Source organism: Anopheles ziemanni, chromosome 3 (assembly GCF_943734765.1).
Source record: "Anopheles ziemanni chromosome 3, idAnoZiCoDA_A2_x.2, whole genome shotgun sequence".
Classification (NCBI taxonomy): domain Eukaryota; kingdom Metazoa; phylum Arthropoda; class Insecta; order Diptera; family Culicidae; genus Anopheles; species Anopheles ziemanni.
The window spans coordinates 10,054,970-10,191,421 of record NC_080706.1 but is presented as its reverse complement, the minus strand read 5'-3'; the positions used below and the strand labels follow the sequence as shown (position 1 = coordinate 10,191,421).

At 46.6% G+C, this 136,452-nt stretch overlaps 19 protein-coding genes across 21 annotated transcripts; 9 read left to right on the top strand and 10 right to left on the bottom strand.

The window, feature by feature from the left end:
• Positions 1–4,471: 4,471 nt before the first annotated feature.
• LOC131284036 (protein hedgehog) lies at positions 4,472–27,056 on the bottom strand. Its single transcript, XM_058312890.1, has 3 exons — positions 26,490–27,056; positions 10,712–10,973; positions 4,472–5,127 (listed from the first exon to the last, which is right to left on the bottom strand). Exons 1-3 carry the CDS (start codon positions 27,054–27,056, stop codon positions 4,472–4,474), a joined length of 1,485 nt encoding a protein of 494 aa, XP_058168873.1.
• Positions 27,057–54,138: 27,082 nt separating this feature from the next.
• LOC131289750 (N-acetylneuraminate 9-O-acetyltransferase) lies at positions 54,139–56,878 on the top strand. The gene is made up of 4 exons (XM_058319059.1): positions 54,139–54,298; positions 54,364–54,460; positions 54,544–55,302; positions 55,365–56,878. Exons 1-4 carry the CDS (start codon positions 54,166–54,168, stop codon positions 56,746–56,748), a joined length of 2,373 nt encoding a protein of 790 aa, XP_058175042.1. The 5' UTR covers positions 54,139–54,165; the 3' UTR covers positions 56,749–56,878.
• Positions 56,879–56,929: 51 nt separating this feature from the next.
• On the bottom strand, positions 56,930–57,623 carry LOC131289751 (mpv17-like protein 2). Its single transcript, XM_058319060.1, has one exon. The coding sequence runs from the start codon at positions 57,523–57,525 to the stop codon at positions 56,944–56,946; it is 582 nt and encodes a 193-aa protein (XP_058175043.1). The 5' UTR covers positions 57,526–57,623; the 3' UTR covers positions 56,930–56,943.
• A 435-nt stretch (positions 57,624–58,058) lies between these two features.
• Positions 58,059–60,923, top strand: LOC131284035 (DNA polymerase eta). Its single transcript, XM_058312889.1, has 3 exons — positions 58,059–58,115; positions 58,213–58,316; positions 58,376–60,923. Exons 1-3 carry the CDS (start codon positions 58,059–58,061, stop codon positions 60,876–60,878), a joined length of 2,664 nt encoding a protein of 887 aa, XP_058168872.1. The 3' UTR covers positions 60,879–60,923.
• A 34-nt stretch (positions 60,924–60,957) lies between these two features.
• LOC131286865 (uncharacterized) lies at positions 60,958–61,952 on the bottom strand. Its single transcript, XM_058315871.1, has one exon. The coding sequence runs from the start codon at positions 61,828–61,830 to the stop codon at positions 60,961–60,963; it is 870 nt and encodes a 289-aa protein (XP_058171854.1). The 5' UTR covers positions 61,831–61,952; the 3' UTR covers positions 60,958–60,960.
• Positions 61,953–63,583: 1,631 nt separating this feature from the next.
• Positions 63,584–64,833, top strand: LOC131288943 (tRNA (guanine-N(7)-)-methyltransferase non-catalytic subunit wuho). Its single transcript, XM_058318126.1, has 2 exons — positions 63,584–64,096; positions 64,156–64,833. Exons 1-2 carry the CDS (start codon positions 63,615–63,617, stop codon positions 64,814–64,816), a joined length of 1,143 nt encoding a protein of 380 aa, XP_058174109.1. The 5' UTR covers positions 63,584–63,614; the 3' UTR covers positions 64,817–64,833.
• Positions 64,834–64,840: 7 nt separating this feature from the next.
• On the bottom strand, positions 64,841–66,443 carry LOC131288942 (26S proteasome regulatory subunit 10B). The gene is made up of 3 exons (XM_058318125.1): positions 66,228–66,443; positions 65,992–66,111; positions 64,841–65,914 (listed from the first exon to the last, which is right to left on the bottom strand). Exons 1-3 carry the CDS (start codon positions 66,319–66,321, stop codon positions 64,950–64,952), a joined length of 1,179 nt encoding a protein of 392 aa, XP_058174108.1. The 5' UTR covers positions 66,322–66,443; the 3' UTR covers positions 64,841–64,949.
• A 254-nt stretch (positions 66,444–66,697) lies between these two features.
• On the top strand, positions 66,698–67,275 carry LOC131285442 (large ribosomal subunit protein uL29). The gene has a single exon (XM_058314298.1). The coding sequence runs from the start codon at positions 66,808–66,810 to the stop codon at positions 67,177–67,179; it is 372 nt and encodes a 123-aa protein (XP_058170281.1). The 5' UTR covers positions 66,698–66,807; the 3' UTR covers positions 67,180–67,275.
• Positions 67,276–70,147: 2,872 nt separating this feature from the next.
• On the top strand, positions 70,148–71,464 carry LOC131287453 (ADP-ribosylation factor 2). Its single transcript, XM_058316501.1, has 3 exons — positions 70,148–70,331; positions 70,804–71,192; positions 71,269–71,464. Exons 1-3 carry the CDS (start codon positions 70,265–70,267, stop codon positions 71,353–71,355), a joined length of 543 nt encoding a protein of 180 aa, XP_058172484.1. The 5' UTR covers positions 70,148–70,264; the 3' UTR covers positions 71,356–71,464.
• Positions 71,465–73,377: 1,913 nt separating this feature from the next.
• On the bottom strand, positions 73,378–76,686 carry LOC131287009 (ceramide kinase). Its single transcript, XM_058316023.1, has 9 exons — positions 76,523–76,686; positions 76,260–76,451; positions 75,665–75,907; positions 75,055–75,270; positions 74,710–74,985; positions 74,285–74,611; positions 73,840–74,216; positions 73,611–73,774; positions 73,378–73,546 (listed from the first exon to the last, which is right to left on the bottom strand). The coding sequence occupies exons 2-9, from the start codon at positions 76,369–76,371 to the stop codon at positions 73,432–73,434; spliced, it is 1,830 nt and encodes a 609-aa protein (XP_058172006.1). The 5' UTR covers positions 76,372–76,451; positions 76,523–76,686; the 3' UTR covers positions 73,378–73,431.
• A 450-nt stretch (positions 76,687–77,136) lies between these two features.
• LOC131288350 (protein lin-52 homolog) lies at positions 77,137–77,696 on the top strand. Its single transcript, XM_058317474.1, has 3 exons — positions 77,137–77,222; positions 77,303–77,368; positions 77,474–77,696. Exons 1-3 carry the CDS (start codon positions 77,168–77,170, stop codon positions 77,617–77,619), a joined length of 267 nt encoding a protein of 88 aa, XP_058173457.1. The 5' UTR covers positions 77,137–77,167; the 3' UTR covers positions 77,620–77,696.
• A 49-nt stretch (positions 77,697–77,745) lies between these two features.
• LOC131284034 (GPI transamidase component PIG-S) lies at positions 77,746–79,810 on the bottom strand. The gene is made up of 6 exons (XM_058312887.1): positions 79,774–79,810; positions 79,555–79,645; positions 79,355–79,494; positions 79,071–79,271; positions 78,784–79,002; positions 77,746–78,717 (listed from the first exon to the last, which is right to left on the bottom strand). The coding sequence occupies exons 1-6, from the start codon at positions 79,808–79,810 to the stop codon at positions 77,756–77,758; spliced, it is 1,650 nt and encodes a 549-aa protein (XP_058168870.1). The 3' UTR covers positions 77,746–77,755.
• Positions 79,790–82,057, bottom strand: LOC131287195 (prolyl 3-hydroxylase sudestada1). The gene is made up of 2 exons (XM_058316224.1): positions 81,839–82,057; positions 79,790–81,403 (listed from the first exon to the last, which is right to left on the bottom strand). The coding sequence occupies exons 1-2, from the start codon at positions 81,960–81,962 to the stop codon at positions 79,854–79,856; spliced, it is 1,674 nt and encodes a 557-aa protein (XP_058172207.1). The 5' UTR covers positions 81,963–82,057; the 3' UTR covers positions 79,790–79,853.
• Positions 82,058–82,202: 145 nt separating this feature from the next.
• Positions 82,203–83,577, top strand: LOC131286942 (calcineurin B homologous protein 1). The gene is made up of 2 exons (XM_058315954.1): positions 82,203–82,376; positions 83,010–83,577. The coding sequence occupies exons 1-2, from the start codon at positions 82,310–82,312 to the stop codon at positions 83,510–83,512; spliced, it is 570 nt and encodes a 189-aa protein (XP_058171937.1). The 5' UTR covers positions 82,203–82,309; the 3' UTR covers positions 83,513–83,577.
• A 716-nt stretch (positions 83,578–84,293) lies between these two features.
• On the bottom strand, positions 84,294–87,696 carry LOC131289932 (protein transport protein Sec23A). Of its 3 annotated transcripts, none has more exons than XM_058319282.1 (2): positions 85,441–87,696; positions 84,294–84,429 (listed from the first exon to the last, which is right to left on the bottom strand). In XM_058319282.1, exons 1-2 carry the CDS (start codon positions 87,694–87,696, stop codon positions 84,340–84,342), a joined length of 2,346 nt encoding a protein of 781 aa, XP_058175265.1. In that variant the 3' UTR covers positions 84,294–84,339. The 3 variants fall into 3 exon arrangements, with proteins under 3 accessions (XP_058175265.1, XP_058175266.1, XP_058175267.1); XM_058319283.1 differs by having other exon boundaries at positions 85,444–87,696; XM_058319284.1 differs by having other exon boundaries at positions 85,465–87,696.
• A 2,303-nt stretch (positions 87,697–89,999) lies between these two features.
• Positions 90,000–98,410, top strand: LOC131284033 (uncharacterized). Its single transcript, XM_058312886.1, has 5 exons — positions 90,000–90,117; positions 92,152–92,353; positions 93,155–93,374; positions 93,446–94,790; positions 94,990–98,410. The coding sequence occupies exons 1-5, from the start codon at positions 90,000–90,002 to the stop codon at positions 98,160–98,162; spliced, it is 5,058 nt and encodes a 1,685-aa protein (XP_058168869.1). The 3' UTR covers positions 98,163–98,410.
• Positions 98,411–102,272: 3,862 nt separating this feature from the next.
• On the top strand, positions 102,273–106,342 carry LOC131284032 (choline transporter-like protein 1). Its single transcript, XM_058312885.1, has 8 exons — positions 102,273–102,338; positions 102,448–102,561; positions 103,619–103,738; positions 103,819–103,925; positions 103,995–104,481; positions 105,170–105,538; positions 105,615–105,995; positions 106,076–106,342. The coding sequence occupies exons 1-8, from the start codon at positions 102,273–102,275 to the stop codon at positions 106,340–106,342; spliced, it is 1,911 nt and encodes a 636-aa protein (XP_058168868.1).
• Positions 106,343–106,543: 201 nt separating this feature from the next.
• On the bottom strand, positions 106,544–118,348 carry LOC131284030 (nucleoprotein TPR). The gene is made up of 8 exons (XM_058312884.1): positions 118,155–118,348; positions 112,592–117,928; positions 111,954–112,498; positions 111,550–111,717; positions 110,564–111,474; positions 107,686–107,942; positions 106,759–107,262; positions 106,544–106,677 (listed from the first exon to the last, which is right to left on the bottom strand). The coding sequence occupies exons 1-8, from the start codon at positions 118,321–118,323 to the stop codon at positions 106,544–106,546; spliced, it is 8,025 nt and encodes a 2,674-aa protein (XP_058168867.1). The 5' UTR covers positions 118,324–118,348.
• Positions 118,349–120,367: 2,019 nt separating this feature from the next.
• LOC131287319 (15-hydroxyprostaglandin dehydrogenase [NAD(+)]-like) lies at positions 120,368–121,772 on the bottom strand. The gene is made up of 5 exons (XM_058316358.1): positions 121,733–121,772; positions 121,283–121,393; positions 121,099–121,219; positions 120,603–121,032; positions 120,368–120,537 (listed from the first exon to the last, which is right to left on the bottom strand). Exons 2-5 carry the CDS (start codon positions 121,373–121,375, stop codon positions 120,423–120,425), a joined length of 759 nt encoding a protein of 252 aa, XP_058172341.1. The 5' UTR covers positions 121,376–121,393; positions 121,733–121,772; the 3' UTR covers positions 120,368–120,422.
• Between the last annotated feature and the right edge of the window lie 14,680 nt (positions 121,773–136,452).

Here is a 136,452-nt window from a genome sequence, read left to right as displayed (position 1 = left end):
CCAGGCAATTTATCACCCACGGTGGCAGGACGGTTGAACAACGGTTTTGATGTACCGTGACGGCACGCTCGTACCCAACGTCGAGCGAGAATTACGCACACGCAAGGCCTTTCGAGTCGAAGGAAAATGACAAAGAGGGGTTTCTTTGAAAAAAAAAGGGGTAATAGGATTTTGTTCATAAAGGTTAGAAGGCCTAGAGGTGGCTTCGCTCGTTTCATGCCTTGGCATTAAAGGTTATGCCAGAGATGGCTATTAAACGCTGGAAACATTCGGTTCTGAACCTCCCGTCGTTTTCCAGCATCCTCATGCAACCAGGCGTAAAAATTTATTAAATTTTAATTTCCTCAGAAAAACACTTTACCGTCCTCACCATTCATTTCTAGAATTAATCTGCCACGAACTACTGAGATCATTTCACTGCCGCATGTGAGCGCTCGGTGTGAGCATAATTTAACTTAATTAAAACTTTTCCTTTCAATTGCTGCCAGTCGTTGCATTCACTGGAAGTATGTGGACAAAGTTACACCGTACGTGTTTACCATGTTCGTCCACTCAAAGAAGAAATCAAAAAAAACAACACTGGTATGCACGTGCTCCTGTGGAAAACCCCGATGGAGGCGCCTGGTCATTTGTGATTTAAATTTAACTCTTTCACCATTCAACGGCCGTTGCTTTCATGAAGTCGAGATGTGTACATTGAACTCATTCAAGTGTCCATACTGACGTGCGCAGCGATCCTTCTGTTTTAAAACAACCACTAAACTGCACGGCTTCGAGATGCTAATTTTGGAAAATCCATTACCAATCAATTCATTTCAAAGTACTACACGGATGAACACCTTTCATCGTCAATCACGCCGCATTCCGACGTTGATCCGTTCCACATTCTTGAAACACCATTCCATCGTTTGACAACATGCCTCTTCGGACCGGGTTGTGAAATCTCGTTACTTACCAAATCATTTTCATCCCTTCCGCGCCGTCAAATCCTCTCCAAATCCACTGCATCGGGTTTGGAATGCAGCACACCGGAATTTACTGCTGTTGCATTAATCAACTATTCCAACCGCACCCCAGGGGAGAAAAGGTGGAGTGGGGAGGGGAATTTCCTTTGGAAGCGAACGGATAAACTTTGGTACAAGCAGCTATCACTTCGTGGTCGGTTCGGCACGATTCCGCTAAAGGTAACTTAACGAGCCCCACAAATACCTCGCCCAGGTCCGCGGTGGGGAGTTCAGGAGTTTCCCGACTGAAATCGGAGGAAATCGTTCGGGGACGCACCAGTTTCACATGATGATATCACTCCGAGAAATTGCATTTACCGCATGATGCACTTCACATTAAGTTGCAACCGATGCATGCGGTTTGTTTCGAAACACTCCCCGCTCGTAACGCAAATGGAAAAGTATTCGATCACTTTCCACCGCTACGAGGGACGGGAAACCACAGCTCATCCGTTGTCCGCGAATCGGATAGAACTTGTTGCTTGCGACCAACCGAACGCGACAAGAAGACGACGCTAAGCGTTGACGTGCGAGGGTCGACCGAACCGCTCCATAAGACCGCCAAAACGAAACTGAGCTCCACCTGTTTGTCCATTTCTCAAAGCCCGCTGCGAGCGTTCGACACTCACTCTCCCAAAATCGGTCATCGCTTCTCGCGCCATTTCACGCTAGCACCGGAACGTATGTATCGGTTTCCATTTTGCTTTCCGCACTCCAAGGGGGGATGAAAACATTCTCCCTAGTTTCAGCGTTCGTAGACAATTTATCGTCCGTCTGTGTCCGGTGCACAAATGACACACCGGCGGCGAGTGGAAATACGAACGGTCGTAAACGGCAATTAACCACCGGTAACGCTCTTTAATCGTAGGCTGGAGGTAAACAGTTGCCGACCAACAGGTTGTGCGGAGTTTCTTAAGCAAAAGTTCCATCTCACACTATTCCCTTTAAGGTAATTATTTCTATCGGGAAAAGTTTTGTAATAAATAGTGCAGAGTAAATTAAAACGACATCTAATTAATGCTTGCTGTTGGAAGATTGTAAATATTACGTGCGCAAAAGAAGCTACTCTTCTCCACTGGGGTTGCTACATTGGAACGATACAAACAGTTTGTGGTATCAAAAAGACATTTTGTTCAGCATGTTTTAGTGTATTATTAAATAAACTTGTTCAATCATGGTTTGAAATAATCTTGACATGCCTAAAATATTAGCGAAAGGGACACAAAAGGAAAGAAAATTAAGAAGCTATTCACCGAAACAAAATGAAACCAAACGAAAACAAATCCTGCATGGAAGCCTACCAAAAAGCCTATCACATATTACCCTCACCTTTTGCCTGTTGCCATACAAAAGTCTTTTGTACTCTTGTCATATCGTTGTACCACTCTAATGATGCGATCAAGTCGAACACAATATTTAGTAAAGCTTCAATCGGCTTAAACTTATCATACTCCGTTCCGTATCGTTTTGTGGTGTTGTCAATTGTTTCGTGCAAGGACTCTTGATGTTTGCTTTGCAAACGACCGTTTTCTTTTTCGATTGATGTTGGCATGCTGCTTAGATGACGGTACGAACATACGAGAAAAATCCATCGGCAATTTCATATCACTGTCGTTAAATTTATGGCAGCTCCCTTGATGGCAGCTTGTGGACCACAAATGCGCTAATTAATGAAGAATATCGAATGTATCGTAAAATCAGGGGTCCATTTTTATTGGGGCTCATACGGTAATGTCGTATTCTGTTAGTTATTTTAATTTTGTCGGATATTAATCTACCATTTTGGGGATGTCTGATGCTTTTCGGATGTATAAAGCTGAAAGCAAATAATAGTACGACAATATTTTAAAATTTACTATTTACAAAAGCATTTCGTTTTTATTATTTCCTTCAACTCCTCCGTTTCCTTTTCCTTACGCACATGACAACGGTGGCGTTCTTGGCTAGAAATGTGAGATATTTCAACCTTCTCTCTTTGAGTCTGGACTCACCAGAGGGCGCTCAGCTTAATTGCAAGGCCATCGACCAAGGTGGCTGCAAAAATTGTGCCGCCGACCGAGGTGTAGACAGATGGCTTTGAAACCACGGTTGCTAGAGACTAGCTGATGATGCTAGAGCTGTGCAAACTTATAGAAACCTTGGCTATCACGAGTAAGGAAAATATTTTTTCCATCTACAAAACTCGTTACTGTTTGTTCAACTATTATCAAAACGATGTTTTTTAAACGAAACATTAAAGAAAACATTATGTCAAAGGCGGCAAATGCCTTTCTGAACGAATAAACAAAAAAGAACTATCAAAATTAATTGCTCCAAAACCAAACCATACATGTGGATAAGCAAAATAAACACAACCGCCAACCGTTGTAATGGCGTCAACGAAGGATGTTCGGAGAGTTTCTAAAATTATATCACGGGTTCTGGTTTGCGGGCTCCCTCGACGCAACGTTACAATCGAACAGGTCCGCTGCGCTAGAGATAAAAAAGCTACCATAGTTACGTTAACGTCACTGAAAGGCCGTTTTGTTGTCTTCTTAGTCAATAAATACTTATGTACCGCCATCCACTGGCATGTCTATGCTGCGCCGCACGTTGAATCTGGTTTGCATTACAAGCTTATCCGTATGCGTATCCATATAATATACGATCTTTTGCATCCTACCCATATTCCGCAACGCTACCACACGATCACTGGCCAAATGGAACATTCTGGTGGAGGAAAAGAATAATTTAACAACCGGATCACCGCGCGTGTGCTTTTCCTTCTGGTTTGTCCCTTCGCTCCGCCTGACTTCCGGCATTCGCCGGCTCATAATGACAACACAATTCGAATAGTAAAACATGTAGAACTAATGTTAATAAATTACGCCCCGCCATTCGCACCGCACTGCTCTTGGTATTGTTATGTCTAGCTCCGTTTCTCTGTTTTGTTTTCTTTTTTGCGTGTGTTGAGTGTTTATGCTTTTTGTTACTTCTCAACCCTAACTGAGGTTTGCACTTTTTACCTCCCTCTTTCCTGCTAATGTGTTCCTAATGCTGTCAATTTATTAAAATCGGCTTGCTCCCCCCTCTTTGCTTTTTTTTCGTCTACTTACTGGCTACTCCCGTGCGCTCGGGAGGACTTCAAGGCGTCGGTCGTTGTCCGTGGCATGAACTATGAATTCCGTGTCGGAGCGTTTCACAAACATTCCAAAAAGCTTGCTAAGCAGGTTGAGCTTAAAAACTAGTGTTCAACTCCTCCCACTTCCGACCGTTCGATACGCAATTTCACACGCACTCTGAGTACCATCATTCACTCGTCGCTCCTCCGGCTGTACATGTGTATCTGGAATAAGTTGTGTGTCGCTAATCATAAATAATTTACTGCTTTCCTCTACCGGCCTGCTGCTACGAATATATTCGGTTTTAGTTGGTAGTAATACGCTGTACACTTTTTACACGGGGCGCCTCAAGGGGCGAGCGCCTGCTCAGTGGTAGAGCCAGTTCGCCGGGATCAGGTAGTCCTTGATGGCGTACAGCGACTTGGCGTACCAGTGGATGCCCTCGTGGCGCGGCAGGCTGAGGCTGTCGGCGGCACTGCTCCGCTCGAAGAGTGCGCCCAGCTTCTGCGCGACCCGGTACGGCAGGAAGCTCCAGTGCGCCACCGTCTGGCTGTCGATGAGCGCGTAGCAGGACGCGGCCACCCGGTCCACCACGATCGTGCCCTCGCGCGTCAACGGCGCGTACACCCCCGCCGCCAGCGTGGCCGATATCCGGTGGACGCGCCGTGGCTCCAACGTCCCATCCGCCGCCTGTACCAGCACGTGGTCGCCCTCGCGCACCCGATCGGCGAACACGAAGCGCGTCTCGGAGCGCTCCCGGCGCCACACCATCACCAGGTGGGCGGGCGTGACGTGCAGCAGCGCGCCACCCTCCGCCTCGATCGTCACGAACTCGCGCCGCTGGTGCGTGTCCCGGTCCATGAACATCAGCACCTCGCTGAAGACCGTGTGGCCGGTGGCGTCCACCGCCTGCACCCGCTCGCCGATCCGCAACTCGCTCAGCTTCCGGTGCGCGCCACTCTCCGTCAGGACGGTGCTGTCGCCGGTGAAGCAGCCGCTCGCGTGGTTCGCCTGCGATGAATCTGTCGATCGAAAAGGAGAAAAACAAAATGGACACCCGGTTAGCGTATTGCTTTCTGAACGGGGAAACAGAACATCCTAGAACCGAACGGGAAACGCCGATCAATAACGACCAACCGAGCGGTGATTACGGGGACTACCAAAGGTAAAAAGCACTGCCAGGACCCTGCCTAGGTTTCGGGATCGGTACAATGCAGCCGCCAAACGGCAACAAAAAAGGCGCCATGCTGTGGTTAACATACTTTACTATCTATTGATTTATTGCAGCCCCGAACCTGGGATCCCGCGATCCAAATAACGTTCCTTTGCCCTCTCTCTCTCTCTCACTCACTCTCTCCTTCTCTTCCGTTGATTCCTTTGCGGTCATCGGGTCTCGGAGTGTCGATTCATCCCGCCGCAAGGAAAAGCCACGATCCAGGAGAGGTGAAGACGAAAACAATATCCAAAAATCGTTCCCACCACTCGCTTCGTTGCCGCGTCCCGTACGTTTGCAGCTTTCCTTCTTCTTCTCTTCTCCTTCTACCTTCTCGCACCGCCCCCGGGCACCGTTCGGGATTGTTGGTTGCGGCCATTGTTGAGCTTTCCGAATCGAAAGGTCGATCGCCGGGGAAAGATCCGTAAATGTGGCATCAATGGCGGCAGCATCACACAAACTGTGGAACGGTTTCGAGGCTAGTTTTTTTATCTTCCTGCTCTGCTTCTTCTCCTTTTTCTTGTTCTTCGGTTCAATTTGATGCTATTTGAAGGGGGAACTGCGTCTCGGGAGGATCGGGAAAGTTATCAGCCTGACGGAATGGTGTTGCCAAAATGGACGCTTAAGGTTATTTTTCGCGAACCATTTTATCATGCTTCAAACTGGTTGAAATCTCTCACCTCCTTTTTTACGGCCACAATTTCCATTCCGTCCGTCAGCTCGTCTGCCAGTTCCAATTCTATGCATATCAATTCGCTGGTTCGATAAATTTCCACCACAACGAGGACACGGCGAGCTGGCTGATTATACCCCATGCACCATTGCGGCCATTTAATCATACTTAACTTGCACCGCGTGTGTGGGGCGCGAAACTGCCCGGCCGAAAAATCAACCCGCCAGCACTCCGAGCCGCCCCGAGTGGCCCATGGGAGCCATCAATTTTGCGCTTAAGCGTCCCATTTGTCAAATACCATTGCCAACGCCATGCAACGGAACCCTTGCAGCTGGTTCGATGCTGGAGCTGAGCTGGAGTGCCCGACACAGAAGATGGCTGATTGATGACCCCACGGGGTCTCCCCATGTCACGCAGGAAGGCCCTCATCAATTTCATCAGGGGCCGTTGCAGGCCAACCATCGGCCACGAAGATAAATCTTCGCACCCAAAGACGTACGTAAACACACACACACACACACGCGCGCATGGGCATCAGGAAATTAATTTGATTCCGATATCGTGGGAGCGCAATTCGCCGCAAGTTTGCGCAAACGAAAGTGGATCTTCGGCGTGTTTTCATTTCGTTCTCTCCCAGCCCCTTTTACGCCGCCTGCATCGGGATTCGTTTACTAAAACGATCGCACGTACGATCATTATCATAATACCGAAATAAATTAAATAATACCGAAAACATGAAAATAAACAACCGTCCGACAGCCGAACGGCCCGACGCTCGTCGCGTGTGAACTGTCACAGGGCAATCCGAGTGCTTCCTGCGCTGGATCGCCTCGAACGGCGTCGTATTTATTTATGTTTGGTCCTGTGCGCTGCCATCGACTCAAGCGCGTTCTGTTTCGGATTTCAATCCCCCGACACAGCTGACCGACGCCATGGGAGAAGACGCTTGTGTTTGATGTCGGGCTCGGGGACGCCTTTTTTCAATCCACACTGCCCGAAGGGGCCTCCGAAAAGACGACCGTCTCTTATTCCCCTCCAAGGAATCGGTGACATGACTTTCATTTGATCGTGTGTACGCGTGTGTGTGTGTGTCGCAACCATTATCTCGTTATTAAAAACGGATAAATGATGGCATAAAGAGCCGAGCTGACAGACGCCAAACTTCGAGCACACTCCCTCACCCCCTGTACTCCTTTCTTCTTCCCCTTCTTTTCGCTTCCTCTCGACAAAATGTTAAACTTTGACAGCGACTAACCATAAACAACGCTAACCCACGGGCGGCGCTGTCACCCGATATCGAAACCCCGCGGCATCCGCTCGGTGTCACTGGAATGTGAACCGTGCGGTGGTGAAGCTCGATATGATTGTACGCAGAGACACACAAGCACACACACACACACATATGATGTGAACATTTATACGGGAAAACGAGGAAACACTAGCCGGTAGCCACAGGTATTTCAGAGGTTTCCCGCGTGGCCCGTTCGTCGCTTGCTGGTGCATTGAAGTCTTTCCTTCTGCGAGCGAACTTGCGCGACAATGGTGAGGCAAACGCGACTTAAGAATGAGATAAAAAGCGCGATCGTTTGCCGACCGGAAGGATTCGTTGTCACGAGTCGAACCACGGTTGGACTGCTTATTTTGCATATTTTGTTCCTATTTTTTCATCGGATTTTTTCAATTTTATTAACCACACTTCCTGTGCGTGAATGTGTTTGCCCAATATCGCGCCAAAACCGGACGACAACCCGCCAAATAATGGGGATGAAACCATTTACTTTATTGCCACCGACAAACAAAACACCCCGCGTGCAGCCAAACTACTGAAGTGACAAGACGGAAAAGGACGTATCCAAACAGAAGGCAACCCATCGGCCGAAAACTGTCCAAACAAGCACCACACGAATTGGTTGGTGGACATTAACCAACCTAGCCGAAGAAGAATCGACAGAAAAACAGGCCGTAGAAAAGGAAGAGCGAAACAAAATGGCAATCGAGAGGCTGGCATGAGTGAGCAAATGTCTAAATGCCCAGCGTTGTTCGAACACCGCTCTTCCGAGGCAACAGAGGCGCATCCGGGCAAAAGGTTGTCCGTTTGGTTGCGGTTACATTTCTGTTGTTGCTCGTTCCTCGCATCTTAGCTTTTGCCAGCAGCGAGAAAGATCCTTCGCAGTGGAAAAAGGAAACCGACCGCCGAAAGGGCCACGAGAAAAGTGCCTCCGACGAGCACACGGTGAAAAACATGGTCCGCAATGTTTGCCTTGTCCTTTCTCTGCGAGCCCGAAAATCCGACCGAAGAGGGGCCGGCTCTTGATCCGCCGCGGGCCGTAAACACGTGAGAGCGTGATCAAACACCTGAACAAATCCGGGCATCCGGGGAAAACGCTGCACGCTAAAGTCTGAACCTGAGGGACGAGAGCTCAGCAAATAATCCCTCCCGGCCGGACCATGTTGTGTGCATTTCGACGCTGGGCTGCTGCTGCTCGTTACTCGAAGGAAGGCACGTCGGAGGTTTGCTTGTCTTTCGCAAAGCCAATCCTTTTTCGTGCGCCCGGCAACCCGGCGAAAAGTTTCACCCAAAGCCGGATAATATCATTAGGAAATTAATTTTTCCCTCCGACCGGCTAAAGGAATGCTCGAGTCGAGTTGATTAGCCAGGCCGGGATTATCCGCGCCGGGATTTTGAGCGCTCAGCCCTCGGAGGCACTGACTTTAAGCCACTCGAGCTCGAACGTGAAGTCGGGATGTTGGCAGGTACGCTAAGAGTGGCGGCTAGGGTTTTCCCCCCGTCAATCTTGACCGCACTGGTCGAAGAAGTCGAAGGAGCAAGGAATACAAGGACGGGCAACATTTGCATGGTTAGCTTACAAAGCTCAGCATCGCATCATAAAACGCATCATCGTTGGCACGATCCGTGTGCGGTGCACGCTTTCACTTGCTACGATTGGCCGGGACCGAGGGACCAGAGAGAAAGAGAGATAGAGAGAACGGATCTTACAGCACGGGTGCTGTAAGAACGAACTCATGGCCGGAGCAGTGGTTTTTAATTAAAAAGCTTGCCAAAAAGCAGCGAAAGAACCGGGAAGATAAATTAAAACACCGCAACATATCCGCCCCAGTCGCGGAGAAACCTTAATACACAAACACGCACTCACACACACACACACATGCCCAGCAAACGCCATTTCGCGTTCGCTGCGTTGTTGCGTGCGAAGGTTTTCCTGAGCTTCGTTGGTTTTGTTCCACGATGTTTTCTTTCTTTTCTCCCCTCGCCCATTCTACCGCTTCACGACGATGGAAACGGCACCGGCCTGACGGCTGATGGCTGGCGAAAATAATAATCATACTTTACCATCAGCAGGCGACTGCTGCCGACGAGCACCACACGATCGCAACGAAATGGTGGCCGATAGTGGAAACCCCCCGACGGTGGGCAGGGATCCGCGACGAACGGGCTCGAACCATTAAAATTATAACCATCCAGAGCGCTGGGCCTTAACAAGGATGCTTGGGTTCTTGGGGCGGGAATGAGTGGAACGGATGCCTGGTATGCAGGCGATGCAGGTGCAAGGGAAGCGCACGGAAATCTCCGGAGCACAAAATCGACGAAATCGACTCCGAAAGCTAACGCTAGGTGAGAGGAACGGGCACAAGGGGATGACACGCTGTGTTCGCGTCGAGAATTAACAAGTTTCTCGTTAGCCCCGTTGCTCGTTGGCATAGTTTCGCTGTACGCCGACTTTCTCGTGTTCTACAGCCGGCAATTCTCCACCGCAGGCAGGCAAAGGGCGATGAGAAAGAAAATACATACACCTTGAAACGCGGAAAACGGGGCGTCAACTGGACGGCGATTTGCATTCATCAGGACCGGGCCGGGCCCCAACACCATCGAAGAATCTCCCCGAGGTGCCCGGGACCTAAAGTACAGGTTACGCGCCGAGCTGTCGAAGGTGCGCGAAAGCTGACGCTTTCGGCGTAAACTCAATTACGGTTCGGAGCTCCTTTTGCTTGTCTTATCTGCGAGGGTCTGCTGATCGCAAAATGAGCATACACCTCAGTCGGATCAAGTGGGTTTTCCATGACGTGGTTATTCTTAAGCTGTAGTGATTCCTGATGCCTTTTGATGCTTATTTCTTGAGGGTTTTTTGTACTTCCACACAAATGGGTATTTGGTGAAAAACTGTATAAAACGCAAATCCAATCACAATCAATCTTCATACTTGACAAGAAAAGATTTTACAGAACCGTAGCAAACTTCTCTAAAAGAGTTGTGTGATTCAGATTCAGATTCGTTACGTTTTAGAGATTCATCAACCGATGAAAAGTGATGAGCAAAAAATGGGTAAAGTGACCCCCTGTTTTTTTGGTCGCATAATCCACGCCAATGAAAGAATCATGGAGATTCGTGAAAGATACACGAAAGATTCAAGAAGATTCATGAAGGTTTCGAAAGATTCATAAACGTTTGAAGATTCGAATCTTAAAAGATTCATGAATCCATCTGAATGAATCTTAGGAGAAAGATTCATATGAATGAATCTCTTCAAAAGATTAATAAAGTACAACACTATTCTCTTATCGTTCGGTAACATTTAACTTTCTCGGTAATTAGTCGAATTTTACTTTTGCGAAACGTTTTTTCCATATCTAGGTATATTTCTAGTAGTTTTCCGGGATTTTTAAGTTTTTCGGGGGATGCATATTCGCCTCCGGAACTCACCTGACTTGACGGAGCAGTGGATGTGGTTGCGGCTCTCGTAGAACACCCAGTCGAAGCCGGCCTCGACCGCAAGCCGGGCCAGCATGCCGATTTTCGAGCGGTCCTTGTCGGACGTCATGATGTCGACCGCCCGGCCCTCGTAGTGCAGCGACTCGGGCGCGTGCATGTGGTCCTCGTCCCAGCCCTCCGTCACCATCAGCCGGAGGCCGGGCCACTGGTTCATCACCGACACCGCCAGGATGTTCAGCTTTTCCTTGCAGCGCTACACGGGAAAAGGAAGAGAGAACAAAAAAACAAACGTTAGTACTGGCCGACGGGGTGCGTTAATTAAATTATCCCGCGATGACGCTAATTATTTGTCAACAAGCTAATACCCATAAACAAGCGCTGGTTGACTAGCGAAACGGCAGCGGAAGCAACGGAACAGGGGGAAAGAGAAAAAAGGGGGAAAGTAATTCAAGCCAAACCAATCCTAGAGGCGCGGATCGTCGCGATCGGGTTTGAGAGTGATTCGAAGTGACGGCCGGAGTGTGACGGACATTCGGTCCGGAGCTAGGAGCCTTCTTCCGTCATCCCTAATGAGCGCGGCGTCGGCGTAAATTAAACGCGTCCCCGAGCCTTCGAGAAATCCATTTACCTCGACACCGGGAAAGCGATCGACGCCGATTGCAATCAGCCGTCCGACCTCTTCGCTCGGCACCTCGCAACGCGCGGGCAATTTCGCGAAAACTAGTTATCGCACATTTTATCACCACACAGGGAGCGCTTTTCCTCGCCTCAACCACCTCCACTCTCCCTCCCCTCTCGACTGTTTACATTGGGTACACGTGCAGGGACGTCGTCGTCGACGGTGCAAAATTAAACGAAGGAAAATGGACACACCACGGCGAACCAGGCCGAAAGGGAGTCGCTACAGAATCGGAGGTCCGAAAGCGGGTAGCAGCGTACAAATGCGTCTCATTTGCATTCCTCGCTTACGCCCGGGCCCCAAGCCTGCCATCATCGACCTGATTAATGAGGTGCGTGTAGTGATAAAAATAAAAATTAATCTTCCCAACCCGAAACCGATCGTTTGTCGTTGTACGCCGGGTGCGCCCGGAGGGCTTCTGATGGTGTGTAATTTTCTCTCACCTCCGCGCGCACACCATTCCGCGACAACGGGAATACACGGCGCACGGCGGTGGTGGACGTTATCAGCGAGGGAGCTGCGGTGGAGGCTGATGATGATGATGATTATGATGATTACTTCCTTCGGTCTTCATCGGCGCGAGATTGATCGAGTGGTGTTTCAACTCCTTTTATTTTTCCCCCACCCATCCGATCGGGAGATCGCGTTGGAAATGAGAAAGGAAAACGATCGCCCCAGTCCGTGCGTGCGTGTGTGTGTGTGTGTGTGCCGATAATGAAGATGAAAGAAAAAAGACCTCGCCACCAACACCGCGTGTTGTAATGAAATTGTAGTGCTTCGCGGCTTTTCGCCCCGAAAACTGAAACAAAGTAAGCGAAACCGTTTAGGGCGCGAACGGGTTCCGCGAAGCGAAAGCGAGAAAAATGTGATTAAATAAGCGAGCTTTCGAGCAGCGCCATTTTCCATCCCTCCCCCCCCCCCCCCCCCCCTTTCCTCCTCCTGCAATCCACGCCATCCAAACCAGCACGAGAGGAGAGGGAGAGGAGAGCTCGATCGCTTCCCGCGGGACGCACTCCAGTTTCGATCACTTCGCTTCAGGCACGTTCGTTTCTTTAATGTTGCGCGTCGCGCTGTTTTTATTTCAACATTTTAGTTTCCTTTTTTTCCCTGCGTCGCCTGTTTTTTTTTTCGGGAGGAAATCAAAATGGCTCCACCTCGTCGCGCCGTCGCCGTCTGGGAAAGGCGTGGCCTACAGCGCTTGTGGCGCTCCGCGAGCAGAAAACGGACAGCGAAACGTAACGAACGGAACCTCAAAACGGACAAAAAGTGTGCCCACACACACACACACGCACACATACATACACCGGTTGAGATGGGCGCGATCGCGAATAGCACAGGGCCGCGAGCTAGCGATGCGTAGACGACGCCGAACCGCAGGTGAATCCACCGTTAGGTTAGGTTGGACTGGAGGTCTCGGTGCGTACCTCGGATTCGAAGGCCTGCTGTACGACAGCTGCCGCCATGTCTTCTTTGGGCAGCCCGAAGAATAGTTTCTCCGACTTGTGGGAACGAAAATGAAACAGTCTGGCTGTGAAAACAGATCGGTTTTGTGTTGGTTGGCGTTGAGCGCAGGTAAACCGAAAATACCGCCAGAACCATTAGGAATTCTTCACAGAAACAATCTCCATCGCTTGTTGTACGCGTACCACATATCTGCACACGTACAAGACATTACGCATTCCATCTCGAATGAAACCAAAGCTGCATTAACTTTGAGTTGAAGAAATTGTGGATGGACCAACGATGCTACTTCGTGCTGAAGTAGCTTGGCTTCTCGGAAATCGAAATGATTCTCGAGCGATGCTGATTACATTCGCCGAAAATTGGCAAACTAAAATCGCTCATCCAATCGGGGAGGGCCCTATTACTCATTCTGGTAATAGCTGTCATTCGTTATACGACTCAAGCGACCATCCCACTAACCACTGTGCCTGATGAGAGTGTTCGAAAACAAAAGCATTCTTCAACCATGAGTCGTTCCCGTCAGCCACGGAATGCGCCAGCGGAAGTAACCGTTCGCCTCTTGGGCCGCCATTTTGTTCAACCTCAGCAGCCACGACCGCAGAAGACAAAGGAAAGCAACGGAAACCCATCAAAATCGTTCACTACCAAACCAGCTTTCACCGTCTTCGGCGTCATCAACGATCAACGAGCTACTAGAACGATCCACGATTCACGATTGATCGTCTCCATGCCATCTGTTTGCGTGTCTGTGTGTATGTGTGTGTGTTCCAAGACGAACCAAAAATTCCTCAGCACAGCGACGAACGGTTGAAGAAGAAAAGCCTCAAACGCTAAATTAAAATTTATGTTTGTGTATATTTATGCCGTTTTGTTGGAAACACATCAAACTAGGGGTTTTGCCTCGGTGTACCTTTTTTTCCCCGTTCCGGTTGCCGTTTGTGACGCTTCCCGCCGAGCCAAGAGCGAGAGTGGAGGAAAAAATCGTTCGGAAAATCGGACCCCTCCGTGCACCTTGGACTGCCCGCCTTTTCCAAAAAGCAAGCCCATTTCCGGACGTCGCACGAAACGTTCACTATTTATTTTCTCGGACTTTAATGGGTGGAACCCTTATTTGCTTTCCTTGCGGCAATTCCATTTCTACAGGGCTCGTTTTCTTAATCGTGTCGAAACTTTTCGTCACAGATGTCATATTAGCCCGGCTAAATGTTGTCACGCCTGTCACGCCGACCGACCAGAAAAACCTGACCAAAAACCCCCGGGTGAATCCTCCCGCGGCGCTGACCTCGGGTTTTCTTGGCTTTCGGCTTTACGGTCGCTCTTTCAGCCTGCCTGAAGAGATCGCAACGCCCTTTCCCCTTCTGGCTGCGAAAGACAACACGGCTTCGGGCGGGCGTTCCGGAGCGCTGGTAATTGGATGCCGCTGCGGTTCGATTCTCGGTGCGGGATTCTTTCATTTTGCCTTTCGAACTTTTTCTTCGTGCGTTCGTTCTGCTTGGTGGACGCCTTTGCGCTGTATGTCGGGGGTTTTTCTCGGAATAAAAGCTCGCCGGAAACCGAAGCACGGATCTGAAATAAGAATCCGCTTCGAATTGACTTCGCCACCGCCAACTCCGGCCCGCTCTCCGGAGGGGTGTTTGTTTTGAAGGCTACCGTAGACCGTGGAATCGATTCCACTGTGTCGCCCGGGAGAAGAAAAAGGCCACCATTCCCCGCTCTCCCCTCTCCACTCCTTACCATCCCTCGGTCCCTGATTTCGGTTGGTACAATTTGGTACGGCGTCTAAATATTTGGATATACGTGCACATCCCTGTCCTTGGTCCCGGTCCGGCGATCCGAAGGCCAACACCGGGAACCATAGCCGTTTCTGTGTGTCCCTCGAGGTAATGCCTCCGGGGACCTTGAGACGGAAAAGGGACTGCGGGGACTTTGAAATGGATTTTTTGCAGCTGACTGCACGCTTTGACAGATTTTCTGCCAGCCTCAATCACCTTGAACCGGCCATTCTGGGCAAGTAGGTGGTGCGTTTTCTGGGAAGTGTGCGAAAATGTCGTCGATCTCTCCGTTTTTTTTTTTGCGGTTTACCCTGAGGCAGATCTTTTTCCGTCCATAGAAGCATGTTTTGTGTTCCGATGAAAAATGATCCTCGGCAATCGAGAACAAAAATCAACCGCCCTCTATCCCCCTCGGGAGGTGGAAGCTTTTCGTAGCTCGTTTTTCCTTCGATTGCACTCCAACTCAACGGAAGCTTTGGACTTTGTTTCCAAACATTCAACTGTTTACCAAACACTCACTAAGGTGCTTCCCCGCGGCGCGAAGGAACGACTCAAAACAGGCTACCCTTTTTTTTCCCAGGATAACGCGCCCTCGCTAATGGGCAGGGGAAATTTACACCCGCTTGTTAATTTTCCCTCGTTTGTTTGAGCAGCCAGCGCCCTTCCGGAAGGCGATTCCGGACTCGCCCGAGGTCCCATTCCTCCCCGACTCCCTCCCCGTTTCGGGGTGTGTTCTAGAAAAGCAAACCATCAAAACCGTACGGCTTTCCCGCCCTCGGCATTTTCCTCCTAATTATGTTTGCCAAGCCGTTTCAGTTGCGCAAAGGATCGCCGTTCGGTGGACGCTTCCAATTAGCGAGCAGAAGCCGCCTCGGCTACCGGCTCTTTCCGACACATCCTGCCACCATTAGGTAAAAACCTATTCGTGCAAGCAAACAGGACCAGCCCCATCCATTGTACTCCATTGACCTTTGGTGTGGCGCTATCCGTTCGCGCTTTTGTGGAGCTTTGTTATCCCATTTGTCTGTGTCAACAAACAACAACAGCGACGGCTGTCGACGGTGCAACAATGGAGGTAGCCGTAAAAAAGGTAGCCGAGAATCGGGACGTGAGTGAGTGATTTGTGTGCGACCACACCCCACACAACCCCCCACTCACCCGGGCGGCGGGCGACATTTCAAAGGAAGGAAGGCAGGCAACCTCCTTAAAAGCTGATGGGAATTTTATTAGCCGCGATTGCTGCCCGACCCGGTACTTGCGTGTGTTTGATTTATTCCTCTTCATCCCACTCGAGGTGAATCGAAAGAAGAAAATAAAAACAACCGCACTCCGGAGAGACACAAAACCCACTAAACCGGGAGCTTATTTGGTAATGGTCCGCGCGATAACGTACACCTTCAGGCCCCGTTTATGTGTGCATGTGGGAAAGTGTGTGCGGCCTTTGATGTGGCAAAGGGATTACTAGCGCGATCGGGAGGATTTATGCCGCCCCCGGTAGCTCGGACCACGAGTGAAGTGGTGCTGTCAAAATATTTCGTCAACCGTGCGTGCGTTTTAATCACCTCGGCACGATCTCCTCGAGCCGCGGGTTCGTCGTCTGTACCGTTCTCCACCAAATCCACCATCCAAATCTCTCGAATGTTGTTATATTTCCCTGTCCCATTCTCCGGCAACGGGAGCAACAACAACGTCCTACTCGCAGCATCTTATAACGACCCTTCCGAAGAAGCTCGCACGAACAAGAAACGAACCAAAACCACGGTGTGTCACGAGAGCGCGTGTGCGACAAATTCCGTCCCGACCCGAAGCGAAGACCCCAAACCGACAACAAATCGGGTAACCGAACCATCTCCACGCCTTCTCCACGCTTCGCATGATAAATGGGATGCCCGACCGTGAGCTTTACCAGAGTGTCATTTCACGAAATGTCAAACCGCGTACGGGCGGGCCGGGGCAGGCCGAGGGCAAGCAGTTACCTTTTTTCTTGTCCCGCTTTTGCCCCACCTCGTAGGTCCTTTCGGAGCGAAGTGGACGGGACCGGTGCAAAGGCGACGAATTAAAAAGAGATAAGTATTAAATTACATCGCATTAATATAACTCACTTATTTTGTCATTTCAAGCTCACCGGCTCGAACCCCGCCCGAGTCAAGGAGGGGGGTGGGGAAGGGCGGCCCGGGGGTTTCGGTTCGGTTGTCTTGTGTCGCCAAGCAAGCTCTCGAAACCGCCACCGCCTGCTGGCGTTGTCATTGTTTGAACCTAAGTAGTGTCATCGTGTGGCCGGTCTCACCTTAAGCACACACATCCATCATCGACGATGGCTCCGGGGAGGGGGGTAGTAGGGGCGTGGGCCACTCAGGTAGTGGCAAGCAGTGGGCCATTAAGTGATGTCACGGTGGGCCACAAACGGAGAAAACGGATCGCAGTTTGCGCAAGGTGAGCCACAATGCGGTGCAGAGTGACATTTTTCAGGTAATCGTACACTTGACTCGAGGAGGATCAGCCGATTATACTTGTTTAGTGTTTGCGCTATAATTCAATTGTACCGGGGATGGGTGGCCCCGACAATAAGGAAACTCAAAGGCTAGAAATTCCACACGCATGATTGGTTTCATAAAATGTTGCACAAACAAAGTGATGTGCGTACTGAGTAAGAATGAATGATTGAGTTGAATCTTACTAATGGATGATTGATTTAAATCCTGAAGAGGAGAGTTTTTGTTACTCTCTTTTTATTTGAATCCTTAACAGGGAGTCGAATCCCAAAAGAGAGAATGAGTAAATAAAAGAGTAACTAGTCGTCATAGCGATTCGAATCCCAAGTGAAGATTTGAATCCCAAGAAGAGATTCGAATCCCAAACATGGATTCGTATCCCAAGAGTGAGTAAAAGAGTTGCTAGTCACCATAGAGAGTTGAATCTTAAACTGGGATTCAAATCACAAATTGGGATTGGTACGATTTTTAAATATCCATTCTCCTTGATTTACACTCAATTATCCGCTTAGCCTGTCGTTTAGATTTAGGTTCAGGTTTACATGTTGGGTATTTCAGAACATCAACTGATGTTTAACCAATTATTGTTTGGAGAAAACATTAAAATACCTGATGATATGCAGCTTAAAATTAACCGTAACGATGAAGAGCTATCGAAAACCTTTCCTTTTTCCATAACTCTCAGCTCCTCCACAAAATCAAAGAAACCAGCACCAATTAACTACAAAGTAGTCCTTTTGTGACCTTTGTTTACGCGTCGACGATTAATGGCGCAGAATGGTTCCGCTTCCCGGTACCACCCGGTGCGGCCAGGAAGGAAATTCCGCTCCTACCTGCGACAAAAGGGGGTTCGCTCGAGTGGCGCAAGATGGAAAAATTATGATTAAAACTGTAATCTTATATAATACGCGCAACTGTTACGCCGACCGCCATCGACGCCAGAGTTAATCATCTGCCCCTTAACGGGTTCCGTGCCGACGTCGATTGCAATCGCAGGAAGAAGATACGCCGCCTGGTGCCGGTTCCCCACACGTTTGCTGCTTCCTTGTGGTGAAAATGCGCACACACACACACGCACTCCCTCGACCGGATCGGGTTTCCATCGAACCACGCACACCGGATGGTGATGATCGATAGATTGATCGTCCCCCCCTCGAAAACTCTCTCACCTCCGAGAGCACCCTCTCCGAGTCCCGATGGTGCTTTGACCATGGGGCGCAAAAAAGGGGCCATCGCTGACGACCTCCCGCGAGGGCAGTGAGGCAGGTTAGTGTGGCCCGCTTTCGAGCGGCGGCCGGAATCCTTAGAAGCGCGGTGCGCTGAGTGCGGATATTGGAAACCGAGCGGCGCAACAGGGCCGCCACGGAGGAAAGGATCCTGTATCCGGAGGATACGGCGTAATAGGATACAGGGCCGGCTTTGCGATCGCAGGGGGCTCGATATCGATACCCGGATCGATGCCGATTTCCCGGACTCACATCACATCTCGCACCCAGACGGGCCCGGGGTTCGCATTACTCCGGGCGCGGAGTTGACGTCTCCGGGTGAGCCTTTTTGATTTCCTTCACATTTTAAGCATTTTTTCTCTCTTTCTCTCTCTTTCTCTCTCTTTCTCTCTCTTTCTCTCTTTTTATTGTAACTTTTTGCCGGCCAGGAGTGAAATTTGTTCGTGGCCAGGAATGCGACACATTTTTGTGGTAACCGCAGCAGCCACACACACACACACCGTACACGCTTTCCAACTGCTGACTTCTTCCGACACACGATTAGATTACCAAAGCCGAACGATTACAAGCTCTTCAACCTCCCCCCCCCCCCCCCTCCCTGACTTTTGTCTCTTTGCCTTCTTTTCACCCGTCCGTTTAGGCAATACAAATGCAATCCGCCAGAAGGTTAACGAACATGCATCCGCAGCACGGTGTGCTTCTTTTTTTACTCCTCCCTGCGTGCACCGTTTCCCGGCCGGAACGTTTGCAAACATACGTCCATTGCAACGCGCATACGTACCGGGAATCATGCCGCAGATCGGCGCATTAGCTGCTGCTCATGTACGATTACCACCGAGTGGCTGTCGAGAGGCCCGAACCGGTCGAAGCTGGCGGAAAGACGATCGCGACGGACGATCTTGTTCGATTTAAGTCTCTTATTTATGAGACAACGAACCCCACACGGCAGGAGCGGTTCGGGGTGCAGCCGGCGTGCGCTTGGCTGGAGGGTTTCTGTGCGCACGGTGAGCTTAAGTCGCCGGTTAAGATGGACAAGATCCGGCGACCGTTCAGTGGAAGAGGTGCTTTATGCGTAGTGTCCAAATAGCGTTATGTTTGATTAAACATGTGGATAAAGGTTAATCGATTTCGAGGTCTTAAACGCTTGAAGTCTTCCTGCAAAGGATTACAGGGGGGAAAACCTTCAATTGATCGTCTCTTTCTTGTTCGAAAGTCCGCAAAATAAAACGCTTGTCTTCGACGGGCGTTCGCCAACGTTAATCCGTGGTTGTCTTTGCGGACTTAAATGGTTGTTTGTACACGTGTCAGTTAGGCAACCGTGGATCCACTACAGGACGTAAGCATTAATGTCACCCAATAAAATGCTCCTCGTAATGCTCCTCGAGTCGTTAATCTACTGTATTAGTAAAGTAATTTAACGACGCTATTTTTAAATGCTCAAAAAAAAATGTTTTTCCGAAACGTTATAATTCTACAATCTTTAAGGATATTAAAAACCGAGTAGCTGCCAGCAACCGGACAGTTTCCAATTACTTTTGGTGTAAAGTAGTTTTGGTGTTATTTTATTGTTTCTTCTCAATCGGACCTTCCTTCCTCCGTTGGTTCAGTGATTGGCCGTGACGAATCGAAACTGCGAGTTGTTTATGGGAAGCTCTTGTGCTAAAATGTGCTTCTCCCTCTTCGCCCGAAGGATTGACTCCATGGGAAATCTTGCTCACCCCGTTCCGATTCCTCGACATTTTTCCCGTCTCCCAAGACCTCATGAGAGTTGCATAAAATAGCACCGGATGAAATGCGACCGGACCGCAACATTGTGCACCGTTCGGAACCGAGTGATCGCACATCTTTGCTTCATCTTTCGACTTGTTCACGCAGCACATCCTTGCCATCGCTTACACTGCTGTAGCACTCTGCCGAAAGCTGTTTGGTTCCTTCCTACTGCGAAGGCAGCGACCATTTTCTACTTCCTACCGGTACGATCGCCGCCCTGCAATCAGTGGGTTGCCGATCGTTCGTCTTCCTCAAAAGGGGTTACCCGAAGATGTAGAACACGATCTGTTCCCTCCCACCTGCTCTCCGTGTTCCCGTCCGACCAGCAGGCACGCACGCATCGGCGGCATTGTGTAGTGTTGGCTCCTTTTATCCACCTTCCCGACCCGACGATCACGTTACGATCGAAGCTGCGGCTGCCAAGCGCCAAACCTGCCCTTTTGGCAGGCTTAGGCTTTCGCTTTGTGTAGACATTTTCCCTGGCGTCTGGCGGAGTTGGCAATCGGTTTTCCTTCGATGGATTCCACACTGATGCCGTCCCGCAACCGATCTATGCTCAACGTTAGCGGTGTTATTTTTCCTATTCACATGCCAGGCGGCATTTACCTCTAGGACTGTTTTTAGTTTTTTTTTCATTTCCCCCTAAGTGGGCGCCATTTTCATGCCTTTTAGAGCACCCTTCGAAGAATGTTTTCTTGTAGCTCACCTTTTCGTTGCTTTTAGAGACTCGTGGTGGTACGAAGATGAATCGGAGGGTTTTCCTTTGACCTTCAACAGCATTGAATCCGGTATGAAAGTTTCATGACGCACCAGATTTGGGTAAGCAGAGTGCGGGATGAATAAGAACCAGATGATTCAAGCAGTGGAGAGCCTAATGTGCAACAAATTGCCTTTATGCTTTACGACCCACACATTTGGGGTGGCTTTGAAAAATATTACTATTCGCGCAATGGATCTTTGACAGCAGCTGTTAAAATCCAGGAACCAAGGTACATCACAATATCCGAATCATTTAAACTAACTTACACTTTTCAACACTGTTTCAGCTCGCAAGACACACAGCACTTTTTTAACGTAATCAAAATCCAATCGATTGACTTATAATCGCGACCGTTGGCGCTTTATTGGCCGCCTTCCAATATTATAATTTAACTCCAGCTAGCTCCAGCTTTATCGTTTTACGAGACGTTTGTTTTCTCCTTACCGTGTGCGGTTTCTCGTTTCTTGGTGGCTCGTTTATGGCGTGGTCATTATCGGTTTACAGTGTTTTTATTTTCGTTAACCGGGGCGCACATTCGTCCTGGGCATGGGTCGACCAAAGCGTGTTTGGAGCTTCTTTGTTTTGCGCTCCGCACCAAAACAGCGTCGCTTATAGTGCATACACTCGCTTCGTTTCACCTCCCCCAATTAGCGCCTGATAAATAAACGCGTTTCCCAAAAGGGCACCCTTTGCTGCGTGGCCTGGGAGGTGGTTTGATCACGGTATTTCGGCAGCTCGAGAACTCTGCGTAAATGTGCCCGTGCGGTAAAGTATCCGACCGCCCGCGTTTGGGGAGTATTTTAACGGGCATATTAACTAATTCCCCTTATAGTTTTACAACTCCGCACACAAATACCGCCGAGCAGGTCGGAGCCCGGTGGGGCCATAAAAAGCCAGCGCGACCGCGGCGATGTGCAGTTCACTGGAAAAAGCTCCCAAATACACCGCCGCCCGGCGTGGTCGGGGGAGCAGGTTTGCGCCAAGCAGCGGCCAACATGAAGGGATCTCCCGTCCCAGCACCCGTACGGCAGCGTCCCGGCCACCATAAATTCCATAATTGATTGAATTGGACGATTTCTCGTCGGCGACCGAGATTTACGGCAGCGCTCGGCATTCCAGTCGCCGCCAGCTGCCCCGCGAACGGGAAAAACCCGGGTGGAAAAATAGCACCGGGACACCCGCCCGGCGGGGGGATGCTGGTGATATTTTCGATTTGTTCCGAAACCGTACCGGGCCAGCCGATCGTAAATCGATCATAAACATCGGTGGGGCTGGCCGGCCCGTTTCGGTTCCCGAGGCTCTGCTTTTGCGCTGTTTAACAAACGGACCGTTCCGCCGCGGAGGATCTGTTCGTCGCAACAGCGAGCGTAGCTTAAGCTTTCGCCGATTTTTATTTCGATTTTTATAGGCGCACCATCCCGGATTGTGCTAATGCTTTCGTATCAAAATCAGGTCACAATTCGCCGAAACCCGTGCGGGTGGGCACCCTGCTGGATGGGGCGGAAGGATGCGGCCGTTCCGCGTTGGATCCGTTTTGCTGGAGCGCAAAATTAGAAATCCTAATCCTATTGCCACGGTCTGCTGCGCCTCCAGACGCGGCTGATTACCGCGAGGCAATGAATTTACGATGGCAAAGATCAAGACCGGAGAGAACCATTGGCTTAAGGGTTCGATTTTAATGTCTCTTTACAGCCCTGCAGTATTTTGGGTGAAATTGATCATCAGCGCGCGGCATTCCAGCTCGATCCGAGTGACGCGATTCGACCCTGCTCGTACCCCATTGTGTAACTGTCACCTTACGGCGCACTCATCGGAACGAATGGGTTGTTGACGTTTTCAAATGGCGCACATTAGCAGAGGCTACGCCACGCATTAATGAGTCGCACCCCCCTCCCTCCGACAGCGAGACAAAGTGACAACGTGTCAACGAGCGTTAATCAATGGTAAATTACCACCAAGAAGGTTAGTGTTACTACGAGCCCCTCAACGCCGGCGTGCGGCGAAAGGAACCGGCCCGGTCGGATCCGATTCTAATTGCGCTAATAAATAAATCGCACAGCACACCGGCCAAAAAGGGGGTCACAGTAAGTGAATCGAACGCTGCAGATCGGACGCAAAGTCGCGGCCGCCAAATGGAACTTCTGTCGGCACCGCCACACCGTAGCGAAACGGCGCAGACAGCTCGGCCACCTCGCGGGCAAGTGTCAAAACTATCGACCCCGCCAGCAGCGAGTGCCTTCCGCCGGGGGCTGGCGTTGAGCTCACGATCAAACGCAGCGAAAAAAGGAGCAGACACGCACCAGAGAGCTCGCACGAACGCGCAACTGTCAAATAAAACGGGGAAAGAAAACAACCGATCGCCTGACACCTGAAACAAAGTAGAACCGAACAGGCAGGTATTGTACGGTACTGCGCACAATGCACGGTAGGGGCTTCTTGAGCAATGATTTCCCATCCCCAGGGGCGGTGGAAGGCGGAAGGACGAACCATGGTTGGGAGGCAGGAGGTATGACAGCCGAACAATATGCCAACAAAATAGAAAATAATAAAAAGAGCCGAGTGAGGCGGCAGTTTATGGTTCATTGCACAAATATTTGACATTATCGTACAGCTGTCAAAAGCGACAGCTAAATATTTACGTTCTGAACCAGATTTATTCCTCCTTCTCACCGTTGACTTTCACCATCCTCTCCCGCCTCTCCACCACTCAACCAGCAGACGGCCGACGGACCAAGTGGTTCAACAATGTTATTGTTTCCATGCTCACGTTTCGCTTGTACTTGTCCGTTTTCTTGTCTTTTTAATTACTCTTGTCAAATACCCTACACCGACACCACCGAGAGTGGATCAACAAATTGGTAACGAGATCCGAGTGCCACCCTTTTTCGTCGATCGCTTCAGAGTCTACCGGCGCGTCCTCCCGCCCACCACAAACACCGCCCCCACTGGCCACCGCCAGCCGGGTTTGTTTGACAACGGTTGTTAACAACATTCGCTACAAGTGTTTTTCCCCGGCACTTGAACAAAATGCCCTAACGCCACCCGCGCCCGCCACCCCTGTGCCCGAGGGATGGTGCGGTGAGTGGATTTCTGTGCCGTGACCGACCGAGCTCTCGAGCGGCCGAGGTCCAAGAACGATCGCCCTTCCGTTGGGCAGGAGACGCGCGAAGGTGTTTATGGTAATTTCTACCTCCTTTCTATCTCTTCTCCTGTTTGGCGTAGCTCTCCTGGCACGCAGTCGTAGCTGGAAGGTGGATGCCGTACCACAGCCGCCCCATGGTCGCCAACGACGGGCGTACGGCGAGGACCGCGTTTAAAAGCTTTTCCATTTTCCACAACCCAAGGCTGAAGGAGCGGGAGGCTCGAGCGCGAGTGTTTGGTTTTTAATGATTAAATATTTTACCACGGGCCTGTTTGGGTCCCGTGTGGTAGCTTGGCCGCTTTCGTCCTAGGTCCAGGGTCTATGGTAGCTTTCTCCTTCCACCCCTGTTCTTCCGGGGCTTGCGTTTGCCGAGAAATCGATCAAGCCCGGGCGGTGGGGTGTGATGAAAAGTAAGGCGACCCAAAAAGGTAACCGAGCGCGGTCAGCTCCAGCCGTCCGCGAGTCAACAATGCGCGCCGGCCCGGTTTGTTATTTCATCTGGTTTGCTTTGTTTAAGCTTAAGAGCTTACGGTTTACTTTGAGGCGAATGCGCGAGACCCGGGGAAAACAGCAACGCACACCTTCGACCACAAACCCTTCGGCCCCATCTCGCGGGGTCCGAGGTGTGAGTTTTAATATCGCTCGAATCTAGCGCGTCTTCACTGGAGATGGCATTTCGAATACGTTCGCATTTTCCCAACTCGTGGAGCAGCGGCACCGAGGTGGCATTCAATTGGGGTTTGAGAATTTATTTACATTACACACGCGCCGTTCGCCATCGGCGAAGATCCGCCACTCAGAAGACCTATGCCCGCAGTATAAACAATCGGGCCCGATTGTCGTCGTGCGACCAGATGATGGTCTGGACAAAATCCAGAAACGTCCACCCGATTCGGAAACCAACGTCGAGCCGTCAGTGGTGTTATTGATTTCTCGCGTTCATTAAATTTCCGTCATTTTTTCCCTCGGTTTGACTCCGTCATGCAGCCGTCCGTGAGAAGCGCAAAATGTAGGGCAAACAATGACGAGCCCGAACCGCGAGATGATTAGAAGCCGTTCGGAAATTGAATGGCACAATGACAATTTTGTCCACCAAGCGATTTTTATCGCCGATCTGAGACGCGCGATTTAGGAGAGCGAAAACAGACTGCACTAGAACCTGCTAGAGCTCAAGAGTCGGTGTCTGGCGTCATCGCATTCCAAGAAGCAATTAAAAGCAAAATAAATACATTTCCAAAAGGGACGTTTGATGAAAAGCAGACGATTGTACTTTCGTTATGCGCAACGGATTTGTCCATTCATTCTCCGATTTTCGCTGACATCATCCATTTCGAGCAGATTAGAGGACATGTGGTTTACGCCCCGAAACGAGGGGCCTCTATCGCAAAACTAGCATAGCCGATAATGTAAGACTACGCTATGTAAGACACTAAGATATCGGATCGTGAAATCACTGCGCATCGGGTTGACAGCCGGTAATTTATCAACGGCACGAGCCTCCGGGCTGATGCGGGCCGGCGCACAACCCTGGCCCAAAAGGGTCGTACACACCGGACTACAGGCCCATTACGTTCCCCTCGTACCCCGGAGCTGGCGAGAGCCGATAGGGTTCGTACACGATTCTATTTCCGCTCGAAGCGCGCCCGCTTATCGTTGCAATCGACGTAACTCGCTTCTCGATCACTCTCGCCCTCGACGGGGCTGCAATTCTGCTACATATTTTTAAAACGCGCGTTTGCGCGATTAGATTAGAAACAGCCCCCACCCTCCGCCCAACGGGGCGAAGTCAAAGCCGACCCACCAGATGCAAACCGACACCGATTACATACGGGGCGACGCGAGCTTTCACGATAAGGGCGAACCATTGGCCGAAATGAGGTCGACCTCAATTTCGAGCCTATCGGATTTCGGTAGTTTATCACGATCGAATCGACACCGGTAAGCCCTTCGAGTTAGGCGATAAGAGTCGAGCTGGAATTTGGATGGTCGACTATAGAGGGAATATACGGAGAAGGAATGTTTCCGTGTAGGCATTCCGGCTCGGTGTCGGTGTGCGTGTTTTTATGGGTTCTTTGTAAGGTCCCTAGGGAACGACTCCTGTGCACGTCCCTGGAGGAAAGATTGGGCTCTGTAAAACGATAAATACAGAAGTTGGTCCCATGGAAATGGCAACCCTGAGTTGGTCTTAATGGTTCCTAAACTCTTCCCACCTCGGAGACATTCTGAAAGATACGCGTGCGGCCTTCACACGTTAATGGCCAGACCATTACGAGTCCTTGAGAGCTGCGTCCCTCCCGATGGCGGAGAAAGTTTACCCAACACTGCCTCCGGACAAACATAGTCCCTTTCTGTGAGGCGGCAGCTTCCAGCGGAGATGTTTATGGAAGGTCGCGCCGCTCTCGGAGTACGTCCGAAGGCTGCATTGCTGCTACGTTTCTATGAACCACCGCTGCTGTGTACCCACCTGCGTCATCACACGGTCGGCACCCGTGCCCTCCTCGTCCTTGAAGATGATATCCTTGTTGTAGTTCGTTTCGAGATTGCGGAACTTGCTGTCGTTGCGCGAGATCGCTCCCTCCTGCATGCCGGACGCGGACAGCGAGTTTTCGCTTACGTTCGGCACATGCTGCTTGAAGACCAGCGGCAGCAGCTTCCGCGTCCGCCGCGGCCCCCCAATGCCACGGCCCGGCCCGCACGACTCCACCCCCGGCAGCAGCTGCACCAGGGCGAGCAGGGCCACCAGCAGCAACACAGTCCTCTGGCGCCGGTGAGCTCGGTTGGCCCCGCCGCCAGCCCGCAACCGGGCGGGCAGCTCCTCGTCACACCGCCCCTCCACCCCCACTGGCCCCTCCGACCTTCCGCACTGCACTTCACTGGCGACCGACGCCGACAAATCCATCGCGGTGAATCCCAGCGCGGAAGTGGACCGCCCGGCACTGTTTTCTGTCACCGTTGCTTCCGCCGCTGCCGCACCGGCCGTTGCTAGCATTCCCGTGGGATCCCCGCTCGCACTGTGTCGCCAGCTGCCCATCCTCGCGTCATTGCACAGCGCGCAACTTCGCCCCAGCGTCGACGGCGACGATGGCGTCGGCCTCGGTGCACTCTTCCGGTGCATCCGCCTATCTTTCGGCGACGTTTCGGTCGGGAAACCAAACTCTCCACTTCACTTCACGTCGCGATCGATGTCGATGAGCTCAACTCTATAGCCTAACGCCGCTTTCCCGCCCGATAGCCACACTACCTCGTCGCGATAATCAAACACGTCATGCACACCGGGGGAAGCCGAAACCACACCGAACCCGCCACAATCCACTCCACGACCACTTGCGACACTAGTCGAGGCACACACCTTTGATTACAACTGCTTTTATTCGATAATTGCACGATGGACCTAACCCAGCACTCCACACGCTGACCACTACCACCACCACCACCGCCGCCACTGATACCGCTACTGAAGGCCACTGGTAAACTGCCGGTAGCTGGTTATCCAACTGGCCAAACGCATCCTATGCCGACACAGACGCGCAAACAGCACTCAACAACGGCAATGCACAATAATTCCGCTTTATTCCGTTTTCAAATTTCACTCCCTTTTCCGCACCGGAAACACGTGTGTTCGCTCGGAGCGCAACGCACGTTTGTCTACCGCTTGTCTGATGGGGTTGCGGTTGTCTGACTGCGAACTGCTTGCATACAGACGTTCTCTTGAACCATCCACAGGCACACCTCGCTCACGTTGTTGTTTGTTGAAAAGACTGTTTGAGGTTTGTTTTTGCAACAACGGATTGCTTCCCTTCCTTTCTTCGCGCAAAATCCCGTTCTCAGACACCCCTTCAAACACGCACCACACACCACACCAGGGTTTTCCGATTTTCCCTGTACCGCCAGTGAAAAATTGCTTCAATGCGCAAGGCAGCACGCACCGTCCTGATCTGCGGAGCGGAGCGATGGTAATTCGACTAGCACTAAATTAGAACTAAGTAGTCCGGCAGTTTAAAATTTTCGTAGCTCACCGTTTTCGAGCTGCTGCCGAGCTTCGTGCTCGGGCGAGCGTGGGCGAGCGAGAGATAACCGCCTGCTCGTTGCGTGAGCGAGACCACCCGAGGTCGCACAGTCGATCTTGCTTTCGCGAGTCGATCGCTGCTCGGGTAGTGGCGGTGGTGATGGTGGTGAAAATAAAAGTCATCCCTTCTCCGACAGCTTTTCCCGTTTTAGTCCTTCTTCGTGTTCAGAGTAGAGTGTACATGTGTGTGTGCAAGTATTAATTTTCAACCACAGTAGTGCAAGCGAGATGGAGAACCAACGAGCCGAAGAACCAATGAAAACTGCTCGACTAAGCATTCGAGCGTCGTCGGACGAAAGCATAATTTTTGGAAAGCTTTCGTGGAGTTCTCGCACTCCCTCCCACCGGTCCGGAAGGTTCCTCGTGGGGATGGTGTGCGAGCGAGGCGGCTAGTGGTATCGCAAACTCACCCCTATTTCATAAACCTACCTCGCTGCAGGTAGATAGCGAGCAAGGGAGCGCGGGCGCTTTTCTTCCAGATTTTCTTTGCTTTCGCTGCGTGTCAAGCAAACGCACCAACGTCACGGTAAGTGGTACGTATCTGTGAGATGGTATTGGTCGGATGCTGCCGAATGCTGTGGTGAAGGGTTGGCTCGGGCGGAAGCTTTTTCGCAACGGGGGTGCGCTAGGGCTTTTGGGAAGTTCGTCTCTTGCCCAACCGGCTGGACGGTTTTCATTGAAGTGTACACGGAGATGGTCCGGTATCGATTACGGGTCGACGATTGTGCTGACGATGCCGAACGATGTTGGCACGATGTTGAGCATAAAACATTCCACAACGTTCCAGTTGTGGTTGGTCAGTGGTAGTCAACCTGGTCCGATGAGGCGTGCTTCCATTCAGCGATAGTTGTCCTAAACTATGCACAAAATAATACAATCGAAATTGAATAAAAATGTACGTCATTCTACCCAAAGGGCTCTATTCCAAAATATCCATTTGTGTAACATTACTTGCCGATCCCTGCAATAGACGACGAACCCGTTGCTAGAGACAGCTCATTGGTGAAACTGTTCGAACCGGCAAACGGGCACAAAAGCTACTCCCTATCAGTAGTTTCTAGTGAATGAACATAGTCCGGACCAGGTCTTCGGTCGAACGGGAACAGGTATTATGTTGAACACCATCCTGCTTCGTTTTTTACTTTTGTTCGATCTCACACCGAAGCCCTGGAAGCCCTTGGAAATGAGTGGGGCTTGCGGTCGAGCCGACTTTTATGCTCCAAACGGTGCTTCATGTGGAGTTTTCTATAGTTTTACCCAATCGGTCAAGCGTGCTTTGTGTGATATATCTAAAAGCACCCATCCGTCAACACTCGATTTAGTTTAAGCAACATTATTAAACACGGATTGCTAACAACAACTTATAACTTTTTAACACACACAGCTCTGAAATAAAATAAACAATATATTCATCAAAGTGGTTCAATGGCTTACCGAACTGAAAAAAACATACACCAAAGCCATTCTCAATCCATTAAAATTAGGAAATAGCTAAGGAACATAAAACATCGGTTTGTAATTTTTGTAAAAACCTTAATTTCGATTTATCTTTTTTTTTTAGATTGAAAAACAACTCATATATTCACCCTTCGAAGCAAATGAATGAGTTTCAAGTTAAGAGAATAACCTTAAAAATAAAGTCAAATTACCTTTGGAACAAATGTTGCGGACTTCCAATGAACAATGGTGAACCTTTCACTTGTCAATTCAATGTTACACCATGTTTAAACCCTTGTTCCTGTCTGCCCTCGTTCGAGATTTGTTGCAGCATCCATTTATGCTGCTATCGCGCTCGTGAAAGATCATCTTCATTCGCATCAGCGTGCCATCGGCGCATTGAACATGTCGCTTCTGGGATATTGCTGTGCCCTGCCGGCCCTCTTTCCTCTGCAAACCCCCGCACCCATTCGCCTCCCCCCGGTTGGAACAGTTTTTTTAGTTTTCTGCTGGTTCGTTGCGGCCGAAGCGTGAAAGTAATGGAGGCTTTTGAGAGGTTCCCTTCTTGCTCTGGAGATTGCGAGGCGAAGGCCTTAAAACAGAGGAACGGTAAATAAAAACACCGTCACTTCGTTCGTGTCTTGGGCACAAGGATGTAGCGCAGCGAAGATCAGGTGAACCACGGGTAAGATACGAACCTAAGTACGTGAGAGGAAACAAGAGCAAACAAAAAAAGGCGAACATATCCCCGCTGGAAAATCTTCACAAAATGCACGCGTTTGGCGCAAAAAGAAACGAACCCCGGCAAGCTCACTGCAGCCCAAAGCTTTGTGGAGCCCAGGAGGAAACTCGTCGAGTAACCGTCGAACCGCCGTTTGTGATACGCACACCGATAAACACGAGAAAAGCGAACCAAAAGAAACGCGAACGATGCGCAAAAGACGGGCAGCGAAAAAGCGACCAACAGCGGCAAGAAAACGACCATACAGAAGACAAGAAGGTGAAGCTTTCCTGTTGAAGGAGTCCGGCAAGGTGAACGAAAGAGCAGACAGCTAGCACAGGGGGTCCGAACGAAGCAACACCGTGAAGACGCTGAAGAAGACACCAAACACCTCAAATCCCGCCCTTTCCGAAACCAATCATTTCTTCGGACGTCGTTCTGCACCGTGCTTGCCATCTCGCTCGATCAGCGATCTTACGATGGCGCTCTCGCTTCCATGCGAAAATTCCAAATGTATTCCTATTATTTTTTGGGTGAAATACGGCGTGTTATTTTCTTCTCGTCTTTTCTTCTCCCCAAACTCTCCTCCGTTGATGAACAGGATTGTGCTGAATCGGTTAGATCCATCGGCGCATTTGCGAAACCACATAATCGGGTGCAGCACATACATTACGGGTGCGACGGACTTGATGATGATGATGATAATAATGATGAGAAGCAAAAAAAATGAACCGAATAATACCCGGAACCGGGATAAAATCGGCCGCACATCAATGGCTCCCAATTCCAGGACGACTACATGCGGGAAAAAATATAGGACGATGGAAAAGGAAAGTGAAGGTTTAGACAATACAGAAATACAGTAAAATTGCATGAGATAGAAAGAGAGAGATAATGACAGAGTTGAAAAAGGGAAATTAGAAGAAATCTAGCCAAAACAGGAATCAAAACGGTAAATTGAGTCCAATTACTTCAGGGGCTCGATTGTTCTGTTTCACTAAAATTAAAGACAATCGTATAAAATCAATCTTGTCTATCAAATTACATGCGACAACAGTCTTTGGATTTTGGATTTGGATTTGTTATGGTTAAAATAACTATATTCAATACGATTTCCCAACATCATTATGAAAACGAAAATCATCTCGGCGGCTTTGATTTCAAATTTAACTTAAACTCATGAGTCGAGGACTGAAAAAAAATACGCATCATCAGTTTTATTATTAAATTCACCGCCTCTGAACAGTACTAGTGAATCAAAACAATCAACTAACTGCGTATATTTAAATAGGTTCTCGATTCGCAGGCAGGTAGTTCTCAAGTTTAGGCAGTTCTCAAGTGACATGAGACGAAAATGCTCCATTAAATACACAAGCAAACGTCTGTTCGTAAGCAATGGAGTTGTTTATACAATCTATATAAATAAAACTAGAGCATCAAGGTACCTTGAAAGAGGCCTTTCATAACCAAACGGATATTTATAAAAGCACTAACGCAGAATCATTTGAATTTGCGCAGCGAAAAAGGAAATGACAACGAATGAGATGCAACGATGCCATTGATTAGAAATGTTTCACCGAGAAAGGTATTTGCATTTCTCGCCCTGTTTATTCGTCTATTTGGCACGGGATTTCGAGGTCATTTTGTGTTGTTAAAAGTCTGTTAGTTCAGCCGCTTAGATCATCCAAGCAGTTCGCAAACTTAGCCTTCCACATCGCATTCGGCTGAATAACCACCGTGAATGAATGTCATCCTCCGCCACTCCTTCTCCTAGGGGGGAAGTATATCTAAACAAATCATCCACCAATTGATAAGTCAATCTCGATAGCCCGCCCGCAGCGGGCACGGCACGTAGCAGATTATACAACCCCGGATGCGCGGCAATGTCACCGACGAGTGACGGCGTGGCGTCACCCACCCTGCGGTACGTGCTACGGAACGAGCGAAATTATGTCAGGAAAAGGCAAATTCCAGAGCCCGGTTCCGCGAACGATGACATGCTTCAAGTGAAACTGCAAACTGTAGCAAATAATGCACATCAATGGGAATTAAATCATCCGTCGCCGTCGCACCCCTCCGCCCGGCACTACCACCACATCTTCTAGAAGATCGTTTATTCCGGAATTTGCCGGTCGTAATTTAAAAAAAAAACAACCGATACCGATACGCGGAGAGGCACAATGACGCCAGAGGCGCATTCGTCACCTGCGGAGGTAAGATAAGCCTGGAGCGAGCAGGGCGTTGCGAGTTCAATGGATCCTTAAGTATGGAGCCCATGGAATGGTTTCACGTTCGCACGTTGGGCATCGCGGGCTGGCGTCATGGCGGAACTAAACGCCACCACGCGCGATAACCTGATACGGAGGTGAACGATTGTCCGATGCACTCGTTTCCCCGTGAAAAATAAGGGAATTCGCAACCATCGTCCGCTTGTATTCTTATCGACACCAATTGTGATCAACTCCGGTTCGAGCGGATGTGCTACTTTTCGAGCTAAACTGTGCCGGTTGTTTGATTCTGTTTGATGTTTGCGCTTTGTGGATGATTTGACATTCGAATGGTTGGTTTAAGGAGGAGGAGACCAAGTATCGTTTTCGTCATTGCATACAGCCAGAAGGGACTTCTTGTGCATGTTTTACTGCGTCGCTGCCAAAAAGTGTCCCACACTCGACACGGGAGAGAAAGAATGGCCAAAACAACAACACCAGAAACGCAATATGAAGCAAAGCCCACGTATAACAGTGCCAAAGTATCGCATTTCCCCTTTTCTTCCCATTCACCGAGCGACTAATTTGCTCGCCGTTAAATGATCCTAATAAATTATCGTCCTACCTTTTCCCGCGCAAACGAGCGATGGAAGGACCTCGTGCCTTTCCTTCCCCCGTTCGCTGCCCCAAACCTAGCAATCCGTCCCGGCCTGCGCCCAAGAAGTGCGGAAACGAGAGAAACGAGAGAAACTCCCGAAAAGACTAATGGCCCCTATCGATGTGTGTCACTCGATACGAATTATATTCAAATTAGCGAAATCATAAAAATTAATCAAATCAAGATAAAGTCCCCCCGTTCCCGACCCTTAGGCGTCCCATTTGCCCCCCTGGGTCGCTGTTGCAGCTTCAGGAACTGCACCGTTCCGTCCCATTCACTCCCCATTCCTCATTCGAGGCGCTGGTAAAAAAGTGGTGCCTTTTCGCGCCCGCCAGCAGCATCGTAATGGTTGCGGTAATAATGTGTTGCAATCCGAGAGCCCCGCGAGCCGAACGAGCGAGCGGGTGAGGACAGAAGGCACATTCCGACAGGCCCGGGGGACCGGCCGTTCGGGATGCTGATGACGATAAAATCCAATACTATTTTGCTTCCTCGCTGGCGCGGAAGGTGACCCATCGACGGCTGCGCGCCATCGCGTGCAGACTATTATGACACTTTTACACGAGACGCACTGGCCAGGTTCAGCCGGCTGCGCGACACGATCGATCGATCTCATGACCGGCGATCGTTTATGAGGTTTTCTTCTTTTGTTATCAACAAATTTGCACTTTATTATCTAACGCCGGCAAAGAAAGGGACGGGCGGAGGATGCAAACAGGAAAGGAGGTAAAATGCAAAATGAACGACCATAAAACCAGCATACGCAAGCGCATCGTCAGCAGACAATCTTTGAACGCCGGAGCGGATGCAGATCGTTCCGATTCTCCGCAGCCACGAGGAAGAAAAAAGCATGAATCGTAAAACCTGTGCCCCAAAGCCGGTGTGGATGATATTTTATAGCATTCGCGGATTCTTCGTAACCGTTGGCAAACTCATGCCAAATGCGTTCGGTAAGATTTTTACGAACAGATAATTTACTGCACGGGAGCAAGTAGAGCTGAAGAAGTTGGCCAGACTGTGGGACTTTAAAACGGAATTTACTTTTTTCGAAACAGTGGCCTTGACTCACGTCACCCGTTTTGCACTTTCGAAATTATTTTGAGAAGAATTCTGGGAACAATAAAGCTAAGTTAAACTTAATTTCTACTTCTATTTTAACAATATGAATAGTAATGTCAAAGAACATCTGTTAGTTCCCAACCAATCGCTTCGTTAACAAAGAAATTTGAGCAGCAGTCTATGGCGTTCTCGTATCATTTATCTGTTTATTAAGCTATTGGATTGACTGGGAGTGTATTCCATCGTTATGAATCCTAATAGTTAAAAGTCTTAGATCTAATCTTTACATATTTTATATCCTCCAAAACTCATCTTTTGACAAACATTTACTCTCAGATATCAACAGACAACGAAATGTATGAGAATGTTTCTTTTCTCACGCTTTCATTGGCGAACATTTTAAGCATGTTGGGGAACATTTTTACAAGCTGAAAACATTGCATCTTCTGTTTTACCAAAGGTGAGGATCACAACAAACAATACACATTACAATGATGCATCTATTCCGCGCGCTTTGGCTGTTGACTCCTTCCGTTGACCTCTTGTAAATCTTACTCAAAATATTAAAACACAGACCGTTTCCTTTCAACCTTTCGACAAGCCTGCTCCAGTGTCGCAACAGTGCTGGATGAGCCGCTTCTTCTTTATAACGTTTGGCTCTTGTCACAAGCGGCACAACATCGGCAACGCTGCTGGTGCGAGATGTCCTGTTGACTCTACTTCCCAGAAACCCCATTTAGCCTTGCAGTTCCCGTGTCCGACACGACGCAGCTGCCAAACAATTGGCTACCGTTAAGGCCCGGAATAATGGCTTTACGGTTCGGCTTTTTACTCCACTTCTCAAGGATAAGGTCCCGATCCTGATCTGCCCGCCAGAGCCTGTTGCTCGTTCTCTCGATCGTTATGGCCGCTCATCGGCTCGGACCGCCGACCGTACGAGAGTGTCTTCTGTTTATGGTAACTACGGCAACCCACCGGCAACCTCGGAGGTGCCCGCGCAAGGTCATTGTCATCGTTAAAGGGAATGATTTTCGACCGCTTTCTTGCACGGAGCCTTTCTGCCCGTGTCAGAGCTACGCCCGGCAAGAGAGCTACACTGCGGATTAAGCACTCGGCAACTCTGGAGCATTTCGCGTCACCTTGCTAAAGCCAGAAGTCAACCAAACCACAACCTACAAGCGTTTCTCGATTTAGTTTATCATGTTTCTCTTCCCCTTCTTCTCGTGACGATTTTTAACCACACTTTTTGACAGTTCTCAAGAACACCGGAAGGTTGTGTCCGTCTGTTGACCATGAGGTCTCACGTTACACCTTAAGAGCAAAAAAACACCGCGCTAACACAGCCTCCAGCTACGCTGGTATGTTTGTGTGTTTATGTGGTGACGATCCGACACCGGCACGACAAGTGCATCCGGTCGGCATTTTCTGGCACAACTTGGTGCTGCCCGTGTCCAAACAGAACATTCGTCAGCGGCGTGAAGATTAATAAATTGGCCGGTAGGTAAAGAGAAGTAGCACGACAACCCAGTTAACATCGGCCGAAGAGCAGTGGGGTTAGCTTTAACCGGTTGCAGATTTCATCCTTGTTGAAGAACCGGTAGGAATCGCGATGTTGTTGATGGTGACATCGTTTGCAGGCTTTAGCTGAAGAGACGACTGGTTTCAAAAGGTGAGCCATAGAATGTTCCTACCATGGATGCAAGTCGCAATGATAATAGCAATTATTCAATATAGTAAAACGGTATGTTTGCTTATATTGTCTCGTAAGTGTTTTTTTGAAAACAATATGACAACGATATGTGAACAATATAACAATAAAACACATAACATAGCTTGTTTTGAGGCTTAAGGCAATGTGTTTGTCTAAGAGCACCTCCGCATTATTCTCAAATTTATTGAAATAAACGAAATGTCTGTCCAAATACCTTACCCCAACTTTGTTTCTAACCGGCTCAGCTGTAACCCGTAACAACCTCGTCTTAGCCCTCCAAGACTAGCGAAAGTGACCTCTTCCGATGGCCGGAGGAAAACGGAGAGTGAAAGATGAAATGATAAAACAAGAAATGTTCAACCATATTGTCGCATTAATCTTCGTCGCTGGACCATCCATGGGCTATTAGTTTATTGTCGATGATTTGCATATTGGAATGCCGTGTTTACGTGTATGCTTGCAGTCAACGTTTCTCCCGTGCCCTGTCATCCTCAACCGGAATGTCATCGACGAACGCAACCGGAACGAAAGTACCGGAACGTTTTATTTCTTTTCCCCGCCTTAGCGGGTTCTGGGTGATGTACCGAGCCTTCGGGTGCTATGTTTTTGCATCCCTCGACGGCCGCCAACGGAGCGATACTTCCAAAGTTTGTGCAGTTGTGGTCTGGGCTCGATCCGGACTGGAACCGTGTTGCTTGTGGCTTTAAAATTTCCATAAATAAACAAGCGCCACTTAGCGAGAGTATTGAGTGCGTGTGCTGTTCCCTTTGATGGTGCATTACACATGCGGTAGTAGTTGGCCGAAGATTCTCGTACGCATACGCGGTTCGGTCTCACTCGAGACGGACCAGAGCCCAGAAGGCGTCAGGCAGCTCGCGGGTGAGTGGGTCGCTGAGTTTATTTATTAATGAACAGTCATGAGTGGGCCCTTGAACGGGGACGAACATCGACTCGCTTGGGGAAAGGGTTCCAATCGTGGACCCACATCCACGGAGGAGTAACATTGTTTCAAAAGCTTACGCAGAGTCCTGGTAGGACCTCCAGGTTCGTTCTTTTTTACGAACGCCCGGGAAACACCTGTACGACATCTATTGTACCTGAGAAGGTGCTGACCGGCAAACGCAAACAAAATACAACATTCAATCTTTCTCTCCCTCCAGACTGACGATCCTGCCGTGCTCGAAGGGTTAACCAAGTGCCTGAGCATCGCCGATGGCGCCTCTATTAGAAATTCCCCGCACGAACGAACTGACAATGTGTGCATTCTCGGTTGCACCTCTGAAGCCCACACAAGTGCAACCCGCAGTGGAACGGTGGCCTATCGATCCACTTACCCGACCCCGTTCACTCTACCGTTCCCCCTTGAAATTGCCTCGTGCAAGTGCATGCTCGTACAAAGGTAAAAAAAATAAAAGGAAGGACCCCGACCGGAGATGAAATATGTAAGCAGTTATCTAATTTATTACGCTATTAAATTAATTGGAATTATATCAACTGTTTCTGATCGCACGTACCTACCGATTTTTTAATACCTTCCCTAAGGGGTGTCTTCTTACGCTTCCTCACCGGCCTGTCCTGCCCGCGAGGCTCAACAAGCCTCGCCTCTCTTCACACGTCGGCATTTGTCGCTGGTATTTTATCTCCACCAAACAAACCACCACCACAAAAAGTGCAGAAGAAGAAGAAGAAGAAGAAGCTAACGGCGATGCAAACGATCGTGTCCGAGAAAAGAAAAAGTCCAGCTCCGGCCCAAGATGGACGCGATGGGATCAACCGCTGCGGTGGTGGACGGCTGGGACGGGATGCGATAGAGGATCATGCGGAAGCAGCCGCGGGAGTCGCAAGAAGTCGCAAGCTTACGAGCTTCGAGTTCCAAAACCAGTCAAACGTATAAACATACAAACACGATTTGTTAATCAATCTTATCTTAATGTGTTCGGTATATAGTCTCTTTTCTCTTCGCCCTCCTTCGACGTCGATCCGGTCGCAAACGGAAGGGAAAGGGGGCCGGGGGATGCCGTAGGTGACGCGTTTTTGTCTCTCCCGCGTGCACCGGCATCGGTCATCGGTGGCCAACGCGCGGTTGCTAAAGGTCGAGTTTTGTTTTATTTCCGATGGTTCCTTTATTTCGCTTTAATTCATCCCCGTTCCCTGGGTTTGGTTTTATTTTAAATCCTTTTCCTTCATTTGATCCTTCTTCGATTTAAAGTGCTTCGTTTTTGCATTCATGGACTCATACTTTGCAGGGCGCGGTGTGATGTAACCTTCGTTACATGCACATTCGTTGCATGCACACACAGAGCAGGAGAAAAAATCTTCTACCCCGTTAAACGCGCGCAAGATGGCTATCATACGATCGTTTAGTTAATTTTACGAGTCGTAGCTACTGGCCGGGTTTACCCTTCTAACCCTCTCAACCGGCACACCTAGACCTTCTAGGAAATCCGCTTTCGACGAGCTGCGGCTCCGAGAAACCGGTCAAATCCGGTCGAATTCGAAGCCGAGAGCAGGTTGGTTTCGTGCTGCGCTTCTTCCTCGAGTGCCGGAATGAGGCTTTCCACTTTCCACTTACATTTTCACTCATCACTCATGCATGCATCAAACGTCTATCGAGACACACACACACACAACTTGCGGCCACAAGTGGAATCCGTTTTGTGGTGATTTATTATTGATTCCCACATTGTTTGCCGGCGTTGGATCGCCAGGGTTCTGCCGCGCCAGGGGTCGAGACGTTCAGCTTCTTCGATCTGGCCTTCTTGAGGAGCCTTCCAGCTCAACTCATGCCGAGGTTTCCACACGGTCCCGGGAACTGGTCATCGTCCGTCGGATGAAATTCCAACGGCATGGAAATAGCGAGGGGTTTTAAGCTGCTCGTTTCTGCTCTCCAACCGATCCAAGATGTGGGAGCTTTACATCGAGTCATAATATTCGGAAGTCGGTAAGGTGTCAGAATCAGACAAACTGCTTCCCGGCTGCTGGTATGGCGTTTGGCGAATCGGCGAATAAAAAAGAAACCCCCACCGGATGGCGTTGGCGTTCAACGCGAATCGCCTCTCCGATGCCTACGCATCGTCGTCAGCATCAACAGTATCCTCCGGGAAGAGCCGAACTGTCTTCTTCCTCTCTTTCGGAGGTGGACAGCGTCGTCCCCTGCAAACACGTGGGAAGCGGTGGCCCGGGGTGCCTGTTTTGTGTCGCAACCAATTTGAAACCTGTCACTCGTACTCCCCAAAAGAGGCGCAAACGATACGATAATATTCGCGACCGTACAAACGGTTCCGAGCCGGAACGCCACATGGGACGCCTGGGAAGCGAGCCTGGGAACTGCAGAACAGAGGACAAGAGAAAAGAAATCAAAAAACAACACACATACACACAAAACCACAACCACATCTCTTACAGCAAGCAATCTCCAAAGACAGGCCACACGCAAACGCAGGGGGGATCGGGGGACTTAGATTTATTTATTTTTTACGACACTGGTCTTTTACACAAATTAGTCATCAGCACATTACGACAAATATTTATTGCCGCGCACGGTGCTCGGGGTTCCGGGCACGGACGATGCTCCATGCAGCTCGGAATTCAGGATCCGACATCCTTTCGCCGGTGCTGGGGCTTGGAATGTTTAGGAGCGGTCGGAAATGACGTGATAATGTCGTCCCGGGGGCCATCCCGGTGTGCATGTCGATAACCTTCGGAGCGGTGGAAGACAGGCTTCGACGCCTCGGTGGAATTTTACGAGTGACTGCATATTGAAGATCGTGTACCGTGTGCACCCAATGCGCTTCTGTTGGATCTCTAGTGGGCTTCTTCGAGAGAGTGAATAATTATCTGCATCTCACAACCCGTATCGGTCAGGAGAGTGCAGTTTTGAGAAGAATTCTGTAGTAGAAGGCTTTGGTGTGGTAAAGTAGTACTTACCACATTTAATTTAAATAATTAAGTTAATTTACAATCAAAATCCTGTAAATCCTGTATGTGTAGATCATTTCAATCAACCAAGAAATCGTTTGTTAGTAATAATATTTTATATGGTTTACTCTAAATATTGATGTTCTAATACTGTGAACGTTCAAACTGTTAATTATGACTTACAATGATACTCGTTTTTAAAGGCAACTACTAGAACAATGGCTTATCACAAAATTTGGTACTATGTTTGAAAACAATTTATCCTTTGCTTAAATGAAAATCGGTAAAGTTGAGCAGTAGCATTTACGAAAAGGTGAACCGAAATGATGATCGAAACATAAAAGTATCGATCCGAAATGTTGAGAAATAAAAATTGTAAACTTTAAGTAAGCGTAAAGATTTTGACTAGACAAACTCTTAACGCGACAATCAAAATATTGAAATGGTCCTGTATCCCAAAGCCCCAAACGCACAGAATTTAAATTCGAATCGTCACGGACATGACTATCCAATGCTTTCCGCTTGGCTCCAAAGACAATCCGCTACGGTAAGGGGCGAGGGAACGCGCCGTGGCGAGTGCGAGAGTGAAAACAGAAAGGCGCGCCATAACGCATGTCCAATCCGCCTTGCGCCTCCACTCGAGGGCTCCAAATAAAGAAAGACCGCAGTCGAGGTGAGCTTTCGAGCGACCGCACGGTCAATATTTGTCCGGTAATCGATGCGCACGGTCGCCAGCGGATCGCTCGGCGTAACGATCTTCAAACGCAACATCGGCGGAACGGTCGAAAGGTAAACGTGAGCAACGAACGCAACAGGCGGAAGAAAAAATGTATACACCGACTAGCTGAATGAGGATTCCAATTCAGCAGCTCTAAGATGCTAAACCGGGTGTTCGGTGAGTCAGGTTACCATCAACTATTTTAGGTTACTTCATTCGGATGAAAGAAAGATATTTATAGAATTTCGTTTGGATTAATAGAGTGTACTTTCACGTTCACGGTACTTCTGAGGATTTAATTACTTCTTAGAGAAGCAGAACTCATACTGATAGTTGTTTTTACTTCCACTAAGGCTCAATCCGTATAATATCATTTTTTATATTGTCTCATAGCTTATTATCACCAATTCGTCATACCATCGTATCATCTATGACATGACATATGAGACTAAATATTATTATTCGAAGTACATAGGTTGCGCTTTACACTGTTCCAACTTGTTGTTTTTGATGTTAACATCAACCTACGCCAGCCTGTATCCTTACACTTGGATCATGTTTACAAGGTGCCGCCTCTAATAGCCGTGAGAATGATAGTCGGTGCAGAGTCAACACTAACTAGCCTAAGAGGTAGCTTGTTTGCTAGTTAGAGCAAGGATCTTCACAGCATACCGCCAGCTTCTGTGTCTGTTTGCGGTTCCTCTCAGCATTAGAGGCGATAGGAAAACCCGGTTAGGTAGGACTTCCAAATATTTAATTGCCCACACACGGCTATACGATCCCTCGTTCATTATTATGGAATCCCAACAGAGGATACAGAAATAGCCGGGTAAGTAAGTGTGTTTAGCTGCATCCTCGGCCCTTGAACATACCGCAGTCCGATAGACAGTCACATGCCGTGAAGCATCGTCAAAGGATGCGACTAAGCGATCGAGCGATCCTCTTATCCTGCCTGGCTTTTAGGCGTTAGCGAAGACGCGATCAAGACAAAAAACCTAGTCCTATCCAGATAACGTTTACTTTTGCTTCCTTAAGACAAATACAGATTCTAACCAAAATTTTTGGGGATATTTTAGAATGTATCTCGTTATGGCATCAGATATGTATGCGTCCATCATAAACGAGAATGCCACCTGGCCCGGTGAAATACCACATTCGTTCCTTACTTGACACAGCTGCCAGATACATTTATTCCATGGCTCCCAGCTTGAAGTCCCTTGACTCCTGCGGTACCTTCTAAACCTCCTGGCTCGCTTATCGGCATTTTCTTTTCATGTCCAAGAAGGTGCGGCATTCCATCAATGGGCGCTCTTCTGTTGGCTTGTTGTACTTCCCACTCTCATGTAGGTCCTTCTTCAGGCCATCCTGCTGTGAGTACACTTTAAATTTCCATTCAACATTCGATCGAAGTGTCACAACAACACCTTCTGCAATAATATACCAATGCGGGTTGACTTTGACTAATATGACTTTGAAATTGACTTTCTAAAAGTGGCAGCAAGTGTGAAATGTTGGTGGTATTTTTGAAATACTCAAATCAGTGCATCTGCTCTCCATCGTTATAATCTAATCTGACTAGCGAGAATTATATCTTTCCTTCGATACACCCAAGCAGGAACACTTCTCAATGATCGGTGCCGAGTCAATAAATTACCAACTCCGCAAACGAGCGTCCCAACCGAACCCCGGCGAAACATCAATCAGAATTCGAATCCTGCTCGGTCGGACGCTCGTCCTGCTTATACCGGTGTATCCCTGCCAAAGGACATTGCTGGAGTTTAACCATCGGTAGGCGGCACAAGGCTCGAAGCACACCCGAACCCGGATCAAGACGATTCACAACCCTCGACGGTACTTGGCGTACCGGTGCCGCGCAAAGGAGAAGAGGGACAATAAAATCCAACCAACAAATAATAATAACAATAAAAAGCCCATCACGTCAACACCGGTACCCGGGAGGGGGGACGGGAAGCCCCTGGAAGGGTCGTTTAGTGGCAACAGGGTGGAAGCCCATAAGTAGCGAACGTTTAGGCGCAGAATGGTATCGGCAGCATCAGCATACCGGGCCGGCACACGGGCGCACGGGAGATGAATGGACAGAGAGAGGCAGGCAAGCAGGCAGGAACTGGCCCGCCGGACCAGCCGAGTCGGGTGAGAAAAACGGATCGGAGAATCATACGCCCGGCGCGCAGGCAAGTGATACTCGACCCAAGCAGGCATAAAAGCAAACGAAAGATAAACAAACACGAGCCTTCTTTTCGAGGGGCCGAGGCCCTGGCCACGGTTGAGCGGCGTTATAAAACTATGTGTGAGGTATTTTTGTGCCTTTTTTCTTCTCTAAATTCCTCATCTTTCCATTCCTTTTGTCTTTGCTTTCATTCCCACCCGCGCCCAGGTCCGCAGTCGCCGCTTCTGCCGTGGTTTACGTGGGTCGCCGTTTCACTAACCTGACTTCTTCAATCGGGGCCTCCGATGCGCTTCCCAAATGTTTAAACACCCTCGCACCGGAGCCAAAGAGACGTGGGGAAGCGTAAAGAAAAACGCTTTGCTCAAATAAAACAAACCATTCCGATAAGCAAGGTGGACGAGGGCATCGTTCCGGTGGCGGCCGATGGCGATCAAGCGTGGCCATCCCAGGGCTGCCGAACCGGCGGCGGCAAGCTGTCACTCGCTTCTGCGGGTTCTCCGGCGACCCGTTTCTTTGTTGTCCACTCGACACCCGGTGACAACATCTTATCTTTGCTCTTGCGAGGCGTCCGGCGGTTTACCACTCGAGGTGGCCGCGCGCGTCCCTTGGGTGGGTGGGAAAAATGGCTCACCGGACCGGGGTGGGGGAGGGCTCGGGTGGACTGGAACCGGTGACTGTTTGGACCCCGCTTTCTATCTCTACTGCGGTACAACGGCTGCGGATCGAGATGGGCAATTGTCGCCGTACTTGACGTCAAGCCGAAGTGCTCAACGACTACAAAACACACCAAACGGCACCTCGAGGCGTCAAATTGAGATTAATCGAGGAACGATCCCCACCTCTGGGCAGCGAGGATTAAAGGCGGATAGACGAATGATGAGCGTGCTGTTTTGTTGTGTCGTAAATACCCACTCAACCTAATGGAATGATCTCTAGTGCACAAAAGGATCATCATTATCTTTCCTTCTTGAATTGCTGCAGGAAGTTTGCCCATTGCCGCTGATCTCATCGGTTCTCGATAGATTTGATTGAGTATTACTTCATCGTTTTAAGCAAGAAATACTACAAAAGATGCCTGAACAGACGATCAACGGTGGGTAATTTGTTTAAAAGGTGCTGTAGTGGATACATTTCGAATTCCCATTAATAACAGTTTAAAAATCTTAAAATGGCTTTTATGTGAAGATCTTAATTTGTTATTTGTTCAAAATTAATAAAATGCTACAATTAAATCTTCAGTTCTATGATATTCTCCTAATGGCTTTTCAGACATTTTTTGCAAAAACCCGATTTTAAAATGACTTTATGTAAAGATCTTAATTTTTTATTTGTTCAAAATAAATAAAGTTACAATAAAATCTTCAGTCCTGTGATATTCTCCTGATGGATTTTCATACATGGTGAGTTTTTGAAAAAAAACTACACGTTTTACAATATTTAGAAACGATAACTAACGGATTAGTCTATTGTATCGACTTCTTTACGTCTATTGAACACTGCTTCTTGAACACTGCTTCGCCTGCTTCAACTTTCTACTACTTCTACAACTTAAACAGTATAAGTCAACTAGCAAGTCCTGTTAGATATATCGTTTAATCTAACTCTACATGAGAAGTTTTCTTTATCTTTATCTTCATTCCTTAAAAAACCCCACGCACCTCATAGTTTTAAATATTTTATGAAATTATAAACTTTGGCTTTGGCTTGCATTTGCTTTAAAGTTTGAGACAAATATCTTACGATAACTCCGCCATTGAGGTGGGACTCATCGTCATCATCATTAATAATTGCATACCGAGTAAATTTTGGTAAATACTTTATACGTATTAAATAAAACACACTTTATATTAGTTCAACATGAACTTTTACAACCATTTGCACTAAAGGGTCCACAAGAACAAAGCAAACATTTCACATAAGGTACTTCAAGTTTAACTGCATGCATAAGATAGACTCTCGGCAATATGTGTACGTTTCTTTTTGTTCTTCTGTTTCGTTCCATAAATAATGTTCCCAATCAGGCTCAGCCTTCATGTTTGACAGCGCCATTGTCAAAGTGCCGCTTGTTTTTTTCCTTCCTCGGGGACTCATCCGTTCCGAGCAGCTTGTGGATTTCCCGGAAGAATCGCCGACCATCACTTAGCTTCCTATTTGGTTTGACTTTCATCTGTTTGATGAACACTCCTTGACTTTCGCAGCGAAAGCGTAGCCTTTCAAAAAGCGACCGCAGCCGAATCGGCAGTTTGTCTGCGTGAACGGCAACAAGAGCAATCAATGACTTCCTAATTCCTGGTAATATCCTGAAATATCCCTCCAAGCCGGATCAAAGGGTCCCTCCTGGGAGATGCGGTTTCATTCATTCTCACCGGGGAAGCGGTTACTACCGAGTTGACATACGATTGGGAAAAACTCCCAGATCGATTGTCAATGGTTCGATACCTTTCTTCTATCTGGTTTTGAGACTTTTTCTGTTTTTGTTTTTCTATTGACGTTCATTTCGGTTGGCCCAGAAGTCAAAAAAGGGAAAGGCGACATTAGGCCGATTGATGTTTTGCTTCGGGGCTGAGATGGTACAAGAACAAGGAACAAGAAAATGGCACACATTCTGCAAAGCCCTAATTTTGATCGTATTGTTAAACGGTCACCCTCTCAAATCGATGTTTTCTTCCAGCAACGATAGCACCATTGCAGCCCTAATCGTCAAAAGTTGCAAGCCCATCCAGGTGTTTTCTAATAGAGAACGAGACACTACAAAACAGGCAGCTGGAAGCTTTTCGGTTCTTTTCAGAATTTCTCTGTTGGCCCTTTGGAAGACATTTCCTTACTAGAGGACGCTTGAACTGAATGGTTTGCAGCTTCCAGCGACGCCGTTCACCCGGCCAGGCCCTGTCGTAAATATTTGTAAACACGGTTGTCGCCTTGTCATCGTCGATATCGGCGCTTTCCTTAGACGTGGGTAGGCTCGATTCAAGCTTCGGGGACAATCGAGTTCGCGCTTACTTTATCGCTTCCGAGACGGACCGCGGGAGAATTCGATATTATGCTCACACGTTCACACTATTGCCAGTGAAGATTTACCATCCAGCGTTCGATTCTGACACTCCTTCAGCGAGAAGTCGACGGGAGGTTGACGACTCCGTCAGGTGTCGGCGGTTCATCGTACCATTCCCCCTTGCCGCCCGATCGGTGCCGTGTTATTAAATATTTGGATAATTTAAATAAAATAATCATAAAAGCCATGGGCTTTATTAGTAATCGCTTAGTGGGTAAATGGACACCATGAAACACGCCGTAACGAGATTCTTCGACGCTCGTGGACTCTCCGGGGTGGATCGGTAGACGGAGATGAACCGAATAGGTCCTTCTATTTTGCTTTCGTTCCTTCCTATTTTGTGTTCGTTTACTTTATTTATTCGTTTTAGTTTTCTCTTCGGCTATCGTTAAATGGAACATTGCATGGGTCGGGAGGGTAAGCACATTGGGAGAAAAGTATTATTATTGGATTTAAAAATAAAACTAATTTTTCTTTTTAATATACAATTGACGAAATATAAACATGGTTGTGTACAACTAAGAAACATAATAAAATAAGTAATAATATTATTTCTTAATTGAGGTTTCTCGAAGGACAGTTTCAGTAAAAATTAGCATGTATTCAAAATTTTCTTACCACTTTATTTGATGTAACTTTCGTGAATTTTGTTAAAAGTTTTTACCCACAGTTCCACCGGCAGTCATACGATCACGATGTTGTAAACGCTCGAGTTTTGCCTAAATCTCATTCTAATCCGCCTTTCAACTGCCATATCGTTCATCCCCCGTTCGGAGCTATAAACCGTCCAAGCCGCGCATCCTCTTAGGTACCTGTGGCGGCTCCGGGAGTCCGGCAGAGAAAAAGCAGGGGCGCCGAATCTTCAACCTGGGGCGCTGGAAAACAAGCGGCACAGATAGCGCACTAGGCACTCGATGAGAAATATAGCATTTTTTTGTTTCATGAATGGTGCACTATTAAGCATCACACGTTCGGTCGGGATCATCGCGGGGCCATTGGGTCCAAAGACCATCAAAGACCTCACCTCGGCGGGCGTTCCACCACAGTGGGCAGCATGGAGAGAAAAATGGCCCCCAATAAAACCCGAATCGCCGGTTGCCTTTGAGGTTGCGCCCGATTTAGTGGCACCTGCAGGGAGAGTTCCCTATCCTTTCATTCTTTTTTGTGAGCTTCTAAATTGATTTAAATTGCGACGTCGTGCCGGAGGCTTGTTAGAAAATGGTTCTTGTTAACACATTAGATCCCAGTCCAGGACGGTTCGTGTCCCTGGGGTTGGTGCGGTGTTTCCTTTTTCGTCGAGCAAGTTGGAACGGATATGTAGGATATTACTGTAGGCGGTTTCGTCTACACAATTAGCATTGACCATTGTTTGTGGTCTAGTTCGTGGACACAACCTGGCACAAATGTTTCCGACTGCACAAAACCAACCGTCGGCGTGTCGGCGAAAAAGATAAATAAAACAAACATCCTATGACCCGATGCAGAGAAGTAAAGAGACTGGTACACTGAAACATCTGAACATCGCAATAAAACCATAAACTATTGAGAAAACCGCACAGGAAACGTGGAAGCCTTATCGAGCACCTTCCTGCCCGGTCGCAGGCAGGAATGGCAGTCCTAAAATGACAATATTTACCCCCAATTAGCCCACACCCTGCACCGGTGGTCCGTGATCGGTCGCCATGTGAGTTTGCGAAACGCTCCGGTTGGGCCGGTTCATCATAGATGGGTTTTTTTTGTACCGATTTTTCTAGAGCCTTGCCAGGATACCTGCGGTTTTCCTGCGGTGCAAATCCCTTTTTTAAACGCAAGCACACTGCCGCCAGGGGAAGCTGGTAGGCAGGACTTCACCATTGGGCTTTGGTATGCTTCGGTTTTGGCCCAAAACGGTCACATAAACAGAGCAAAGCACATCACAAAATTAAAACAAGACAAAGGAAAGAACACACCGAACACGGTATCAAACATCGACCCCGGCAGCGTGATCCCCGACCGTCCCGGGAGTGGACATCCACAAAAGGTGAAACCCTGACAGGACCACCACGAAGCCAGGATGCAGGACGACGGTTTTGCGTGCGCCCGGTTCCCTTTGACGGATTTGCCGACCATTGGTTTCACCATTTTGCCGACCCGGGTGCTCCGATTGACGTGGCGTCTATTTTGACACATTTCCCGGCTCGCTGGATGCCAACAATGACGGCGGAGGCACAACAGCATGTTGGCGCAGGTTTGGCAAAGGATCAATCGCGTCTGTTTAAATTACTCCTCTGGCTTATCGTGTTTCAGTACTCCCGTTTTATAGCACAATGAACCGTTTTCCTTCTTTATCGTTCGGGTTCATTCTATCTCTCTATCTCACTCTATCTCTTTTCTTCTCTCCCTTTCTTGTCTTTTCGTACGCAGCAAACTAACCGACTGACCGGAACTTGAAACCCCGCAGGTTGGGAATCATGTTCGACAGGGATTGAAGGGGAAAGGAAACCAAGTATCAATGTTTTGACACATTGGCTCTTCTGATGGAAATGACATGCTTTGGCGATTCACATGAAACAATCGTTAGAACAATAATGGTAGTACGATCGGAATACAGTGCTTGGTTATGAATAACAGTGTTAGAAAACACTCGTTATTGATTCTCTGCTACTAAACATCCCTAAGAAACTGTGCCATGTATTCAACTACTCTCATTAATTTCTTAACAGCAATCAGAACAGTTCTGATTTGGGTGGGTAATTAATTTTAAGGGATCGATTGGAAAATAGGTTATCAAAGAAAATTCGAATACAACACACTTGGCAGTTAAAAAAAACAAAATTATTGTTAGATAGTTTAATTGATTTATTTATTATAACAGTTAACTCAACAGACCTTCGATAATGTTGGGAAGAAATATCAAACTGTCAGGACACGGAGCAGAAACACCCTGCCCGTACCATTCAAAGACGGCACTAAGGGCGCCAATGGTAAATCAAAATGGAATACCGGAGTCCGCATTTCGCAACATCAATAACATGCGAATCATCAACAGCACGTTTGAGCATTTCCTCTGCTAAAAAAAAGAAATGGTGCCAACCGCCAGCGGAAAGCAAACCTGGTTCGGGGATTTTTGTTTTTCGAGTCGACACTGGTTTCACGGGCCCCTCAAAAGAAAATAACCTCACTGATTTCAGTACACAGGGTGTGAGGGAAGAGCAGAAGAAGCCGCCTGAAGCCTCCGAAAATCAATTACCTTATTAAAGACTGGGAAACCGTTCCCGGATTGTGTGGAAGAAACAAACCAGAAAACCCAACGCATGTCCCAGCTCGTTTTCGCTGGTGATGAGCGAAAGAGATAGCAAACATCGGGTCCTCCGATCGATGGCTAATGTTGAGCCGATCCAGAAGTCAAGGGTTTCGGTGGACGGCGCAAGAGGGGAACCGAACGAAACCAGGTAATAATCAGTTAAGGAGCCAACTTTTGGGGTGTGAGATTTCAGACCGAACAGAACGGAACTTTAAGCCCTTGGGGCAGAGTGAGCTCGAGGGGAAGGATGCGAGACAGGGAGAATGTGTATAAAAGCGTTTGAGATAACTAACCGCATCGAAGCCAATTCTAAAGTTCATAAATAAAACACCTTAAAAGCCGTTGCCAAGAATGTTTCCCATCCGGACTGCAGCCAGCACAAACTCCGTCGGGCCAACGGCTGGGGACTTGTTTCTGCATGCGAAACGACAAATGAGGTCGACCGCCACCGAGTCACGATGAGCACCCCAAAAGTCGCCGAAGGTCCTGCAAATTTCCTCTGCTAGCAAGGAAGCCCCGGTACGATAGCCCAAAATCGTCATCAACATCTCCACCTCCGGCAGCCAAACATCGGTAACGGTTGCTTGAGTTGAAGCGGGATAAAAATTCGCCAGAAACGAATCTCAAATCCATCGGTTGAACCCGACTACGGTCTCTAGACGGAGCGCGTTCGCATTCCAGGGCGCGGATCCTGCACCCAAAAGCCGGTACCGACCGAAGTGTCCGGTCGGCCGGTATCTCTGCGCTGATCGGAGAGAAGCTGCAAGTTCTCATGGACCTGCGCCTGGTTCTTTCGCTTCGTAGCGATGTGTGAAACGAAAAGTTTGGAGGGCACATTGGTTGCTTCAAGCGTAGGAAATTTTATTCTCATCGAATCTCGGAGTAGGCAACGTTGGTAACCACGTGTTGTTGGTGACTTTTGGATAATTTTTGTGGGTAAAAGAGTAAATGAGGCCCCGGCCGCCATGTTTTCGATCGTGGCTACACCTCTTGTGGACGTTTAAACTGAATGTATGCAATTGGTGATACATTAATTCGTTAAATTCAACCTACGAGTATTTGAACCGTAGTGTGTACCGTTAATTTCGGCTACGCAATCAACCTAGGGGTGCGGTATGAGGGGGGCCCACGGGCCCCCCTTATTTCTCAAAACTATAACAAACTCTCTTTTTCGGTAGACCTAGCGCAGTCCGCTCGCTGCGCTCGCTGCGGGCGCGCCGCCGTTTCCAAATCATTTCTTCGGCTAAACTCATTGTTTCATGCTGTCCATCATGTGTGGTATAGTTTACTTATTAGTAACTAAACATGTAAAAGTATATTGACCCGCATTCAACCTCCACTACGTGATTAGTTTAAACCGGTATGGTCTTTTAAGCGAACCGTTAGCGTTCAAAAATTCGATTCGAATGCATGTGTCGCGCTTTGCATAGCTTCAGGCGCTAAATGTGAACCAGCAGGAAGAGGAGAATCTAGCCCGGGGCCTCATTTACTCTTTTACCTTTTTGTGCAACTACAAAACTTTTCCCATCTTTCTTAATTATTTATATTCGCTTTTTTATTTTTATTTGTAAATGTGTTAATCTATACTTAAAGTTTTCTTTCCTACAGGTGTGATAAGCTAATAATAAATGGCGTGAAAAATGTTTCACTTCGCCAAAGCCCACCCACAAGTCGTGAACCAGTTTCAATCGCAACCATTCAACACCTTTTCTTTTCGGCTTCAAGCCCGACCCGGTAAGAGTCCTTAGCACCAACTTATCACCCTCCATATCCGGTGCCGGTCCTAACAAACGAAAGGCGATAAAAAGCAGACCAATTAGCGGTCGGTAGATTTGTGGTGGGCCTCAGGAGTCGCTAATTGTGCGCGCTCGTTCGTCAGCGACATCGATCACGTGTCAACTCGTGCAGGATCATGGCGATGCACTTTTCGATTCACCCACGCATGTCGCTGCCATCGTCCGCCAAACGGTGCGGTGGTGTATCATTTAGCATGTTCCCCCACCGTTCACTGCCTCCTGCTTCGTTTTTCCCTTGCATCCACTGCCAGCGCTTCCCAGCATCTCCTGCCGCATCCCCACGCACCATCTTTATCAATCGTCTCCCGCGCGCAACCCATTTGTCCGACCCCGTTGTGCATGTAAACGGAATAGGGACGCTTCCCTACGCGGATACTGTTCAGGTCATTTTTATATTATTATTATTATTACCCTGGTTTTGTTTTGCTCCCTTGTAAGGGTGTTTGTGTTTAGTACCTTTTTAACTTGCTTTCGTTCTTTTTACTGTGTTGTGTAGTTTGTTGCTTGTCTGTTGTTGCCGTTCCCAGTCGCCTCGGCCCCTTTTACACCTAACTGCCGACTTCCCCCCCCCCCCATGCCCCCTTTGCTTGCCCTTGTCCATAGCCGTGCGCTGTTGTTGTTTATGTTGATCTTCGCCTTCATTCACTGGCCCTTTCCGCCCCCGGGACGTGAGACGTCCGGTGCAAAACCGCGCTGCCGGTTCCCGCTGTTTCATGTCATGCCCATTCTTCATTCACCGCTTCACACAACACACTAATATTCAATTTAAAATATTTTGAAAGCAGACGAAGGGCAAGACGAGCAAGCTACCAAACAACCGGCATGCGAGAGAAGGATCGGGAGGATCGTGCAGGGTGTGGGTGGGAAAAGGATAAACAGGGACTGTTCCCGACATTCCACCCTTCTGTTGCAATGTGGTGGCACATACATAATGTTGGCCCACACACAAACACACAGGTGTGTCCCGGAAGATCGGTCAGTTGGGTCGGCTAGGAGCGCAGGAGGAAAGTATAAGCATGTGTGTGTGTGTGCGTAGGGGGAAAGTGGTGGCGTGAGAAGTGATGCGCGGTAAGTGAGCAGCAAGAGATGATCAAAAAAGAGCAAGAAAAAAGGCGAAAGAAAAAACATGCGGTATAAATCTAGGGTTTCCCGGGGGGCACCGGAATGCGGGATGATCGAGAACGAAGGAGCGAAAGGGAGGAAGCATAAAGGCAACTACGAAAAAAACGTGACACCTCGGCAAGGTGGAAAGAGGAGAGCGTGCTGCAGTGAGATCAGGGAAACAACGAAATAAAATAAAAAAAGGAAGCATTAAACGAGAGAAAGATCGAAGAACAACAAAAAACAGCCTCCGGAGCCGAAACCTAACCGAACGAAGACGGCGGCAATCGCGATCGCGACCCACGACTGACAGGACCACACACATACAGGCACGCGCGAAACCGGCTTCACTTCGCACCGCGCGCCGCGCTCTATCAACCCAGCAGGGAAGGGCAGTGGAGTGGCTGAGGCTGCCGGAGAAGAGAATGGGGAAGGGGAAGGAGAGCGGCCAAAGGAACGGAACGGACAACGGCCGAGAGCCCGTTTAGGAGGTGATGACGATCGGACGGGCCCAGTTAACGATCATGGGAAATGTGCAATGATTATGGGATTTCGACCGTTTCTTCGTCGCTCTGCGTTTCCTTCGATCCGTTCCACCCTTGTCCCTACTGCCCCCGTACAAGCCACACATTGGAAAGGGGTGGTTGGGGGCGCACTGTCACTGTGTGTGAGACCTGTATCCGATCTTTTAGGAGCAGAAAGTAACCGAAAAACCAGTGCATGAGGGAGGCTGTGGGCATCCCATCTCCATTCACCCCCAACATGCCAGCAATCTTCTTCTTCCTCCTACGCAAGTAGGGGGTGTGTTAGAGGCATGCATGAAGCATGGATTGTGTTCTCGGAGGGGTTCCGATGGTTTGAGGCGCTGGGGAAGGTCGTTGAGCAAAGTGAGTAGAGAAATTGGTAACCCTTTTTCTCCCTGCTGCTGTTCGAAAAAAATAAGCATTCGATTTTCGTACAAACCCATTAGAGAATGTGTTCCAACACCTTCGCCACTACATAGTCAGTGTTCCCTAAAGATAGCGGGCGAAATGTGCCGCATTTTGATCACTGGGATCGACACTGGACCCAAACAGTTCTTTCCTACAGAGAACGTTTTAAATATTCTGATATGTTTATGGGTTTATTAAGACGTACTTTGGTATGTTTGGTAAAAAGTTTATTATATAAATATAATTTAACTAGTTCTGGCAGAAAATAATAAAACTGTAGTGGTTACCTAGTACAGGATAAATTGGGAAACATATCGTCTTTGTTATTTCTTCAAATTAGCGAAAAGTCGGTTCAAAATAGAAGACGAACTAAAAAATATCAACTCCCACCCGGTGGGTGTTTTCTAAACAATTCATAAATATTCTTTCTAAACAGAATATGTGTTCATTGCGTAGAGATATTTAAGTAATCTGAAACATTCCTGAATACTTTGAACCCTGTACAATACACCAATTAAGCAAATCCTTGTACAATAGACTCAACTTTATTTAATAGCTCCGATTGTCCTTATGGCTTTTATTTAAATAGAAAGAGCTTTGGTCAAGAAAACTCTGAAATGTCTCCCTAATGGTGTTATTTTAAGATATGTTATGATTTCTAAAATGTAGAACCTATCCAAAGAAAGGCATTTTTTCGTACCGGCCGTATTAGCAAATACCCTTGCGCTCATGAATCTTATTCTAACCGACGCAGCCGTACGGCTTTCCCGAAACCCCAAATGTAGAAGTTTTTTTTATAAACTTGTTCCTTGAGAAAGATAGAAACTATTTTTTCTTGGATTTATGTTTTCATTCATCGGTGGAAAGGTTTTTGTTTGCTGCTACTAGTACTACATAATTGAAAAATGTTCACAATATAACGTCCGAAAACCTTTTTTTGGTGGCGAATTTTTTTATTGAATCATTAGAGAATATTTAAATTGTACATTTTTATCTATGCTTTAATCATCATCATCTATGGTTTCATAGTTTTAGATAAAATAAATTTAAATTGAACCGAAATATTTCATCAAACTTATCGTGAAACGAAATATTTCTAGAAACCCGTGTAAACACGCCTTTAGCGTTTACAGTTCAGGAGTCGGATACTCCGTATGAAACGTCAACTGTTTTTGTTGTGTTTTGTTGTTCGCCGTCTTGGTACTGTTCGGTTTTCGCAATGATACTTACTGAAAAATTGCGATAGAAAACTAGTTAGAGTGGTATTTTTCGTTTCTACTCAACATAGTAAAAATGGGTAACAATGGGAACCTGTCCAAGGCGGAACTGTTTATTCAAAGCCTCAACGCGAACAATGCGAAGAAACTTGCATTCGCCATGGTGCTTGGTTTCGTGGTGTACCATGCATTTCTCCACTTACGCTACGGTCCGGTTCTGGCAATTATGGTTTATCCAATGTTTGCATACTAACTATCCAACGTAAAATTACAGGTTCTGACTCATGCAAGTGGCTACTAAGTGACGGCAGGTTCAAGGGTGACAAGGAGTGGCAACCGTATGGATGTATGCTTCATAAGTACACCGAAACGTAAGTATAGATTCTATCATCCTAGAAACGAGAATGTGCCGAATGAATATAGGGGACTGCCTGTGCTTGTGCTTCTTCAACAGTGATACTCGAAAATGTCTCCGATATCTTGCCTTTTGGGGCAACCAGAACCATTTCGTACTTATCGGCGACGAGCGGCTGCGGACGCTATCGCTGGAATTTATCGATTACCTAAGGTCTAGTGAGACGGAAAACATTTCCAAACAATCGTCGTCTAAAAACACGGAAGACCTCCAGTTTACCGACTATAAATTGCGATTGCGCGTGGAATATATCTACGCGAATGAGGTGTCCAAAAATCTTATCGATGAGTTTATGAAATGGGAACATGAGGAGGATCCACCGAGCTTAATAATCGCAAGCTGCACCTATCCCACCTTTCAACGAGGCAACGTGACGGAGGAAATTCAAAAAGCGTACGAGAAAAATCTTACACGATTGGTTAAGCCCATCGATCGATTACATGCGAAAAAAACGAAAATCATTTGGAAGCTACAAGATCCCGTTGATCAGGAGACTTCTGCGGAGGAATGGAAGAATGTGCACAACGAGGATGTCGATCGTATTAATCTGGCGGCCAGCAACATTCTGCGCTACTCGGAGGCAAAAATATGGTCATCCTCGAATATGATTGCTTCCGGGTTGGTCGATGAGTTTGCCGATGGCCAGCAGCTAAGCTCGTTGACACTGAAGCACGACGTTCAGATTCTTTTGAACATGTACTGCAATGACTATATGAACTACAACGATGGAACGTGCTGTAGTAGTGCTGAACCGTATACAATTATACAGGTTACAACGTATGCTTTCCTTGCTGTATGGTATGTTTGCTTCTCCTTTTTGTTAAACCGATCCGTGAAAAGTCATTCATTTTCCTTTTCAGTACCACCATTGCTGTCGCCATCTATGTACGAAAATGGATGGTAAAATGCCGAGGCATTCACGCTTACGCCCCGCTCAACCAACCCACCGATACCCAATCGCCAATATCGGCGTTGGCCTCTCTCGCCATCATCATGACGTACTTCTACTTGTGCGATCGCACCAACTTTTTCATGAAAGAGAACAAATATTACTCGGAGTTTAGCTTCTGGATACCTGTCGGCTATGTGTTCGCGCTCGGACTGTTCTTCACCGAGGATAGCAAGCTGACGAAGGTACTCCACCGGGACCAGACGGATGAGCTGAAGGGTTGGATGCAGATCGTAATACTAATCTACTACATGACCGGTGCCTCCCACATACTGCCCATCTACATGCACATCAAGGTGCTGATCAGCGGCTTCCTGTTTCTGTCCGGTTACGCGCATTTTACTTACTGGTGGCAAACCGGAAATACCGGCCTGGTGCGCTTTCTAAACGTAATGTTCCGGGTGAATTTTCTCACCGTCATTCTTTGCCTATGCATGAATCGACCGTATCAGTTCTACTTCTTCGTGCCACTCCTTTCGTTCTGGTACTGCATCATGTACATGATGCTTTTGCTGCCACCAAAGTTCTCCTCCCAAAGCACCGAAGCAAACCCGTACCAGTATCTTTACCTGGTGGTGAAGTTCGTGACGATGCTCGCAACAATCACCGTGCTGTACATGAGTGAGGTGTTTTTCGAACGCATCTTCGTCACGCGACCCTGGAAGGCACTGTTTGTGACTACCGATGACGACATCCATGAGTGGTGGTACCGTTGGAAGCTCGATCGATATACGATTACGTACGGAATGGTGTTTGCGGCGATTTTCCAAATTTCCCAACGCTTCGCAGTGGTGGACGATAACAACCACGGTAACCTTTTCTCGAAACGAATCTCACTAACCTCCACGCTAGCGGCCATTAGCGGTATCGGATGTTACACCGCGTGGACATTCTTCTGCCGCAACCGGCAAGACTGTGAGGAGGTTCATTCGTACGTGGTTTTCATCCCAATTGTAGGCTACATTTTGTTGCGAAACATTTCTGGCATCTTGCGCACCCGCTACTCAACCTTCTTCGCCTGGTTCGGGAAGATCTCGTTGGAACTGTTTCTCTGTCAGTATCACATCTGGCTGGCAGCCGACCGGAACGGGGTATTGGTATTGTTACCCGGATTTCCAACGCTTAACGTACTGATAACATCGTTTATTTTCGTTTGTGTCTCTCACGAAATTCATCGCGTTACGTCCGTACTCCTCCCGTATGCGGTACCGAATGATTGGAAGTTAGCTTTAAGAAATATAATTTTCTTCATGATTTTGCTGATTCCGTTGGGGCGATACGATGGTATGTTTTAAAACAAACAAACCATACATGTTTGTTGTAATTCTTAACAAAGCCTAATCCAGCGCACACCAAACAAAATGTAGTTACGGTATACTTAAATTAGGAATAAAGGAAACACGCTTCTATATTTGCTTCTGTTAGTTGCTAGTTTGTGCATTAAAATTGATTTATTTCATACTTATATTTCATACGGTCCGTTGACTAGTTCAGCTGTCTCCCATCTCGAGTTTCTCGGATGGAATTTCGTCGTTGATAACATAGCTCGTATAGACGTCGTAGCCGAGCGAGATGGTGTTATCGTACAGCACACGATATTTGGTGGGCAGAAAGTAAAAATTGACGATCTGTGCTGGAGGCCACACGACCCATTCTGCCGTATACAACCGAATGAACTTTTCCCGCACCTCGTGACTCATCTCCTCCCACGAGGAACGCTTCAGGGCGGCCAGCGTGGCGAAGAACAAGAATATCACAATTGGCGAGGCAACCGTTTGATCGATAAGCACCTTCTTTAGTACCAGCCCCACGGTACGTCCGGGAAATCGTCGGTCCATGAAGTTGTACCAGCTGTGGCAGAACACACCCACCGTCATCCCGGAGATGGACATAAAGCGGGTCCGCTGGCGGTCCCAAGCGGCCAGCTGATCGGTGTAGATTTCATAGTGCTGCTCGATTATATCACCGACACCGGACAAGCTGACCGATATGCCTACATTTGTCAGTAGGAGGTACTTTTTGCTGAACGCGGTCTTGGTAATTGTACGGAACCACTTTGCTAGTCTGATCATTTGTTAGCACTCTCCTGCGTGGCCCGTGATGCTATAGTATGGCCATTGTTCTCTAATTATATAAAGTGTTCTTTCGACCCGCCATAAATATATCTACCTCATCATAACAAAAACGAGATCAAAATAAACGCGGAGAGCACGTGAGGACCAGCGTGTTGTCAATTGACAATTTTTAATTTGAATTCAAGTTTGATGTATGCTACAAATAAAGCGTTAGTTGTCAATAAAAACTAGACGGATATGTACCGGACATAAGTTACATCATCTTAAATTATTTATAATTTAACACATCTTTTGTTTCAATGCCATATTTATATTGGAATGCTGCAAAAAATACGTTTTCTTTAGATCGTACACCTCTTCGAACTATTAAGTGTGAGACGTAAACGCAGCGATGTTAACATCCGCTGTGCTGTGTCAACAGAGCAGCTTTCGATAAATATTTTAACGTCAGTGGATTTAGCGGGAACTTATGTAAATATTTGTTCACCAAGTGTCTTCATTCAGGAAAAATTAATGTAATTTTGGTCAACATGAGTACTAAAACCAATATAAGCTTAAAAAATAAATTTGATCGGGTTGTCGTCCTGGTAAGCGCTACGCTTCAGGTGTAAGCGCTACGCTTCAGGTGTAAACTACCTGAAATACGAATAATACCCAAGGCTCCTTTCTTCCCATTTGTTAAAGGTGGATATGGATTGTTTCTACTGCCAAGTGGAAGAAAAATTGACCCCCGAAATCAAGGGAAAACCAATCGCCGTGGTTCAGTACAACCCGTGGCAGGGAGGAGGGTGTGTTGAATGCTATTTTTGATGCAAATAGACAAAGTACAACATGTTTTCCTAACCAGAATCATTGCAGTTAACTACCCAGCACGAGCCAAAGGAGTAACACGACACATGCGAGGCGACGAAGCAAAGCAACACTGCCCAGAAATCGAATTACCTCAAGTTCCGCAGGTTCGCGGCAAAGCTGATCTTACTAGGTACCGCGAAGCAGGCAAGGAAGTTGCCGAGGTTCTGAAATGCTTTACACCCCTCCTGGAACGTGCGAGTATCGACGAAGCCTATCTTGACATAACCGAACGGGTGCTTGTTAGAATACGTGAAATGAATGAGGGAAAATTTCAGCTACTTCCGGACAAATTGGTCAACACGTTTGTCGTTGGGTATGAAAATATCGGCGAATTTGTAAAGAAACTTTCCAACAACTCAGACGACCAGAGCTCTGACAAGTTAGAGTACAAGAAAAGTGACATCAAGCTGCTTGTGGGTGCATCGATCGTGAACGAGATACGTGCTGCTGTGAAGGAAAAAACTGGCTACGAGTGTTCGGCAGGAATTGCGCATAACAAAATCCTTGCCAAACTCACTGCCGGGTTTCACAAACCGAACAAACAAACCATCCTACCGATCGATAGCATACCGAAGCTGTATGAAACGTTGCCGGTGAAAAAGGTGAAAGGTTTAGGCGGTAAGCTAGGTGAACAGGTATGCGAAGTGCTGAAGATAAAGTTTATGTCGGAGCTGGAACAATTCCCGGAGAGTTTGCTTCAGCAGCACTTCGAGGAGCGAATGGGTAGTTGGATGTATCTGATGGCACGTGGCATCGATCTGGAAGCTGTAACGGCAAAGTTTCACTCGAAAAGTATCGGTTGCTGTAAACGTTTTCCGGGTAAGAATGCCATCACCGGGTTGGCCACGTTGACTCACTGGTTGAGTGAACTGGCCACGGAAGTTGCGGAGAGGCTTGAGAAAGACTTGGATGAAAATAATCGTACAGCCAAGCTTCTAACAGTCAGTTACTGCCAACAGATCGACGATGTGGATGTTTCCAGCACAAGGAGTATTCCATTGGTGGCATATGAAATCGAACGAATAGCTACCGATGCGTTGGAAGCAATCAAAAGAAACACGGACCGATTTCTAAAGACAAACTCCACGACAGTGTTAAACAATGCGATCAAATTTCTTGGACTTAGTGCGGGAAAATTTGAATCCAACGGGGCCACCAAAGGTGGAGGAATAAAGGAAATGTTTCAAAGTTACTCTGCCAAGGGAGCCACTGCTGAAGAAGGACCCAGCGGAATGGGACGACGAAAGAGTAGCACCGAACCTGCAATGCTGGAGGTTCTTGATGCGGCACCTTCTGCAACTGGGACGAGCGAAAAGATAAAACCTAAAAAAGACATAAAGCATTTCCTTCAGCAGCAATGTAAAGGTGCAATTGCAGTCTGTGAGGATGAACCAAAGCTTCCTCATTCTGAAGGGGAAACCCAAGACACCAAACCTGTTTCCTCTGCCACTAAAGTACAATATTCCGACCCTTTGGCTGAAACAGTGAAACCGAAAAAAGATATTAAGCACTTCCTTCAGCAGCAATCTACTGCTGCAAAAAAATCTGCTAGTGAAGATAGTCAACAACTTAAAACTGAAACGGTTGAAGAAAAAGCTGCAAATCCAGATCCTGATCAGATGAAACCGGAGGGAGGTTACAAAAGTGTTCTTCATCAGAGTACCGCTAAATCAAAAGATCACAACATTATCGAGTTAAAATCCATACATAACGTAGTGGAGACCAACTCGACCAATCATTCTAAAAGAGAGGAAACCCCGACTTCGGCAACATATAATGGAAATATTGAACCAGATAAGAATCAACCTGTTACGGAAACCAAGAGAGACGAAACGTTGGAAAACTCATCATCTACTGCAGAAGCTAAACCACAACCAAACTACAAAGAAACATACGCTGAATTCAACTTCATTCCACCCGTAGAACCAGCCATAGTCACCGTTGATTGTCAGCAGTGCGGTTCAAAAATCCCTGAAAACGAATACATATCTCACCAGGATTTTCATTTCGCCTTATCGTTGAGCCAGCAACAACGAGATGAGTTTAGAAACGGCTTGAAATCCAAACTTGCCGCCGGCACTAATGCTGCTGCTGCGAAGGGTACGAAATCTCCAATTCCAGCAAAGAGGCCGTCTAAAACTCCTTCCGGTCCAGCGACGCATTCATCGAGCTCGGGTGTGTCAATCGAACGATTCCTATCGAAAACACGAAGCATCGATGAAGGCCCAATCATCGCGAGTACAAGCGAAACAGAGACCCATAGTAGGTGTCCGGAGTGCGGTAAGATGATCGCCTTGCTGGCAATTTCAGAACATCAGGATTATCACGTTGCTAAACGGTTGCAGCAGGAACTGCATCGTCTCGAAGCGCCAGCACAACCACAGACTGGTGATACTGCCAGCACAAAGAGGAAGCGACCCAGTACGGCGGTGGAAGAAATAATGTTGCCGGCGAAACAAAAGGTCAAACCGGTGTCATCTTATTTTTCCAAATTGTAAAACGCGTCTTTTAGGTTGAAATTGTGCAAACATTGGTATGTTAAATTATTTTTTTTTTATTTTCCTGTCAATAACTACAGATTCATCCGAACATTTTTTTTACCATCGTGTTGTAGTTACTGTCGTCCTGCTGTCGAACTTGAATAATTTGTTTGTGAAGCGCCACACACTCTTTGCTGCTGGCATAATCTATTTTCTGTAACGTGGCAATCGCTTCCGGAAACTGTTTCAGCATGTAATGGGCCAACGCTTTCCGATACGTCGCCTTCGTAGAAGGAATCTCCTGAGCATTGGTGTACTGCAACACGTGTGGGACTTCATCGTACCGGTTCTGCTTAATCAAGCAGGCAGAGATATTGAGATACAGCGTTTCGAGTAGCGATCGTACTTCTTCTTTTGAGCCGGTTGCCTCGGGCTCCTCGGTAACAGACCAAGACAGGAGACACTTGACGGCACGATTGAAGTATGCATGGGCAAACAGTGGATACTTGGGAAACATCTTTACACCGTTTTCCTTGTAGCGTTTAACAAGCTCCAGCATCTCGGTAAAGCTCAGCTGATAGTAATATTTGTGGTCGTCGATACGCAGCAATTTCATGGTAAAAGAAACTTCGTTCGTCTTTGTTTCTATCGTGCATCTACTTTCTTCGTTTGTCAGCATTTGTTGAAGTAACAGTTCTACATAGCAATCAATCGGTGTAATGGCTGTACCGATCGTTAACCACTGTTCTTCCGTGTTGGCATTAAGATAATTTGATACATGTGATCCAACGTGGCTGACGTCTCGGATGATAACTTGGCAACGGCACAACTCCGATGGTTTCTCCAGCGATGTGTAGTGAAAGGATAGCCGCTCTTTTCGAAGCCCTTTGGTGCGATTTTCGTACACTGCTGGAACTAGACTATCATCTCCAGCAGATGCTGACAGCACTGCTTGCGACTCCTTTTCCATAGCGAATCGGCAACCGGTTCTCTGTAGACCAACGGATTAACCTCTGCCAGGTCGGCCTGATTTTCAGTTTTCAGATAAAAACGCCGCACGTATATTGGAGGCTTTTGCTCCGATAGCACCGAATAAAGTATTCCTTGAGCACCTTCCTCGGGTGTTTTAATGAGGAAAATTCTCAACGGTTTTTGCAGATAGAATAGCAAAGGATTCGCTAGCGGTGGGAAGTTTCGATAGATTGGTGTTTCTACGTTCCCCGGATCAACGCAATGAACCGAAACTACGTTCGAAGTGGTCGCAAGAAGATGGGATAAGCGGTAGGAAAACTGTACGAGACAAAATTTGCTATACTGATATGCCTTGAATCGGTTGGCACCGGAATCTTCAAACAAGCCACCGCAAAAACTATCGCCTGCCGGTATTTCGGATACAGAACGGTGCGCTTGTGAAACAACGTTCACTATCCGGCTGTCCGTTTTGTTTTGTCTCAGCAAAGGGAGCAGCCGTATGGTGAGTAAAAAGTGGGACAAATAGTCCACTTGGTACGTGTACTCTAGGTTATCTTCCGTGAGACTTGGCGGTGCATAAAACACGCCGGCGTTATTAATTAACGCGTAAAGTGGTTTTCCTATTTCACGTACGCTTTCGCTGAACTGCACTACGCTGGCAAGCGACTCCAATCGAAGCTCCAATACGTTGATTGTGGCAGCAGGATTCTCCAGGAGCAGCTGATAGCAAAGTGCCTGTCCTACTTCTAAACGGCGCGTTCCAATTACGAGATGACATCCACGACTAACTAGGTCGTTCAGCGTCGCAAGTCCAATACCGGAATTTGCTCCAGTCAGAACGATCAACTCGTTGTTCTGGAAAATTCGTTTGCTTGTGTATCTTCGGCCAATAAAGTACCACCTGTGAAACACAGTAATCGTGATGAGCAACTCTTATCGACTGGATTGTCCAAAGCAACTGGATGTGTTAAACATTTACCGCACAAAATACGAAATCGATCCTAAACCCACCAAAATGCAACACTTTCTCATGAACCCCATTGCTATCACCTTTCAGTACAATCTCGCTTCATGGAACTGCGCAAAGAACATCAGAGGAGGGTTCGGTGAATTTTATCTCTACGAAAATCTGTGCTTATTTACCTTAGCGTTAAAAAGCTGCCTGAAATTTCCTTCCTTTTATTTGCTTTTTCAAGATGTGGTTTATTTGAAAACTGATAGGAGAAATGCGAGACAAAATCAGAATCCACAACCTTTTGACATTTCTGCGTTCTAAAAAAATACCGGTGTTGGTGTTTTGTTTTTGTGTACAAAAAAACAATCGTAAATATGTATAGATTAATCATTGCTGATTATATTTAGTGAGTTTTTTGAACTGTTAAAACTGTAAATTACTCCCAAATTCGATAGGCCTAAGCAGAACTTTAAATTTCGTTTTTAACTTTATTTTATTTTAATCGTATATTTACCTTGGTATATCGTTCTAATCAATACGAAAAACATAATCATCTGAATAAATACTGTAATAGTATGACGAAGGCACTTTTAATAATGTTTTTATAAGTTTGCTTTGATAATATGGCTAATTAAAACATCTTTTATTTTGTTTCTGAATTAAAATCAAACAGAATTGCACAATCGATGCTTGGCAGTTTATAACCGCTGAATATAAACCAAAGAGAACATAAACAAACATATTGCCATCACAAGGCATCCGTCAACCATAGATTGCCATGCGTCTGGTAGTTTAATTTCGTTTAGTTTCCTATCGTTACTGGAGAAATGCACGATTTGAAGATTTACCCCACTTTTACCGCAGTTGGTATCAAAGATCGGGTGGTCCTCCTATCTAACAACGGAGAAAGGTTGCATGAAATTGTTATCAGCCCAAACATCCCAGCAGAGCCGGCCAAATCGAAAGATGGGCAAAATGGAAACGAACCTCAGCAGCCGGCTCATGTTGTAACGCTCGAGTACTGCCTAGTTTCGGAAGTGTTAGCCGTTTCATTGAACGACAAAACGCTACAGAGTTATCGTCTTAAAGAAAATGAAGGAGAACTTTTGAGCGAGCCATTAGGAGACCGCATTCAAGCAACACGCACTATCGTCTGCATGAAATTTGCTCCGAAACACGGAGTCTTGTTTGGTTGCGATAAAAGTGACTGCTTTGAGTTTGATCCTTACGGCAAAGCGGAAAAGCAACCGAAGTGGATTATGGGCCATATGAGTCAAATACTGGATATGGCGGTCAGCGAAGATGAACGGTAATAAGCTCAATTCTGTACTTTACCGGACATAAAATAAATGTTCGCTTTTCTTTTAGCTACATAATAACATGCGATCGTGATGAAAAGATAAAAGTTACCTCATACCCGGACTGTCACAATATTGTAGGATACTGTCTGGGACACCATGAATATGTGGGTGGTCTAGAACTACTCTCCCAGCAAACACTACTTTCGTTGTCTGGTGATAAAACACTACGCTTATGGAATTATACTGAGGGAAAGGAAATTACTTGTCACAATTTGGACGATCCCGCAGTCGGTGTTGCACTTCAACCGTTAAAAGATACCAGTGGAGCACTGTGCGCCGTTAGGAGCCTCGTGGCAAATAAAATCGAAATTGCACACATTCAGCTAGATGATTCGGAAAAGAAGTGTGTTCCATGTGAAACATTGTCGTTGGATGCCGGTTTGGCTATAGTGCAGGCGGCCCTTAATCCATCCCTTGAACTGGTCGTTCTTGCAATCGATAAAGAAAGCAAAGCCGTTAAATTCCTGGTTTACACTTTCGATGCAACCAAACGGTGTTTTGCCGAATGTACCGATCATGTCTTGCAGAAAAAATTGCAGAATCATTTCGAAGGGAGTAAAATAGAACAGCTTAGGGAGTACTCGACGTTGTTTAAAAACACCATTGACAATCTGTCGGATTATTTCGAACGTAAAAAGCTGAAAATCGATGGTAAAAAATCGAAATAAAGATTCATTAATTCTACGAATAAGTACATGTTTAGATATTTTTATTACGCGTCTTAGATGATTTTAATGGTACCAAAACATAAGCGAAGAAAGTGGCGCTAACCGAAGAAGGCCCACGGTACATCATGCCTGGTTAGACTGGCTTGTAGTCCAGCTTACTTTCCAGTCTCTTGTTGTCAGCTACCTTCCGGACGGCCTTCATAAAATCTTCCTGAATGACATATTCTCGCTCGGCACGAATCGCAAACAGTCCCGCCTCGGTACACACGTTGCGCAAATCGGCACCGTTAAAATTGTCCGACAGCTTCACTACCGCCTCGTAATCGATATCACCATGTTTCGCTATCGGGGCGGCGTGAATTTTCAAAATTTCCAGCCGTGCCTGCTCGTTGGGCAGCGGGATTTCGATCTTTCGATCCAAACGTCCCGGGCGCAGTAGGGCGGGGTCGAGCGTATCGGGTCGATTGGTGGCCATAATCATCTTAACCTGTCCCAGCGAGTCGAATCCGTCCATCTGATTGAGCAGTTCCATGAGCGTTCGCTGGATTTCACGATCAGCCGACGTACCCTCGGAGAAACGACGCCCTCCGATGGCATCGATTTCATCCATGAAAATAATACACGGCTGATGGTCGCGAGCATAGTTGAACATCTCACGGATCAGTCGGGCCGACTCACCGATGTACTTGTCGACGATAGCCGATGAAACGACCTTCAGGAAGTTAGCGTCCAGCTGGGATGCGACGGCACGCGCCAGAAGAGTCTTTCCCGTGCCGGGAGGACCGTACAACAGACAGCCCTTCGGTGGCGTTATGCCGACGCGAAGGAAAAGTTCCGGATTCAGAAGCGGCAACTCGATCACCTCACGCAGCTCGCGAATTTGCTCCGACAGGCCACCGATGGCCGAGTACGTGACCTCACCCGGGTCTTCGTGCGACATGTTGTAGACGAGTGGGTCCACCTCACGGGGCAGGTAGCGCATAATTGTCAGTGTCGTCATATCCAGCGCAACTCGAGTGCCAGACTTCAGCTTCGTTTTGTCCAGTTGCCGACGACAGCCGACCACGTATCGGGGGCCATTGGTTGCCTTAACGATGACTAAGAGATAAAAATGGAACAAAGAAACCCAAGTTTATAACATCCATCGGCACCTTCGCTACGAATTCGTTACTTACATTTGTCTTCCGTAAGTTGCTTGAGAACTTCGCCCACAATCTGGCCAACGCTCTGCAACGCCTTCAAATCATTCTCCGACTTATCGAATTGTTTGGTAAGCTCCTTTAGAGATTCTCTTACTAAAGCATAGGGAAAAACATGTATAGTTCATTGAATAATACCAACGACCGCCGTTCGCCCTACACTATTCAGCTAGTCATCGTCACCCTAACCTCAAACGGTACGGATAACTTACTTTCCTTCAGACGACACTCAACTTCTTTGTGTTCCAGCAACTTTTTCCGATAGTCTTCCAGTGCCTTTTCGCGAGCCGCATCTGCCGCAGTCATCTTGATGGTGGGAATCGGTTTAACACACTCTTGTACCGAGCGCAGAAACTATTTTCGCTGGAGTACGTCCGAGTTCTTCGGTAGACAAAACAAGTTTATGAAGCTTCTAGGATCACAACACTTCGTCGCACACACACACACACTTGGTCCAAAAATGTTGACAACCGAGCAAGAAAGATGACAGGATGACGAGGATATTTCAGCAAGGTTACATGCCCGGATCGAAGGCGGTCAGTCGCGCAAGGTAGCTAGTGATAGGTGTACTCGTTTCCGTTGCTTTCCATACGATTGGCATAGCAAAGGCATTCGTACAGCAAGACGCAGCACTGACAGGTGTCAAACGAAGCCAACCCGAGGAAATGTAAACCAATGCATCGTGGAAGTGTGGTGCTTTCCGTTCTTTTCGACATTTTTCCCGAGTGTGACCGGAGGTGTTTCAATCGCGTGCTTCTTGAAACTCGGCCAAAAGCCCGGTAAACCAGCAAAATGGTGAAAGTTAAGTGTTCCGAGCTCCGCACGAAGGACAAGAAGGAGCTGACGAAGCAGCTCGAGGAGCTCAAGAAGGAGCTGCTGAATCTGCGCGTGGCGAAAGTCACCGGTGGTGCTCCGTCGAAGCTGTCAAAGATCCGTGTGGTCCGCAAGGCGATCGCTCGCGTGTACATTGTGATGAACACGAAGACCAAGGAGAACCTCCGTAAGCTGTACAAGGGCAAGAAGTACGTGCCGCTGGATCTGCGCCCGAAGAAGACCCGCGCTATGCGCAAGGCTCTGTCCCGCCATGACGCCAAACGCCTGACGCTGAAGGAACAACGCAAACGTGCCCGGTTCCCGGTACGCAAGTACGCCGTCAAGGCCTAAGCCAGTAGGCGAGGAAGCCCCCCCCTAGGCTAAGCTGTTCCACCGCCGTCGGTTCGTGTCGCTTCCGCGTGCTGCATTATTCTGTTTCCGAGCAACAGCGTACAGCGTAGCTTTTTCGTCCTGCATCGGGGTCCTGCTCTTGCGGCACGTTACGGATGGTGAAAGTGTAATCAGACAACGGTACAATACAAATCAATTTCCTTGGAAACAAACATTGGTGTATCCTTTCAATGCTGGTGTCAAATCTTATTGGTGGTATTTGTTTAAAACATGTTCTCAGGTATTCACTCTGTTTCAGGATCAGGTTTTGTAGCAGGAATTTACCAACTATGCAAAGAGGACTGTATCTCGGAGATTTTCAAACAAACAAGTTGCCTGTATCCAGTCACGGTGTTGAAAGAAACAACAGCTGGCCGTAGCATTGTAACTGCTCATCTTCAAAGATCTGAAGGATGCTACATGTTCTTGAACCTTGACGAGTACGTTCAATGTTAAAGCAAAGTACAAACTTTAATAGCAGCTCCGTTTGCTTGTTGTAGAATGTCTTTAACATGAGAAGGCTAAATTTCAATGGCTCTGGGTTCAAACGAGAAGCCCACAATCTTCAAATAGTGTCATAGAATAGAAGTATGCACTTGTTTCTTGCACTATTCAAACAATGTGAATCTTTCTTTTCTAGAACTCAATTAGAATTAAATCTTGACTTTTTCTGAGCAATTTTTGAATGTCATCTAAACGTTCAAGAGTTAACGTTAGCGCCATCTAGTGTGAAGTAGCAACAACTGTTTTTCTCTTCAGTGCGATTAGTGACCTCACTGTAGAAGCAATAGTCCAGCTAACGTCATCTAGGTGTGAAATAGCGTCAACTCTAGAGTGTGGTTAGCGACATCTATCAGGTATCGTAGCAGCAAGAGTTCGGCTAACGCCATCTAGTTGTGAATTGTTTTTTCCCTTGAGTGTTTTTAGCGACATCTGTACTATTCGATCGTATCTTCGGTTAACGTCATATTTCGAATTGTGACCAAGGTTTTTGAAGCTTGTTGCATCAACAACCGTGGCGCCCAGCTTGGTTTGTAGTGGTGGGTAGACCAAATCCCCCAAATCCGAATCCGAATCCAAGAAACAGTCGGAACAGTCCAAGCAGCGGATAGTGTTCGTGTGTTCGGAACTGTGGTCTTTGTGTACAAAATATTGAAAGCCCTGGTACCAACGTATTTGGGGGAAAGGATAGTTGTTAGGACTCACACTCGTAATGCCGGTGAGCCAAGACGGTGAGCGTCTATCTGTCTAGGAACGCCTGAAATTCGTTGTTTTTCAAAGGAGTACAATGGTACAACAGGATGCCGAGAGAGATTAAACAAGCGTGAAATCTAACTCGGGGTCCACACTGCAGCGCGACGTCCCGTTTCAAAAGCAGCCAAGTTTCGGCAGAACAATCGCGCAAGCCAAGCGCGACAGAGATAGGAGAGTATGTGGAAATATGTATCACATTGGGGCGCAAACTCGGCTAAAATTGTTTATTGAATTTTGAGGTAGAAATGCATGATATTTGTTAAGCTACATATTTTATGCACCCTGAGTGAGTTTGGCGCTTCCACATTTGAAATTCACTGAGAAAACAAATTTAAACTTGTTGAAGAGCAGTTTGTTTACGTTTCGGCACCCGAAAAAACTTTGGTAAAAATATCAATTAAAACGGAGTTTGATAACTGAATTACATTTGTGAAGCCTAAAAATAAGTAGTACAACGAAAAATCCGATGTTTCGTGGAGAATATTGCTCGTTTTGTTCTTCTTCTTCTTCTTCTTCTTTCGCTATGCGAGTCGGGGTATATCCTCCTACGCTAAGTCGAACGTTTGTTCCCTTACTCGTAATCAGAGGCGTACCGACTCTGTCCGAACTCCTATGAAGGGGCTCGTCCTTTAGGACCGGCTATAAAAGCCATATGTCCACCTGCCGTCCACGGGAGGGATAATTCCTTCCGTTGTCAGGACACAAGAACTCGTGGTCCGCTTGATTGACTCAAACAGCACGAGATGTGCGGCAGCTAGGATTTGTCTGACCTGAGCTCCAGCTCGGCGTGACCACGCGGTCGTGCCGTAACCTTACTTTTCCGCTAACCCTTTCAGGAAACTTGTGCACTGCTAACCTCCGCTCTGATGCACTACCGAACTGGAACTGGCTCGTTTTGTTCGCGTTTGTGATTCGGTTTGTTTACGTTTCGGTTTTGTCCAGCTGTCGGTTTGAATTCGTTTCGAATTGACATTTGACAAGAGCTAGCGCCACGTCGCGTTTTTCGCTGTTTCTACACTAGCGCGATTTGTGCGACATTTTTTTTGTATGGAGTTCGGCCGCTGTCAGGCGACGTCGCGTTTCGTGACGGGACGTCGCGCTGTAGTGTGGACCCCGAGTCAGATGGGAATCGAATCTTTAGAATCCGTCAAATGGGATTCGAATCTTTAGAATCCGTCTAGGGATCGAATCTTCGAATCGTCCGACTCCCGATTCTGCCAACACTAGCCCCGGTATTGAAAGTGTCAGAATTATTACGAATTATTACTACCGTAGTCCGGGACATCCAGCGAAAAAAGCAATTTGTGGTGCCACTGACGTGGCAGGTATTTTGTTTTGATTTGTTACGGCGAGGATATCGTGCAATCCTACCGGCCCTGGCGACGCAACCTGCCCAACAACCCGGCGCCCTTTAAAAAGAAGTGAAATCTCCGTGACCAAATCACACGTTAGTGTACACAAGCAACGGCAGGGGTGGGAAGGAGGTAAGACCCGTTTTTCTTCTTTCGCTTTTCCCCACCCGTTCTACGTGACGCATCACCGTTGGCACGGGGCAGCGATAACGCCCGACGTGCCAAGAGCAAAAAAATGCATTCTTAGGGATAGTGTCTAATCAATCCCGAGTGCCATTTCCCCCAATTGACTAACTAAAGCTAACGAAAGTTGTCTGCTTTGTCTTGTTTATGTTGTTCTAGGGGGAACACAGTTCGACAAATCTTCGCAGCTAACGCCTACGGCGCCATACGGAACATCGCAGTAAAAATAACACGTAAACACACGGCAAAACGGCATCATGGGCTTAACGATTTCCAGCGTGTTAACGAGATTGTTCGGCAAGAAACAAATGCGCATTCTGATGGGTGAGTGGTGCCTTTCCTTTCTTTTCCTTTGTTGATTCAATTGTTGTCATCTAGTGGTCAGCGCACGTCAATATTTCGATCGAATGTTGAAACGTGCGTGCGCGTCAGATACACCGAAGTAGGCCGCATATACACGTAGCAAGAGCTCGGAAGGGCTCGTTCGCTTGTTTTTGATGATCCGTGGGAAATAGTGTAGAATGTACAGCATGCAGTTGATCTTTTGCAGGGGTTGGCAAACCACGTTCCGGCACATGATTAAATACGGTTTATTAACATTTTAATGGGATTGAAAATATTTCAACACGTTGTGTGTTTGAACACGTTTTGATTTCAGTAAGGTAAATTTTAATGGCAATATGTCGTACATTCATGCAATTACTGTCCCATAAATTTATCGTATTCGATTTATTGTTGTTAAACATGTAAAGCACAAGAAAGTAACCAGTAACGATTCCTACTTGCATCATTTTAGTCGGACTCGATGCTGCCGGTAAAACGACGATCCTGTACAAGCTGAAGCTCGGCGAAATCGTTACCACCATTCCGACGATCGGCTTCAACGTAGAGACGGTCGAGTACAAGAACATCTGCTTCACCGTGTGGGACGTCGGCGGTCAGGATAAGATCCGTCCGCTTTGGCGCCACTACTTCCAGAACACGCAGGGTCTCATCTTCGTGGTCGACTCGAACGATCGGGAGCGTATCGTGGAGGCGGAAAAGGAGCTTCACAGCATGCTGCAGGAGGACGAGCTGCGCGACGCGGTGCTGCTGGTGTTCGCGAACAAACAGGACCTCCCGAATGCGATGACCGCCGCGGAACTGACCGATAAACTGCACCTCAATCAGCTGCGGAACAGACACGTAAGTTGCGTTGCTCGGTCGTAGCGATCTGCAGCGTGGGGTTTAACTGATAAACATTTTGCTCTTTTTGTTCCAGTGGTACATTCAATCGACCTGTGCGACGCAGGGCCACGGTTTGTACGAAGGATTAGACTGGCTGTCAACCGAACTGGCCAAAAAGTGATGATAGAATTATTTTTTAAGACGCTGGTGTACCGCTTATACAATTTCATTGTTTCATATAAATAAAAATAAATAATTAGGATGGAACTTCCGACCATTCAGCCCGATAATCGTCGTACATTGAGATAATTTACTTTTACATTTGAACTTTCCAACCCAGGTGAACGTGGCCGACAAAACGACTAGACAACTTTCTAGAATCTAATTTGAATTTTGTCAAGAAATATGGCTATGTTGTAAACAATGGTGTTATTTTTACTGTGAATTCAAATCTAAAATATTTAGCTGACATGTGGTTGATTTGTGAAAATATTTCATAAAGCTGTACAGAACCATATTTTAAATAAGCCTGCACTGAATGTTTTTAACGGAACCAAACTATTGTCGAATTTACCTTTAACAGTGTTTACAATCTTTAAACGTGTGTGATAACAAGGCCGTTCCATGAACTATAAAAAAACAACAAAAAAAATGACAAAAAATAGCTATAATATCATCAATCAATGATTTAATCATATTAAAACACAAACAATTTCAAATTAACAACAGCTTGAGCATATTTTTGTTTATTTTCTTTTCATTCATTCCTAAGAAAGTGTCTACTTTTATGATCTGTAGTGCGCATCATGTTTTTTTTAGTCACCACCCAACGCTACTTAATGTTTATTATTAAGTTGTAGATATTTCTCTGTATTGCTTCAAATTTACTGCTTCAACCAAGTCAAAGAAAGTAACGGATAGTAAAATCACATTGCTCAGAACTAGGACCTTTAAATGTATGCCAGTTAGTTATTAATCTTTCAATAACCGAGTGGAATGCTGTGGGTTTAATGTTATCAGCTTGGCAAATCCCGTTCGGTACCGCTAAGCGAACTGTATAGAATGGACTCAAGTTTACCATTTTGTAGGCAAACGAAGCACAGTATATTGTCTGTTTCGCATTAGGACTTACACAGTAGAGCAGGATTCATTAAGAACGTTGTTGCATTGTTCCCATATCTTTGGGGCGCACATGTTTGCTTGCCTTGGATCATTTCCATCACCAGCCTCGATCGGTGGACATGTGCTTCAAAACATTACCTGGTAATTATTGCTATCATTTGTTCTATTGATTTAACGATTTAGTCAAACAGCTCCCAATGCACTCCGCGTAGTGCGCGCGATCGATTCGCAACTTCAATAAGTGAATTTATTTGTTCATCTTCTGATTTAATCTCATAAAATACCTATCATTTACCTTCCTTCCACCAGGCCCACCTAATGTGCCACGTGTTGAGCAACAAGGAATCAATGTCCACGTATTGTATTATCAACCTTCTCGCTAGGAATCATTCGTATATCTTGACGACGAACAGTCATCATGTATTGATTATGAATAATTACTTTTATTCGCTAAACAAGAATGTACCATTCTAAAATTGCTATCAATAATTTCTAGTATCCGTAGCCCAATACTGCCTGTAGTAAACATGACCCTACCCCTCCTTACTCATCGCAAAGATATGCCTGTCCGTTTTGGGTAATTGTTCAAAATATAAGAAACATCTGCTTGAGCAATATTAATCTCTCCCCCTGTGACCTCTATCGATCGATTTTAAGTCTTATCATCGTTGTTGATTGATGTATTGTCAACGTTGTCATAGGGAGCATAGCTTTTGAAGGTTAAGTAACGGAACCTTGCTGCGTTCCGGGAAGTTCGGCAAGATCGAAGGTGGAGGCATCTAATAACTATTATAAGTATACAGCAGAATACTTTGTCAGATAGAAAAAATCACATAGTTTTTTTTGTCTTACCCCTTATAGCAGTGTTTCTTAGTAATCAATAGTATACTAGCGGATGAAATTTAGAATTAAAAAAGAAAACAAATAATAAAGATATGATCACAGTTTGTCGTTCGCAAAAACGGTTTCACAAAGAGAAGGAACAGCGCGAGTAATTATAATGAACAAATCGAAGCACGATGATATGTACAGACAAGAAAATTGAAAAAGTAAATCATAAAAAAGCCACCAGCCCCCGAGGAAAGGATTCACTGCAATGGAGTAGAAGACGTATTCCCACGAGCATTCGCTCCCACTATTTACAAAGCCCGAAGCATCTGCTCTCTTTATCGTCCGTAGCTAAGGCATTAGCAACACCGGTTTTGGGCACAATTCCTCGTCTAAATACTTGTACCAGCTGGCAGTTGGACCTGCAGGTGTAAGAGGGTTTTGGTAAATTCATTCTGAAGACCTCTACTATCACGGAAAACTTACTCGACGATAATGTTTGTTTCCACCAGGACCTCTCCGTCGCAGTTCCATTTGGAGTGTTGGTTGTTAGAGGCATTTATCACCGGCGTTGTTTCGACGCCGCTTATTCCTTCCGTCGTAAAACGGAACTCGCGCGTGCGATAAATCTCTACGAATGGCAAGTCACTCTGTGGTAGGAGAAAAAAGTGTCGTAAGATTTTTGGTTTTGAAACACAACAAATGTAATACATACAATTTTCTTTGTTTTTGAAGTCATCGTGAGTAGCAACCGCAGATTGTTGAAAAGCGAGGTATGCCGTACGATCACCAAATCCAACAACCCGTCACCCAGGTGACAGTAGGGCGAGAAACCTTGCGGACTGCGCAGACAGGCGCACGATATGTTGGCCCCATTTACCATCAAGAATTTGCCTCGGACCACGTGGGTTTCGGTGGCGGTTTCTTCCATCCCAGTGCCACTACCGTCGCCACCGCTCCAGACTGCTCTTTGACATCGTTGACACTTGTCCACACATCGGACACCATCGTTTGGATCCTGCTTTCCGTGCCGATCGAGTTGAACTACAATTTCTCCACCGTAGCCCCGATTGCCAATGAATTTTTTGAAGCCTGTATATAGAAAATTTAAATAAACACGTTACCTTTAATTGAAGGAACCGACGGGTGGCGCTGCTTACCGGAATAGTCGTATCTCTTTGGTCCCATCCAGCGGTACTTTTCGCTGTCGTAAGCTATATCACCCAGGTAGCCGTAGGAGAGAACGCTGGCATACAGTTTCAGCAGCTGCGGTCGGGACTGCCTCTCGACAGTCTTCACCACGGCGGCATCGTACACCGCAGCAATGTCCAAGCCACTGTGTTGTCCCAGTATGATGTGTATAATACTAGTCTTGATGTCAGTTGTGCCGTTCAGACAGTACGCTACCGTGTCGGTACTGCCGGCTGGAATGACTCCGATCGGAATGTGTGGCTTCGGTAGGTACGGTGGATGTTTAATATCGATACCTGCAAGAAGGAAAATATGTTTGAATTCCTCTCCAACTATCGTTATCTAATCCCTCGAAACCAATTTTCGCGACATTATTTGATACATCATGACATACCTAGATCCATCATAGTGCGCGTTACCAGTCCGTTGAACAGCTCGGCAAACGTTCCGTCCCCGCCACAGCACACAAGCCCATCGTAGTTGTCCAGCACGATGCTCTTCGACGTCACAATGTCGTAGATCTGCTGTGCACGCTGCGTTATGATCAAATTTACGTCAATCTCGGCCAACCGAAACAGCGGTTTTGCGAAGCGCTCGTATAGCGACAGTGCATTCTTTTTTCCTCCGTACGGATTCAAAAACAGAAGCAAATTCTTTGGCCGGTTTTGATCTGTAAATTAAAATAATAAAAGATGCAATCAGCATAGCTCTAACTACGAAAAAATATTGTATATACAACCTCGTAAATCACTCGTTAGCCGATTGCACCATAGTTCCACGATTCTCTGCTCACTGTTGTATAGTACCACCGATCTTACCCGCCATCGGTTAGTTTTCGGACAAACAATTGCGGCGTAGTGTACGATCAAATAATTACCGCTGCCCGAGGGAATTCCATCATAAAATTCCCCTTCACGGCGATCGGAGCTCGAGTTGGACAAATCGTTGCTGCTGCCTAAAAAGGGAAAGAAGCACACTGTATCCTGTTGTACATGTACTTGAACCTCTTAGTGGTAAAAAAATATTCCGCAAAGGCTGGTCAAAATAAAACCCACTAACAAGACAAGTTGTGCAAAAAAGTTAGCCTTTGTCGAATTAGGAACAATTTTGGGACATGCTGATGGTAAATAAAATCTACGCAGGCTATGAGAGTCACTTAACAATTACTTTTTCGGCTATACGTACTTCACACCGGTTTGTGCAAATCATTGAATGTCGTGATGTAATTATAATCCACCGCCCCTTTCAATTACTGGGGTCATTGAAACGGACGCAAGGCAACGCGAATCACTCTCGCGTTCGCGAACAACTTCTACTTCTAATGGGCAGACTCATTACGGCCTCCTTACCCCGATTGCTGTGGCTCTGCGGAATGCTGCTGTTGTTGGTCGCGAGCGTGTTGGTGGTGGTCGAGGATACCGAGCTCGAGAGCACTGGAATACGATCGCTGTCCAGGCTGCCGTGGGCTTCACGTTTCGTTTTTGCTGACGAGGCCTGTGGCTTGTTTCGTTTCATCCATTGCTTTCCGCTGGCGTGGGGTGATTTCGATAACACCACCGACAACACATCCGTTATCGGTACGGTCGTTTTAGCTTTGTTTGATGCGTGGGACATGAAAGGGGGAATAAAATTATCGAATTGATTAGGCCAAGCAATTTATGGTCGCAACACGATAAGATAGCTTAATCCATATTCAGCATTAGCTCAAGTACTGCAAAGCAAAACCCGAAATAAGCACGAGCCATCCAAAACGGATATTTTTAGGAAAATGTGAACTACACCGGTGAATTTGTTGGACCATAACCGAATTCAAGGTTAAACAAGTCTTCAAAAAAGTACTTCCTGATTCGTTTATTTTTTCCTTTTGCATACTGGACAAGAAGGTCAAGGCCACAACACCCACGTACGCAATCATCACACGAATTACACCGAACCGTTAATTACCTTTCTTGGAAGATTCATCTTCCCACACCAGAATTCCTGCGTTGTAAAACACACGATACCGTTTTTTCGCTATCACAAATGCGTTGAGCAAAACTTCGTGTTCCTTGTCCATTTCGTAAACGGGGGTATAACTGCAACTCCGTCGGCACTGGGGATCCCCACCTTTCGCGAGATCTACATAGAACGTGAGTACTAGAAGTAGAAAGCCTGTAAATCGTAAACGCCGATGAAATGCGTATGAACTCCACTGAAACGGGACCCACAAGTTAATTCTTTCGTAGGTTAGCAGTGCCGTTGGCCGTGGACAGTTGAAGGTTTTTGCCAAGGTTTTCCGTCCAGCTTCTTTCACATCTCTTTCCAGTTTTAAACCGCACAGCCACTGTTTTGGACAACGAAAACCAGCTGCGGGCTCTGTTACTTCCTTCTTCTTTTTGTACTGCTTCATGTACTGAGGTTGTGACACAACAGTTTATACGCTATCGTTGACGAGTACTTGCTTGCCCCATACGTCTCGTTTTTTTCAGGCTGCAACGTATTGAGCCCTCCACTCGAAGACATAAACAAGGCTTTGTTGTTTATATCATGCTGCAAGGAAATGAAAATTGGACGTCAAAAAGTCGTATGGAAAATTGCTTCAACAGTTCAACCAACGCTTACATTTATTTGTACTGAATTAGATTGTTTTTTACATTTGAAATCCAAGTTTAGTCAATTTTTTCTATATTCTGTGGTCTATTGGTTGAGAAGTTTCACAAAAAGTCTAATTCAAGTGATATAAACATCCCACTTGGTTGGTGGCATAAAGTCGTTGGAAAATGCCAAACAAGTACAACCAAACTATCAAGGACGGTAAGTCGGAACCGAAACTGGATGAATGATTTAACTAAGCGTCCATCTTTGCAGAATACATGGAACTGGAGGCCATGGAGCAGGAGGATTCGCCACAAATGTGGCACGCGAACGGTATTGTCAACGAAATTTTTGTTGTTGTCTTGAAAACTTGAAACGAATCGTTTTTTACCTGTCTTTTTCCGTTTTTGAAGACCCCGACCTGGCGCAACAACCATGGATGAAAGGATTCACTCAGGAAGATATAAATGCAATGTATCGTAAGTAGTACTAGTACTAGTTCTTTGCTACTTTGAAAGCAAGTGTATCGCTCACCTCTGAAAAACTAGCCTAACGTTGCCATCGCCCGCTTTTTCCTTCCATAGAACTTGGTGCATTGTCCAAGAATGGACTGATCGTCGAGATAAAGAAAATATTCGACCAAGCCTACAGCATCGGACTACAAGAAGCAAAAGAGTTATCAAAAGGTAAAAGCTTGGATATCTTCGCCAACACATCGCGGCGTAAATGAAACCATTCCTGCAAGGGATCTAGAAGAATTAGTCAAACTGTCTCGTACGAACAGCACAGACTAAAATATCGTGTAAAATAAAACAAGTGTAACAAACCGGTAAATTTTATTATAATTAAAATTGGTTTCTGTTTATTTATTCCTCCTTCGACTTTGACTGTTTCGATGGTTTTCGTTTGCGGAAATATTTTAAAATGGTGTTGAACGAAAACACGACAGGTATCATGATGGGCAGGAACAGTGGAATGTAGATCGCATACTTCTGCTCATTTGGAAAGTAAAGCAGTGCCAACAAACTCGGATCGAAAAAGGCCCTCTCGGCCGAAGTGTAGGCTTCGCGCGCTATAAACGCCGCCGTCTGCAAGTTGCCATGTGCTAACTGTTGCTTTGCCTCGATAACCTTATGGTAAGCGTTTTGGATGGCAGCACCAACTTCATCGTTGATGACTATGTATTCGATACCGCCCAGAAGTTGAATTAACGATTGCAGCGTTGAAGTTGCAGAATGCACTAGATAGATGGTGTTGGTCCGAATGAAGGTATCCACCTCCCAGGTGCGGGGCTCAATACTGTTGTACGGCACAAGCGTTGTGTCCAGCAAGGGGGCATTATTTTCGAGGTCAAATATTTTCCTCAATTGGTACAGCAACACAGGCATTACATCCTGCGCGTGAACATACACGTCACTAAATTGCTCATCTTCCATGTAACGGATGCATGTGGTCTCTGCCGGATTCGCAAACACTATGCCACCCCATTTCGCTGAGGTGAAAGCTTCCACATTTGCGCTCATGAGTGATGCACGCTGGCCATCTTTCCGGTAAATCTTCAGTGGAGCTTGGGCGCATGGTGGGACATAGACGACCAGGTGAATGCAGGGATTGTCCGTGATTTGTGTGCCAAGTTTCTTTTCGAGGGAAGTAATAATGTGTGGCAAACTATCCTCTGGTAGTGCATAATGACGACCGGTCTTAGAATCGTCCGGTACCTGTTTTGCTTGCGCGCCTACCCCCTCAAGGCCTACTTGATAGATCCACTGGGTTTTTATGGTAAAATTGGTGATTCCGGAGAGTTCGTTCAAAAATGGTTCAATATAATCTGAAAGGAAATGGTTCCAAAATTGTTAGGTTTAAAGCAAATATGTTTTCAAATACTTCAACTAACTCTCTGCTGCTGCACGCGCATTCCAGTGGACTTTCTGCAAATCGGGTCGAGGGTTTAACACCGTAATGAGCACCTCATATCGTGGTTGAAGGGGTGCGGAATTCAGGCGTAATTGTCGTCCTTTTGTAGTCTGCTGCATATCTCGCGAGCCGAGAATCGCTTTAAGCTTGTACTCTTGTAAAATCCAGGACGATAATACATGATAAATTTTGAGAGATGCTGAAAGTTTAATTCAAAAACGTATTATGAAAAAGCTTCAACTACTTGAATTATTTACTTTTACTGACTAGCAGATTCCGATATAAATGCAGTACGTTCAGACGTAACGAGCACATCGTCGTCTAGCTTGGGCCACTCGATGAACAGAAACTGTCCAACCGACGCTGGGAACAGTTTAAGAAGTTCTGTTTCTAGTTTAGCGGGTGTTTTGATAGTAGCAGTTGTGTCTTCACCCAAGGATAATAATTGAAGGTCTAATTCGAAAACAACTGTGGATGAAAGTTTTATAATGATTCAAAAAACGGCATAAATAACCCCTCCTTTTGTCACAATAGCACACAACTATACGCACAGTTTTGCTCAAATTTTTTACGCAATTCAAATGCAAGAATTTCTCGCCTTTCTGACGAAGAACAAAACAGTCCAAGGTGGAATGTGGCCTTTATTGGTACGTCGTTTAACGCTTCGATTTCAGTGTACGGTAATGAAACCCTAGAAAATTAAGAATTTGTTTTTTAACCACCAGTCAATTGAGCCGTAGCTGCATATTACCTGTAGACTTCAGTCGTTTTCCACCACATTGGGACTCCAATAACAATGATAATCACAATAAATGCGATGGTAGCGTAAATGTGGATGGCAGCTGAAATAACAAACAATCTATTAATGAACTACTTTGCTGATGGAATTCAAACATTCTAATAAACAAGTAACACGGCTGATTTAAATGTGATCCACGTGCAATGGATGAATTTAAAACTCGAGAACTACATTCGTTATCGTTGCCATGTGCGACTTTATTGTGCATTAACGCTATGTAAGTTTACAATAGAACACTGGGGGGATCACTTCTATTCCTTGTAACTGCACACCAGTATGTATGTGTAGGCATGGCCACTGCTGCCAGCCTTATGGAGATAGGTGTTACGCGAGACGTATTTGGTAAATTTAGTCGTTCCTTCCGCCCGATAGACCACGTTCAGTACGTTGTCTTTCGGCAGCAGGGTTAACAGTACTGGATCGTCTTCGTAGCATTCGGAGGGCGCAGAAGATGAAGATGGTTGATCGTTCGGTTTGCTCTCGGTCTGATCGCCTTCCGGAACCAGATAGGTGATGACACCTACATTTTCCTGCGCGTTCAAGTAGAATGTTATGTCGAGTGTACTGTCGGCGTACGACGAAGAATCGCCCAGCACGGTGTAACAACCGCGTTCCCATCGCTGCAACTCTATGGCACATTTTGGCGTTTTGGCCTTCCTGCCGTATAGATCTAGCTCGGTGTACTCATACATCAGGCGAAAGATTGCTCGGCTTGTAAAAAGATCGTACAGAACGGTAAGAGGACCGGATTCGGGGAGGGATTTAAAATTCAGTATTTCGTACTTTCGCAGATGGGCTGGTCCTTTTATGGTCCATTCCAGATCAAGCTCATTAGTAAGACTGTTCAAAAGTGCCTCGAACCGACTTGGTAGAAGAAATTCTTCCAGGGAAACTTCGGAAAACATTTCCACCTTTTTCTGGACGTTCTGTTTTACCTCATCCACAAGGTAAACGTCGTTGATCCAGCCTGATAGATCAACCTCGACTTTACGAGGACCGAAATAATGCGTGTCGACGATGACAGAAGATGTGTGCTGCGTGCTGTTATTTCTACTATTGGCTGCGGGTCCATGGAACCATCCATTGATTGTTAGTCGAGGGTATTCAAAGGTCGTCACTTCACCGACCTGATGGAAAGATTTTTCGCACACCCGAAACAGTACAAGTTGGTTGTTTCGTGGAAAAATTTTATCCGTCACCGGAAACACAGGCAGTTGATTCTTATCGGCTTTGAATAGTTCTAACGCACCGCCGTTGCTTTCCGTCCATTGTCGATGGCAATCCCAGGGGCTAAGATAGAACACGTACGCTATCCGCCGATCAGAAAGCAAATCATCGTGAACGAGAAGATAGTCACCCGCATTGTACATCGAGCAGGAAGCCGAAACGTGCGTTAGCTTGATACCCGTCAGCTCTTCAACTAGTGGCATCATCTGTTCCTTCAAAACAGTGTAAAATGCCTGCAGATAATCTCGCTGAAGACTGCACAGATCATTTGTTTGGTAAAACTCGTACAGGTCCATTTGCTTGCGCTTCCAATCGACGGTACTGAATTCTTCCTCTAGGCGTTTGGTAACTTCCACCCGGTTCGGGTCTTCTTGGAGGAAGTTTTGCAGCACCGCCAGCTGAAAAGGTTCATTTTTGAGCTCAAAATTGGTTTCAGCTATAGTCTCCCTGCGCTGCCAAGCATGTTTGAATTTTTCACGAAATTCGTCGTCAAAAAGGCGTCCATTTATAGAGACCAGCTCTGTATTCGTTTCGCAGCGCCTGCTCCGTTTAGCCAACGGTGGATGTTGATTATCTGCAATTTTAAGCAAACGAATAGCATGTTTAGTAATCATTAGCTGGCGATAAATACAGAAACATTCGCAGCGACAAGGAAACAAAAACTTTAAAAAGTCACACTCACCCATCATTTTTCCAGAATCGTAGCACTTGCGCGACGCGATCGTAAATCACGAATACGATATTATTCTTGTAAACGATGGTGACAGAGAATCAAAGTAAAATAGTCTCGACTTATGCTTTCATCCGGTAAAATGTTGGATTGTCGTGTGAATTGTTAAACAAAATTGCGCAAATAGCCACAGCGAATTTTACACCTTTCGGATGTCTACATTTCGTACAAATATTGTGAAAATTGAGTTACACACCTTGAAGTTCAAAGGACTAAATGCAAAACATGGTTCATACGATAGAATATTGTTAAGGGAAGCTAATGTTGAAAATATTTTACCATCCTCCTGCGACGACAACCCGGCATTGCATTTTTCGTCTGCATGGTGCTCCCTTTTCTCGGTGGACATTTCGCTAGCTTTGGTATGGGCTGGTGTATCCTCACTTTGCTGTTTTGCACTCATCTTTTCGCACTGGCACAAATATCTTTTAGCGGTACACACAGGATCCGGAGATATCAAGAACCGAAATAAACTTTAATCCTCAATTCTGTGCGTCCATTGCAGTACCGCTCCCACGATGGAAAAAATGCAATGACAACTTTGACAGTTACACCAAACCAAGGTGGATAGAGGCATGTGGCAGCTTGAAAACCGATGAGGCACTTCACCGGAGTTCCAATTCACAGTCATTCGTTCGGTGTCTCAAGTGCCAGCTGCACGTATCAACGCCACTCCGAAGGATAAAAACAAAACAGCTGTAATTTTCACTTCTTTACCAAATATCTACTGGTCGATTTTTGTGCGTCACGATGGGTAATAAGTCATCGCTACTGCTGCGCGAGGAAGAAATAGCACAAATTCACGAGGAGACCGGATGTAAGTGCAAAGCAAGAAGGGAAAATGTTGTTCTTTCGTGTCATCGCTACACTGCAAACATTCATGCATTAGTTGGACAACCTTGAACTTAATCGCAATAGATCCTCTTGCAATCCAGCTGTCGGAGTTGAGCAAGGGGTAAAGAGAAAACGAGATGTTCATTCTTTCCGATTCAATACGTAGAACTAGAGCATGGTTGACTTAAATTGGTGTTTTCTCCTGTTTATCTACTTTACGTTCGTTTGTCCAAGTGCCCGTAATTAAACACGACCACTGATAAGAGCGCTAGGTTGAGGGTGGTACAAGGTGCAAGCATTGGAAACTTGATGTTTAGGTGCGCACGTTAGCAACACAGGACTCCTGGGGCAAAGACAGGGGGGCCAGACTTTGGTGTAGAGATAATTAAAAAGCCCCCTTGAATTTACCGCGACTAATGAACAGACGACGTCAATGAAAAGACGGCGCGTGTTGGAACATAAATCTAAGTAAAAAGTGTAAACGTGACTTTGAAGGTTTTCCCTTTATTTGTTTTATTTAATTACCATTCTTTCGAATTGAAATTTCTATGTTGCTGGTCGTGCTGGCAATTGATAGACATGCTATAATATTTTTCTCATTTTTTACTCCGAACAGTCACACCAAACCAAATTGAACGTCTCTACTCCCGTTTCACGTCGCTGGACCGTAATGACTGTGGAACACTATCGCGTGAAGATTTTCTGCGCATTCCGGAGCTTGCCATTAATCCCCTATGCGAAAGAATTGTCCATTCGTTCTTTGCCGATAGCAGCGACGACCGGGTTAATTTCCGCCAGTTCACTCGCGTCCTCGCACATTTCCGCCCAATCAAACCGAACAAGGAGAACAAGCTGAACAGTCGCGAGGCCAAGCTACGATTTGCATTCAGGATGTACGATCTGGACGACGATGAAACGATCTCGCGCGACGAGCTGCTGAACATTTTGCAAATGATGGTGGGTGCGAACATTAGCCAGGATCAGCTAAACAGCATCGCAGAGCGTACGATTGTGGAAGCGGACACAGTCGGTGGTGGCAAGATTTCGTTCGACGACTTTTGCCGAGCGTTAGAGCGCACCGAGGTCGAACAGAAGATGTCTATTCGCTTCCTTAACTAAGGGTAAAGAGCGAGAATCCTTTTGGGGTGTATTTTTGTTTTTGATCAACAATTTGTTTATTCCAAACCAACAGTTAGGAACGGATGCACACAAAATTTGGTGCTACTTTCCACGATCCTCGTGTAGATACTAATTAGTTAGAGAATCATTTCTCAAGGCGCACAACTTATCTATTCTATTGGTGGATAACACTATCAACATCGTTCTAATTTGAATGCTGGGAATGCATCTATTGCTGTAAATAGGTAGTAAGAATGGTTAATAAAAGAATGATTGACCCGTAAATAAGAAAATTGAATTTATTGAATATTAAACAATTGCTTAATATGATTTCCAAAGCATCCACCCCAGTCAAATTAGCCTTAGCTTTTTCATTGACACGTGTTTTTTTTATTTGTTAACACTGATAGTTATACTTTACATGTTTCAAACCTTTTTGCAAGCTACTTAAACAATATAATTTTATATTTGATTAGGCTACGAGTGCAAGCCAGACATACTATTGTGTTTAATACAAATCATAAACTTCTCATAAATTCCTGCCTACATCCAATCAAGAATAAAAATAAATCGAATTGATCATATGATATAAATTGTGGTTAGTACGAATTCAACCGCTACTCCTGCTGTCGTTCTTACTGCTGATGTAACCGAGAAACGTGTAGCTATCATCCTGGGAGAGATACGATCGATCGAGCTTCTTCATCTGTTGCGGGGAGAATCCAATTTAAAGTTTGATTGAACCTCATCAACGAGGCGCCTTCCTTCAGCCACCTCCCTTCTTCGGCTCCGAAACGTCATCTATGCACTGTTTTATTGCCACAGCTTTACGTGGTCGACGATACGGCTAATTTCTTCAAATGTTCCATGAACACTTGCAACGAAACATCATCCGTAAGCACGGGGGCTCCTCCATCCTAGGTAAGAACATAGATTGATTGATTAAATAAGAAGAAATAAAGAGACGATAAGATAACAGAATGAATCGATAAAGTTGTTCGCAGAAAGTGCTGAAGCTGTTCATATCAAATGTTATAAGATTTTATTGAAACGGCGTGATGTTAATGTTTACCATTTTTTTTTACAGAATATCCCATTAAGAAAAAAATCAAACAAAATAAACCGAAACAAAACAAAGTATTAATAAATTAATTAGCATATATTCTTTATGTTGAATTTAACATTAAGGTGGTTTGTCTAAAAAATGCACCATCGAGTTTATCCTGCAAGTCTTTTTTTTTGTCGAACTCCCGGAAATTGTGATGGAGAAGTAGTGTTAGATACAAATGTGTTTCCCATGAATCGATGTTATTTAACAAGTGTAGTCCAGAAGTCGGTGAAGATTCGAGCGATCATTGCAATACGTCAAATAGTAATAGTTATAATATAGAATTTTATACATTTTTATAACTACCAATTCCCGTATCATGTGATGATTATTTGATTGATTCATTAATGAGGTTTGTCCATACATTTTAAGTGCGTGAACCATGTTAAATGAAATTTTGTGCAACCCAAAACCATAGAACCCGTTTCATTGCCAGAACCACCAGTAAAGTATAAAGTAAAAGGATAAAATATCTACCGCACTCGGAACCGGCATCTGCGCCAAGGAACGAAGCATTTTAAACAATGAGACAGGTTTTTCGATTGAGAATCGTCCGTGAAAACAGTATCGTGGGTCATTTTATGTTGCCGCCGGGCACACGTTGTTTATGGGGCGGTTGGGGGCAACGATTGTGCGGTAATAGAGTGTATAATGTTTGGGATGTATCGTCAATGCACGAAAAGAATACAACCACAAAACATCCAAACACATCAAATCGAAACACACAGGGAAAATGGGGTAAAAAAAGACGAAAGTAATTAAATAAAAACATCGTAAAAATTCAAATGTCGCTGAAGAATATGCGAGGGGAACATTGAACAACCACCAACAGGGCGACACTTACCTGACCGTAGGCATACATGTTGTTGTGGGTTTGCGAAGGGTTAACCTTGGAAAGCAGGAAGCGCGCCTGCGAACCACCCTGCTCCGTGTCGATGTAGCGCGGCATCGGGAATCGCGTCTGTAGGATCTCTTGCGCATCGTCCACCGGGGCTTGCAGGAGCTCCTTGAAGTTCTGATACTCTGGCATGTCCTGGTACTTGTCCTTGCGCCACTGCGCTATCGTCTCACCGTGGAAGATGAGAATCTGGAAGAACGTGTCCATCAGCAGGATACGATCCGGCTGAATGGAGGAAGTGTCCAGCAGAACCGGTTCGGGTGGCCCATTGAACGAGTACGAGTAGAGGATCGGTTGGATCATGATTAGGGACTGTGTAAGATCCTCGCGCATCAGCATGTGCCGGTAGAAGGTTGTCTCGTCCGGACTGTTGTTGAACACTTGCAGGAATTGCGATCGACGCAAGTGATACATGAACTGCGGGAAGAGTGAGAAGTTTTCCGCCAGGCGGAAACTGTTAGGATCGTCCTTGCCGTACTCGCCGAACTTTTGACAAAGACGAATCAACTGGCGATCGACCCAACGCAACGTGTCCGGTCCTTCGTCAGACTCGGCCCGGTACACGACCATGCGTGACATAAGGACGGCCGCAGCCTCTTGATCGAAACCGGCGCTAATCATGTGCAGATTAGCCGTCGCGTCCGCCCAGCTGCGCGCAACGGTAGTTACACGGATGCGCCGCTGTCCGCTGGAATGCTGGTATTGCGTTATGAACTGCAGGCATCCACGACCACCCTGCGGTATCGGGGCGGCATGTTGATTCGCTACCTCGAAGAAGAAGGCCATGGTCGTATTCGGGCTCATGGTGCACAGCTTCCACTGGACAGTGTTGCCCATGCCGATCTCCGTGTCCGACACTGCTGCATTCTTGACATTCAGCGAAACGCATGACCCAATGCCGCCCTCGATTTTGAGTTCACGCGAACACTTAATCTCTAGCGTGCCGTTGAATGCCATTTTCAGCTCATTTTTCTGGTCCGCCGCGAAAACGCGCTGGTATGTTTGCTTAAACAACGATGAATTGAAAGAATCGCCCATCACCATGTGGCCCCCAGTCGAATTACAGCACTGTTTCATCTCCATCAAACCCGTTTGGTCGAGCGCACACGAGTATATGTCGATGCAGTGACCGTTTGTGGCCGTGCGGAATGCGAGACCCTCGTAGTGTTTGATTGCTTTCTTCATGAACTTAGCATTATCCTTCTGGATGTCGTGGTGAGAACGGATCGGATGCTTCAGCTCATCGTCCACCACCTGACCGGGACCCTGCGAGCACGGTCCACCGACGAACAGCATAATACGGGCCCCGGTGTTAGGGTAAGTGCATTCCAGTAGACCCACGGCAATCGAGAGGGCGGCTCCTGTCGATCGGAGGTACCGTTTTCCCTGCGGTACCGGCCACGGGTCGCGCTGCAACTCTCCAAGCAGGTCAGTGAGCGCCATGTCGCACTTGTGAAGGGGCTGAAGGAACCGATTCGCGGGAGGAGCAGGAGGTACTCCACCGCGCATCGCCTGCTGTTGCTGTTGCTGTGCCGCTTGCTGCGGTCCAGGACCACGGCCAATGCCCAACATGTCCTGAATCTGCTTGGCGTTCAAATCCTTAGTTCCACGAAACACGTAGCTTTTCGAGCAACCTTCAGTGCCGAGCTCGTGCACCTGTACCATCTTTCCGAATGTTATCAACCCTACGAGGGCGTTGGCCGGCAGCAAGCTCAATGACATCTGCAGCGAATCCTTGAGTGCGCCTAGTTCCTCTTCGTCCATGCAGGTATCTACGACGAACAGGAATACAGGTGGCATGCATGGAGCGCGAGTGATGGTGTACTCAATTGTGCTGAATCCGGCAATCAGCTCCGCCGGTTGATGCGCTTCTGAGATGGCAGCATACTGCGGCGGAAATGGGTTGCGCTGGAAGCAAAAGTTGCACACCCACAACTTGGCCCGGTAGTCTACTTGGCAGAGGGGATTCAGTATCGCCCGACACGTCGCCCGGGTACATACCACCGGATCGTACAGAACCGGAGGAAGTTCGGGACGTTCCTTCAGTGGCTGGTAGAGACAGCCGAGAGGAACGACCAGACGGGTCGAGTCAATACGGCTCGAAGGCCACACATTCCACGTAAAACGAATTCCATCGCGGTCTTCATTTTGCTGAATAAACTCCTCGTACGTAGTCATTGTGCCAGGTCTGCAAAGGGGAGTGATGATATAAATCAGCTTGCCACCATACGACAAGTATGGTCGTCAAGAGCTTACCTTTTAGTGGTCGATCAAATCGAACACACTCGACACTATTTTACGTAAAAACCACCAGAATACGAATTGTAGTTTCACTAATAAAGCATGATAAAAACTTGCTAATTTTCAGATGTGCTTGGACAGCCAGCTCAATGGATTTCGATTAAACACGTATCAAAATCGGCCTTGGTTTGTCAAAATGAACACGTCACTTCGCCCCATTTTTTCGCCAGCTGTCATTGGAACAAGAATTGAACATTTATGAAGGGTTATTTTCTGCAAAATTCTTGTGAAATATGTATGTATTTGTAACAAAAACTTCCAATGAGGAAAAAGAAAACGAATTTTTGCATACAGTTTTAGAAACATATGCCTTATTTCACAATTACAATCATTCTGTATTCGCTCGATAACGTATCGGAACATGATTTTAAATTTTCCGGAACGTATCGGACTCATGACTCTTCCGACTTGGCCAAAAATTGCTACAAAGCAGCTTGTCACTATTACTATTTTTATTTTCTCATTAGACGTAGTTATTTCTTAATTTATGTGAAATCAACGAAGCTTGTTAAAATGTGTGCTTCAAAATATGCTTAAAATTATTTGTCAGTTTTAATCAACCGCGTTGAAACGGTGATAAGTCAATGAACGAGTATTAAAATATTTATACCTAAATGTCAAAGTGGCCTCGTGTTTTGTCATGAAACGATATATGGCTTTACCTTTGCCTCTTCGACGTTCATTGCAACGTATCATCTTGGTTCGTAGATGAAAGTTTCTGCGAGCTAAGTTAGTCCAGTTGAACGTAGAAAGCAGACGAAAGTGTAAAAATCGTATCGCGCAAGCATCGTTCTCAAGTGTGACCTTTGAATGGGAGTGCAGCAGGGTGTGTGTTAATGCGTCAATTGAATCGAGCAGTGTGCTGGCTGGTCGGTGGTGAAAAAGCTGCTTTCCTCCGGAAAAGCGGTCAGGAGGAAGAAGCAGCAGCCACCATCGGGCACCAGCTGTGTGAAAAAAGCGCCTTATTAGGCAGATAGCCTCCAGAAGGCAGTGAATCCGCATCACTCCTCCAGCCCAACTGTGGCCCATAAGTTTGTGATTATTCTGTTGTCCCGTGATCTGTAGGCACGGCAGCATTCGTCATCAGTATATTTATCAGTAACGCGTCGTGGTCAAAATCTACAACGCATTTTACGTCGATTGTTTCTTCACCTTCACTTTGGTGTCGCCGCGGCCTCATAATCGTGATTTCGACGTACCCACTCGACCCCGCCGTGTGTACCCATCCGTCCGCCCGTCCGTCTTCTTCGTCTGCGACGTTTCCTTTCCGTTACTCATCGCCACACCACACACTCGAAGATCGATCCCGTTTTACGAAGAAAAAAACCATCAAACGCATACGACTGTCACCGCTGAAAGAGAAAGAGCCAATCATAGTGACCGCGTCGCTACACAAGGCTCAGGTAATAGGCAGTAAGAAAGAGATGACTGGCATGGACGTAGGCGAAAATAAATAACACCATGAATGAATAACTGCTGCAGAAGGCACACCAGCGAGCGAGCGAGTCGTCTTCGCGAACGTGTTTACACGGAGTTGCCTAGGTTCTTAAATTAAATAGATTTTCCTATTTGCCAACATTTCAACAATCACATCGCTTCCCAGCCATTCGGAGCCGTTTGAGTATGTCTCATTCGATGGATTTTGCTGCAGCGCGGTGAAACTAAACCAAATGTTTCTGGGTGATTAGGGAACCGATCGTACTTGGGTGGTGTAAAATCTGCATTTTGTTTCATCATCGCTACCTCGGTTCGTCAGTTAAAGTGTGTTCGTTCGGCAACCACGAATTGTTTACCTATCTCGTGCATATTGCTCTGCAAGTTGTTCGTTTCGTGAGTGATAGAAACAAGTCTAGCCGCGGAAAGTGTCAACTAATAACTGTGACCAGTCGTTAGACAACCGTGTTGCCACCGTGCGTTTTCTAGCTTGCTTGGACGATCATGGAACAAAGATATACTTATCAAACATCACTTTTGTTCGAACGCTTTCGTTGACGCGGTCAAAGTCGTCCTGGCAATACGATTCGGGAATAGCTGCTGCCGCAAAGTCATTGGCAGTGCTTATTGAGGTACAATAACGGCCTTAAGAAGTTAATCCACCGCTTGCACTCGTACGACGAAAAGGTTTCATTCCTGTTCGACTGATAGCCTTTCGCATCCAGGAGATAAGATTCACCGGCAAAATGTGGACCCCTTCCTATGATATTATCGTCGAAACGTTGACCGGGTCGGAGTTCGAGGTGACGGTCAACGATCGGGACACGGTCGGTTATCTCAAGGCAGAGATCCAAAAATATGAAGGTACGTAAAAGATCCAGATATTGTGTGAAATAACCTTGTTTTTTTTACAGTTTCCAGTCGGACATGAAAATAGATTACTGCATGCAGCAGGTCTTTCACTCAAAGTATATTTGAGGTAGAATTGTGCATATGGGTCACTTTTGAAATATTCTAGTTACGGCGCAGTTTAGCAAAAGCAAAAGAGGCTGAAGAAAACGATTGTTATTGTTTTCTAAAAAAAATGTTTAATTTTGGATGTCTCATATTTCCGGTGTGATCATTGAGATAGAGCACCATGGATCGATGCAGGAATATATTGTCAACAAACGTTCCGGAATAGATCACTATCACTATTATCGCACTTGCACTTGGCTTTGCAAAGAATTATACCCACGCATATGCCTCCCCAACAGGCCGCTGTCTGCGTGGCGCCATTCCTTCCTGTATGTTCAGCTGTCCACGAATGCGTCACGTGCACATTTTGCCGCGTGTCACCTCATTTCCGATGCACTGATATTAGCGCTGAACAACACACTGGTAATTCGTGACGGACAGAGCAAGTGTGAACTGCAGGGGCAGGATGGAGGAATAAACTTCTGGATGTTTCGTGCCTCAAGTTGTATCGTTAGGCGTTGATTCTTATCGGCGCATTGTGAGTGTACCAATAGGATTTGTGTGTCAAGTATAGATGCACCTCTGGCAACAGTTCGCAATGGCGATGGTCATGTAAAGTAACCGACAAAAGTCACCGGTCCCAGAAACGGTGCAATCGAGATCGAACCAGTAATTTATTAACTTTATTTTGTCTCACGGACTGTCACTATGATTAAGGCGATTTTGATTGATGAGCAATCGATTCCAAACATTGGGAAAATTGGGATGTTGGGAAAATTCTCAGGTAGAGTATTTTTGGTTTGATTTGATCTGAAATTGGACGGTTGCTTTACAATCCAAATTCAGACAAACTAGAGTATTAAGTCACCTAACCGATTTTCCGTTCATGGCACAATGGAAGCGTTTTTAAGCGGTTCTTATCGCAACTGATAGATTTTAAATGTCTGTTTGAAATCGCGTGTGTCCCATTATCCTAACATTACTTAAGCGCTAATATTGGCCTAGTTTTTGTCCCCGCCAAGATTGCACATTCGCCAGCTACCTCATAAGCAGATGGAAAGATTCCTGTTAGCTTCGATTTTAAGAAGACCGATGACGCCTATGATTTATCACCAGTCTTCTTTTTTCTGTTTTGGGGAGTTTTGCTATTTTTGGTGCTTCCCTGGTTGGCATACGTGAGTTACTTAATCGGACACTTGCTGGCGTAGTGCCTCGTCATCATGGCCATCGTTCATCTTTGAACACAGGATCGTTTGGACTATGGAAATTAGATCAATGGCTGATAGCATTGGTCGCTAGGGGTGTTTGGATGGATGCGTTATCAAACTTTGTAAATCAAGTCTTCCTTGGGTGCGAGACACAAATCCCTATCAAACTGCTAGGTGTTTGTGAGGCACCGCACATGATTGTTTTATCGTTTGGTAAACTTTCTTGTCTAGTAGCGTCTGTTGATAAAGCAACTGTATATCAATACAGCCTTTATTTACTTGGATGCCCTTGCGAAGGCCAGGTATTCGGCATACCTTCAAGATAAATAGATGCCCCATAGCCACGGGGAGTTATACTGCTTTTCGGATCGGCAAGCTCGACGCCGTATGATATGGGGGTAGGTGGGATTATCCTATACTTTGAGAAAAGAAGAACGGTTTAAAATAATGCTGCAAAATCCCGAAGCTATTTTTAGTCGAATCTGCTCGGTCATATGGCACTTGGTGTGCGGCCCCGACGCCGGCGCACACGCCGGGTGTGATTGTGCATTATTGTTAGTATATGTTGCGCTCATATGGGGTGTTTTCAAGGCATTGACTAAAGGGAAGGCAAGGGGCGGTGGCTATTTTGTTGATTGATTATTTTTAAAAAGTCTTGATATGTATGTTTTTTAATAATGATAATATTTCTATAGTAACTTTTCATCAATCCTTCCCATCTCTTCTCGCACAGGCATTCCGGTTAGCCAGCAGCATCTGCTCTACAAGCACAAGGAGTTAAGCGATGCAATGGAGATGAAGGATATTCCACTGGTAAAGGGCTCCCGCGTCAAGCTGGTGCTCGGTATGAAGGGAGGGCCGATCTCCTCCAAGCGGCTCTTCACCATCTCATCCGACTACGACAACTGGCTCGATATGAGTGATGTTTTCTCAGGGTAGGTACCAAAGCACTCCGGGCCTTCTTCTGATTGTATTGGAACACACTTCGGTAATTCTTTTGTTATAACTCGAGCCGGAGTCTTTCACCCAGGAAGTGGAAGCTTTTCTTCCTCCCGATTGCTCGACTTTCGTTCATTATGTCAATAACCATCCTGTTATGTCCATCATTTATCGACAAACGATTCGATAGAGTCACCATAATCCCCAACCAGCATGGCGCTTTTTATTTTTGGTTCTTGCTGCAACCTTTCCAAGAGAGGTTAGTTAAGGGCGTGTCCGTACCACGTGTGAAACTTCTGGGGTCGGCCGAAGATGCACAGTAGCGCCGTGATGGATTGGCATATGCACCGTCCGTCGGATGTGCAACGGATAGCGAAGGATACAGTACGGGGGAAAAATGGTTGCCACCACGACGGTGTTGGCGGCGAGTTGGGAGAACTATTTTTAACTACTTTCGTGATTTCTAAATCACGCGACTGATGTCGTGATGGTTGCCGCTTGCCGTTGCCCTCATCAGCCGCGAGACGATGGTGTCTGCTTCGTCGTTTGTGGAAGCGTGTGGAAAATGTACGGTCAGTAGTACGTTCTTGTACATGAGACGAATAGGAAAATATGAACCTTGGTAGATAGATACAACACATAGCATTTGTGAATCATAAAGTGGTTTTTGTTTTACAAGTTCGATTAGAATCTCATGGTAACGCCGGATACCTTCTGTACGCCCAACTCAATTAAGAACCGGATTTGGAAGTTTATAAAATCAACAGTAACGTAATCGGTGCTTTTTTTATATGTAGCGACGATCTGATCAATCTACAAAGTCCAGGACTGAAACTACTTCTTTATAAGGATAACAAAAAGAATGTACACCGGCTGATGAAAGTTCGAGCGGAAAAAGCCGGCGATGGCATGAAGGGAAGTTCCTTGTCACGGTCGGTAATCGGCAGCGGTGCTTCTGGACAAAGCTCCGGTCATTGCTCAAACCAGAAGGAGCGTGAAGCGGCTATTATGAAACAGGTACGTATGTTTGTCCAATTCCTTATCCTTAGGTTAGTTTTAACCGATTTTTCTCGTTTATTACGTTGCAGAAAATGGATCAAATCAAAGCCAGATTAAGCTTAAAAAAGAAAAGACTGGGAGCAGCACAGGGCGAAAACAGCAGACATATGGTTGGTGAGGAGGACGGCGAGGAAAGCAACTCTGGTCGTGGGGCACAGAAGGCCACGGAGGACCTTTTGTCAGAAGAATGCCGTCACGAAAGTGAAGTCAAGCTGGCTCGTAGCCAGGGACAGTATCGACACAAGAAACGTCACCATCACCACCATCAGCATTATCATCAACATCAGCCGCAACACGAGACTGTGATCAAAGAGGAAAAGACACCGATCGGCTATAGGCCGGGAGCGAGCGGTGGCTCGGCGAGGGGAACACTGGGAGGGGGTGGTGCCGCGGCAATGGTGGTCACCGGTGGCCACAACACGCCGATGGTCGGTGCTATCGGATCGATTTTGCCAACAGCGGCCGCCACTACCACCGCAAGCGGGTCCCACAGGAAGTCTATGCCAGCTGTGATTGACATCGATCGGCAAGAGCAGGAACCGGCAGCGGCCCCTTTTAGCTATGGTTTGGTAAATGTACTGCACGGTAGTGCGACGGCGACGGCAACTCGTACGCTTGAATTGGAAAAGCGCTCACAAATCCGCGAGCACCTCCAGCGTAACCGCTCGTTCAAGACGATAAGTGCGAAGAATCTGGATTTTAGTCGCGATTGCACGGCGCATATGAGTGGCGTAGGTGGAGGTGGTGGACACAGTGGCTCAGCCGGCCTTGAGCGTTCGCTGTCGTTCCATTCGAACGGGATTTTGAACCGTATGAACTCGGAAACAACGCTCGATGGTGGTAGCAGTATTCGACGGTGCACCAACCTCGGACATACCCGCGGAACCGGCATCGGGCAGTCCCGGATAGGGTCGAGCGCAGGTGGTTGCACCACTACGCAGTCACTTCATCAGTTGAATGAGAAGGTGTCGTCCGCGTCGCTTCACGATCTGATCGAACTCCTCAAGTACACTCACTCCAAACAGCAGCGCACCATCTCGAACGATTCACTCAATAAACTGGTGCTGAACTACTCGAAGAAGGTGTACATGCCTCATTTGTACCATCATGGGACCGGAGCGGCTGGCGGCATGAAGAAATCCCTTCCGGACATCAATCCTTCGCTTAATAACATTGACGAGTATCTGCCAAATTTGGACGTCGATAACAAGCAAACCGTAGCGGCCAATACCGGTGTCGGAGGAGAAGGAAGAGGAGCAATTCCTAAAGGGTTGGAGGCTCGTTGTCGCGAAGAAGAAGGAGGAGAGATTACCTACAAGAATGCTGGTGGAATGGACAAAACGTACCGAACGCTTTGCAAGTCGATTTCTGATGGTAAGTCGGATGTGAATTATTATTTTGGCTTTACAGTGCAGAATTCGGATTCCTTTTTTTTCTATAATTTCATTTAAAAAACATCAGGAAACCCGAATAGCACTCCAAATTTATCCATCTTGTACACCTTTTCTCTTATCATTCTAATGTACTTTCATTTTCATTTCTTCGCAATGACGTTTCCAAAACACACTTACAGACAATAGCGTCTACGAGCTTCCAAAGCTACTTGTGCGTGAGGACTCCCCGGTGGAGTCTTTTCTCGGTTCCTATTCCCAGTTGGAAACCGTTGCCCTGCGTGGTGATTCGCCGAAGAACAACTTCACCTCCACGACCAGTCTGCAGGAAGTTGGCGGTCGTGGTGGTGGAATGCTCGACGATCCTGAAACTACTACCGCAACCGTGACCGAAAGCTTGCTTGAGCTGCGACCGATCGTAACGAAAACGCCCGCTTCGCTCGTTGGTGAAGCGAAGCGAGCGTCCGAATCGCTGCTTCAGCTGGCACAAATCGCGGCTGAAAGTGTGAAAGCAAGTAGCGTCACGCCACCGGCAGCCGCGGCCGCTGTCAACGATATTTCACCCCAAACCCAGACAAGAGGAAAGTTGTTCGGGAGTAGCGGAAGCCTTACGGCCGGATGTGAAAGTGCCACCGTCTCGCTGGAAGCAGGTGGAGTTGTGCGAGACGGGAATACACAGTCTTCTATCGCTTCCTCGTGGTGTCACCACTGGAACCATCAGCAACAACAGGATAACCCATTCCTGTGGAATCTACAACAAGTGTCTTGTAGCCATCCGCAACATCACCGTTCCGATCTGGGGATTAACGAGCTTGAGTTGAAGTTTGTCCACACACACTCAAAGGATCGGGTGGCGGGTGACGAATCGAATGGCAATGTGATAAAGCTACCGGCTATACCGAATCTGGAAATCAACACCAGCTGGTTGTCGTCCGGTGGTTGGGATTCGTTGCGGTTCGGCAGAGAAGATGAGGACGCCGATGACGAAGCGCTTGATGAGGAAGAAGTCGGTGGTGAGGTGAACGAGCACGAGGATGATGAGGAGGTTGACGGAGGCATAGATGGAGGGGTGCTCCCGGAGGAGGAAGATCAGGAGCGTGTCCAGACATCGTCCTCCTGTTCGTCGATACAAAGACCCCATCGGGCCACTTCAAACTCAACCAGCTTCATCCACAGCAATCTATCGATCTCTTCGGACGAAGATGATTTGCTCAATGTTGCCCATGAGTTGGGCGGTGGTGGTGGCACTATGAGTGGCGGTACGGCCAGCGCAGGAAGTAATTGTGGTGCGTACAAAGCGGGCGGCAACAAGTCGAAATCGATCGATCTGAACGAATTTCGCAAGGCATTTGGTAGCAGCCCAACGTTGTTGAACGGATTTGCGGCGGGAGTAGGCACTAGTTGTACACGGCTCGTACCTCAGCTGTCGCGCCTCGAGACAATCCCGTCACAGTACCGCCGGGGCTATACGAACCTCAACGATGCTTGCCTGTCGAGCTCGACATCGGAGCTGGAGTGCGTAAGCAATGGGGCGGCCAAGAAAAAGCATCCCCTCGCTAGCGGTGGCTTACTTCCACCGGAGGACGATCGAAGCGTTTTGTCCGCCCTCTTAAAGTATCGCAAAAATGGCAACATTCCGTATGTGCGTAGTAACGAAAATCTGAATCGCTACAAAGTATCGCTGAACGGGACGATGGCACCATCAGGTGGCGCACGTCGACGGAGTGGTGATAGTAGTACTGAAGCTCTCGGAACAGGTGGTGGTGATGCTCTTTACCTGCGGCAACAACGGCAACAAACGGCCGCCGGAGGTAGTGCAGCCACCGGTAGACATCTTCCCGGAATACGAGACCATCTTGCGAGCATTGCTGACTCGGAGCTGAGTGATTCATTTGCAAGTGGCAGCAACAACAGTAGTCACAATAATAGTGTGGGTTCGAACATGACCGAAGACGATGAGATTAACGGGCAACCGACAAACCGTTGTTTTACGATGGACAGTGACTTTGAGTGCCGCTTTTCGAGGTTAAGTTGTTGCTCCGGCACTACGCCTGGTGGAGAAGCAGCAAAAACCGTGTCCCCTGGTGGTGCACCAGCAGGGAACGGATACCACCACAGTCGTCAACACCAGCATCAGCAACATGCGTCGCCTGGACTTTCCGTGATTGGTGGTGGAGTACGGACGGCAAATTCGACCTCTTCGAACGGTGGTGAACGGAATCATCGGTTGGTGTTTGGCGACGAAGGGCGGTCCTCGATGCCGCGACTGTCTGGTGCGGATGGAGGAACCGCTAGCACATCGACCACCACCACCCCTATGCGACCGTCGGACTACTATTTCCCTTCGGACGAAAGCTTGTTCAACATGGATTCGTTCTTTGATGATTTCGTCGAGATCGATACGAGCGACATCTTCGACAGCACCGAGTTCATTAACATTAACGCGCCGGGCGTGGGTGGACGCAAGACTGGATCGCAAGGTGGTAGTCTTCTGCTGCCCGACATTCATGCCCAACAGCAGCAGCAGCAGCCGCAGCAGCAGCAGCAGCATCACCACATGGGCGAGCAACGGCAACAAAAATCACCGTTCTCCTCTTCGTCGTCTCAATACCTTTACTTCCAGTCGAAAGACCAACGGATGCAAGGACAGCAGCAGCGACGTGTTCTGCACACACCACCGCCTGGCTTTCGAGGAAACAACTATGAAGATCAGATACTGAAATGCTCCACCCGTTACGCATTCATGCATGCTGGAGGCGCTGGCGATTATGGGGACGATGATGACGATGACGAGGATGACGTCGACGATGACGACGAAGAGGACGAGGAGGAGGAAGAGGATGGCATTGCTTCCATCATTCAGCATATCGATCGCGAGCAACTGTGCGACGAACCACGGCGGCGATCCGCAGCTACCGCGGTCGCTGATGCAATGTCTTCTTCCGCCATCAGAGTACACAGCAGTGGAAAGCGTCATTCTGCTTCATCCGAGCGGCTTCTACGGCTCCAAAATTCTTATCATCCACCGCATTCGAACCATTCGCAATCGGCTATGTTGACCCTGCCCGCGTCACTTTCTGGTGAGTCCCAAACGCCAGGTTCTTCAGCGACGACGACGACGACAACGACGGCAGCCGTTTTGGAACCAGAAAAACAGAAAAAACTCCGTTGTGCGCAGTGTAATAAGAAGCTCGGTATGGTGATGATCATGAAGTGTCACTGCGAGAAAGTTTTTTGTGCACAACATCGGTACGCCGAGGCTCACAACTGTTCGTACGATTTCCGGCTCGAAGGGCGTAAGGTGCTGGAGAAGAACAACCCACTGGTGGTGGCGGATAAGCTGCCGAAAATCTAAGGACTACTGAATGCGCAGAAATCGTCCTTTTAAAAAGGTGATAACATAATTGATAAGCAGAGGCGATAAGGTACTAAATCGACGAAAAAGTACTAATGTATTTTCATTAAAAAACACTGATAGATTTAGGAACAATTTGACCGAAGAAAGAGCGCGCAAGAACCAATGGTTAGGTACTGGTTTGCTACTAATTTTAGTGTAAGATTGGCCCATATTACAAGTCTGTAAATAGTGACTTTTGAAGAACTCCATGTAATCTTAATGCAAACTGAATCGGTTTTGTTTATTTTAATTGTTAAGAGATATACTTAGCGTTTCTGTAATGTTTAAAAAGGTTTGAATATTTTTCCCTTTCAAATTCACAAGCTAAGTTAGTGATCATCAATTATTAACACATTTGTATGTACACCGGTACACATTTACCTCATTCGCCACACAGTTGGCATTAGGATCTATAACTTACAGCAAAGTTACCAAACTTTCCGGTCTTCGCGATGCGCTTAGCGATAAATGGAATCGTCCATAACAATACAGTTTTTATGCTTTTAAGTTTCCTGTTGAGCGGAAATTTGAGAGCATAGCTGCACCGGGCTGTGCCTTTATATTCGATGATTATTGGATGCCGTATGTAATGAATTTCTGGTTGAAAAGATACGTAACTTTACTAAACAAAACATACTGGGTGAAGATGAGTTCGAAACATTTTTCATCCATTGAAGACAGCTACGGAATCCGATGATAATTTCTTAAATTTTTTGTTAACTTAGTGCTAAGATGGAAAAAGTTATCGACCAAATATTTTAGGACATTTTGGAATGGAAGTAAATAGGCAAAAATTAAAAAAGTTTACGAAAAGTGCAGAGAGAATGAATTAAAACGTCTTCAAACAAATATTCTAATTCAAGGATGTACCTAGGTACAGTCGTACTATGTACGGTAGGGTTACTCTTTATTTATTACAATAATGATCCTTTAAAGAAGGAAAGGGGCATCTGCAGTAGCTAGGGTTTGGGTGCAGTATACCTCCATTATTGAGGTTTAGTACCACATTCAGTTACTTTAAATGCTTTAGCGTTCATAGTAATAAAATGCATTGTTTGGTCCTCTTTTGTTGTATTAAACTTTGCTCATACAAATAGTATGGATGGCGCCTTTGTTTATAATTTTGATATTTGAAAATCTTTTATTTCACAAAATATTTTAATTTAATAAAGTAGTGAAATGGTTTACCACTTACATGTTACATTTGTAAGTTTAGGGGCTTTCACAAGATATGCAAAAAAAGTTACAAAACACAAAAAAAGGTGTAATTAAAGGGTTGGTCTATTCGGACCCGGCTAGTCCTTAGTCAACAGTAATACACTAGGAAATTAGTTTTTTGAAATTATCTTATTTAATAATACGTTTCATAATATACGTCAAGCTTGTTTTCATCTTACTCAGTTCCGTATGTATTATCGACAAGTCACAGCATAATAAGACTAAGAAATTCAAGGAAAACGAAAAAAAAACTAAAAAATATAAAATATGATAAATACGTCATGATATGGAAATAAAAAAAGGAGTCTGGTACAGCAGCGTAGGTTATCAAAACCTATTCCAGCTGTGTGAGAAGGCGGAAAAACTAAAAAATCTAAACATTATTTTAGGTTAGTTTGAAATCCGAAATCTTAACAGTATCGGATTATGGAAATCAACTTTTTTAAAAGCTGTGATTATAATCACCGAGGATACGCTAAATATGTTACTTCTTCTCCAAAGCATTTTATGAAAAAGTGAACATTCTTATGCTATTTTAGTACGAGTTCTAAGTATGAGTCAACATAAAACTGTATTTTTGTTGTCATTGCATCTTTTCGCTTTACGAAGCATTTCTCATAGAGGCAACCAAAACATGTATTGATGAGGAAAATCGATTGAAAGTAAACAAATGCGTTTTTCGCCATATTTTCTTTCCACCCTCACCCTGAATCGTGACCATGTTTGCAACGGCTCACTAAAGGTCTGTCGATGGACGGGTCGGCCAAACGGTTACTACGATCGCTCAGCGTCTCGTTGGCTGGGTAATGGAGTTGTGTTATTTTCAACGCAATACCATAGTAACGGCTGGGGTGTGCACCGACCACATTTTCACACATCATAGACCGTACGGGGCTCCCTATATATCTCACTAGGCCCTCAAAGTATTGCTTTCATGCCTTGCATGCGTTGGCTCTTCAGGACTCGCCGAACCCCGGAAATGTACCCGGGTGGGAAATCAGCGAACACAAGTTTGCATCGCTTATGTACATGAAATCCGAAGTCATAAAAACTTCGGCACGATCCGCAACCGAAGCGGGTAGAAAAGTTCAGTTACCTTCTCGTCGTAGTAACGCGTGCATATTTTTATTGTGAAGCTCCTTGGGAAGGAGGGGTTCCCGATTGGAAATAGTTCGGGAATTTTGGTTCCCCCGGTGGTCGCCTCAAGCCACACATAGTAAAAAACGTGATGTGGGTCGAACGTGTGTGGGGCAAAATTAGAACTGGGTAAAATTAGCAAAAAACGAAAAACGGGATATCTATAAATAACATAAGTAAACGTTGCCTGTGATGGCGTTTTTTACGGAAACAATCAATGAAAGGAAGGCAGACAGTGTCCAGACGTTGGATGTAAATGTTTTAAAATATTGATTTATCAATTTTAAATTGCTGTCATAAGAGTTACTCAGCAAGCAGCTATGTTCATTGGGTACGTTAGAAGGAACGGTTGAAAACCGTAATGATGAGCTTTCGTTTTAGAGAAAAACAAAATTACATTTATTTTCGACCTCGTCCAAACCGCTAGTTTCTGAAGAAGTAAGTAGGAAAGTAAGAAAAAAATTAATAAAAGTAATCCCTAAAGATAGTTAGTTAGTAGAAGAAGTTTGAAACAGTAGATTATAACACATGCCGTCAAGAATTATTTCCACATACTCGCCTAAAATGTGTAAACCTTAACGGTGAAGGATTGTGCTGTTCGTTTGAATGAATATATTTATTAGGTTCCAAGCTAATACGCATACTTTTATTTTAATTCTTATTGTCAATAAGTATTATAGTTGGTAGCTGTCTCGTTTCTGGCCCAACCTGAAGCATAAAGACAAACATTGGATGTGAATCTCAATTCCGATGGAATTATGCGTCTTGCATGCTCTAGCTCCGGTATGAAAGGAAGCATAAGAGAGTAGCTAGTTAGTATATGAATTACCCAATGGAATTGAATTTGAACCTCCTGGCAACAACGCGAGGGGGGGGGGGGGGGGGGATATTATTGCCGGAAAAAAACGCATTTAAATCTGAGGGTGTTGCTACAGTAAAGTCACGAGCAGCAGATTGAAAGTAAGGACTCCATAAGCACGCTCAAACGCTTGTTTGCGCTTCCGTCAAGCGAGCGGCCAACTTGAACGTGTCCCCACAGACAAAATAAACACGAACGAATAAATCACTGGCGCTAGGGGACGAAGTCCTTAGATACGCAAATGTTTGAGTCACTATTGCGCTAGTGTTTAGCAGGTGACCGTAGGTGGAGGAAAAATTCCATCCCCATAGGGCGCACATGGTGGAAAAGAGAGTCTCCAGTCGGGGACTCGTAGCAACTCGACAGTCGATTCGGTTAAGAATTGCATTCGATGGTATGTGTTTGGTGCTACCGGACGACGGAGTATCATTATTTTTCACGATTCACCCCGTCAGGGTCCTGGAGTAGCGGTAGCAAAAAGGAAGGTGAAACTGGTTCGCGTGGGTCCGCACATTTACGAGGACCGTTCGCCGGGAGGTTCAGTTACTCTCGAACCGTTTGCTAAGCAGCACCAAGTTTCCACCAGGACCAACGGACGGAGTGAAGCATTTTGCTGCAAGAATTACTTGCATCATTTGCAAAGTAGTAAAAGTGGTCTTCGTTCGTGCCGCGAGCCACTGCAAACGATCTTCTAGTTTATATAATTTTATAAAACATGCGCTATGATGTGAGAAGGTCAAACATGAAGAGTTGATTTTCGGTAGTGTTTTAGAAGCAACGAAGTTTTTCTTGCACGATTCAAACTTAGATAGGACTTCTGCTGTTGGCAAATTGTTCAAATCGACGCATCGAAAATGCAGCACTTCTGTTGCTGTATGGGCAGCCGAACGGATAAAGTGTCGCCCGGTGAATCGTTCGATGTAGGTATCCATGGATTTCTCAATCCGGTCTTGCATGCCTTGCAAAGCAGTGAAATGCACTAACGCAAAAAGAAACCACACTTTAACCGTCACTGTCGCCACATTGCAGCATTCAAAATCACCCTCGCCGAGGAGCGGCGAGTCGAGCAACATTTTCCAAACCGAACGCCACTGCACGGATATACTGTTCATCGCTATAAAGGCTGCCTTCATTCTAATCCTGGTGAGTAGTGTTTGGCACAAGAAAAAAAATGGAATAAGATACAGATCCTTCATTTGTTTCCACTTGTCTGAGGCATGCTGTAAATAATTGCCGCTTGTTGCCAGTTATCCATGAACGATATAACCTATTGAAATCGGATTGGTGTTTTCCACATTTAATACAAAAAATTGTAAAATACTTACAAAATTTATTTAATGTAAACGGTCAAGCCATAAACTAAACATCGTACTGAAGTAAACAAATCTAGAGGAGTCTCCAAACAAATGTGGTGAAAAGACACCATAAGGACCCCAGACATAGTGGCTAGTCAAATTTTACGAACAGTCTACATGGCGATACGGTTACAAATAATACGCTAATTCAATGAAATACTTGGCGCAACATTGTCATGAGGTTTCTGTTTTTTTTGCCCAAACTCCAGTGTAAAGTGTTTTTACAGTTATCAAAAACATAAAGAAAATGTATTTTTGAATCGATTATAGTATATTACATTGTACTTTAATCAAACAATTTTTTTAGGGAATTTGAAATGTTCCGTATACTGATTTAGGAATTTTACGCACAAGGCATAGGTAAGAACGAAACGAAATGGGTGCGCCTGGTCTTTTACTGATTAGTTTGGTGTATACAGCAATCCCAGTTGGTAATGTGTGATCACATAACGTTGTCGTTAAGTTTATACTTTGTCCTATACTACCACACAAAGGTGTGCGTAAGATCATTATCATTAACTATAACGGCAGGACATGATTGCAGCACCAACAGTGCATTAACATGTCTCAATTGACCATCACATTTGAAAGGACAATAGCGTTGGGACCCTTTTTTCTACTTTTACCAAGTACACTGTCCCTAGTCGTCATTTATCAGTGGACTTCATCTATGTACGCGTCCTTGAAGCCTACGCGAGCACACAATAACCTGACCGTCAGAGGCCAGTTGCCTCATATGACACCTAACCTAGGCCATTGTAATGCAAGCAGCACATTACGAACGAACAGAAATAAATGTTTCACGTTTGTACCACCTTCGTGCCGATGCTGGCCACAATGCACAGCTGGTCCTCATTATCTACTGCATGGCGTTCGGTGATATCTATCGCATAATTAATGGCTACGATGACTGCGCCAACGTTTGCGGACGTGACAACAGGCCGGACCAGAGTCTCCCCTGCAAGGTAAGAGCGGTTGGAGCGTGGGACAGATGTGCAATGATTCATCGCATATGCTGGTTGTCTCTGGTGTCACGGTATTCTAGGGTGCTGACAGGACGGACGAAAAGTTCCTGCTGGTGGAGGAAGCTGGCGGCACGGAGAGTGCACTCCATCGCATGTGCGTTGCGAGCTGCGAAGAAGTTGAGGGCTTGTAAGTAAACGGAAGCGGATGTAAACCGGGAAACAGGAGATTGAATAGAATCATGTTTTACACTTACAGTAAACCGTTCCTGAATCGATGCGTCCGCAAGAACAATCCGACGGAGGAGGTGGCAACCCGGACCGGTCTGCGAAATTTCTTCCAGGAGGTATCGGAAGACCTGGAGGGCTGCTATCGGGAGATGCTTTGGCTGGCGGCGATCGCATTTCTTTTGTCACTGCTCACCCTCCTGCTGCTGCGCGTCCTGCCCGGTCTGATTGTGTGGCTGGTCCTTGCGGCCGTTATGGTGGCATGTACAGCCGGTACGCTCTGGCTGTGGTTCAAGTGGCGCTACGAATCCGAACAACTGTCGGCCTCGGCAGGTGATTCGGCCCGGATGCGAATGAACAACTGGTTGTACTACGCGATTGCGGCCACGGTCGCCACGCTAATCGTGCTACTCGTCATATTGGTGATGCGCAAACGCATCAAGCTGGTGGTGCAGCTTTTCAAGGAGGCCGGCAAAGCGATCGCCAGCATGCCCTTCCTGCTCGCAGAGCCCGTTCTGGTATGTATAAGATCAACACTTAACCGGGGAATGTTTCAGATTTAATCTTTCTGCTCTATTTGGTTTCATAGCTTAAGAAACCAATTTTGTTTGCTAACATTGGGCGAATTGAGTGTGACGAAAAGTTTCCCTCATTAACTGCCATTGCAAAGTAATTTTCCATAGCCAACAATGAATCGTGTTTCAAAGAAGTGTAGGGATATTTATAATGTTAGATTTAAATCATATAATAATGTTTTGTAAAACTGTGATATATTAGGAAATATGTCAATTGAATAGTAATTTGAGCAAGTAATTGCAACCTCTTCCGGGTAGTTTCTAATAACATGACAATAAAAGGGACAGAAACTAAGGAGTTAAAATTTAATAAATATAATTTAAAATGTCATATAATTGTACTAAAAACTTTGCACAATACTAAACTGTGTTGTGAAATAACAGTCTAGCGTATGCATGTGTTCTGCTTATTCCCAAATCTACAATACGATAATTAGACTTTCAGTTTTATTTTAATTTATTTCGTCTCGCTTAAACAGAGGATAGACATGGACATTGGGTGCGTATTATAATTTGACTTCATTTTTAAACATCACTTATCAAGAGCAAGAACTTAAACACTACGAATAAGTCCACCTTATTGGAATACTGATACTTTTGGTTACGTCTAATTGCTTTTCTCTCTTATCAGACATTCGTGACCATCGCAGCGGGGATCGTACTGTACGTGTATTTTACGGTTTGGATCGAGAGCGCCGGCATGTTGGTGGTGGAGAGCAACAACAGCGCCAAATACGTGAAGGACTCGACGATGCTGTTCACCCGTTGGTACAACCTGCTCGCGTTCTTGTGGTTCAGCCAGTTTGTGATTGGTTGCCAGCACATGGTGATAGCCGGTGCGGTGGCCGGGTGGTTCTTTACGCGCAATAAGGCCACCCTCGGCCACCCGATCGCTCGCAGTTACGGCAATCTGGTACGCTACCATCTGGGCACGGTGGCGTTCGGGTCGTTCGTGATTGCGCTGGTGCAGTTTCTTCGAACGTTGCTAAAGCTTTTGATGGTAAGACCCATCTCTCTTCCATCGCTTCGCAAATCTAAATGAATCGTGTATGGTTAATCTAAAAATTGTCTTTAAGCATTCTGTGCGGAATCCACAGAACCGAGTGACATCATTCCTGTTCGACTGCTGCCAGTGTTGTCTGCAGTGCTTCGAGCGGTTCCTCCAGTATCTCACACGCAACGCCTACATCCTTACGGCCATGCACGGCGACCCTTTCTGTCGGGCGGGCCGAAATGCGTTCCGACTGCTGACCAGCAATGCGCTGCGCGTCTTCGCCATCAACTCGGTCGGAGACTTTGTGCTGGTGCTGGCGAAAGTGTTTGTCGTCGTGGCAACCGTGCTGATTGGCATGGAGCTAATCCAACAGAAGCAAGGCATGCACCATCCGTACGTGCCGCTTATATTGGTCGGCATCTTCGCCTATCTCGTGGCGCACTGCTTCATGACCGTCTACGAGGTATTGGTAGGCTGATCCCGCATTGCAGTAAATGTTGTCTAATTGTTTGTTTTTTTTTTTCCACGCTCCTTCACCCTTAGATGACGGTTGATACCATTTTCCTGTGCTTCTGTGAGGACTGCGAGAGCAACGATGGCATTAGCCGGCCATACTTCATGTCCCGCGGGTTGATGGAGTTCGTGCAGAACTCGAAGAAGGCACTTGCCGTCGACAGCCGGACTGCGACCACGAATCAGGCACTGCGCGATGGTAAGGCCTGGACGGCAGCAAACAACAAACCGACGACGGCCGATACGATTCACCAGCAACACCAGCGAGCGACGGCCATTTCGGAAACGGTGGACTGAACGGTTGATCGTAATGTTTATACGTAATGTTTGCGTGTGTGTAATTTTTCTTTGTCGAATCCATATCAATACATACTATATTTTTCTCTTAAAGAAACGACCTGAATGATAGAATATTTTTGTACAGCATATTTTGCGTGAATAAAAAATAAAGTGAAATGAATTTGCAGAAAAAAATCGAACAGACTTTTGTCTTCGCTACTAAAGGCGATAAGAGTGGCCCCGTTTTCCGCGACCACCCCTTCTACGGGGCATCTGCGGAGTCGGTTGCTGATAAATGCCGGGTTGCTGGTTCGACGATATCATGCCGGATGGTCCGGCACCGGAACGATGCGCTGTTGGTGAAAAAAGAAGAAAAAAAAACGCAATCGCTCAGTTGAAGATCATTCGACGGTTGTCATTTCAACGCTACTTACGTCTTCCTTCGTTCCAGACGATTGGAGTTCGTTGCATTGCGGCGCGATTTCCGGGACGACGCCCGCGTCTTCCGGTACTGGTGGTAGTTGTGGTGGTGGTGGTTGTCGTCGTCGTCATCGTCGCGTTTGTACCGACAGGGAAGGTACTCACTCGTGAACGCGTATTACTGCTCGGTGTTTGCAGTACTTCAGCTTCCCGTCCCTCCTCTACCATCTGCAATGAAGACTGCTCCACCATACTGATGTCTTCCACCACTCCATCGGTGGATGCCGTTCCGGATGTGCCACTGACATCTGGTACGTGCTCGATGACCCCTTGCATCGTTCCATCCTCTTCGTCGTCCTCCTCCTCGAGCAGTTCCTTTTCCCGGTCGCGATCGCTCGGGGCGCCACCACCTTCGCCGGACGATGCCTGTGCCTCCGAGGTATTAGTCTCCTCCATCGATGCGACTACGCTGCTCGTAATAGTACCACCGCTGGTCGATTCTGGGATATAACCATGGTCTGCTCGTTAGCCAAATGGGACGAAGAAATCAACGGGGAAGAAGGGAGGGGAGGGATTTAAGGACGAGGACGATCGAGTACATGTACGATTTCAGGAGGAAAAGGGAAGAGAGGGTAGCGAAGCAGGAAAAGACAGAAACAAAAGCAAAACACAGACAACAATCAGCATAAGCCACAAAATAGGGTGAATATTATTGTTTATACTAAATCGTGATCAAAATCTAGTTCAATTGTAACAATTAATATTGAACTGCTGATGAATATTTTCGGCCTTAATTATTTTTTCTAATATACTCGGAGCACAAGTAAGACGATTGAAATAAGTAAAATAATGGATACAAATTTAATGTGTGATTTTCACAACCATTGCGAATACTGACATAGTTTCAAGTACGCCTAACAAGATGGATCAACCCTACTTACCCCCTGTCGTATGGTGTGGCGTAGTGGGAACACTGCGTCCACCACCACTTCCGCTACCACCGCTAGCCGCCTCGTCTAGCTGCGACAGATCGATACGCGTATCATCGATACCGACCGGTAACATCTGCGTATCTATGTTACTGCCGCCGGCACCGACACTCGTCGGCACAACGCCGACAGACTGCCGGCTAGTGGATGTTTCACCGAAGGTGAACCGTGCGTTGGGCACCTGCGGATGTGGCGAACTCACGGCCTCACTGAAAATGAAAGCAAGGTGTAGAATCAGAATGTTCTTCCATCAGTGAAGTATTGGAGGTTTTTTGCTTTATGCGTCTTCCCTTTGAAGACGGCAACGAAAATTTTAAGCTTAAACTGTAAAAGTGGATTAAGTTGGCCACGTAAGGTGAAACAGCACAATTGGAAAATGTTGATAAAAATTTAAATCATAAATTGAATAAGAAACGTCACCTACAAATTAACGAGGGTGGGGCAAAGTGTGATAATAACAAAAAAAAGACACATTTATAGTGAAATAGAAACATAATTCTTGTATGTAACATTTCTAGTTTTTCTTTCTCTCGTTGTTTTTCTCTCTCTCCCTCTGTCTCTCTCTCTCTCTCTTTCTCTATTTGTTAAAAAATATATAGTTAGGCAATTGATTTTTATTGATCGACCGTTTTTCGACAAATCTTAGTTGTCCCTGCATCAAAGTCTAGAAGATACAGTTGCCGTTCGATGGAGTACTGGTTTTAAATCTATTACTTTTATTTCTTGCTTCAAAGAAGAGAACCGAATCTGCGCAGTTTAAATTTACTAGTCTATAGGAATAAACTTAATTTACGACGTATTCTGAAAAACAGTGACCTATGCACAGATTGGCAAATGCTTGTTAGGCTCGATAAAAACGAATCTCTGTGACCTCATTTTTAAATGCTTTTTCATGTTGCTACTACCTATGTCTACGTTCTTATTCATTATCATATTCTAGATAGAAGAGTATTTTGCTTTTTTTTTGTTACTGTAAAATTACCCTCTAATCTCAATCTTTCCTATAGTATCCGGCAAAGATCTATCCTAAACGATCATATTATTTTATAACACATAGAAACCTTACTCGAGTAATTATGCAAGTTTTAAAATGAGTAGAATTAAATTGGACCACTTTTATTGCTATACATGCATGCTCTATGCGAAACCGAAACATACAAACACGTTACGTTAAAAGGACAGTAATTGAAACAACTAATGCTGAGTGCTAATATTTAGTGTGACATATAATTTACATTTTTCCTATCACGTGAACCAATATTATATCTCCAAAGGGTAATTAATACCAATAGGAATGGAACGCAAATTTTAAAAAATGCATCCGTTGATTACTTTTGGTTAAATCATCACCTTGAGATAGTGTTCAAATGCCATGTAAAATACGAAAAATAAAAATCTTATAGTTATTTTGTATATGTACAATAATGTTTGCTAAAAGTTGCAAGATTTTTGGACAACAATTGTTTAATTTGCGTCGAAAATCGAACTGCTGCATTAAAAAAAAACCTACAATGCCAGCTGAAATGAAGAATTAATGGTTTAACTTCGGTTCACACGCAAGCGATTTCTCTTCTAAAATTGAATTAGAATTAGCCTAACGAAATGTGTGGCATCGGGTGCCTTAAATTCTGCCTGTACTCGATTCTTGCTGCTTCCGTATTTCCGCTGCAGAGAAATATTATATTGGAACCTAATGTACCATCGTGATATTCTTTGCATTTGACTTTCGCAGTGTGTGCACGTGGGAAGGCGGCGTTTATACCCACAGCATTCGCGGATTCTTCTTAGCGCGCTACTTTCCTTTCTCTACTATGTCCCACCGACTCTTCATACGCGGGCCTTTCTCGTTCTCTCTTTCCTTCGAGATGTGTCTTACGACGATCTACAACGATGGTTGTGTATAGAGAGAGAGAGAGAAAGAATGAGAGAAGAGAGAGATATAGGTAGATAAAAAATATACGATCATTCTAACAGTACTTCTCACATCGTATGACCGAATAATTCGTAGGGAAAGCAACGCAAACAACGCTTAGACAAATTCTACATCACCCTCGGCTGTGCAAGTACAGCAAATAAGTATATGGAAATGATATTACCGATACACTGAATTGAAACAATGCATAATACCATCAAAGATACTAACTACTAATACTAATTTTTTTAATGTGAATTCCGACTTTCAAATCTTTGATGATACGTTGCATTTTGGACATTTCATTGTTTAATAATTAATTCCATATGAAATGTAAATGAAGAATTTGGATGACTGATGACTGTTTTGTTATGGGATGGTGACGTTTGGGGATTGTGGTGCATGTTGGGGATGGTGGTGCATATTAGGGATAGTGACGCATGTTGGGGATGGCGACGTTCGGTGATGGCTTGGACTTAACTGGAATTAGTTGGTTGCCGGGTACCGCAGTAAGCGGGGATTTGCCGGCACGTACTCAAATTTCAATGAAAGAAGATACATTGAAAAATAAATTGAGCACATTGCCGAACCCACATTGCTTGGTAAAAGGTTTAGAATAAGGATGAACATTCAAAAAAGAAATGATGGAATAATCAATGGAAAATGAATAGGACTAATGGCCCCTTGGGGGAAATGATGCGTCAAAAGACCTCGAAATACAGCGTCAAGACTTTGGTGCGGTGCATGTGTTTCGAATCTTATACACGAATGTGAATATTTTTTGAGTAAGATGTCAGAAGAACAACCAGGCAACAGGTGCAGTGAGCTGCTGCCGGCGCTGGATGAAGTACTCAACGTAAAACGGGCGGCCGTCAAGTTAAGGTGGTTAAATTTGCTTAATATCTCAATGATTCTTACCCATCCGTGCGTCGTGTTACATATAGCGTCGGTGTACTGGGCACGATCCGATCATCCGCACTCTCGTGCTCAAAATTCATCAGCATCAAGTGAGCGGCTTGTTGCTGTTGCCGACTGAGCGGATTCACCACCTGGCGCGTGGCGGCTGGCATAGCGGCGTTGGAAGAACCGGCGACAGCCGATGCCGTTGCTTCTGCCGTACTGGAAGAGGATGCGGCCGCGGAGGGCAGTACAATAGGAGTCCCGCACGATTGACTACCTCCGGAGGAGCCAGTAGTGCTCTGTATATGTGGTTGCTGTGGACCGTCGTTAATCGAAGGACTACCAACAGCGCCGCCGGACGATCCCGAGGTAGTGATGGAGGAAGGACCAGGAAGGACGGCGGCAGTTGTCGCTCCACTGACCGGGTTAGTGGTTGTGGTCGTACTGCTCGTTTCAGCATCGGCCGTCTCCATTGGCTGCTGCTGCTGCTGCTGCAGCTGTAGTTTTACCGACTGAGACGAAGAGGACGAAGTGGACGTCGAGGTAGTTGAGGTGGTTCCGCACGCATTCGGGGCCTCGTTGTCCTCGTCCACGTCCACCTCGTTATTGGCGGATGGTTCGATGTTGTCGTCCTCGTCGATGTCGGGCCCTTCGCCCTCGTCGTACGGACCGGCACCGGCGGCTACCATACCAGAACCTTCTTGTTCGTACGATTCCTCCACAACATAGCCCTGGAATGGACCATCGTCGGCCTCTGCCGTTCCCTCGTCCGCCATGCCAACATCTTCTTCCTCCTCATCGTCATCTTCGTCATCGTCATCCTCCTCATCATCCTCCTCCGAATCCACCACGACTATATCGTCCTCCTGATCACGCTGGGACGATGTTGGAACTTGATACTCGACATCTAGTCCGGATTCACTCACACCCTGCGATACAAGTAGGGGCACACCATGATTAGCATTAGGATTTAACGGATATCTAACACAACAAAGCAATCTCACCTGGAAAACTTCGCCAGCCACTTGGGTTGTCCGAAGACGCTTTTTGGCCGGTGTCGGTTTGCTGGTTGATTGCTGGTGGCCCACGGTATCGGTTGAACTATCGCCTTCGACATCCCGTAGTCGCTTGTGCCCGGCTTGGGTGGTCGTAACAGTGTTGCTAGATGACGCCTATGCAGGAATAGAACATGGTGAAGTATTTAAAACGTTGGTTAAAAATTGAATTCGGTTCACTTGTGAAATGTCAATTTAATTGTCAAAGGTAATCTATGTAAAATAATACAGAAGTCCTTGTATCAACAGTATGTTTAGAATAAAAAAATAGTAATGTGCTTATAGGAATTTCGCGCACTAAGTTGAGAAACTCCAGGAAACTTGATTTTTTTTTTGCAAGTTGATTAACATACCTGTGGGGCAGACAGCACGAGCTGTTGTTGCTGTGCTTGCTGTGGCTGTGAAGATTGCTGTTGCGCTAGCTGCTGCTGAGCTAGGGTTGCTTGATGTTGCTGCTGCTGCTGCTGGTGTTGGGGCTGCTGCTGAACCTGATGCTGCGGCTGACTAACGCCTCCTTCGACCTGTGGCAGCACCATGGCAACCGCAGCTTGTGGCACAGCTTGCTGCTGTGCTTGCTGTTGCTGGCTAGGATCAGTGCTGCTGCTGCTTCCCATCTGCGCTACGCTCTCTCCCTCGGCCATGTGGGACGTGGAAGTCGAAGACGACGAGCTTTCGGCCGCATTGGTAGACGTAGTAGCCGTGCCCATCGGCGGTACGGCTGCCACGGCCACGCTGGCAGAGCTCGTTGCTGGCATGTAGTCGGTGTGAGAGCTTGTCGGAGACGAGGAGGCCATCGATTCGTTCAGATTGCTTCCGCTACCACCACTGGTGGTGCTGCTGCTGCTTGTCGCTGTTGCGCTATGCACCTGTTGCTGCGGAGGCACGAGGGCTGTGGTGACTCCGCAGGTTGAGGCCGGCACAACAGACCCTGCAGCGCTCGGTCCACTGCCACTTCCAACGGCGGACGATGGTCCACCAGAGACGACGACGCTACCACTGGTGGCACTGCTGCCGGTAACGCCACTGTTGGCCCCCCCTTGGACGGCTATCGTACCCCCCGTTGACGAGGAGCCCGACACCGTCGAAAGTGTTCCCGTAGTGGACGCGCCACCCGAGGACGCAGCAGCAGCAACCGCCGCCACCGCCGCTGCCGTCGCCGCGGAGGATGTAGAGGACGAGCTCGAGCCCTGCACAATAGCGACATTGGTGGTGCTCTGGCTGGTCGGCAGAACGGCCGCCGTACGACTGCCCACTGCCATTGGGCGAATGCTGGCCAGAGGCGTTTCACTGACACGCCGTGGTGTGACGGCCGCTGATTGCTGGTTGCTTGGTCCGGCCATCGGCTTCACGTTCGCTGTCCGGACGCTTTCACCTACCGGCTTCTCCGACGATCCGGCTCCGACCGCGCTCGTGCTCGGTTTGGCCGCCTGCTGTAGACCTAGCTGCCGGTTGAGCTGGTTCAACCGAATCACCAGCTGCTCGTTTTCGCGACTCAAGCGCGCGATTGCTTCCTTGCTCTCCCGGTCCGCATCGGCAGTGTCCTTCTCGTAGCGGGACATGTGCCCCTCGTACTGTTTCTTCAGCAGTTCGTTTTCCTCGCGCAACTGTTGCAGCTGCACCTTCGCCACGTTGAGCTCACGAACCGCTGCTTTATTCTGGTCCGTAATGCTGTCGATTCGAGACTTCGCTTCATTTAGCAGCGCCTGACTACGGTCGGCTTTGTCCAGTTGGGCACGCAGCAGTTCGTTCCCTTTCTGGAGCGTATCGACTTCTTCAACGGCCGTTTCCAGTTTTTTGCGTAGAACATCCATCTCCGCCGCCGTCGTCGACGCTCCGCCTACGACATCCGATTCAGCACCACTAACAGCCGCCGCTGGAACCGTCGTCGTTGTGGTTTTCTCGACCGAACTACCGCCGCTTGCCTCCTTCTCGTCCACCTCCTTCTTGAGTTCGAAGTACGAGTCCTTGTAGCGCTTGGCAATCTTGCGAATCTGCTGCTCCTTGTTTCTCGCGTCCGCCAGTTGCTCATCCTTGGTCTTCAGCTCGGCCTTCAGCGACTCGATCTCGCCCGTCAGCTTAGTGGATGCCTGGGAGATGTCTCTCTGCAGGTCGATTTCGAGCTTTTTGATCTTCTCGTCTCGAGCCTCCAGCTGCTTGGTCACGTTGGCCAGCTCCGTCTCGAGGCGCGCCCGATCCTGCTTGATAGCGCTCAGCTCGTCGTTCGCCTGCTTCAGCTGCTCCTTCTCGGCCATCAGCATCTTGGCCAGATTCTCGCGCTCCGTCTGCATGCGCTTCCAGTCATCGGGATTGGTTTTATTCGAGCGCTCGATCAACAGATTCGCCCGTTGGCGCCAACGGGTTGCTTCGATGCGCAACGACGCATTGTCCTTGGTGGCCGACTCGAGCTTAACCGTCAACTCGTTGACTTTCTCCTTTAGCGGGTCTAGTGTTTCCTGAGCCAGCCGCAACTGCTCCGTCTGTGCCCGAAGCTCCTGTACCAGCCCGTCCCGCTCCTCGCGTAACACTCGGTTGCTGTCGGTGATGGCGTTGTACGTTTCCATCTTGCGCAGAATCTCCTCGTGCTTCACGACGGTCACCATGCCTGTGTCCGTTTTCTCCCGCGCCTCAGCCAGCTCCGCCTGCGCATCTTTGCACTTCTTCTGGAACATCATCAGCTCCGACTGGATGCGCACATTTTCCGACCGAAGCAGCTCAAACCGGGCGACGGCGATGTCCTTCTCTTTGCGCAAATACTTGATGATGAGCAGCAGCTGCTCGGCGGACTGCTTTTCTTCTTCCGTAAGCGAGCGGTTTAGCACTGAACAGTCCGCACCGCCACTCATCGAATCATCGGCTCCTCCTCCAGCCGTCGGCGATTGGGTGGCGTTGGCCGCGGTCACCGACAGCCGAGTGCTGAGACACTGAATCTGATCGTGCAGTACCGCATTTTGCGAGTTCAGATTCTCTAGCCGTTCCTCGAGCTGCGTCATTTCGGTGCGCAGTAGCTGCTCGCGGTTCGACCAACCTTCTTCGCCCACCTTGAGTCGCTCGATCGCCTGATCGCGTTCCTGAATCAACTCGTTAAACTGCGCACGATTACGCTTCATTTCTTGCTTGATGTCCGTGAGCTGGCGAATGTCGTCGGAGTGCTGCATCATCTCGGTCGAATACTTGTTTTCCGCTTGGGTCACTTGTTCCATAAGCTGGTTGCACCTCTCGCGCATCTCTCGCATCTCGCGGTTCTGCTCCGCCAGCTTCTCCAGTGAATCCTTCAGTTCCAGCTGGACCTTATGCAGCTCCGTGTCCTTGTCGCTCGAGGCGGTTAGCTGGGCATCGGTGAGCTTCAGTGATACCTCTGTCTTGAGCTCATTAACCTGGGCAGTCAGATCTTGTTCGCGCTTCCGCAGCTCGGCCTCCGTCGCGTGGCTAGCCTCCTGTAAGTTTCTATACAGATCGTGCAAATCCTTAAGCTCCTTTTCGGCCGATTCCGAGAGATCCGCGTACTGCTTCACGTGCGCCTTCGACGTCGCAAGCTCGGCCAGCGTTGACTCTAGCTCCACCTGGCGCTCGTTCAGCTGCTGCTCGAGTTCGCGCACCTTCCGGTTCGCCTTCGTGACGGGATTGTCTTCGTCGTTCGGTGACAGAGTTTCCTGGAGCTTGCGCTGCAGCTCGTCTATTTTGCGCGCCTTTATCTCCAGGTCGTCGCGGGCGTTCTTCAACTCCACCTGCACCGTTTCGGCGATGGCAATCTCTTCCTCCATGCGCTGCCGGGCCGTGTCGGCTTGGCGCTGCAGGATGCTGGATTGCTCCCGGAACCGATCTTGCTCCTCTTGCAGTCGATTCCGCAGAGCGGAGCATTCACGCGACATTTCGTCCATGCGAGACTCCAAGCGCAACCGACCCTCGTTCTCCGAGCGCTCCATGTTCATTTTGATCATCTCGAGGTTGTTTAGCAGCAGGTTCTGATTTTGCCGCTCGCGGTTGAAAATTTCACGTTCACTTTGCAGTCGAGCCTCGCTACCTTTAAGGATGTGGCACTCCTGCTTAAGGTTCTCCAGCTGAACCTCGGCGCGCGCCAACTTTGACTGAGCGCTCATCGTTTCGTTCTGGAGGTACATGATTGATGCCTCGTGCTTCGCGATGGTTGTCTCGTAATTTTTGTTGCGCTCCTCGAGCGTCTGGATTTGGGTCTTGTATGTCGCAATGTTCTTGACCATCATGCGGTTTTGGTCGGTGTTGAACTCGATCGTACCCATCAGTTTCACGTTCTTTGAGGTGAGCTCTCGAATTTCGCCGCGCATCTGATCGAACTGCTCGTTCAACATCTTGTCGTTCGTGAGCTTCTCCCGTCGGTACGTCTCGTACTCGTCCTTGAGCGTGCCCATCTCCTTCTGCAGCTCCTTTAGCTTGCCGTCGAGCTCCGTTATCTTACGCTCCTTTTCGGCAATAAGCGTAGCGTTTGCGGTCTGGTTCACTGTTTGGCCAACAACGCCAGCCGAGCTGCTATTCGCGAGCGGTACATCATCGACACCGTCCATCATCATGGTAGAGTCGCCACCACCGAATGAATTCGCCCCATTCATGTTCATGCTTTGTTGGCCCGCCTGGTTGTAGCTGCGCATCGCGTCATGGTACATTTTTTTGTATCGGTTACTCTGCTGGCTGTAATACTCCACCATCTGCTCCTGTTTTTCAATCTTATCTTGCTGTTGTTCGATGCGCCGATTGCATGCCTCCAGCTTCGTCTCGAATACAGCCGTACTCATCGAGTGCCGTACTTTGTTAGCTTCCGCGACCTGCTCGCTGAGATCGCGCACCACCAGCAACAATTTCAGGTATTGTTCGTGCATCTCTTCGATTGTGCTGAACGTGACCATCGTTTTCGAGATCATGTCGCTCATGTCGATGTTGCCCGAGATGTTCAGCAGCTCACCGATGGACACATCATTAACCCCCCGAGAGAGTGCCTCCTCGTGTAACAAATTGCACACCTGGCGACTGAGATCTTTTCGCTCAATTTTCAGCTTCTCGATCTGGCCCTCCTGGTGACGGATTTTGTTTTCCATACGCGACCCCTGCTCGCGCATCTCACCGGCTTCTTGGATCATTTTGTTTACTTGCGCTATGAGCTCCTCGTTCATTTCCTTGAGGTTCAAGTTTTCTGTCTGCTGGCGCGCCATCATCGGTGCCTTCTCCTCCAGTTCCATTAGAATGTGCTCAAGCTGCATCTTCAGTTTGCTACTCTCCTTCTGCTCTTTGTGCAACAGTTCCGACGTACGCACGTATAGCGAGTAAACTTCCGTCAGCGACATGCCCGACTTGAGCATCCGGCTCGTGGCGGCTGCCGTTGGGGCCAGCTGTTCGATCGCATGTTCCAAATTTTCATCCTTTGCAGCCTGCAGCAGCTCGTTCGCAACCTTCAGCTCCTGCTGCATTTCGCGGATCTGGGACTCCTTTTTCTCAAGCGCATCCGCGTGGTCCTGTGCGAGCTGCTTGTTTTTCGTTTCCCAATCACCGCACGATTTGGTGGCCTCCTCCAGAAGCTGACGCAGCTCTGTGATATACGACTCCAGCTCTTTGACCTGGTTTTGCGCATCGTCTTTGTCCTGCTGGAGCAGATTGCACAGGTTCGTCTGGGAGTCGATCTGCTTATGGTATGTTTCCAACATGGTGGACGACTCATTGGATAGGTGCATGTTTTTGGCTGCCAAATCATCCACCTTCGACAAGAGCTCGCTATTCCGTTCCGTTAGGTGTGCGATCGTTTTGTTCGCGATCTTCAGTTCCTCGATTTTTTCCGCCAGCTTCGTATCGACCGTGAGCGATTGGATGTTTTTCTGATGACGCAGATTTTGCAGATCATGCATTGCGGCATCCAGGTCTTGGGTTAGCTTCGCGATGTGGTTGTCGCGCATCGACATCTCCCGGTCCATACGTTTCTCCTTGTGCTCGAGCGAATGCTCCTTGCTCTTGATTTCATCCAGCTTGGCAAGCGCCGCGCACTGTTCGATGTGGGACGCTTTGAGTTTCGCCTCCAGCGACATGACATCCGCCTGCAACCGTTCAACCTCGATCGTCTTTCGCTCGACCACACTGAGCAAGGTGTTTCGTTCGGTGACGGCCTCATTGCGCTCATGGCGGAAGCGGGCTGTTTCCTCATCGTTGCGCGCGAGCCTTTCCTTGGTTTTACTAAGCTCTAGCTTCAGATCGTCCAGTTCAATGCGCAATTCCTTGACGCTCTGCTGGGAGAAGTGGTATTTGGACGATTCGTCTTGTACCTTCAGGGTGAGTTCGTCGATTTTCTTTTCATTTTCAATTTTTAGTTTCTCTAAAAAAAACGTAAAGTGTATTTAAAAAAAATGATTCAGTTGATCTTCAGTTTACAAAATTTCGGCACTCAACATAACCTCACATTTTACCCAAACAAACCAAGAACCTTATTCGCAACATAACCAAACAAATTTGCACACTCTCTAGCCTCTTGCCGAGTTTGCAGGTAAAACTAATCTAATAATGATAAATATTCAATACTGCCCAGCCGAAAATGCACTTACCCAGGTCAGTCTTTCGCGTTTCGAAAAGCGCCTTTGCCGTAATGAATTCATCAATCTTCTCCTTGTAGTCATCCTCTATCTTCTTGGCCGTTGCGTCGGGTATAGCTTTCAGTTCTTCGGTGCTTAGAATCGAACGCAACACCCCGGGGGTGGTTTGGTCAACCTCCATTGTTAGGGTACCAAACGAAGGATCTTGCAGAAAGGAGTTTCACAGTAAAATGTAAAAAAAAAAACTTGACAGACAGATGGAATGCCGCAACTGAAGCCTTTCAAACAATGGATCTGTGTCTATCCTGATGTCTATCCTATTTGGCGAAGGAAAGGATTCCCAGTATATCCTGGGCTACACGGTCAGTTTGGTGCTGGCCAAAATTTTATTGTCCATACACTATTCGACGTATTAGCAATTTACTGTGTCGGGTAATATTTTACTTCCATGTCAAACGCTCATGAACACTCACACACACGTATATACATCACACACGAAAGCTAGGCAAATCCGTAGGTACGAATATTTTAGCAGGACTTCGATAGCAGTATTTATTGAGAATTTCAACCTAATTTCCGGGAAAATGAAAGATTTCGTTTCTATTACCGGAACTCTATTGTCACAATAAACCCAAGCTACCACCGATCACTCCTTTTTCAGTCGCAAAGTTTTCGTGAAATTAAGGCGCACGCGCTGCTAATGAGTGAAGTAACTTGTTTTTTTCAATGATTTCTTAATAGAAGGACGCCTTTTCAGTGCGTTTTTCGTCTTTTCAAACTTAGAAACGCGACCCGACGAAAAATGGCGTTGCTTCTTACCGCGGTGCGAGATCAGAAGGAAATGACCGCAGCTAGCGTTGGCAGATCGGGATGCGGTCGGAAGATTCGAAGACTTGATTCCTTGTCGGATTCAATCGGACTAGATCCGAAATGGCGGATTTGAAGCAGTTCAGTTTTGTTCGAAGCGATTCGGACTGGATTCCATTCTAATGGTTTCCTTTTCTTTTAACATCAATAAAGAATTTTCCGTTTAACCATGTTAAACGTCTCGAGTGTAGAACATAGAAACTCAAAAGATTGAATTCCTATTAGACTCAATATGATACTTTTGGAACTTGACTCATATTTGTTTGAAATCGATTTCAACTCGATTCGAGCTTATTTATACATTTATACTCCGGGGTGTCTGAGTTTCAATGCCTGCGGTGAACAGTGTTTCGTTTCGTAAGCGGTTTTTAACTATCATCAGAACAACTTACAACGGCGGACTTCGACCGTATGTTTTTCTTCGAAAAACAGCGGAAAATTGATTAGAAAGATTTGAATGTCCACCAGGATTTGATTTTCCCACCACTAAACATGACCCTCGTTTGACAGCGATGTTGTGCGCGCCGACAGACATAAAAAAAAACAAAAAAAAATAATGGCTGGCAAATAGAACCTGGCACAACGAATATATCTAAATAGTTTGAAAACGATCGCATTTAGAAGTTGTTAGGGTCAATGGGAATTTAACCATAAATTAATTGCTCATCTTGGGTGCTAGAATTTAGACTCACCTGAGTATTAATCTTGTAAAACCAATTATGCTGAAAGATCGCGATATAAAGCGCACACAAAGAAATCTTGGTATGCTAAATACAACAAAAACATTAATTTGAATATCGTGATATTTCAAACAATTTTCTACGGTTTAAAATATCACAAACCGAATAACTCAAGATATTTCATACGTTTATTAGTGGCAGAACCGTTTCAATTTTGTTTAACAAAATTGATATCTTATTCCGTTCTGGTGTCGATGGCATCGTTTGAAGATATCAAAAAGCGTAAGTACATTTTTAAATGTTTTCCTTTGAAAAATATGGAATACATTTGGGAATATGCCTTCCTGAAGCATTGCACCACAGTACATCCTTATTTGATCGGATGATCACGACTATCGATAAACCATAATTGCAATTGTTTTGGATGAAGCTATAGGTATGACCATGAATAGATATGCTCAATAGCATATGTAAATGGTATGCCGTTGTACGATAAAAATGAATCATTTGATTTATGGTATAAGCTGTCTTACAACGATGAGAAACTGTCATGGAGCATCCACATCATCTATGAGATCAAGCGATTGATATTAGTCAACCAGTAAAATCACACATTCTTAGTGATATTTAGTTCTCCTTTCAATTTGTTGCAGCCAATTAAGCGATTCAGATGTGGATGCTCCGTTACAATAAGCTTAAGAGATGCGTTGTTGGTTTAGTTCAAATCAAAATTCTAAAAAGTGGTATAAGGAATTTCTACCGCTGGTTTACCCTCCGTTACCAACCAAATGGATCCTGTTGATGCATTTTTCAGTAAAGGAATAAGTTCTTTGGCTACATGCTCCGCTCTAAAACAAAAAGAAAATCAGAATTACGATTGTTTCGAGCTAAGTTTTAAAAATTAAAGGCTTACTTTTGTGTTGCCACTGCCTTATCCATCTCTTTGGCCTCATCGTATGCCGGTAAACCACGACCACGCGTTTCTTCCTCGGAGGTTTTCTCAATAGGTCCCGGGCAATAGGCGAAAACTCGGACATTGCTGTTTTGGTAATGAAAGGGATCCCCGCAAGCTTTGGTCAGACCGATAATTCCGTGCATGGTAGCCGTGTAAATAGGTGTCGAGATTTGCGGCTGTATGCTAGCACTGGATGCAATGTTCACCACGACGCCACCTTTGTGTCCTCGCTGTTTGCACATGAACTTTTGAGCCAATAACGTGCCGCGGATGACACCATTGAGATTAACGTCGACTTCAAGCTCCCAAAAGTTATCGTTCATCACCTTAGCATTGTTTATCACAATATCAATGCCTAGGAACTTACATAAAATGTACTCAAACGCTTCTGCGAAATATTAAATAAATAAACATATTACATTTTAACGCCAGTTTACTACTCCATATTTCTTACCTTCGAAATCTAAGCAGTCTGTAACGTCACAAGTATAACATACTATGCGGTTTCCGTACAGTTTTCCAAGCTCTTCCACTACCTGTCTTTCTGCATCTTCGTTTAAATCGCAAATCAGTACCTGGTGTATAAAACATGCGTTAAAACTAGTAACATGAATCAAAACCCAACTACTGTGGATCACCTTTGCGCCATGCTTCAACAATTGCTCGCAGATAGCCCTTCCTAAACCGGTAGCTCCACCGGTCACGAGCGCGACTTTGTTTTCCAACTCCATAATAGCTGCTGTCCTGCGCTTTAACGCCCCCGTCCTTTTAGGAGAAATACACATATCAATGTTAGGTTATGTCCGTTGGAAATTGTAATTCCACCGAAAAAAGAATCCTCACACTCCTGCGGAAGTGTGGAGACACACCCCAAAACAAAGAAGGTAACAATTGCACTTCATAGAGTATTTTGGGCTGTTTAGACTGTGTAACTACTAAAAGAAGGTCGATGCATTTGAGAAACTAAAATGAAACTAATTTTCAGCCGAACTGTCTGCTTTTATACTAGGAGGGTCGCTCTTTTCTTCACCATGCACCACGAGAAAATGGGGAATGTATTATCCGTGTGCCTTTATCCCTAAACCTACCTATGTTTTGTGATGGTTGTTGGGGAATACAGCTAATTATCTATTCACAGTCTAAGGAGATCAAGCCTTTTTCAATTATTCTCATCAATTCAGTAGAGATTTCTTTTAGCTTTGGAACACGAAAAGGTTTGTGTTGACTGAGTGCTGACATTTAGAAAACAAATTGGCAACACTGAGAAGGTGTAAACGAAAACCTAGTTTATGTAGCTAGGTCAGAATTATAAAAACAGTAACTAGTTACAGAAAGTAAAATAAAGTGGGTAAACTAACGATTAGGTTCATCCAGACGACAGCAATGTTTCTCGGCAATGTTGACGTTTATCGAATTCGTACACGATTTCGTTGTCTGTATGTGTGTGCCAAGCAACATTGCCGTACGAATTGACGAGCTATCCATGGGTCGATGGATAAGCTGGAAACATTGACGAGCAATGTTGATAGCGATCCGTTTGGCATTCAACAAGGTAACGAAGCTAAGCTATATCCTGTACGAACCTTAAGTAAATTATTAATTAGGACGAGTCAGTTTCATTTTGGCAAGTGTTGGTTCAGTTTTTCTAGCATGCCACTAATTAAATTCACTTTTGTGGTGTTAACTAGTTACTATTTGTTGTTACTATCTATTGATACATATTTTACCAAGATAACTATATGCCATGACAAATGTTTAGAAACCTTGAACATTGTTGGAAACATTGATGAACATTGATCGCCATCGTATGGACAGAATCCGCCATTTTTGCACATGGCTGACAACCATGTTTGAATGTGTGCGAAAGATTGCCATCGTCTGGAAGGGCGTATTCTCTTACTCCATACCAAGATGATTAAATACAATATAGTGTGTATTTATCTTGTTCCATACAAACACTCATCATACTCGGGGTCCACACTACAGCGCGACGTCGCCTGACAGGAGCTGAACTCCATATAAAAAAAACCTTGCGCGATGTCGCGCGAATCGCGCTACCGAGTAACACGCTTTCCAGACTGCACCGTCGCGTAAGGCAGCGCTCTGTGAACAGTCCAACAAACACGACAAACACGACAATGTTCGAAGGGTGCTCTGCGAGTTGTCGTGAAGAACTGTCACTCATCCCAGCAGCAAGGTAGCAGAATAAACAAGGTATATACAGTTTCACCGTGGGATACAGCCCTGCACGACAAAATCAAACTGTTTTGTTCTGTGTCGTGTTTGTCTGACATGTTCGATGCAGGTTGACAGAGCACCTCCATACGATTGCTTGGGTTTGATCGTTTTTTTTTTGTCGTGTTTGTCGTGTTTGTCTTGTTCGATAGCTGACAGAGCGCTGCCTAACGCGACGTCGCCTGACAGGCGCAGAACTCCATGCAAAAAAAACCTAGCGCGATTCGCGCGACATCGCGCAAGGTTTTTTTTATATGGAGTTCAGCTCCTGTCAGGCGACGTCGCGCTGTAGTGTGGACCCCGAGTAAGAAAAAATAATCGGAATAGCTATGGTCTTTAAAAATTGAGAAGCTAGGTAGTTGCTTTACCGCACATACCTAGCTGCACAAACTCGGGTGTCACCATCCGATTACACCCTCCTCACTACACCGCAGGCGAGTTAAGGTTCTTTTATTTTTCTGTTGCGTACGGTCACTCATCACTCAAAAATTCAGTATATTTCTAAAAGTTAATCTACCCAGTGTTTAAATCGAGTAAACTGAATTCCTTCTCATCGTATCTATATCGTCTTGCATCGTAACAAATTCGATTCCCATCGTATCTGCAGCGAGTCACATCGAGTTTAAATAGATCCGGAACAACTCTAAATCAAATCGAGTCCCAAACGAATCAAGTCTGATTCGAAACCGTCAAATGGGATCCAATCCGATAGAATCCGTGAAGGGAGCCAGTTGCTAACACTAGTTCTCTTTCAGTTAGTTGCAGCGCGTTGCTTGTAAAGTATCATCGTCTCGAGATGGATTGCTAGAGCAGCATCGGTGCATTGAATTCGCAAGTGAAATACATGAATTGTGCAGCTATGCAGTGAAATAAAGTGAGGGTCAAATCGACTCATAGCGATGTAATGAAAAATACTCCGTGCATTCGGTTGTTATGCTAATATTTTTTGTCGATTTTCGTAAGCATTCGGTCGAAGCACGGCGTTCCTCTGCGAGGGCGTCATCCTTTCGAAGCAGTGCATGGTGATTTTCTCAAGTAAAAGAAAACGGAATTCGACTGCTTGAGCAATACTAATGTTTTCTCTCGTTCGATTTACATGCTGTAATATTTTCTCTTTGCGTTTGGATCGAATTTTGATGAAATTTTTGTTTGTTTTGATTGATTTCACGGTTGCTGCATGACGAGTAGTGTGTCTGTGTGAAAGTGTGTGTTCAGTGCAAAGAAGGATACCTCGACCAGTAAGCAAGTTAATCAATTCTTACTGGTTTCTTCTGCGGGCGCCGTGAATTTGTGCCGGGAAGCAATTTCGGTGCCTATCGGTCGTTGTACTTTGCAAAAGTTTACACTAGCCTCTGCCAGGCAATGCGCTTGATTGTTGACGTGGTATCGCTGATGGCCTAGAGTAGAGCAACAGCTTCTCCTCAGAAGAGGGCGCCAGAAATTCGGACCAAATCGTAGCAAACAGATGCCAGCATACAAAGTGCGGTTTGCCAGACTACAGAACTTAGGCCAAGGATTCAGTTTAGCTTTGGCGATAACTTACATAATCAGCGAGACTGTGTCCGGAATCCTGTGGGATTCCCTTGCAGTACGGTACCTTTTCTAAAGCGATTGGAGTACAGCTGGCAGCTTAAGAGCTGCCATCTAGGACAAAAAGGAAGGCAGTAGCAGCCTGAGGGCGGCAAGACAATTCATTACGTTCTAGATCGCGTTCAAATCTGCATCAGTGAGAAATGCTACGATGTCCGTGTGTCCAGCAGCGGTGCGATCAGTTGCCTTTATTAGTGACGGCTCTGTGTCGGTGGAATTTTTTTTACCATTTCTGTGCCGTTTAATCCCTAAGCTGACGTGTGTTAAAGGTAAATTATTGATTTCCTATCGTGCGCGTTGAAGAAAAGTGTGTTGGAGAAAAAAGGCAGCACGCGTTAGCTGAAGGTGGCCTGGTTCCATACATCTGTGTGGTGAAAAGTGCACGAGTTTTCCCAACCCGCAGTAGCGTGTCCCTGGGGTGGGACCGAATGATGCATCTGACGCCAGTGCAAAGTGTTGTGAATGAGAAGGAAATTTTGTGAATAACGTAAGTTTGTTTTTCACGTTGCTGCTCAATGAAGCATCAATCGGAGTCGGTCGTATTGCGAAAAAACGTATCATTCGCGAAAATCGATCAATAGTGCCACTGTGGAGTGGCTTCACACCCCGTTGTTCGGTTAGCGAGATTCGACGAGCCCAAATTTCCTCCCAGCAATTCGTGTACCGAAGTGAGCGTGGCACGTTGTTGATTCCCAGTTCGGGACGCCCACATTCTTGTGGATAGATTCAAGGTAAGTGTAGTGGATTTTGTGTGGACTCTCCCGCCAGACAATCTGTGTCCCTTTCCGGTGGGTCCCCCCCGGGTTGGTCGTTCGTTCCAGGGGTGGACATAGTAGGCCACCATGCGAATGGAACATGTTGCTTTGGTCGAAGCAATACAATATCCTCGATCACTGTGCTTCTTATTTCACCGCGAAAAGCAAGCGGTGCAAAAACGGTGTGTTGCTTTGGCCGGGAGAAAATCGATACGATGAAATAAGGTTTCTATTTATTCTTCCTTCCTTTGCCCCGTGCCGCACGGCGTCTTTGCTTCGTTCCCCTCCCGCCACCACCTTTCCTGGGGAATGCTAGCATGCGCCTTCCCCATTTGCTTACCCCACAACGCTACTCTCGGGCCCCGATTCCATCCAAAACGGAAGTCTGTCGCTCTCTTTGGGGGAGAATCGCAGAAGCTCACTCTTCCGCGAATGTGCCACGGTGGGGAGAAATGTGGACGACTTTTCTAGAGAGAACGCTATACAACAAGGGGTGCACAACTTTTGAGTGAGATGTTAATTTAAGGACAGTTTGGAAAAATAATAGTACTCTATGATTATTGTACAATTTTCAAGCTTGCCGTTGAGTGGTAATTTACGAAGATTAATAATGTTAATCTTATGTTTCTGATGAACTATAAATTTACTTGAATTTGAATCCCTTCGCAGGTATACGGGAGATAGCAGGACACTACTTTTAGTAATTTATCCACTCAACTTTGTTCCCCACATGTCGGTCTAGAGCTTGCAATGCACGTATGTTGCTAATGCACGGACTCATGCATTCTTTACAACGGGGAGAGGGTAAGTTTTCGGAGGGCATGATGAAGTCTTAAAGTACGAGGATTCACTTAACGACGGTTAACGGAGGCAAAGTTGTTTATAAACGTCGGGTCACAACAATCTGTTGCTGCTGATAAGCCACACTGGAACATTTGCATCACTCGAAAGAGTCAGTCACGTGGCGACCCGCTGCCCGCGGTCTTTTCTCACGTTCGTGACTTCTCCCGTGATTGATTAATTTAATTTTTCAATCCCACCGAAACGACGACCTCAAAGTGCACGAATTGATGATTAATGCAAGCAGCGAGAACATGTGAACATGTTTAATCGTTTCTGGAGGTCAACTCGCAAGGGATGCTATTTTTAGCATTTTGCTTCATCAAGTTCTGTATGAATCATGCTGATTTGTCTGTTCTGGAAAAATCTCGTTGGTGTGCTGTTGGAAAAAAAATGACTGCAGTAATAAGCTGCCATCGTAGATATTCACCTAAAATATACCGTCACCGTTACTCAACCTAACAAAAAAAATCATCGTTGTCTTTTTTCATTGTAGATAGTTTATAGCTATCGAGGAAACAGTAACAGAAGTTTTGAGTAGAGCTTTTGCCAAGTATTGGCGATCTCTTCCTTATGTACTGTAAATACATCTGACAAAAGCGATGCCTAAAACAACTTTAGCGAGATAGAAAGTCGAAGACAAATTAATGAATTATCTCATCCATCCATCGGACGAATGACTCCAGGTTTACGCCAGTTTGCAGATTGTTGCACCAGTGCGAGTGCATCACCCACGTCATCGCCCTTCGGCGTTCTGTCGTGTTGACCTAGTTTAATAAATAATGAAAATTGCAATTGCCATCAAATAATCCTGCTGGATTCGTCGCATAGTGCCTGCCGCACATACCAACCATGAATATTAACCCTTCCTATGCTCGGGCCGGCGTGGGGATACTGTTGGAAGTTGCATATCCCTGTTCGGTTGCCAAGTTGCGCTGTTGGAGGGATTCTTTTTTTTTAAGCAGTATGTTCGCAAAAGGACCACATCAAGGATCCTGCAGCATCCTGTTCGGAGTGGTGTCATGAAAACTTTATGGGGATTATCCGGACGATGATCAAACGTTGAACGTGAACCGGTTGGCAGTATGATGGTTATTGCTGTGAATTTATGAAATGCATAATTAATGCTTGATGAGTACTGCTGTAAGATACCAATGTCTTTTTTTCTAATCGATATTTACCGGTGATTTTCGAACTTTTGAATTGAAAATTTATATGTTTGAATACATTAATTTTCTTCAAAAATGAAACTGTTTATCTAACATGATACGAGATCTGCATCCACATGATACTTTTGACCTATTATTAAGCTCATTGATTTCTCACGTCGTCAGGGTATCTGGCTCTTCGAAAATTTCCCTCGGCTACATGGAAACGAATGGAAATGTTACCTTAACACTTTTGGTAGCGTGTTGTGCAGCTATCATGGGCTTACTGGCATTATCGATTGTATTTGTCTCGAATCGCATGCCAGCTTGCTTTCCATCTTCCGCATCCGCCCCAACGGCTACTGGGGCCCTCAATGCTGGAGTCCATCGCTACCGGGTTCGGAAAAAGTAAAAAGGTCGCTTCCTTCATTCATGTTTCTCATTATCCAGGTAAGAGCGGGTTCAGTTCTTCCTAGCTTTCAGCAGAGCCTTAGTTGGACTGTCTGTTGTTTTTATTTTGTTAGTATACTAGTCTCTCACATTACAGCTCCCATGGAAAACCCGAGCTCTGGTACTAGCGACTTGACATTTAATGAGCTCCAACGCTTTTCCGACATAAAGAGGATGATTTGAGGAGTGTTTTTCTTCTTCTTCTTCTTCTTCTTCTTCTTCGGAGCACCCTTCCCTTGGTGCTCTGGTGGTGGCCCGGCTTCGTGTCCGGGGGTGACCCACCGCCCCAAACTACCTCCTCGTCCCGCTCCGTCACCAGGCATTCGTCGGCGTGCACGAGCGCGAAGGTCGCTTCGGGGCGTAGGGGTGCTTTTTTTTTATTTGGCGCTATTTTTACATCATCTACCATTACTTGCTGCTGATACCATTCATTCATGCATGCGACCTCCCGGTGAACGCTTGCCAGGTTCGGTTGGTGTGTTGGAAAAACTGAACCATAATTCCATCCCAACTTTTCCCAAAGCGACCTTCGGCCCTTCGCAACATTCTGCTGGCGAGCGTGGATAAGAGAGGGTTATTAGCAGGCGTCAGAAATGTACATCTGGAAAACCGGAACGGAATAGGATTCCTTTGACCTTTACCGCCAACAACACATTGCCATTACTGAGCGGTAAATGTTTCCACTCGGTTCGCGCAGAGGTTGAAGTGCAACTCTCAGCATTTCTGGAGTGCCTTTCCGTCTTCGCTATCAAAATAGGATTTATATTTAGAATAACATTTTAATTGTGTGTTACATATAAAACAATTTCAAGCAAATGTTCCATAGCAACCATGTCGATTATGATTTCTTTGTATAACTTCTTTGTATTATGACTTCATCAATGCTGCAGGGGGATGAGGATTTTTCTACATAAAAGTGACAAACGTTACCAGTTTATTCGACTGGGGTACTTGTATTCTGTTGAAACCTATCAGGGTAAAGCTAAAGTATGTCACTGGCAACATCGTTTGTACTATTGACTATTGTCATCCCACAAACTCTACAAATCGCGAACGGTTGATCAAGGTCCCTTCAAGAATGAATGAACTTGTAACCTACAGACCCACACATGGGTGGGGTTGAATTCGTTCGATTGTCCCAGGGCCTACACGTCCCCCATTCCTTGCGTTTGCCGGGAAACCCTTTGCTTCAGAGTTGTCGAACATTTGAGCGGTTTTAGCTGTTCTTTTAACCACTGCTTTAACAAGAGTTTTTACCACCGGCATTCGAATAGAGTTCTGTAGTAATATGATAATAATGCCCGTAAACCAGATGAACCCTTCGTGGGTTTGTTTATTTTGTTGTTGTTTCAGCAGAATGACTGAAGGCATTTAGAGGCGCCCGCGTTTATCTGCTGGCAAGATAACGAGGAGATCACAACCTCAGCTACACAAAGTCGTAAAGCAACAGCGAGTGAAACATTTTGCAGTAACGATCTTTGATGGTCATTTGGACAAATGGAAACTATGCCCCTTCAATTTAATGGACACATCGTAGACGTTCTTCGGAGGCCCGACATTAGATCGGCCAAGGAAGCAATAAACAGTGGCAACGTAATCTGCCGGGCGTTGCAGTACACATAATAACTCATTTCCATCACTCAAACCATTATCGGTCGGTTGGTGGTTTATCATTTGCCACATCCGCCGACACGGTGTCGGCTTGCGGAACACGAGGCGCCATTAATTGAATGCAATTATCTTTCAATTAAGCGTCTTATCGCGACGCTTTCGCCCTGGCGATGCGCTTCTTTCCGGTATGATGCAGATCGTCCGAGGTTTGGTGCGTTTGAAATGCTTTTCTCTGGCTCTCTCTCTCTCCCTGTGAGTGAAGATCGCATTATTTCCGAAGCAATCTCTAAGGATCGATCGTGGAAATTGTGAGACGATAGACCGGTGGGGCACATCGAACTGTTCGAACGCCAAGCGTAACGAGGCCACTAAGATCACCTGAAGACGCTTCGGTTGCGCTTGGCAGATTCATAACCGGTTATGCAATTTGCGCACGTCGTCGAAACCAATGTGGTTCACCACCCCCCCTCGGGATCCAGATGATCCGCAAGGTGAATGCCCCGCCCTCCCCTCTACAGCATCTCGGGAGGGGCTTTGGGGCGTGCGACATTAATTACGTAAAATGGTCCACCTTTCGATTGTTTTGCTTTTTACCCGTCGACTTTCTACGCTTTACGGCAATTTATCGCTGTAAAGGTGAGACAATTGGTGAGCGTAGGAAATTTCACGCCGCACGTTTTGCCTCATTGAATAATTTTTCCTGAGGGTGGGCGATGAGCGAGGCTAGGCACCCACCCTTGAGGGTTAGCTTTGGCTGTTGCACTTCCCAATTCGCCCATTCGCCCGGCGGGAAGTGAGTTTCGATGAGTTCAGCTGCATGCGATTCAGGCAGCATAAGCGGTGCATGATTTAGCTTGCGTTGCGCCTCGGATATATTTGATTCCACCGGGAAATGTAGCGAATTTAATTTGCGTTTTCTCTCTCACGATGTTATCGTCCTTTCTCCTCTCACTTTGCTTATCACCATCGGTGTTTTCCTTCCTTTTTTTCGAAGGCTCCATGCTGTTGCGTTTGCAAACGTGAATTCCTACTGAAACGACATCCGGGTTTGCTGATACTACTACTGCCACTACTACTACTACTACTACTACTACTGCTGCTAATGCCATTACTGCCACTGACTCGTTACCTTTCTCCTGTTATCCAACCGTACGCTCTGTTTCCCCCCATTAGTTGCTGATTCCACCGATTCGCGGATAAACTGCTGATGTGGACAAGCTGGATGAGAAAACGGGCGAAAAACAGGACCAGAGACAGTGGACAAGCTGTCATGCACACCACGTTGAGCCCGCGAAGTTCAGTCAACTTTTTCAATGGAGCTTGTAGTTTCCGTGGCCTCGTCGGACGTGGTATGGTTTTTGTTTTTAATTTACCGTACGCCTCCCGTGCATCGCTCATTACTTCCCAACCAACAACAACAAACAAACAACATATGTTTTTCCGCACATGTGAACCAGCGACCATGCTTGCTGAAGCCACACACGTTGGAAAGGGGGTTTGGAAAAGCAACTTAAATCAGCACATTCCAATCCAGCAGTGTACTGAAAATAGATAAATTATTCCTTCACCGTTGTTTCGTGCGGCGCGATATGATTTGAGTTGACGTTAGAAATACCCTTGGTGTCGTTGCAATATGAGTGAACCTTTTGTAACAAACTATGAAACGTATCCTATCCACTGGAGTGAACGCTTTGCAAAACAAAACTATATAAGTAAGATTAATGAAATAATGGTTTGGTATTGTTTCAAGGGCATTAAATGATTGTCTGTAGAAATTTATTTCTTTTAACCTCGCCAGTTTAAAAACTTTTTAAAATAAAATTATGGTATTTTCCTAGTTTCTTCTGTAATCAGCCTAGGTAGAACTTATCCCTATTTACTTCAGAATGTGTTTTAGAAAGCCAAAGGGACGTTCTGCCCTACGCCGTGTTATTTACAGTTTTGGTCGAACCCCCCGTCTCCAATGGGACGAACAGTAGCCCCCCCCCCCCACACCCACCTGTTCGTTCGTTGGATTGATAGTAGGGAGGAAAATGCCCACACGCTGCGTGACCTTTTTGGTCACGCTGCGTGACCTTTTTGGTCACGCTCCGACAATCACGTTGCTTCGGCTGGCCACAACGCATTCCGGGTCGGCCCGGAGAAGACCCGAGACACTTCCGCGCCCCGCGATCACATGTTTGTGCTGCGGATCGTCTGCCATTTCGCGCGTTTTCGTGTCGACCGAAGCAACTCAGCCTGCCACCTGCTTCGTGGAGCATCGTCGGGAGGGGAGGAAGGTGGGCACACTTGAGGCGATGCATGCATGATAAAACTAATCGGATACATTAAACGAGTGCTGAACCACCTGCGCACTAAAAATTCACCCCTTCGAAGGGTACGGGGGAAGAGCAAGGTGCAGCGGGGAGGGGTTTTGTGCTGTGTGAAATTGCCCCATCGTGGCAACGGGATCGTTGGAGGGTTTTGTGGGGTCGGAAAAAGTGCACGCGAAGGAAGAAGCCCGAGACGATCGTCATCAACATCATCATCATCATCATCATCGCCGTCTTCGTAGTCGTTGGAGAGGATGCGCCGTGGAACGTGACGGAATGATCGTTTCCCGAGCCGCCAAGCTTGGGCCCCGACGATCGACAACACGTGCTCTCACCGGCCCCTCCAATGCTGGCCCCTTCCCATCCGTCCCGCACCTGTGCCTCCGATTGTTTCGTTATCTCGCGGGAATGCATCGGAATCTTCGTCCGTCGGAGGCGCACGTAGGTGCGTGATTAGTTTCACCCCAGCGAGCCGTTATGACCCGTTTGGCTGGCGTTGATAAATGCGGGGGTGGCGTGACGGTTGACAATACCATTTTTTACCACCCCAGACCCGCCACGCACGGCAATGTCCCTGTTTACGGCGCCGCGTGCAAAAAAACCCACCGATCAGCTGTGAAAATAAGATCGAACTGGAAGCCGCCGAAGCATTGGCTGATCGTTTGGTCGATCGGTTGATTGTTTGCGTAAGCCGGTGTTATGCATTGTTTCACGCCACGGCAGGTGAATCACTCAACAGCTCGTTACAAATCTCACATCGACGATGCTAAACGTACGCCAATCATTTATGATAGCAGATGAGATACATCTTCGAGAATCCTATTTGCTTGGTAAGCGGTAAAGAATTCCGCGTTTTATAGATGCATTTTTGTTGGAAAAACTGTGTTTTAAATAGGATTGAGGTTAATTAATCTTTTGCCCAGATTCATTCATATGAATCTTTCACCTAAGATTCTTTCGGATGGAACATGAATCTTTAGGGATACGAATCTTCAAACCTTACTGAATCTTTCGAAACCTTAATGTTTCTTTCGAAGCCTTAATGAATTTTCATGAATCTTTCATGGATCTCTCACGAATCTCCACGATTATTTCATTGGCGTGGATCATGCGAATAAAATAAATAAACAAAAGGGTTCCTCTACCCGTTTTTGGCTCATCCCTCTTCATCCGTTGATGTATCTTTGGGATTCATGAAACTCTCATCAAAAGATTCACGAATCTTTAAAACGTAAAGAGTCATTCAGATTCATGACTGAATTCCTTCAGTCATCATTCATGACTGACTGATTCATTTAACTGAATTCCACAACACTAGTTTTCAAGCTTTAATGTTTTGGCTTATAATTGATTGATTCATTTTAATTGTTTCCCTCATTGTTTACTCATTAATGTCTCATTGTTATTTACTAATTTTTCTATCAGTCATTATTGTTATTCAACTATTTTTTCCAGTTTGAAAATGCTCAATGCTTTGGGGAATATTTTATGACTTTGTTACAATTGTCACGCGATTGGTAAAATCATTTTCAGATATCGCTATTCGTCGTGCAATGTAATTACCTTTACAACACTTTAAGTCGTAACTGATGTTTTTGAGTAACAGGTGCAAATTCGACAACCATTCGAACTATTTTATTGTTAATTTGTTGTTCACTTCTATGTAATTAACAAACGTTGGAGTAAACTACGCATATATTGTCTAATTTTATCAGTTTAAAGTAACACTGTTGTAGCTTGCAAGAAAGCAAAATCTTATTACTGCTTTCTTCGCCGTGTTGGACGGACAATATATGGTTCCGGTGGTCCGATTCCGGCACGAACAGTAGTCAGCGCAGAGACCAAGAGGTCAAAAGGGCAATAACACAAACGTCGTTCGTCCGGGCAGTCGTTGTGTGCTTTTGCGCCACGAGTAATGGCGCGCGTGTTGCCAATCCTCCAGCCGGGTGGACTTTGGCTACCCTTTCGGTGTGCCCTTTTTCCATTTTAATTTGCTTCATCCCCCCGGGGGCGAGGGGCGGACAAGAGTGCGGCGGAAGGGATCGTAGATCGATCTGGGGTGACATATTGCGGCAGTGTTTGCGCAAAAGTAGCAGGCTGCGGTGCATGTTGACGATGGTGATGTTGATGGCATATTGTTTGTTTGCTGTGTCGCACCCTTGCACAAGATTGGCTGCAGTTTTTCTTCCTTCCTCTCGATAAAATGGAAACGTCCGTTAAATTGATGGCTTCGAAACCCCTTCGCCTCTCGGCCACCGGAAGTCGGGATGGCAAAGAATGGCGCCTGGCCCCGTTCGTGTTGGCACGTTTGTCGTCGATCCGCTTTGGCAAGCACTCGCTCGCTCGACGCATCACCGTAGCGCTCCGGTTCCGGTTCGGCTTCCGGCCAATACGCTTCCGAGCTGCTGCAATACCAATAAACAAAAAAAAAACCACGTCGATGGGATGCATTTTACGGAACTGATAGCCAACGTCAGTGTCTTGGCCTGTGAACTCAACTTAAAAAAAATGTTTGCTAAATGTTACTTGTATGCGGTAAAATGTAAAACGCATCTTGCAAGCAAGAAAGCAATCCTGCTGTGACGCACGTCCGATGCGGTGGAATTTCCTTTGTCGCCCTCTGGCCCTTTCCGGAATCAAATTGGAACTGTTGGCACGCGCGCCGGAATGGGAGGGAAAAGGACGATGAGTTATGATCAAATCTAACCTAATTTTCTTGCCCCGCTGCAGTCTCGTTTCGTTGATGAGCTTCGCAGTTGGGCGGTGGGTGGAGATGGAAATAGCACTTGTTTTGAAATCAGAAATTGAGGTTCTTTCCGACGTCTATGGAACTATTTTTTTTGTTTAAAGCTTTTGAGAACGCGTAACTTTTAAAGAGCTGTTTTAGTGCATGCAGTTTTGTTCAACTCTGCATTAAGTTTTATATGAATTTTATCGACTGAATAATTGAAGCTTTTCTCCGGCAATTTTCCAGCTGGATAGCAAAGTACACTGTGAGAAAGTCAATTCGTTAAATCGAATTGGCAAAACTTCGCACAACGGATTTTCCACCGACCGGGTAGATTTTATTTACGACCAGCGTAAACAACTGCACTCGACAATCACTTCGGAACCCATTTTTGTGGGGTTTAAGCCGCTGCTTTTGTGCCGCCATCCCACCAGAGACCGACCTTTTGGGCGACGGCGAAACATCGTGTGTGGCCGGCCGGGCGGTGAAAAATATTTTCTTCCGCATTGCATTCCGCAGTCTAAAACGGTCATTCGGCGCAGTCCGACTGTAAACAATGCGTCGACGCCGTTCCCCGTAAAGTAAAGGGGTTGAACCCAGAGGGGTGGGTCAGAAACGAGCTAAGGCGCGTTCAGATTGCAAACGTATCGATAAACACTAATCTAATCGACTTGGTCGCTGAAATCGGTTCTTTTCTACTGAACACGGTTTGGTAAACTATACGCTCCGTTTCTACGCTTGAGCGGACGTTTAAACTGTTAATTAGTGACCCAGCGAGCTGTCGAAATGAGAAATGAGGCGGAAGAGGGTCACATATTGCCCATTTGTCTAAAATAGATAAATACCATGTACCAAAAGCAAAAATATACGAATGGTTGCACATGGTACGAAAAGTGTAGCAAATATTGAAACAACAATTTGTTGTGATATGAGCTGATTCTTTAATACTCTTTAAAAGTGTATTCATTTCTTCAGTTTTACTTCGAATTTTATATGTCACTTGCATATCGACTATATTCGGGAGTGGAAAAAATGCTCGATTGGAGCACGTTGCAAACGTGCTGAACCGTACTCGGGTTGTTGTACTTTACGAGCCGTTAACTTATGCGAGTGGTAATGATCGCGCCAGGCCAAGGGCAACCGACCCCACTAAAAATGATCTCCAAGGAGATAACGAGAGATAGAGGGAGCGAACAGTAGGGAAAGAAACCCAGATAACACGAACTGCGCAAGAAAATGATGAACGGCTAAGCAATAACAAACTAACAAGATAAGAAAAACAAAACGCCGGTACCGGGGGAGGAGCGGGAATGGAAAATTTAGTGGCCCAAATGAGTGAACCTGGGCTTGCATTGAGAGCATGCGGGAGGGAGAAGTGAAATTGCTGCGGAAAATGGACGGTGGATGGGTTTTGGCCTTCTTCTTAATTTTCCTCCCCACCCAAATCCCCATAAGCAACCGGATCCCGTTATCTGCTGGGCACCTGTTGGGCACCATTTTGTAAGATTTTTTTTTCTTCGGACCCACTTTCCCAGACACGGGGGTAACGATTTTCCTTTTCCAATCGTGACCATATTGCTCTGGGGTACGGTTATGTGTGCGCCGATTTGCCGGTAAGTTTTCTTTCGCCCTGTTTTAGGGTTTGAAAGAAATTACCTCAAGCACTCTCGGGGGTTTAGTAATCGATATTCGAATGGCCGGCGCGCGGAACCATTGAAGCACCGAGCATCATTCGATGGTGCTAATTTTTATTTTTTCCTCGGGAACACTTTGCGCTGGGAGAAAGGTAATCAGAGTCCAGAGGGAGGAGTGTGAGGAGTGGGGGCTAACTGAACCGCGAACGCTAACAACCGCTAGACGCTTCCCATCTCAGGCCGTCCGAACGGTGTTTTCTTGCCCACTCGGTGGCAACCTTCCCCCTCTTCGTACCATATTTGGGCAGCATAAGTGTATGCTCAAGTGAATGGGGAGAGAGAGGGGGCACACAAACAGGGGGGGACCATCGGTTCCAATTACGGAACCTCCACCCAGACCAGACCCGCCTGTGCGCGGTGCTAGCGACTAATGATGATGAGTTTTTACTTGATTAGCGATAGATCGGGGTCACCGTTGGCAAATAGTGGTGGGGTTGGGAGGAAC

What these genes read in the sequence shown, in the direction of transcription:
- LOC131284036 (XM_058312890.1), bottom strand. Translation starts at nt 27,056, where the DNA reads ATGGGCAGCTGGCGACACAGTGCGAGCGGGGATCCCACGGGAATGCTA. An exon ending in CCGACCGTGTGATGACGCAG is followed by an intron (nt 10,974 to 26,489) that starts GTGGGTACACAG and finishes TTTCCCGTGTAG; the next exon opens with CGCTGCAAGGAAAAGCTGAA. An exon ending in CCACTGCTCCGTCAAGTCAG is followed by an intron (nt 5,128 to 10,711) that starts GTGAGTTCCGGA and finishes TTCGATCGACAG; the next exon opens with ATTCATCGCAGGCGAACCAC.
- LOC131289750 (XM_058319059.1), top strand. Translation starts at nt 54,166, where the DNA reads ATGGGTAACAATGGGAACCTGTCCAAGGCGGAACTGTTTATTCAAAGC. An exon ending in CTTCATAAGTACACCGAAAC is followed by an intron (nt 54,461 to 54,543) that starts GTAAGTATAGAT and finishes CTTCTTCAACAG; the next exon opens with TGATACTCGAAAATGTCTCC. An exon ending in TATGCTTTCCTTGCTGTATG is followed by an intron (nt 55,303 to 55,364) that starts GTATGTTTGCTT and finishes TTTCCTTTTCAG; the next exon opens with TACCACCATTGCTGTCGCCA.
- LOC131289751 (XM_058319060.1), bottom strand. Translation starts at nt 57,525, where the DNA reads ATGATCAGACTAGCAAAGTGGTTCCGTACAATTACCAAGACCGCGTTC.
- LOC131284035 (XM_058312889.1), top strand. Translation starts at nt 58,059, where the DNA reads ATGAGTACTAAAACCAATATAAGCTTAAAAAATAAATTTGATCGGGTT. An exon ending in TTGATCGGGTTGTCGTCCTG is followed by an intron (nt 58,116 to 58,212) that starts GTAAGCGCTACG and finishes CATTTGTTAAAG; the next exon opens with GTGGATATGGATTGTTTCTA. An exon ending in AACCCGTGGCAGGGAGGAGG is followed by an intron (nt 58,317 to 58,375) that starts GTGTGTTGAATG and finishes TTTCCTAACCAG; the next exon opens with AATCATTGCAGTTAACTACC.
- LOC131286865 (XM_058315871.1), bottom strand. Translation starts at nt 61,830, where the DNA reads ATGGAAAAGGAGTCGCAAGCAGTGCTGTCAGCATCTGCTGGAGATGAT.
- LOC131288943 (XM_058318126.1), top strand. Translation starts at nt 63,615, where the DNA reads ATGCACGATTTGAAGATTTACCCCACTTTTACCGCAGTTGGTATCAAA. An exon ending in GCGGTCAGCGAAGATGAACG is followed by an intron (nt 64,097 to 64,155) that starts GTAATAAGCTCA and finishes CTTTTCTTTTAG; the next exon opens with CTACATAATAACATGCGATC.
- LOC131288942 (XM_058318125.1), bottom strand. Translation starts at nt 66,321, where the DNA reads ATGACTGCGGCAGATGCGGCTCGCGAAAAGGCACTGGAAGACTATCGG. An exon ending in TGAGTGTCGTCTGAAGGAAA is followed by an intron (nt 66,112 to 66,227) that starts GTAAGTTATCCG and finishes CCTATGCTTTAG; the next exon opens with TAAGAGAATCTCTAAAGGAG. An exon ending in GCAACTTACGGAAGACAAAT is followed by an intron (nt 65,915 to 65,991) that starts GTAAGTAACGAA and finishes TTTATCTCTTAG; the next exon opens with TCATCGTTAAGGCAACCAAT.
- LOC131285442 (XM_058314298.1), top strand. Translation starts at nt 66,808, where the DNA reads ATGGTGAAAGTTAAGTGTTCCGAGCTCCGCACGAAGGACAAGAAGGAG.
- LOC131287453 (XM_058316501.1), top strand. Translation starts at nt 70,265, where the DNA reads ATGGGCTTAACGATTTCCAGCGTGTTAACGAGATTGTTCGGCAAGAAA. An exon ending in ACAAATGCGCATTCTGATGG is followed by an intron (nt 70,332 to 70,803) that starts GTGAGTGGTGCC and finishes GCATCATTTTAG; the next exon opens with TCGGACTCGATGCTGCCGGT. An exon ending in ATCAGCTGCGGAACAGACAC is followed by an intron (nt 71,193 to 71,268) that starts GTAAGTTGCGTT and finishes TTTTTGTTCCAG; the next exon opens with TGGTACATTCAATCGACCTG.
- LOC131287009 (XM_058316023.1), bottom strand. Translation starts at nt 76,371, where the DNA reads ATGGACAAGGAACACGAAGTTTTGCTCAACGCATTTGTGATAGCGAAA. An exon ending in GCTAACGAGTGATTTACGAG is followed by an intron (nt 74,986 to 75,054) that starts GTTGTATATACA and finishes TTTAATTTACAG; the next exon opens with ATCAAAACCGGCCAAAGAAT. An exon ending in GCGCACTATGATGGATCTAG is followed by an intron (nt 74,612 to 74,709) that starts GTATGTCATGAT and finishes TCCTTCTTGCAG; the next exon opens with GTATCGATATTAAACATCCA.
- LOC131288350 (XM_058317474.1), top strand. Translation starts at nt 77,168, where the DNA reads ATGGAACTGGAGGCCATGGAGCAGGAGGATTCGCCACAAATGTGGCAC. An exon ending in ACAAATGTGGCACGCGAACG is followed by an intron (nt 77,223 to 77,302) that starts GTATTGTCAACG and finishes CCGTTTTTGAAG; the next exon opens with ACCCCGACCTGGCGCAACAA. An exon ending in AGATATAAATGCAATGTATC is followed by an intron (nt 77,369 to 77,473) that starts GTAAGTAGTACT and finishes TTCCTTCCATAG; the next exon opens with AACTTGGTGCATTGTCCAAG.
- LOC131284034 (XM_058312887.1), bottom strand. Translation starts at nt 79,810, where the DNA reads ATGCACAATAAAGTCGCACATGGCAACGATAACGAAT. An exon ending in ATTTATATCGGAATCTGCTA is followed by an intron (nt 79,003 to 79,070) that starts GTCAGTAAAAGT and finishes TTAAACTTTCAG; the next exon opens with CATCTCTCAAAATTTATCAT. An exon ending in TGCGCGTGCAGCAGCAGAGA is followed by an intron (nt 78,718 to 78,783) that starts GTTAGTTGAAGT and finishes ATTTCCTTTCAG; the next exon opens with ATTATATTGAACCATTTTTG.
- LOC131287195 (XM_058316224.1), bottom strand. Translation starts at nt 81,962, where the DNA reads ATGAGTGCAAAACAGCAAAGTGAGGATACACCAGCCCATACCAAAGCT. An exon ending in GTTGTCGTCGCAGGAGGATG is followed by an intron (nt 81,404 to 81,838) that starts GTAAAATATTTT and finishes TTAAAATTGCAG; the next exon opens with ATAATCAACATCCACCGTTG.
- LOC131286942 (XM_058315954.1), top strand. Translation starts at nt 82,310, where the DNA reads ATGGGTAATAAGTCATCGCTACTGCTGCGCGAGGAAGAAATAGCACAA. An exon ending in AATTCACGAGGAGACCGGAT is followed by an intron (nt 82,377 to 83,009) that starts GTAAGTGCAAAG and finishes TACTCCGAACAG; the next exon opens with TCACACCAAACCAAATTGAA.
- LOC131289932 (XM_058319282.1), bottom strand. Translation starts at nt 87,696, where the DNA reads ATGACTACGTACGAGGAGTTTATTCAGCAAAATGAAGACCGCGATGGA. An exon ending in GTGTCGCCCTGTTGGTGGTT is followed by an intron (nt 84,430 to 85,440) that starts GTTCAATGTTCC and finishes GTTCTTACCTAG; the next exon opens with GATGGAGGAGCCCCCGTGCT.
- LOC131284033 (XM_058312886.1), top strand. Translation starts at nt 90,000, where the DNA reads ATGTGGACCCCTTCCTATGATATTATCGTCGAAACGTTGACCGGGTCG. An exon ending in ATGAGTGATGTTTTCTCAGG is followed by an intron (nt 92,354 to 93,154) that starts GTAGGTACCAAA and finishes TTTTATATGTAG; the next exon opens with CGACGATCTGATCAATCTAC. An exon ending in AAGCGGCTATTATGAAACAG is followed by an intron (nt 93,375 to 93,445) that starts GTACGTATGTTT and finishes ATTACGTTGCAG; the next exon opens with AAAATGGATCAAATCAAAGC.
- LOC131284032 (XM_058312885.1), top strand. Translation starts at nt 102,273, where the DNA reads ATGCAGCACTTCTGTTGCTGTATGGGCAGCCGAACGGATAAAGTGTCG. An exon ending in CGCCCGGTGAATCGTTCGAT is followed by an intron (nt 102,339 to 102,447) that starts GTAGGTATCCAT and finishes GCCACATTGCAG; the next exon opens with CATTCAAAATCACCCTCGCC. An exon ending in CTGCCTTCATTCTAATCCTG is followed by an intron (nt 102,562 to 103,618) that starts GTGAGTAGTGTT and finishes CACAATGCACAG; the next exon opens with CTGGTCCTCATTATCTACTG.
- LOC131284030 (XM_058312884.1), bottom strand. Translation starts at nt 118,323, where the DNA reads ATGGAGGTTGACCAAACCACCCCCGGGGTGTTGCGTTCGATTCTAAGC. An exon ending in TCGTGCTGTCTGCCCCACAG is followed by an intron (nt 111,718 to 111,953) that starts GTATGTTAATCA and finishes ATTCCTGCATAG; the next exon opens with GCGTCATCTAGCAACACTGT. An exon ending in TGGCTGGCGAAGTTTTCCAG is followed by an intron (nt 111,475 to 111,549) that starts GTGAGATTGCTT and finishes CTTGTATCGCAG; the next exon opens with GGTGTGAGTGAATCCGGACT.
- LOC131287319 (XM_058316358.1), bottom strand. Translation starts at nt 121,375, where the DNA reads ATGGAGTTGGAAAACAAAGTCGCGCTCGTGACCGGTGGAGCTACCGGT. An exon ending in TGTTGAAGCATGGCGCAAAG is followed by an intron (nt 121,220 to 121,282) that starts GTGATCCACAGT and finishes TTTATACACCAG; the next exon opens with GTACTGATTTGCGATTTAAA. An exon ending in AAGGCAGTGGCAACACAAAA is followed by an intron (nt 120,538 to 120,602) that starts GTAAGCCTTTAA and finishes TTTTTGTTTTAG; the next exon opens with AGCGGAGCATGTAGCCAAAG.